The following is a 144,179-nucleotide window of genomic DNA, read 5'->3' on the forward strand; positions in this document are numbered from 1 at the left end:
AATTACCATGACCCGAATTACATAATAATTAATCAGGATTTGAGCATAAAACTACTGAGAAACCAAGCCAAACCAAACCACCAAGATAACCCCACTAATCAGATGGAGGATCTGGGCCGCTCATGACTATGAGCACAGCTGATATATCAGTTTTACACTCTCGAGAGGTTGCACAACTTTACCCACAAGTCATGAGCCACGCTAGTTGTCCATCACACTTCCTTAGGTGAGATGACTAGCAAGCACACTACGCGACCGTTACAAAGGACACGTTGGTAAGGTGTAACCGCTAAGGATTTTGGATCAGCGACTATGGATTAAGCCTCGAGGGGGTACAAGAAACACAGCACAGACCAAGCCTCATAGCGCGAGGGCCATAGAAGCTTACCACCCCTCTTGCCCCGCAGGTAAGTTACTCCCAAACCAAAATAACCTAATTAGTAAGTCAAGACCGTCCCATTCCAGTCTTGTGGTTGCACGGTTGTCCCAGGTTGTTGCTCTATGAACCGGTCCTTATGGAGAGTAGTCAACCAAGCACTAAGCACCGTGCTGGCCCCCTAAACCATGTTTCTAACAAAAACATATTTCAAGGAGATGTGAGCCGCTCAAGCACACAGCACAGAGGGTCACTCTCAGAATTAAGTTGCATATAACCATTAATCAAATTAATTAAAAAGGACTGAGGTGTGTGAGAGCGCAGCACCTAGCACAACTAACCAAAATGCAACCCAAGGTATTTTTTATAAAGGATAAAAGGTGGCTAGGAACTCCTTATAGGCATACAAAATTAAAATGCAGTATGAAATTATATTTAAAAGTGATAGGGTATTCATGTTATACTTGCCTTCCTCAAAGTTCTCCTGCTGCTGCTCAAAGGGCTCTGAAGAAAGGGGCTCCTGGTACTTGTTCAAAGGCTCAGCGTCTACTCACGATCGCAACGCCAAAACATGGTCCAGCACATACACATACATGCAAACAAAGACAAAAGATAAGAAACAGTACAACATTACATAAAAATAGCATGCAAAACCATGATAGAACTGTTCTACGCATTACAACGATTGCGTGAGCATGAAAGCCACCTAAAACGGAGCTAAGACGTGAAAACTAGAGCTAAAACAAGGTTCACGGGCCTTTCTGTGAGAAAACAGAACTTCCAGGGGGTTTCTGGGCAAAAACTAGGGACCTAGACGTAATTAAGCTATAGACACAGGTTCTAACGTGTAGAACTGTGCTCTAGGGATGGTGGACCCTATTTCTGGAAAGCTCAGGGGCTTCGGTGCAAAAATAGGGCTTAACTGGAATTATCTTTGAACGGAGGTGGACTGCGGGTTGATTCCAAGGAAGCTCAGGGGCTCTTTAACAAAACTGCCATGGCTGAAGGGGTATCTTCTAATCTGGGCCGTCGGATCTGGATCGAACGGTTCGGACCCAATCTAGTTCGGACGGTCCGATCTAAACGGCGGGGGTCCGGACACGTCCGATCTAGATCGGACCGGTCCAATCTGATAGAACGCGGCCGGCGGCGGGGGGGGGGGGGGGGGGGTCGCCGGAGATCGGTTTCCGCGGCGGCGCGCCACCGGAGCTGGGCGAAAACAATGCTCCGGGGGTCAAATCGAACGGGGCTTGGGTCTGTCGCGATCAGCGTGACACGCGTGATCCACCTGAGGCACTTGTGGGCCTCGGGGTTGTTCAGAATTGCGCGCGCGGTGGCGGAAGCGGGTTTGCGCGGCGTAGCTCGCTGGAGTGCGTCGTTTCGGCTATGGAAACGGGCTAAGGTCCACGACATCTAGCGCAAAAGGACCAGGGGAACGTGCTGTTGCTCACCGAGGGCTCGAACTGGCCGGTGAAACAGCGCAGGGTGGTCGGCGGCGAGGGCTGAGCGGCGAGGACGGCGGCGCTCGTGGAGGAAGACAATGCAGGGGCCTCCGTGCTTCTGGTCACCGTGGATCGACTCGGGGTGGTGCTGTGAAGGTAACACGGGAGTTACGGAGTATGGAAACATGCCGGCGGCGATCAATTTTGGTAGCGGCCGAGCTCACCGGCAATGGCGGTCGTGGCGAAATTCGACGGCGAAATTCGATGACAAGAGCGAGCTAGCGTGGCTAGGGTTGCGGTCGCGGTTTAGGGAAGCCACAGGGGAGGCGGCCTGGTGCTTAAGAGGCGACGGGGTTGCCCTATGCGTGCGTGCTACGGACCCTGCGGTGAAAGCGGATCGCACAACGGATTTGCGAAATCCCGGGCTTTGGGGGCTCGGCTTCTAGAAGGTGAGGGCGCCAGCGAGGCTGGTCAGTGGTCCTCGAGCGTGCGCACTGGGGCGGAGCGGGGCCACGGGCAGCGAGGGAGCGGCCGGGACGGTGGAGGAGGAACAGAGGAGGTCGGGCACGAGGAAGAAGAAGGAAAAGAAAGAGATGGTCACCGACAGGTGGGGTCGAGCTGGGGGAATGACTGAGAATAGAAAGAATGACAGAGAAAAGAACGGGAATGACTGAGAAAAGAAGAAATGACTGAGAAAAGAAGAAATGGCTGGGAATAGAAGGAATGACTGAGAATAGAAGAAATGACTGACCTACCTTCCTGTTTCCTTCCTTTTCTTTTCCCGCACCAACTCAAATCTATTTGAATTCAACTCAAATTTGAATTCAACCCCTATGCACTCAACCAAATAAAACTCATGCACCAGCATAAATGCACACACATGTTGAACCTAAAATAAATTTTTATTACTTGTGAATTAAATTATAAATAAATGCAAGCTAGGCAAAATAAATCCTTAGAAAATTACTGGAGCCCAATTAAATTCATTATAAATCTCAAAATTTTACCTTAGGGTGTTACAAACCTACCCCCCTTACAGGAATCTCGTCCCGAGATTCGAATAGGCTAGCTAGCAAAGAGATCGGGATATGTCTTCCTCAGCTCATCTTCTCACTCCCAGGTAGCCTCCTCCTCGGTGTGATGACTCCACTGAACACGGCACATCTTGATCTTCTTGTTCCTGGTAATTCTCTCAGACGTCTCCAGGATTTTCACTGGATGCTCGATGTAGGTCAGATCCTCCTGTACTTCCAACCCTTCCAATGGTGCTTGCTCTTCCGGCACTCTCAGGCACTTCTTCAGCTGGGATACATGAAACACATTGTGCACTCCTGAGAGGTTGGGAGGCAACTCCAAGCGGTATGCCACCTCACCTTTCCGTTACAACACCTTGAACGGACCAATGTATCGAGGGGCTAGCTTCCCTCTCACATTAAACCTGCGAATTCCCCTCATCGGCGAGACCTTCAGATACACATGATCACCCACTGCAAAGGTCAGATCTCGGCGACGAACATCCGCGTAACTCTTCTGATGAGTCTGTGCGACCCTCAGGTTCTCTCGCACCTGCTGTACCAGCTGTTCTGCCTCCTCAACAATATTTGGACCAAATACCTGCCTCTCGCCAATCTGATCCCAATATAGCGGAGTCCTGCACTTCCGACCATACAGGGCCTCGAAAGGAGATTTCTTCAGACTGGCCTGATAGCTGTTGTTGTATGAAAACTCTGCATACGGCAGGCATTTATCCCAGCTGGTACCATACTGAATAGCGCAGGCTCGAAGCATATCCTCCAACACTTGGTTGGTTCTCTCTGTCTGCCCATCTGTCTGAGGATGATAAGCGGTACTGAAGCGCAGCTTCGTATCCAATGAATCATGCAACTGCTCCAAGAACCGTGAAGTGAACTGCGATCCTCGATCAGATATGATCTTCTTCGGAACTCCATGCAGATAGATGATCCTGGAGATGTACAACTCCGCAGGTCTAGCGCCGGAGTAGGTAGTGTTTACCGGAATGAAGTGGGCAACCTTCGTCAACCGATCCACTACTACCCATATGGAGTTGTACCCTTTCTAAGTACGAGGCAATCCCACAATGAAGTCCATGGTGATCTCCTCCCATTTCCACTCTGGAATCTTCAATGGCTGCAATAGACCTGTTGGCCTCTGATGCTCTGCTTTGACATGCTGATAAGTGTCACAGATAGCCACGTACTCCGCAACGGAACGCTTCATTCCATACCACCAGAATCATTCCTTGAGATTATAATACATCTTCGTGCTGCCTGGATGAATGGAATACGCCGTATCATGAGCCTCGCTCAAGATCAGCTTCCTGAGATCCTCTACATCTGGCACACATATCCGACCCTTGTACCACAAGGTACCCTGATCATCCTCTCTGGAATGAGGTGCCTTGCCAACCTTGAGCAGTTCACGGATCTCCTGCAGCTTCTTATCTTCTTTCTGATGCTGCCTGATCTCCGCCTCTAGACTGGGTTCCGCCTCGAATGATGTACCCGAGGTGTAATGCAAGAAACCCAGACTCAACTGCTCAAATTCCTCGCATAACTCCTGAGGCATCTGAAAAGCCACGGCCATGTTAACATAGCTCTTCCTGCTTAGAGCATCTGCTACAACATTGGCCTTACCCGGATGATAGTGAATCTCCAGGTCATAATCCTTGACCAACTCTAGCCATCTTCTCTGCCACATGTTCAGCTCACTCTGAGTGAAAATATACTTGAGGCTCTTGTGATCCGTGTAAATGTCACACCTTTGCCCAAACAAGTAATGCCTCCATATCTTCAGAGCATGCACGACTGTGGCTAACTCTAGATCATGAGTGGGATAATTCAGCTCGTGCCAGCGCAACTGCCGTGAGGCATAAGCGATAACTCTGCCATCCTGCATCAGGACACAACCAAGACCATCCCTCGAAGCATCACAATACACTGTGAACCTCTTGCTCTGGTCTGGCAGAGTAAGGACTGGTGCCGTAGTCAACCTCTCCTTCAGCTCCTCGAAGGCATTCTGACGCTCATCAGTCCATGAGAAATCCACACCCTTCTCTAGCAAGGAAGTCAAAGGCTTCGCAATTTTGGAGAAATTCTCAATGAACCTCCGATAATATCTTGCTAAGCCCAGAAAAGAGCGGACTTCCTTCACCGTCTGTGGTACCACCCAGTCAAGCACGTCCTTCACCTTCCCGGGGTCCACAGCAATACCTCCCTTGGAGATGACATGACCGAGGAATGGGACCTCGTCAATCCAGAATTCGCACTTGCTGAGCTTGGCATACAGCTTGTGCTCTCTGAGCCTCTGCAACACAAGCCTTAGATGTTTCTCATGCTCTGCTTCTGACTTGGAATATACCAGGATATCATCAATGAATATCACCACAAAGGTGTCCAGATAATCCATGAAAACCTTGTTCATCAGATGCATGAAGAAAGCCGGAGCATTGGTCAAGCCAAAAGACATGACCGTATACTCGTATAGCCCATACTTGCAGGTGAATGCCATCTTCGGAATATCCTCAGGACGAATCTTCAGCTGGTGATAACCCGAACGCAGATCAATCTTTGAGAATACACAAGCACCCTGAAGCTGATCAAAGAGATCCTCAATACGAGGCAATGGGTGCTTGTTCTTGATGGTGACTGCATTCAGATCCCGATAATCGACGCACATTCTCTTCGCTCCATCCTTCTTCTCTACAAGCAGTACAGGAAAAGCCCAAGGAGAGAAACTGCGACGGATATAACCCTTGGCTAGCAACTCGTCGACAGTCTTCTTAACTTCCTCATGCTCAACGGGTGCCATACGATAGGGCCGCTTAGCAATAGGAGCTGTGCCAGGCAAGAGATCAATAGAAAACTCAATGTCGCGATCAGGCGGCATACCTGGCAAATCATCCGGAAAGACATCCGGGAATTCAGACACCACGCGAATACCATCCGTGGGTCTAGCCTCCATCTGACAAAGAATTCTAGAAGGCTCCGAAGCACTGACTGTGACCTCCTGTCCATCCGGTGCTGACAAATGGACAGTCCTCTGAGCACAATCAATCTTGACACCCCATCTAACAAGGGTCTCCATTCCCAAGATCACATCAATACCCACCGAGTCGATGACAATAAGCCCGGTGCAAAACTCTACCCCCCTTATGATCAAACTAATCCTGGAATAGATAGAGCAGGTATGGATCTTGCCTCCAGGTGTGGTAACTACCATAGGAGTCCTTATGCAGGATACCGATATATGATGTTTCTCAGCAAATGACCGAGTAATAAACGAATGCGTAGCACCAGTATCGAAAAGAACTGTAGCAGGGTGAGTATTGACCATGAACGTACCAATAACCACGTTGGGAGCCTCGACCGCTGACTCGACCGTCACGTGGTTCACCCTGCCCTGAGCTGGCACCATGGGCTGAGCTGCACGCCCCTGCTGTCCAGACTGCGCCTTCCGAGGACAGACGTTGGCGTAGTGTCCCGGCTCGCCGCAGTGGAAGCACACTCGTGGGAGTGCTGGAGCCTGCTGCCCGGCAGTAGGAGTAAGCACTCCCTGCCGCGGAGCTGGTGGAGCCGGTGGAGCAGAGCGTGCCGGAGGCGCTGGAAGCCTCTGGCCCGGTCCCGCCTGCTGCTGCTGAGGACGAGGTGGGTACTGCTGCTGGTGCTGCTGGTACTGCTGGACCTGCCTCTGCTGCTGCTGCTGCTGTGGGTACTGGTACCGAGGCCGGGTGTTGCTGCCAGATGCAGCAGGAGCCATCTTCCTCTTCTTGTCCTCAATCTCCCGGCGCTTGCGCTCGGTGTTGAGGGCAGCGTCAACCAGCTGGTTGAAGTTGTCGAAGCGGTGGTTCATGAGCGCGTACTCCAGGTGGTCATCGAGTCCCTCCCTGAGCGCTCCTGCTTATCGCCATCACAGGCGACCTCAGCGGGGGCATAACGAGCGAGCTGGAGGAATCGATCACGGTACTCGGTCACCGTCATAGCTCCATAAAATAATAATCACTGGAACAAGAGAATGGAAATGACTCCGCATTTCTTGTAACAAGGGTGGGTTCGAGCTCAAGAAGAAATTTGCGGAAAGATTTTACTCTAATTTACCTGCTTAAGCGCAAGGAACTCCTTGTGCTTCATTTTCATCACTCCAGCAGGGATGTGGTGGTTCCTGAAACGCTCCCGGAACTGGACCCAAGTGAGGGCGTCGCAGTCCCGAGCCGGGTAGGACTCCCACCAATCGAGAGCTGAGTCTCGCAGCTGCCCTGCTGTGTACAGGACTCGCTCCCTGTCGTTGCACTGAGCGACATCCAACTGGCGCTCCACCGAACGAAGCCAGTCATCAGCCTGGAGTGGATCAGCCGCATGAGAGAACGTCGGCGGGTGACCCCTCAGAAAGTCCGCGCGCCTGTCGCGGGGCTGCTGCGGTGGAGGAGGTGGCGGCTGAGCGTGGATCTGCTGCAGCGTCTGAACAGTGTTGTTCAGAGTGGCCATCATCTGCATCTAGAGCTGGAAGAACTGCTCCGGAGTCAGAGGTGGAGGCATCGGCAGCGGCTGGTCAGTACTCTGGTTGTTCTGCCCTTGCTGGCCAGAACCGGTGCCGGTGCTCCTGGTGTTAACCATCTGTTTGCAGCAGAGCGAAATTTATAAGAGATAGATATTGTATAACCTCCGGAAAGAAAGCTCTGACAGGATAAAATAGGGAGAAAAGAATGTACGGTTTTACCCCCCAACGTTCTAACTCAATTTTGATTATTTAATTCAGGTTTGTATTAAAGTCATTTTGCATGAACAAGTTTAACCCCTAAACTATGCAATCAACCAAAAATCCAAATCAAACATTTGCACAATCACAAACATCCAATATTCACATCTTAGCCGAGTTTATCACACTACTCGACTAACACAATCGTTCTAGCGCACTTTCATCGGAATAGCCTAAACTTATGGGGTTAGACGGTTTTAGGCCAACGTCTACAGAATATATCAGACTAATCCTCGGAAAATGCAGGGAGGATTAGCAAACTCGAGGTTTAGAGCTCAAGGAATAGAAGCAGAAATGAATGTTTGAGTTTTGCGGAATCAAGGCAAGCGAGAGGAAATCCCTAAACTCGACCATTTCTATCTAGGCTTCGTCCTACAGTTGACACGGCTCTGATACCAATTCTGTCACACCCGATTTATAAGAACATAAATCGAGCAATCATATATGCGCCAGGATCAAGTCACGCATATATACAACAGAATCATCAAGATATCACAACACGTATCTCGAAATAAAAGCATATAAATTATGAATGAATATCTTTATTACAACTGAATCAAGAATCAGTTCAAGGAATGCGGAAGCGTAAAATGATTACATGAAGAGCAGGGCGCCACAGGGACGTCGGCTGGGAGACAACGCCTAGAAATCGTCGAGTCTGCTGATGTAGTTCTCCACGTTGCCTGGCACTGAGCAGCAGTCGAAGATATCCCAAAGAGAAAAGAAGAGTAGAGAAGGCAAGGGTGAGTACACAACTTGTACTCAACAAGTATAACACGAGTTATGAGGCTCTAGGGTTAGCTGACTTAACTGCATTAGCTTTTAATCTTGGCAAATTTTATTAAAGCTAATTACTACCAGTGGATGAATTACCATGACCTGAATTACATAATAATTAATCAGGATTTGAGCATAAAACTACTGAGAAACCAAGCCAAACCAAACCACCAAGATAACCCCACTAATCAGATGGAGGATCTGGGCCGCTCATGACTATGAGCACAGCTGATATATCAGTTTTACACTCTCGAGAGGTTGCACAACTTTACCCACAAGTCGTGAGCCACGCTAGTTGTCCATCACACTTCCTTAGGTGAGATGACTAGCAAGCACACTACGCGACCGTTACAAAGGACACGTTGGTAAGGTGTAACCGCTAAGGATTTTGGATCAGCGACTATGGAGCAAGCCTCGAGGGGGTACAAGACACACAGCACAGACCAAGCCTTAGCGCGAGGGCCATAGAAGCTTACTACCCCTCTTGCCCCGCAGGTAAGTTACTCCCAAACCAAAATAACCTAATTAGTAAGTCAAGACCGTCCCATTCCAGTCTTGTGGTTGCACGGTTGTCCCAGGTTGTTGCTCTATGAACCTATCCTTATGGAGAGTAGCCAACCAAGCACTAAGCACCGTGCTGGCCCCCTAAACCATGTTTCTAACAAAAACATATTTTAAGGAGATGTGAGCCGCTCAAGCACACAGCACAGAGGGCCACTCTCAGAATTAAGTTGCATATAACCATTAATCAAATTAATTAAAAAGGACCGAGGTGTGTGAGAGCGCAGCACCTAGCACAACTAACCAAAATGCAACCCAAGGTATTTTTTATAAAGGATAAAAGGTGGCTAGGAACTCCTTATAGGCATACAAAATTAAAATGCAGTATGAAATTATATTTAAAAGTGATAGGGTATTCATGTTATACTTGCCTTCCTCAAAGTTCTCCTGCTGCTGCTCAAAGGGCTCTGAAGAAAGGGGCTCCTGGTACTCGTCCAAAGGCTCAGCGTCTACTCACGATCGCAACGCCAAAACATGGTCCAGCACATACACATACATGCAAACAAAGATAAAAGATAAGAAATAGTACAACATTACATAAAAATAGCATGCAAAACCATGATAGAACTGTTCTACGCATTACAACGATCGCGTGAGCACGAAAACCACCTAAAACAGAGCTAAGACGCGAAAACTAGAGCTAAAACAAGGTTCACGGGCTTTTCTGTGAGAAAACAGAACTTCCAGGGGGTTTCTGGGCAAAAACTAGGGACCTAGACGTAATTAAGCTATAGACACAGGGTCTAACGTGTAGAACTGCGCTCTAGGGATGGCGGACCCTATTTCTGGAAAGCTCAGGGGCTTCGGTGCAAAAATAGGGCTTAACTGGAATTATCTTTGAACGGAGGTGGACTGCGGGTTGATTCCAAGAAAGCTCAGGGGCTCTTTAACAAAACTGCCATGGCTGAAGGGGTATCTTCTAATCTGGGCTGTTGGATCTGGATCGAACGGTTCGGACCCAATCTAGTTCGGACGGTCCGATCTAAACGGTGGGGGTCCGGACACGTCCGATCTGGATCGGACCGGTCCGAACTGATAGAACACGGCCGGCGGCGGGGGGGGGGGGGGGTGGGGTCGCCGGAGATCGGTTTCCGCGGCGGCGCGCCACCGGAGCTGGGTGAAAACAATGCTCCGGGGGTCAAATCGAACGGGGCTTGAGTCTGTCGCGATCTGCGTGACACGCGTGATCCACCTGAGGCACTTGTGGGCCTCGGGGTTGTTCGGAATTGCGCGCGCGGCGGCGGAAGTGGGTTTGCACGGCGGAGCTCGCCGGTGTGCAGCGTTCCGTTTACGGAAACGGGCTAAGATCCACGACATCTATCATAAAAGGACCAGGGGAACGTGCTGTTGGTCACCGAGGGCTCGAACTGGCCGGTGAAACAGCGCAGGGTGGTCGGCGGCGAGGGCTGAGCGGCGAGGACGGCGGCGCTCGTGGAGGAAGACGATGCAGGGGCCTCCGTGCTTCTGGTCACCGTGGATCGACTCGGGGTGGTGCTGTGAAGGTAACATGGGAGTTAGAGAGTACGGAAACACGCCGGCGGCGATCAATTTTGGTAGCGGCCGAGCTCACCGGCAATGGCGGTCGTGGCGAAATTCGACGGTGAGAGCGAGCTAGCGTGGCTAGGGTTGCGGTCACGGTTTAGGGAAGCCACAGGGGAGGCGCCCTAGTGCTTAAGAGGCAACGGGGTTGCCCTATGCGTGCATGCCGCGGACCCTGCAGTAAAAGCGGATCGCGCAACGGATTTGCGAAATCCCGGGCTTTGGGGGCTCGGCTTCTAGAAGGTGAGGGCGCCAGCGAGGCTGGTCAGTGGGCCTCGAGCGTGCGCACTGGGGCGGAGCGGGGCCACGGGCAGCGAGGGAGCGGCCGGGTTGGTGGAGGAGGAACAGAGGAGGTTGGGCACGAGGAAGAAGAAGGAAAAGAAAGAGATGGTCACCGACAGGTGGGGTCGAGCTGGGGGAATGACTAAGAATAGAAAGAATGACAGAGAAAAGAATGGGAATGACTGAGAAAAGAAGAAATGACTGAGAAAAGAAGAAATGGCTGGGAATAGAAGGAATGACTGAGAATAGAAGAAATGACTGACCTACCTTCCTGTTTCCTTCCTTTTCTTTTCCCGCACCAACTCAAATCTATTTGAATTCAACTCAAATTTGAATTCAACCCCTATGCACTCAACCAAATAAAACTCATGCACCAGCATGAATGCACACACATGTTGAACCTAAAATAAATTTTTATTACTTGTGAATTAAATTATAAATAAATGCAAGCTAGGCAAAATAAATCCTTAGAAAATTACTGGAGCCCAATTAAATTCATTATAAATCTTGAAATTTTACCTTAGGGTGTTACACTTCCACACGTGGCTGCACCGGACCAGCCTGCGGTGGTTCGGGCCCGTGGTGGCCATTCCTGAGCACCTTGTCCTCGTGAGCTCATATAGGCGTTGGTCCTGCCAGAGCATGGGGAGAGGTCCGGGATCCGTGTCCCTAGCTGTCAGGCCCGGGCCGTACACCCCATCATCCAAAGGCTTAGTGCAAGGTTACGGATAACCTCGCTCCCCTCGGGCTGTACACACTAGCAGGAGGTACCCCTATCCGTATATACTGATAGTATGAATGCCTTAAGGATTTTCTCTTAAGGAAAGGCTTTGAGATAGGCAAAGCCGATCCTACTCTTTTCACTCATAAAGTTGATAAAGATATTTTTGTATGCCAAATATATGTCGATGACATTATATTTGGTTCTACTAATCAATCTTGGTGCGAGGACTTTAGTAGGATCATGACAAAGAGATTTGAGATGTCCATGATGGGCGAGTTAACTTTCTTCCTTGGATTTCAAATCAAGCAACTCAAGGAAGGCACTTTCATTTATCAAACCAAATATACTAAAGATATGTTGAAAAAGTTTGACATGGAGAATGCCAAGCCTATCAAGACACTCATGCCAACTAATGGACATCTTGATCTAAATGAAGATAGCAAGGCCATAGATCAAAAGGTATATCGCTCCATGATTGGATCCCTTCTTTACCTTTGTGCATCTAGACCTAATATCATGCTTAGTGTGTGCATATGTGCAAGGTTTCAAGCTAATCCTAAGGAATGTCATCTTATGGCTGTTAAGAAAATTCTAAGATATTTGGTTTACACTCCATACCTTGGCTTGTGGTATCCCAACGGCTCCACTTTCAATCTACTTGGCTATTCCGATTCGGATTATGCCCATTGCAAAGTAGATAGGAAGAGTACATCGGGGACTTGTCAATTCCTTGGTCGGTCTCTTGTGTCTTGGAGTTCTAAGAAACAAAATTCCATTGCTTTATCCACTGCCGAAGCCTAGTATGTTGCTGCAGGTGCTTGTTGTGCGCAACTACTTTGGATGAGATTTACCTTGAGCGACTTTGGTTGCAAGTTTAGTAAGATTCCACTCTTGTGTGACAATGAGAGTGCCATCAAGCTTGCTAACAACCCTGTAAACCACTCAAGAACCAAACACATTGATATAAGACATCATTTCTTGGGAGACCATGAGACCAAAGGAGATATCATTTTGAGTCATGTAAGCACCGATAAACAACTAGTCGATATCTTCACTAAACCACTTGATGAGCAAAGATTTTGTACCTTGAGGAGTGAGCTAAATATATTGGATTCTCGTAACTTAGTTTGAGATCATGCACATGTTTGATTGCTATAGAGTAATTTTCAAGAAAATTTGAATCTTTTCTTGCTTACTTGAGACTATTGTTCCAATTGTTGATTGTTGGCTAGTCTCAAGCTAAGTGAGCCTCTCACATCACGAGATCTCTCTATTGAAATTCAATCCTATCCTTCACTATAATTCTGCTCAGGGAGAGCCGGAGACTCCGGTCCTTTGTCCGGATACTCCGGATGGTAAAACCATCCCTTATTTACCGTGGAGGAGGCTTCACTCATTCTTCCTCACCGACTCTACCTCCCTCTCCTTCTCCTCTCCCTCCCTCTCACCCAAGGGGCGATTTTCACCATCCAAGAGCATAAATCTTGCAAATCTTTGAAGGAAGGGCATTCTCTCCTCCGGAAACTCCGGGGAAGTATTGGATTTGAAGTTTCCCACGCGTTCAACTTCCCTTAAGGTATTCAAACTTCGAATCGCCCGATCTCTCAATGTAGTTGATAAAATTGAATATCCTTTAGGGCATTATCTCCACTCATGTCTAGTAACTCATACCCCAAGTTTCACTCAAATCCCATGGTAGAATCTCTCGATTTCTTGAACCTAGGGTTTGGACCATGATGCCCGAAGACTCCAGATACTTTGTCCAGATACTCCGGATAATGTGCCCGGAGTATCTGGACATATACCTAGACTCTGGATTTCAAGAATTCCAGCCAGTATTTTTCTCTCCTGTTGTTTCTAGATTGATCCTAATCGCTCAATCCTATGTCTAGGCTATGGGAAGAGACCATGTGAATGCTCCTATAGGGCAGTGATGGCAAAAGCGTTGCCATGATCCACAACTTCAAGTTGAAGAGGACTCCCCTCCGAGCCCTCCTCCTCCAAGGGAGCTACGACCTAACCGTCGCCCCGGCAAGGAATCTGCTAGCAGTAGCCAAGCTCCATCTCGTGCATCTCGACAAGCTCCCTACATGATGCCAAGCATGGCTGTGCCTTCTCCTTCCCGGGCAAATCCAACTAGAAAGGGAATTGCTTGGGAAATCTGCCCTCGCACACCTCCACGTCTTCAAATAGAGTTTCAAGAAGATCAACGCCAATATCCTAGATGCCCGAAGCTCACCCATCCTCAAATTTTGCCCGGGTTTGCGGTTGAAATGGGGAGAAATTACTTCAAACAAACCGTGGCACTGACTAATGTACGCAAGGAGGACGTGTATAAATATGAGAAGGTAGAAAATTTGGAAAAAAGATTTTGGTGTCAATTGCATCAGGATTTCTACTCCTCTGTAGTCTTGTGCAAGGGCAAGGCTCCAATTGTCCCTTGCAAGTATGTGGATTGGGCATACTTTGAGAAGCTCAATGATCCATTCGTCAATCAAGCAATTGCAAAGTGCAAGGAGTTTGGGCTTTATGACATCATGGGCTTTAGATATGATTGGAATGAGGAGATCCTTGCTCAATTTCACTCATCTCTCTATTATGATGCAAGGAAGACTGCCTTCTTTTGGACAACCGAGGGAGTGAAGTATGGAGTGCATTACTTGAACTTCTCTAGGCTTCTTGGACTTGGCCCAGAGGATGAGAAGAGAGATCCCATTCATGTGGAGCATCAATTGAACCCAAATCAATTACCTGTCCTCTTCTACAATCCGATTCTAGCCGAAGCTGGTAACGCAAGCACCCTCCAACCCTTCTACTACACGATGAATCAATTCTTTCATGCCACCATTGATGCTAAGGATGGAGATGCTATGGCACTTTGATACTTTGGTTGCAACCTTCTTGCTCGTGTCATGCCCGATGGAAGGCCCTTCTCCATCATGGATTTCATTTGGAATGAGTTGAGGAGGATGATGAATGATCCACAGAAATTTCTACCATCTGCTCCATATCTCATGTATATGATAGAGAGGGTTATGAAGGTCACTTTTCCTAAGGACTGCAAGCATGCAGCACTTCACCTTCATCCTCGCTCCGGTGATGCACCGCATGCACCTCCTCTTCATGCTGGTGCTACAAGGAATCCAAGATTTGATCCTGCTCCATCCCATTCCGGTGTCTCTTCCTCCTCTCGCCATGGTCACCATGATTCTTTCATCAAGCGGGCACTCAAGAGCATCTTTACCATGTGCAAGACCGCTACTCAAGAAATCAATGAAAACCGCCGTGATATTATTGAGATCAAGAGTCACTTAGGACTTCCTGCGGATCCTTACCATGAGTTGCCTGAGTTTGATGACCCGTTCGCTGAGTGGGATGCTGCGGATGAGGCCGTTGTTGTTGCTGCTCATGCTCCTCTTCCTCGCCCACATCGACGCACTCATGTACCTACTCGCTCTCGTCGCTCTCCTCCTCGTGGCCAAGAGATCTTTGATGAAGAAGAGACCGAGGAAGAAGAACCCCACGACTACCGTGAAATCTCCGACTCGGATGAGGATGAAGACACCTCTGATGATGGCGCCCAAGATGATGATGAGGAGTAGACCTCTTTGCTCTTTTCATTCCCTTTTTGGCACTTGATGACAAAGGGGGAGTGAAAATGACCATTTATGTACTCTTTTGGGCTTGTATTGTATTGAGAACTTGTAATGTGTGCTACTCTGTGTTCTATGCAGGAGGTCTGGATACTCCGGTTACGTAGTCGGATACTCCGGACCTGATGTTCGGAGTCTCTGGACATATACCCGGAGTCTCCGGACATATACCCGGAGTCTCCGGGTTTTTGCAGCCAACACAACTTTTTCTTGAGTGCATAACCTGTCATTTGCCTCACACATTTTATTTGCACACACTTGCTCACCCCACTGTAAAATGTATAAAGAGTTTTTCATGTTTTCTTCATAATGTGCCAACTTTGACTTTTGAGAAGTGTAACACCCTAATGTAATTTTCCCAAATTTTAAGGAATTTATTCGGGCTTAAATAAAATTTCCAGGGTTTTCTCTAATTTATCCTGCATTTAAAGTAATTTTATAACATAAGAAAATAAAATTTATTATAAGATCAACATGTTTGTGCATTCATGCTGGAGCATTGTTTTCTTTATGTTGAGTTTATAGGATTTGAATTCAAGTTTTTTTTGAATTCAAATAGGCTTGTTTGAATGGTTGAGTGTAGAAGAGAAAAAAAGAAAGAAAGGAGAGCAACAGCCCAGCCACCAGCCCAAAACCCCTCTCTCCCTCTCTCACGGGCTCTCTCTTCCCTCTCTTTTCCCCTGGCCCAAGCCGACCCCGAGGCCTAGCAGCCCCTTTCCCCTCCTCTCCCCGCATGGGCTGCGCCCTGGCCCAGTTTCCCCCAGCCCAGCGCCCCTCTCTCCTCTCTTATTTTTTCTCTCTCCGCGGCCCAGCACGAGCCAGCTTCCCCCCTCACGCGTGCAGCCGCCCACGGCCCGCTCTCCCTCCTTCCTCTCTCTGGCAGCGCGGCCCCACCGATCAGCGCCCTTCTTCCCCCTCTCCTCCTTCTTCCCCGGCGCGCAACGCCCTCCCGAAACCTCCGGCGATCTCCCCTTCCCTGGCCCGCACGCCAAGGTGGCCCCGCCGCCCTACAAAGAGCAGCCCAAACCCCTTGAATCCTAACCCTAATCCCCGCCGCCACCACCGACGCCCAGCACCGCAGCCGCTTGGCCCGCCGCATCACCTCCTCTGTGCCACCGTGGGCACGCCGCCCCACCGCGCCACGGGCCGCAAGAGCTTGCGCATCAGCATCACCCCACCACCCAGAAGCTTCAGCGCCCTTCACCCGCGACCTCGGCCCGTTCCTCGGTCCGAATTTCCTCGCGAAGGCCGCCACCGGTGAGCACGGCCGCCGCCGCAATTCCTTGCCGCTGGTGAACCACGGGTTCCATTAACCCCCTGATTACCTCCACAGGAGTCCCCGGAGCCGATTTACGCAAGCCAAGGACCCCGGCCACCTCGGCATCACCTTCCTCCACGAGAACCCGACCCTCTCCGCCGCCGGTCGTAGTTGTCGTCCTCCTTCCGCCGCAGCTCCGGCCTCCGCAAGTCCCTGGTGAGCATCACATCAAACCCCCAAAGCTTATGCACTAGATGTCTAAGCCCAGGACCCTTCCTAGCCCCCGGAACACGCGCGCCGTCATTGCGCCGCCGCACCGAGCTGCCCCCGCCGTCGTGCTCATCGCTAGAACCCCTCCCGTGCCTCGCTTTAGCCCTAGGTAGCTCACGCGTGTCACACGGATCGCGACCGACCCAAGCCCGGATCGATTTGACCCCCAGAGCGGCAAGAACGCCGAGCTCCGGTGAGTCCCGAGCCGCGCCGCCGCGGGTGCTGCCGCCGGCGTCGCAGCGCCGCCCACCCTTTCTTCTCTTTTGCCCGGTGGCGCTCGATCGGAGATGGACGCCTAGGATTAGATCTAGAACCGTTTGATCGGGACCGTGCGATCAAGATCCGGTGATTCGGGTCAAGCGATACCGGTTTGGTGTGAGATGGAGTCAGAGCCGTCCAATTCAAGATCTGCGATCTGGATTAGATTCGTTTAAGTATAGGTCCGGACCGTTCGATTTAGATCGGATGGCCGTGGTGAGCGCGTACCCTTTCGCGTAATAGATCTAATCCGCGCCGTTAGATCCGGATCCCAGGGCCCAGAACAGAAGATACCGGTTCAGCCGGTTGGTTTTGCTAAAGAGTCCCTGCCCTTTCGGGAAATCAACCCGCAGTCCACCCGTACTTCAAAAATAATTACGGTTAGGTCCTGTTTTATGCTTTTAGGCCCCTGAGCTTCCTGGAATTAGTGCCCGCAGTCCATGCCTTGGGTTTTCACGTGCTAGCTCCTGTGTCTACCCTTTATTTGCGTTTAGACCCTCGGTTTTTGCGCAGAACCCCTTAGAACCTCCAGTTTTCTTGCAAATAGGTCCCTGGACCTTGTTTCAAGCGTAGTTTTAGCGTCTTAGCTCCATTTTAGGTGTTCTTTATGTCCACGCGATCATTGTAACACGTAGAATAGTTCTAGGCTAGTTTTGTGTGCTGTTCTATTGTATTGGTGTACTGTTTCTTATAGTTTGCTATTGTTTGTGCATGTGTGTATGTCTGGACCATGCTTGATGATCGTGAGTTGACGCGGAGCCTTTGGACTAGTACCAGGAGCCGCCATCTTCTGAGCAGTTTGAGCAGCAGCAGGAGAGTTTAGAGGAAGGCAAGTATAACATGAACATCCTATCACTTTTAAATACAATTTCACACCGTATTTTAATTCTGTATACCTATAAGGATTTCCTAGCCACCTTTATCCTTATATATTTATCCTTGGGTTGCATTGTGGTTAGTTTTGCTAGGTGCTGCGCTCTCACATATGTTGGTCCTTTTTAATTAAATTTGCTTAATGGATCTATGCAACTTAACTCTGAGAGTGGCCCTCTGTGCTGTGTGCTTGAGCGGCTCACGTCTCCTTAAAAGATGTTTTTGATAGAAACATGGTTTAGGGGGCCAGCACGGTGCTTAGTGCTTGGTTGGCCACTCTCCATAAGGACCGGTTCATAGAGCGACAACCTGGGACAACCGCGCAACCACAAGACTGGAATGGGACGGTCTTGACTTACTAATTAGGTCGTGTTGGTTCGGGAGTAACTTACCTGCGTGGGCAAGAGGGGTGGTAAGCTTCAATGGTCCCTGCTCCTCCGGCTTGGTCTGTGCTGTGTGTCTTGTACCCCCGGAGGTGGGCCCCATCGTCGCTGATCCAGAATCCTTAGCGGTTACACCTTACCAACTTGATTCTTTGTAACGGTCTCGTAGTGTGCTTGCTAGCCATCTCACCTAAAGAAGTGTGATGAACAACTAGCGTAGCTCATGACTTGTGGGTAAAGTTGTGCAACCTCTCAAGAGTGTAAAACTGATATATCAGCTGTGCTCACAGTCATGAGCGGCCCAGATCCTCCGTTTGATTAGTGGGTTGTATCTTTGGTGGTTTTGGCTTGGTTTTCAGTAGTCTCATGATTAATTTTGATTAATCATTATGTAACTTGGGTTATGGTAATTTATCCACTCGTAGTAATTAGCTTTAATAAAATTTGCCAAGATTAAAAGCTAATGCAGTTGAGTCGGCTAACCCTAGAGCCTCATACTCGTGTTATACTTGTTGAGTACAAGTTGTGTACTCACACTTGCCTCTTCCTCTCTTCTGTTCTCTTTGGGACATCTTCGACTGCTGCTCAGTACCAGGCGAAGTGGAGGACTACATTAGCGGACTCGACGATTTCTAGGCGTTGTCTCCCAGTTGACGTCTCTGTGGCGCCCTGCTCTTCATGTATTTATTTTACGCTTCCGCATTCCTTGAACTGATTCTTAATTCAGTTGTAATAAAGATATTCATTTTATAATTTATATGCTTTTATTCGTGACATGTGTTGTGATATCTTGATAATCTGTTGTATATATGCGTGACTTGATCCTGGCACATATATGATTGCTCGATTTATGTTCTTATAAATCGGGTGTGACATAGCGCATATATAAGAGCCGTGTTGACTGTAGGATGAAGCCTAGATAGAAATGGTCGAGTTTAGGACTTCTTTTCTCTTGCCTTGCCTCCACAAATCTTCTAGCATCATTCCCCACTTCTATTCCTTGAGTCTTACGTCCTTGATTTGCTATCTCTCTCCTGTCTTTTCTGAGAAATAGCTTGAGTTTTCCGTAGACGTTGGCCTGAGTGTCTAACCCTATAAGCTATAAGTTTAAGCTATCCCAATGAAAATACGCTAGAACGAGGGTGTTAGTCGAGTAGTGTGATAAACTCGACTAAGTTGTGAATATTGAATGTTTGTTATTATGCAAATGTTTGATTTGGATTTTTGGTTGATTGCATAGGTTAGAAGTAAATTTCTTTATGCAAATCGATCTTAACGCAAACTTGAATCGAGTAATAAAATTGAGATAGATCATGGGGGGGGTAAAACCGTACATTCCTTCCTCTCTATTTTATCCTGTCAGAGTTTTCCTTCCCGAAGTTATACCATATCTATCTCTTATAAATTTCGCTATGCTGCAAACAGATGGTGAACACCAGGAGCACCGGCACTGGTTCTGGCCAGCAGGGGCAGAACAACCAGAGCACTGACTAGCCGCTGCCGATGCCTCCACCTCTGACTCCGGAGCAGTTCTTCCAGCTCCAGATGCAGATGATGGCCACTCTGAACAACACCGTTCAGACGCTGCAGCAAATTCACGCTCAGCCGCCACCTCCTCCACCGCAGCAGCCCCGCGACAGGCACGCGGACTTTCTGAGGGGTCATCCGCCGACGTTCATTCATGCGGCTGATCCACTTCAGGCTGACGACTGGCTTCGTTCGGTGCAACGCCAGTTGGATGTCGCCCAGTGCGACGACAGGGAGCGAGTCCTGTACGCAGCAGGACAGCTGCGAGGCTCAGCTCTCGATTGGTGGGAGTCCTATCCAGCTCGGGACCGCGACGCCCTCACTTGGGTCCAGTTCCGGGAGCATTTCAGGAACCACCACATCCCTGCTAGAGTGATGAAGATGAAGCACAAGGAGTTCCTTGCGCTTAAGCAGGTAAATTCGAGTAAAATCTCTCCGCAATATCTTTTTGAGCTCAAACCCACCCTTGCTATGAGAAATGCTGAGTAAATTCCCATCTTCTTTCCGGTGATAATTATTTTCAGGGTGCTATGACGGTGACTGAGTACCGTGACCGCTTCCTCCAGCTCGCTCGCTACGCCCCCGCTGAGGTCGCCCATGATGGCGATAAGCAGGAGCGCTTCAGGGAGGGACTGGATGACCACCTGGAGTACGCGCTCATGAACCACCGCTTCGACAACTTCAACCAGCTGGTTGATGCTGCCCTCAACACCGAGCGCAAGCGCCGGAAGATTGAGGACAAGAAGAGGAAGATGGCTCCTGCTGCGTCGGGTAGCAACACCCGGCCTCGATACCAGTACCCGCAGCAGCAGCAGCAGCACCGCCCAAGGCCCCAGCTCAGGGCAGGGTGAACCACGTGACAGCCGAGTCAGCGGCCGAGGCTCCCAACGTGGTTATTGGTACGTTCATGGTCAACACCCATCCTGCTACAGTGCTTTTCGATACCGGTGCCACGCATTCTTTCATCACCCAGTCTTTTGTTGAGCATCATGGTATTCATACTAGCACATTAAAGAGGGGCATGTTAGTATCTTCACCAGGAGGGCAGTTGAGGTCTCATATCATCTGTCGTAGAGTCAGTGTCGTCATAAGGGGGGTAGAGTTCAGTGCTAACCTGATGGTGCTAGACACCAAGGGTATTGATGTGATCCTCGGGATGGAGACTCTTGCTAAGTGGGGAGTCCGGATAGATTGTTCTCAGAGGACGGTTCTTTTGTCAGCCCCGGATGGTCAGGAGGTTACTGTTGGTGCCACAGAGCCTTCTGGATTTCTTCATCAGATGGAGGCTAGACCCACGGATGGTATTCGCGTGGTGTCTGAATTCCCGGATGTCTTTCCGGATGATTTGCCAGGTATGCCGCCTGATCGCGACATTGAGTTTTCTATTGATCTCTTTCCTAGCACAGCTCCTATTGCTAAGCGGCCCTATTGTATGGCTCCCGTTGAGCATGAGCAGGTTAAGAAGACTGTCGATGAGTTGCTAGCCAAGGGTTATATCCGTCGCAGTTTCTCTCCTTGGGCTTTTCCTGTATTGCTTGTAGAGAAGAAGGATGGCGCGAAGAGAATGTGCGTCGATTAACGGGACCTGAACGCAGTCACTATCAAGAACAAGCATCCATTGCCCCGTATTGAGGATCTCTTTGATCAGCTTCAGGGTGCTTGTGTATTCTCGAAGATTGATCTGCGTTCTAGGTATCATCAGCTGAGGATTCATCCTGAGGATATTCCGAAGACGGCATTCACCTGCAAGTATGGGCTATACAAGTATACGGTCATGTCTTTTGGCTTGACCAATGCTCCGGCTTTCTTCATGCATCTGATGAACAAGGTTTCATGGATTATCTGGACACCTTTGTGGTTATATTTATTGATGATATCCTGATATATTCCAAGTCAGAAGCAGAGCATGAGAAGCATCTGAGGCTTGTGTTGCAGAGGCTCAGAGAGCACAAGTTGTATGCCAAGCTCAGCAAGTGCGAATTCTGGATTGACGAGGTTCCATTCCTCGGTCATGTTATCTCCAAGGGAGATATTGCTGTGGACCCCGGAAAGGTGAAGGATGTGCTTGACTGGGTGGTACCGCAGACGGTGAAGGAAGTCCGCTCTTTTCTGGGCTTAGCAGGTTATTATCGGAGGTTCATTGAGAACTTCTCCAAGATTGCGAAGCCTTTGGCTTCCTTGCTAGAGAAGGGTGTGGATTTCTCTTGGACTGATGAGCGTCAGAAGGCCTTCGAGGAGCTGAAGAAGAGGTTAACTACGGCGCCAGTCCTTACTCTGCCAGACCAGAGCAAGAGGTTCACGGTGTATTGTGATGCTTTGAGGGATGGTCTTGGTTGCGTTCTGATGCAGGAAGGCAGGGTGATAGCTTATGCCTCGCGGCAGTTGCGTCGGCACGAGCTGAATTATCCCACTCATGATCTGGAGTTAGCCGCTGTCGTGCATGCTCTGAAGATATGGAGGCATTACTTGTGTGGGCAGAGGTGTGATATTTACACCGATCACAAGAGCCTCAAGTATATTTTCACTCAGAATGAGCTGAACATGCGGCAGAGAAGATGGCTAGAGTTGGTCAAGGATTATGACCTGGAGATTCACTATCATCCGGGCAAGGCCAATGTTGTGGCAGACGCTCTGAGCAGGAAGAGTTATGTTAACATGGCCGTGGCTTTTCAGATGCCTCAGGGGTTATGCGAGGAGTTTGAGCAGTTGAGTTTGGGTTTCTTGCATCACACCTCGGGTACATCATTCGAGGTGGAACCCACTCTAGAGGCAGAGATCAGGTAGCATCAGAAAGAAGATAAGAAGCTGCAGGAGATCCGTGAACTGCTCAAGATTGGCAAGGCACCTCATTTCAGGGAGGATGATCAGGGTACCTTGTGGTACAAGGGTCGTATATGTGTGCCAGATGTGGGGGACCTCAGGAAGTTGATTTTGAGTGAGGCTCATGATACGGCATATTCCATTCATCCGGGCAGCACGAAGATGTATTATGATCTCAAGGAACAATTCTGGTGGTATGGAATGAAGCGTTCCGTTGCGGAGTACGTGGCTATCTGTGACACTTGTCAGCGTGTCAATGCAGAGCATCAGAGACCAGCAGGTCTATTGCAGCCATTGAAGATTCCAGAGTGGAAATGGGAGGAAATCACTATGGACTTCATTGTTGGATTGCCTCGTACTCAGAAAGGGTACAACTCCATATGGGTAGTAGTGGATCAGTTGACGAAGGTTGCCCACTTCATTCCGGTGAACACTACTTACTCCGGTGCTAGACTCGCAGAGTTGTACATCTCCCAGAATCGTCTGTCTGCATGGTGTTCCAAAAAAGATCATATCTGATTGAGGATCTCAGTTCACTTCGCGGTTCTGGGAGCAGTTGCATGATTCGTTGGATACGAAGCTGCGCTTCAGTACCGCTTATCATCCTCAGACAGATGGGCAGACAGAGAGAACCAACCAAGTGTTGGAGGATATGCTCCGAGCCTGCGCTATTCAATATGGTACCAGCTGGGATAAATGTCTGCCGTATGCAGAGTTTTCATACAACAACAGCTATCAGGCCAGTCTGAAGAAATCTCCTTTCGAGGCCCTGTATGGTCGGAAGTGCAGGACTCCGCTGTATTGGGATCAGATTGGTGAGAGGCAGGTGTTTGGTCTGGAGATTGTTGAAGAGGCAGAACAGCTGGTACAGCAGGTGCGCGAGAACCTGAGGGTCACTCAGACTCGTCAGAAAAGTTATGCGGATGTGCGTTGTCCAGATCTGATCTTTGCAGTGGGTGATCATGTGTACCTGAAGGTCTCGCCGATGAGAGGAATCCGCAGGTTTAATGTGAGAGGGAAGCTAGCCCCTCGATACATCGGTCCGTTCAAGGTGTTGGAACGGAAGGGTTAGGTGGCATATCGTTTGGAGTTACCTCCAACCTCTCGGGAGTGCATGATGTGTTCCACGTGTCTCAGCTGAAGAAGTGCTTGAGAGTGCCAGAAGAGCAAGCACCGATAGAAGGGTTGGATGTGCAGGATGATTTGACCTACATCGAGCATCCGGTGAAGATTCTGGAGACCTCTGAGAGAGTTACCAGGAACAAGAAAATCAAGATGTGCCGTGTTCAGTGGAGTCACCACACGGAGGACGAGGCTACTTGGGAGCGAGAAGATGAGTTGAGAAGGACATATCCCGATCTCTTTGCTAGCTAGCCTATCAGAATCTCGGGACGAGATTCCTGTAAGGGGGGTAGGTTTGTAACACCCTAATGTAATTTCCTAAATTTTAAGGAATTTATTCGGGCTTAAATAAAATTTCCAGGGTTTTCTCTAATTTATCCTGCATTTAAAGCAATTTTATAACATAAGAAAATAAAATTTATTATAAGATCAACATGTTTGTGCATTCATGCTGGAGCATTGTTTTCTTTGTGTTGAGTTTATAGGATTTGAATTCAAGATTTTTTTTGAATTCAAATAGGCTTGTTTGAATGGTTGAGTGTAGAAGAGAAAAAAAGAAAGAAAGGAGAGCAGCAGCCCAGCCACCAGCCCAAAACCCCTCTCTCCCTCTCTCACGGGCTCTCTCTTCCCTCTCTTTTCCCCTGGCCCAAGCCGACCCCGAGGCCCAGCAGCCCCTTTCCCCTCCTCTCCCCGTATGGGCTGCGCCCTGGCCCAGTTTCCCCCAGCCCAGCGCTCCTCTCTCCTCTCTTATTTTTTTCTCTCTCCACGGCCCAGCACGAGCCAGCTTCCCCCCTCACGCGTGCAGCCGCCCACAGCCCGCTCTCCCTCCTTCCTCTCTCTGGCAGCGCGGCCCCACCAGTCAGCGCCCTTCTTCCCCCTCTCCTCCTTCTTCCCCGGCGCGCAACGCCCTCCCGAAACCTCCGGCGATCTCCCCTTCCCGGGCCCGCACGCCAAGGTGGCCCCGCCGCCCTACAAAGAGCAGCCCAACCCCCCTGAATCCTAACCCTAATCCCCGCCGCCACCACCGACGCCCAGCACCGCAGCCGCTTGGCCCGCCGCATCACCTCCTCTGTGCCACCGTGGGCACGCCGCCCCACCGCGCCACGGGCCGCAAGAGCTTGCGCATCAGCATCGCCCCACCACCCAGAAGCTTCAGCACCCTTCACCCGCGACCTCGGCCCGTTCCTCGGTCCGAATTTCCTCCCGAAGGCCGCCACCGGTGAGCACGGCCGCCGCCGTAATTCCTTGCCGCCGGTGAACCGCGGGTTCCTTTAACCCCCTGATTACCTCCACAGGAGTCCCCGGAGCCGATTTACGCAAGCCAAGGACCCCGGCCACCTCGGCATCACCTTCCTCCACGAGAACCCGACCCTCTCCGCCGCTGGTCGTAGTCGTCGTCCTCCTTCCGCCGCAGCTCCGGCCTCCACAAGTCCCTGGTGAGCATCGCATCAAACCCCCGAAGCTTATGCGCTAGATGTCTAAGCCCAGGACCCTTCCTAGCCCCCGAAACACGCGTGCCGTCGTTGCACCGCCGCGCCGAGCCGCCCCCGCCGTCGTGCTCATCGCTAGAACCTCTGCCGTGCCTCGCTTTAGCCCTAGGTAGCTCGCGCGTGTTACGCGGATCATGCCCGACCCAAGCCCGGGTTGATTTGACCCCTGGAGCGGTGAGAACGCCGAGCTCCGGTGAGTCCCAAGCCGCGCCGCTGCGGGTGTTGCCGCCGGCGTCGCAGCGTCGCCCACCCTTTCTTCTCTTTTGCCCGGTCCGCTCGATCGGAGATGGACGCCTAGGATTAGATCTAGAACCGTTTGATCGGGACCGTGCGATCAAGATCCGGTGATTCAGGTCAAGCGATACCGGTTCGGTGTGAGATGGAGTCAGAGCCGTCCGATTCAAGATCTGCGATCTGGATTAGATTCGTTTAAGTATAGGTCCGGACCGTTCGATTTAGATCGGATGGCCGTGGTGAGCGCGTACCCTTCCGTGTAATAGATCTAATCCGCGCCGTTAGATCCGGATCCAAGGGCCCAGAACAGAAGATACCGGTTCAGCCGGTTGGTTTTGCTAAAGAGTCCCTGCCCTTTCGGGAAATCAACCCGCAGTCCACCCGTACTTCAAAAATAATTACGGTTAGGTCCTATTTTATGCTTTTAGGCCCCTGAGCTTCCTAGAATTAGTGCCCGCAGTCCATGCCTTGGGTTTTCACGTGCTAGCCCCTGTGTCTACCCTTTATTTGCGTTTAGACCCTCGGTTTTTGCGCAGAACCCCTTAGAACCTCCAGTTTTCTTGCAAATAGGTCCCTGGACCTTGTTTCAAGCGTAGTTTTCGCGTCTTAGCTCCATTTTAGGTGTTCTTTATGTCCACGCGATCATTGTAACGCGTAGAATAGTTCTAGGCTAGTTTTGTGTGCTGTTCTATTGTATTGGTGTACTGTTTCTTATAGTTTGCTATTGTTTGTGCATGTGTGTATGTCTGGACCATGCTTGATGATCGTGAGTTGACGCGGAGCCTTTGGACCAGTACCAGGAGCCGCCATCTTCTGAGCAGTTTGAGCAGCAGCAGGAGAGTTTCGAGGAAGGCAAGTATAACATGAACATCCTATCACTTTTAAATACAATTTCACACCGCATTTTAATTCTGTATACCTATAAGGATTTCCTAGCCACCTTTATCCTTATATATTTATCCTTGGGTTGCATTGTGGTTAGTTTTGCTAGGTGCTGCGCTCTCACATATGTTGGTCCTTTTTAATTAAATTTGCTTAATGGATCTATGCAACTTAACTCTGAGAGTGGCCCTCTGTGCTGTGTGCTTGAGCGGCTCACGTCTCCTTAAAAGATTTTTTGATAGAAACATGGTTTAGGGGGCCAGCACGGTGCTTAGTGCTTGGTTGGCCACTCTCCATAAGGACCGGTTCATAGAGCGACAACCTGGGACAACCGCGCAACCACAAGACTGGAATGGGACGGTCTTGACTTACTAATTAGGTCGTGTTGGTTCGGGAGTAACTTACCTGCGTGGGCAAGAGGGGTGGTAAGCTTCAATGGTCCCTGCTCCTCCGGCTTGGTCTGTGCTGTGTGTCTTGTACCCCCGGAGGTGGGCCCCATCATCGTTGTATATATGCGTGACTTGATCCTGGCGCATATATGATTGCTCGATTTATGTTCTTATAAATCGGGTGTGACAAGAAGTCAATTTGAAATTCAAATTCATGGCATACATTAAGGGGGAGCTCTTTATATGCTTAAGCTTACATCTTTATGATTATTAAATGAGATACATGTGGGTTGTCATCAATCACCAAAAAGGGGGAGATTGAAACATATCTAGGCCCCTTAGTGGGTTTTGGTGGTAGATGATAAAGCACATGTATATCTAATCATGTTATCGAGCATGTGTGCAGGGGCTAAGGGTGATGAAGCAAAGCTTATTACAAAACATGACCCCTCAAAAGGGAAATGAAAAGTGGTGTTTCAAATTTACTTGAAGAATTAGATTTTATTTTGAAATTGAGTATAGGAACGCCGTACTATCAAGATGGACTTTGATCCACAGGTGTTGATGTGGTAGTTGTGCTCAAGAGAACCTACAAAAACCATGAGAATCAAACCTACCACTATAAACAGTCTCCTTGTGAAATTCCCTGTTATACCCGGATTGTCCGGTTCATAGTCCGGAATATCCGGACATAGTGTTCCGGAGTATCCGGACAACCACCCGGAGTTTCCGGGTAACTGTTCCCCATCCGTAGTTTCTCTGAGACCGGAGTCTCCGGATCCCAGTGTCTGGAGTATCAGACATATACCTGGAATATCCGGGTATCCTTTACCCAACGGCTAGTTTTCTGTGAGAGGGGTATAAATACCCCCCATACCCCTTCATTCAAAGCTCTCTTGCTCATTTCAACCAGAAAACACTTGCAAGCAAAAGTAGAGCTTTCTCACTTCCCTTTCTCATTCTTGAGTGATTTCCTTTGGGGATTCAAGTGAGATTGTTGCAAGAGAAAAGATTTATGCTAGTAAGCTTCCATTCCATCTCTTGAGCACAACATCCTTGTCTAGCCGGTGGATTCAAGTTTATTACTCTTGGAGCTTCAAGCTCCTAGACGGCTAGCGTCGCTTGTGAGTGCTCAAGCAAGTTGTGAGCAACACAAAAAGTTTGTAATTGTCATTCCTTCTGAAGGAACACATAGTAAGTAACACCCTTGGAAGAGGAGCATAGGGGTTCTTTAGCACCGTCTCTTGAATCCTTCCTCAACGGAGATGTAGATTCTTTGGGAGTCTACTTCGGGAAACAAATTCTGTCTCTCTCTTGTGCTCCTTACTTGTCTTTATTAATTATTTGCTTTTGAGACTAACTTTCTAGGGTTTGGGGTCGATCTACTATTACACGAGTCTCTAGAGCAAGATGACTGGTAAGAAATGCTCCAAAGGTACCACTAGCTTGTCTAAATTTACTCGATCTAAATTGCAGCTTCAATATCTTTGTTAGTGTGTACATTGTTTCATACCCGGACTATCTGGACAATATTTTTGGAAACTCCAGACACAAAACCTAGAGTATCTGGACATCTGTGTTACTGACAGTTTTTAAAGTGTTTTAAGTTTCAGGTTAGCCTATTCAGCCCCCCTCTAGGCATCTTGAGATCCTTTTAGTGTTGGTTGCGGGTGGCGCTGTGGTATTTCACTTTTTTGCGCTCCTGCTGCCTCGCGATGATGATATTGCGGGCGTCCCGGCCAGCATTGATGATGGCTTGAAGGTCACCTGTGGAGAAGTCTTGGAGGTTACGGCTTCCCTGCTGGTTCGTCTTGACAGCACGGTGCCTGTGTTGGGCGCGCTTCGCATTGATGAACCTGCAGCGTTCCTTCTGGATGTCATCTGCGTCGTCCACCTTGATGTTGGATGAGGATTCCCTATCCATTATTATGTCCACGTCTTCATCGAGTTGATCAAGGAGGTAGTCATTGTAGTCATCTAGCTAGACCCGCTCTAGGCCTTCACAATCCTCGTCAGTGTGAATCATGAGTACTTCTCGATTGAAGCATTTGGCACGCTGCACGACTTGGCCCTTGTCTTCATCGTTAGATTGGGGGAGGGGTCTGCCCTCTTGAAAGGGGAGTTCCCCGAGTGCGGCAATGAATCGTGGTGAAGTTGATTTGAGGGACCTGGAGGGTTTCTTGACCTTCCACTGCCCAAACCTACCCGACCAATCTAATCCCCTTGCTAGACCCTCAGTCACATGATTAGATGGATCTGAGTGGTTGTCAGAAACCATAGCCCCCTGAGGAGCGGTGGCTTCTCCTTCTCCGAGTGGTGGAGGATGTTCAAAATCCTCTTCCAATGCGGAAAGGGTCCTCGGTTGAACCGTCTCAACCCGATCTTGATCCATGAATGATTTGTTGATGGAGCCAACTAGTCGGAGTTGATTCCGACTAGTTGTTGACCGAGCGGAGCTAGTCATCGAGTAGTTTACGGCTCGGTCCCGACTGGTTTCTAGTCGAGATGAGTTGTCAAAGTTGTTGTTGGCACTACCTATTTGTCAGGGCAATCATGACTGCGGCACGAGTCGAGTAGTCAAGGCTGTCGCGACAGCGCGTCGATGTTGAGCATAGTAGTTCGAAAACTTTTGGCTCTCTAGGGTCAATTCGCCGAAGGGTGGATTGTGCCACAAGGCTGGAGTCGAATTCGAGTACCTCAGAGGGCTCTAGACCCTTCCAGTACCGAAAACAACCTTGCGGTGTGGATGTTATAGTTAAACCCAGATGACTACCCGAAAATGACTGGGACTAAACATCGGGTTATGAGTGGATAACGAGAACTGGGGCCTCCCGACAAGCGGTGGCTTACTCCTCCTCGAGTCCTCCTCGGTTCAGAATTGTGATTGATGGGTACTCTTTGTCTGAGTCAGAGTCGTAGTCGAGAATGGGGGGCCCCTGATGCACGGTGGCTCCCTCATCTCGAATCTTGAAGAGGTGATCCAAGTCATCCTCCGAGTCGGGGAGGGACTTGGATCGTGAAGCTTCCTCAGATCGGTTTGAATCCGATCCGAGTCCTAGTGCAGCGCGACTTGGAGTTGTGTTGAATACGGACATGTTTTCAATCTGCCTGGACAAATTGGGGAGCAGCAACTCATCGAGATCATCGATGAAGGAGTTGAGGTTGCTGCGTCGAGTTGCTGCAAAGGTCTCCAGCTTCCTGGAGTCAATTAGGTGGCTGTTGAAGCCACCCAAACCATTGGCGAAGGTTGTGCCCTCGTCGAGCACGTTGCTGGTGAAGCTGAGAGATGCCATCGAGTTTTCTAGTGGATGCTCGATGAACACCCCTACCTAGCGCGCTAGCTGTTGGTGTTTTACTGCCACGCCCACCGAGGGATACCCCCGAGGTGGTGAATTTGTAGGTGGGATGTCGTCGAGATCAGAAACTCGAAGGTGCAAAGGAACACAAGGTTTAGACAGGTTCGGGCCGCCAAGAGCATAATACCCTACGTCCTGTGTGGTTTGTATTGCCTTTGATGGTGATCGTGTGATCTCCTAGGTGATTCCCTGGATGATCGCTGGGTTCTCCCCTGGAGGGGGTCCTATCCGCCCTTATATAGTCTGGGAGGATAGGTTTACATGACAGTCCTAGTCGGATATATGCCCTAGAGTCTTACTCGAGTACTTTTCTGGTAGTTCCCTGTATCCGACTAGTTTTACTACTGCGGGAGTAGTTCTACTAGGCTACGAGTAGTTACAACAGATGTAGGGTGTGGGCCATGTCCCTACCCTTATCCTAGGAAAAGTATGCCACGTGTACAGTCCCGTGTACACGGGTCTGTCACATACCTAGTGGCGGACATAGGATTATACAAATAGCTGTACACACATAATTTTATTCCAAAATATGTATTATTCTATTACATGATTGTTAAGTAAGTGTAGACTTTATTTTCAAATGAAAAATATTTTTTCTTAACTACTTTGAAAATAATAATCCTAAATTTATAGAAGAACATAATCTTCATATGTTTTGAAGTTGTCTTTATTTTGAAAGGATCTTGATGTCGCTTAGAGGGGTTGAATATGCTTTACTGCAAATTACAACACTTAAAACAGCTGTCAACACCACAGACCGATCAGACCGGTTGGGCAGACCGGTCAGACCGGTCCAAGACAGAAAGCACACAAAAATTAGAGATACTTCCCTCCTCAACCTCTAGCACAAACCAAACTTCATATAATGCTTATGTGGATGTTTTTTAATATTTCCAATAAGTCACTGCACAGAGGGCAAGCACAACCAAGTAGATCGATGCGGAATTAAACAAGTAATTGCTAGAGAGTAAAGTGTTAAGACAAACAAAAGTAGACACAAGGATTTGTTTCCCGAAGTTCAGATTCACCGCTGTGAACCCTACATCTCTGTTGAGGAACTTGTTGGGCTTGAGGCTCTTTCAAATCGTTCCCTTGAGCTCGGTCTATTTCAACCGCTCCTCGTTTCCACTACTTTTCCCTTGTGGAGGCAAGATCCAACCTTCACAAACTTGCCGCTGCTCACCACAAGCTTGGGAGCTAGCCGGCAATGCCTAGCCATCTAGGAGGCTTCAACTCCAAGAGTAATAAATGCTTTGCGAGTTGCCTTGATGTCAACCACAAGTGCTCAAGCTATGGAATGCTCTCTAGTGGAATGCTCTCTAGTGCTCTCAAAAGCTCTCACACACTCAATCTCTTGACCCAACTCAAAGATTTGCAACCAAGTTAGCACAACTCACAAAGAGAGGTTGGGGAGAGCTTGCTGGCCAGAAAGAAAGGTTAGTAAAGCTCAGGAGTGCAAAAGAACCAGCAGCCCATGAAAGAGAGGGTCAAGGGGTATAAATACCCTAACTTACCAAAAACTAGCCGTTGTACTGCCATACCCAGACCGGTCAGACCGATTTTTCAAACAGGACTAGCCATTAGCGCTCAGACCGGTCAGACCGGTCCCTCACACTAGTCAGACCGGTGTGAACCTGAGAAAAACACTTCCCAGACCAAGAGCCTCACGTGGTGGAGCAACTCAAAACTTGGTCAACCAAGATTGCTCACAATTAGCAAATAGGGTTTTCTCTCAGGGATTCTCACTTGGGTGAACCTATGAGCACTTTTGGGCATTGTCAATCAACCAATGTTGCATCCCTCTTCATAGTACGATATACCTATACATAGAGAGCTTTCATGATAAAAAATGCTTGTCTCAATCCCTAAGTCACTCAACCATATGATTCAATAACGACTTGATGCCTCACACTGCTTTGCTCTCCAAGGCTTGACTTGATGCTTCAAAATCCTTCAAGTACTAGCTACATCACCCCAAGCAAAGATCTGATGATCCAAGTCGTCACTTGATCAAACTTCGCTTAGTACCTCGTTGCATAGTCACTTGCTTGATTCCTTCATCCAATCTTGCCTTCATTGAGCTTAGCTTTGTTTTACAATCAACAATGTATATCCAATTTTGAATCCATGTCTTCACATACTTGTCTTCCATTTGCAATCATACATATCTAGCAAACTATTTTTCATGACGCCAAGCCATAGATGGAAACCACAATAAGTATCCATAACCATTTGTTTTTATTTTTCTTTGCATATTGCTTGTCATTCTTCAATATATCCCTTTATTTGATTGCATATCACATGAGCCAAAATCATAAATTGATTTACAAATAAATTCCTGCTCAACAACTCTTTAATAATCATGTTAGTCATTTAATTGTTTTGTCATTCAATTCACCAAAACCCATTAGGGGCCTAGATGCACTTTCAATCTCCCCCTTTTTGGTGATTGATGACAACCCGATTAAAGCTTACAAATGAATCAAATAAAGAGTTTCAAATTCTCAGATATATCATGAGCTCCCCCTTAATATGTGCTTTCGAAATGAATTTCAAAACATGGCCTCATACGCCAATTGCACATTATTAAGGAAACAACAGGAGCTCATCCTATATCTTAGAATTCATGGGGTGCAAAACAAGGTGTGTGTCAATAGATACAATACATGATGCGCATGACATGATATTATACTTCAACAAGAATGAAGAAAAGAATGGATGTCCAGGTGCCAACCGGTCTGACCGGTCTGTGTGCAACCGGTCAGACCGGTCTGCTCCTAGCAGTTCCTCAAAATAACATTACATCATTCAATCATGCACACACTAACACAAGTTCACTTAGATAGCATAAATAAGTTCATTACACCCGGTAGCACACATAACAAGTCCTCAAGTCCACAAATAGATAGAATTCGAATTATTACAGATCCAAAGTTCAGAATTCAACTACTTGCCGGTCAGACCGGCCTACCGACCGGTCAGACCGATCTATCTGGAGCAGATACCTAAAGATAGAAACTGAGTAGTCAAGACTAGCTTTAATCCATGCTCTTCTCCCCCTTTGTCATCTATCACTAGAAAGGTCCTGAGGAGAAGTTTCTCTACTACAGTCACTGATCATTTCCATTGCTTCCTCCCAAAGATGAGTCATCATCCCAAAGATGAGCTTGATCTAGCCACACATTTGAAGTAACATAATCATTTTCAGGCAAGGTTGTGGCTTCAAAAGAAGTAGGGGCTATGCCTAGTGATGTAGAGAGAGATGGAGTTGCTCTACCAAATGTACCAGGTGGAGGAGGACCAAAAATGGATGCAGCAGCATCGTGTGCAACTTGGTCCACGGCTGAAGGATGATGTGACTGGGGAGGAGGATAGAATGGTGGAGGTGGCATTCCAAATGCTCCAGCTGCCCCATGAGATGAACTCGGGATATCACCAAAGGTGCCTACACCGGGAGGTGGATAGCTAGATGGCTGACCATAAGTTATCAAAGACAAAAGTGATCAGAAGAAACACCACCAAAATATCCTGGAGCTCTAGGTCCATGTGGTGTGAAAAACTGATCATAGAAGCCCATGTCCTGAAAACCTTTCATTCCATCCTCAAAGGACTCAATTTCCTCCTCATCTTCATCAGGAGCGATGGGAGAGTGTGCAGGCTCAATATGCAGGTGTTCCTGAATCCTCTTGAGTGAATCAGTGTCTTTGTTCGTTGCAGTCCGCTCACGACGTTGCCCAATACAAGCAAATAAGTTGAACAGCTTCTTGATAGGAGATGTGGGCTTGTCATGTCGAGATGAAGATGATCCATACTGCCCAGACCTGAACTGGTCAGATCGGTTGCAGCTGGTAGCTGCTGTGAAACTGATGCTGCTCTTCCTCTCTAATTCCTTGATCATGTTGTGCTTCTTCTTCACCCTCTGAGTATCTGTGTGGTGATGGAATGATCCTCTGCTTGGGTACTGAGGACCGGATACTCTTATGCTTTACATCCGTTCCAAATTTCATTCTTGTTGCCCTTTCAACCAAAACCATCAAATATGGTGCAAAGCCACATATCTTCAATGGGTTTTCAGATATATACTTGATTTCCTCCCAAATAAAGTCAGCCACACTAACCTCCTCTCCACCTAGCCTTAATCTAGCAAGAAGGTTTCTAGCATGGAGAGAGATATCCGAGTGATTTCCACCTCTCGGAGTGAGAGTCTTTCTGAGCAACCGATTGAGGATGGAGTAGTATGTATACAACCCACAGGCCTTTCCTGCACGGTGTATCTCACGCCTTGGATACATGAACTTCATCTCCTCAGTGGGGAGCGGTGCTTGGTTATGATTTTTGGGTCGGTTCGTATCTGCCCTATCAAGCCCAAGTAGCTTCACAAATGTGTGAACTTGATCCTGTAGGGTTCTCCTTCTGTCATCCAAAACATAGCTCTTTCTCCATCATGATATCCAAAGTACACTGTGGCATAGAATTGGGCAATGAGCTCTTTATTCCAATGCTTCTTGAAACCCATAAGTTTCTTGATTTTCCTTTCTACACACACACTTATGATTTCATTAAAGTGAGGAACATTAGCCCTTTCCATATGGTTCCAATCCATCCATTGTGCTTCAAGTATGATGTTCCTATCACTAAGAATAACTATCTCATAGAAATCTTGCCAAAATGCATTGTGGAATCTATAATCTGATGTTGTTTTATCTCCAATGTAAGGATCTATTTTCCTTAATCTTTTCACTTCCTTTGTCACCCCTCCAACAGAGTTATCAACAACCCTCCTGGTGGCTGGTCCAACGGGCTTCCAAATAGTAGGGAAACAAAGCTCCTCTTCATCCTCACTATCATCATCCTCCTCTTCCTCTTCCCCATCATTTCCACCAATATCACCTAATACTTCTTCCACATCATCACTGTCCTCCTTCTGTGCTGGACCTTTGCCCTGACGATGTTCAACTCTAAAGGTTTCATCGTCAACCTCATCGTCACTCTTGATCCACACACACTTTCCTCTTCTATGTCATCATCAACTGGTGGCCTTTTCTATGTTCTTGATCTCAAAACTTGTAACACCCTAAATTTTCAAATTAGAAACCTAAGTAAATTTTACTAGAATTCCTTTAGGATCCATAAGATTTTTATTCCATCATTTTGATTTTAGAGCATTTACCATGAATTAATAGCAATTTACTAAACCATAAAAAGAAATATGATGAACTGTAGGTTTTGTGCATCTCATGCCCTATTGCATTGTTTTATTGTTTGTCTTCTATTTGAATTTAAATTTCAAATTCAAATTCAAATGCATTTGAATGCAATTCTTTTTCTCTCTCTTTTTCTAATTGGGCTTGGTCCACTCTCTCTTTTTCTTTTTCTCTCTTTTTCCCTTGCAGCCTGGCCCAGGCCGGCCTTTCCTCCCCCTCCCGCACGGCCCAGTTGACCCGCCTTCACTTCCTCTCTCCCTCCCTGCGCAGCCCAGCCCGCGGGCTTCTTTTCCTTCTCCACTTTCCTTCTCCGCCGTGCGGCCAGCAGCTCTCCCCCGGCCCAGCTTCCCTGTGTGGCCTGCTTCCTTCTCCCTTCCCCTTTTCTCTCGTTGATGGGTGGGTCCCGCCTATCGGGGCCTTCTTCCTCCCTGAGCTAGGCTCGGACTCGAGTCCGAGTCCGGTCGGCGTACGACGCCGCCCGCGTCGCGCGGAGCCCTAGGCCCGCACGCCTAGGTGCCCCGGCCACCCTATTTAAGCGCCCCCGTGCCCTAGCTTCTCCCCCAAGCCGCAGCCGTCATTCCCGCCCGAGAAACCCTAAGCGCTCGAAGCTTCCCCGCTGCCGCCGCCTTCGCGCTTCGGCCGCCGTCGTCCTCGCTGCCCCACCGCTTCTTTGCCTCCGCAAGCCGCCGTAGAAGCTCGGTCATGGGGTAAGGAATGTCGCCAGCTTGTTATTCCCCTCTTCCCTGCTTTCTCGTGCTCGCCAATTGCTCGCCGTCGTCCCGAGCCACCCCTCGCCGCCGGCCGCCGTCTCCAGCCACTTCCACCACCTCCCGAGCCTCTAGATGGGTTCCCCGGAGTGCCCGCAATCTCCCAGTGCAACAAGCACTCAAAACCGAGACCGGGAACGCATTTACGCGTTACTCCGGTGAACCGCCGCGACTCGCCACCGCACCTCCTCGCCGCCAGCGCCCCGCGCCGCCACCCCGCGCCGTCAACCGTTCCCCGCCATAGGATCCTGAGCCAACGAGTCAATAGAACCAGATACCGGTCAACCCGAGACAACTTTGCACTTTAGCCCCTAAGTTTCATAGAAATCAACCCGCAGTCCACGGCAGTTCAAAATTATTCACGAATAGATCCTTTTTTTCTGTTTGGGCTCCTATCTTTTTCAAAAATAGGACCTGCCATCCTAAACCCTTCTATTTTACAATCTAGACCCTAGAAGCCCTCCATTTCTTTCGTCAGAGCCCTTTTAGTTTAAAATCTTCTACAAATAAGCCCCTAGAATCATGTTTTAGCCATAACTTCTCCGTTTTAACTCTGTTTTCAATGATTCTCACGCTCACGCGATCCTTGCGACATATACAGTAGCTTTATAACATTATTTTGCTCTTTTTATATTGTTTGATGTACTGTATATTATTTATTATATTTATTTGCTTGTATGTACTTGTGTGTTATGATACATGGTGCGCAGTTCGAGGGTTTGCAAGAGCTAAGCTTTGAAGATGTTTCTGAGTAGCAGCAGTTCTTTGACGAAGGCAAGTGGTCCTTGATCATATTCCAGTCCTAATAACTTTATAAATACACACATTTACTTTATATGCATGCATGTGTCTAGAATATGATGGATCCCAAACTAAGGATGTGCCTAGTTCCTTTTGAACTTCCTTGATTAAACCTGGGTTATTATATGTGTGTTGTAGCTATGCTAGTTGCTCTTACTTAGATTTGGGTTGGATAATTTGAAAATCATGCTATACTGGTTTATTCATGTTCTGGAATACTTTATTGGAGATAATTAAGATCATTGCATTAATTGGAACATGGAGAACCACCCAGGAAAATAGTACAACCACAATACTATATGGCTCTAGTCTTGGCTAATTAATTAGAAACTTTAGCTTATAATGGTCTTACCGAAAGGGCAAGAGGGGGGTGCGTTGATGGGATATAGCTTGGGGCGTACATATGATCCTGGGTAAGGCATCTTCCTCATTAGGGAGGGTTATTGTGGCAGAACCGCTTGAATTATTCCGGCTCAAGCGCGCTAATCGTCGCTAGGCAGGCGATAGAAGCTCAACGCACTTCAAAAGGAATAACTCATTGGTCTGTTGGGTTACCGCCCGATTCAACCACGGTTACACAGGATCGACGTAGGTTTACCTCGTACGAAGATGAGTCTAGCCTTACAACAGCTCACAACTTTTACACCACAGGATAATTAAACATTATTACATAGGGGTTTTGTTTCATCCTAGCTAATACAAATTTATACAAGCATTATTCGAAACTTCAAGTTTACTAGGCAGTATTTAGAGTTAGCAGCGAAAATAACAATGCAACTACATACGTCGCAGAGGTAGGCACCATACTCAGCCCAAAGCATGGCGTTACTCCGAAGGGTCATTGCCGGCTGGGGACGGATCCCATTCCACGGACCAGCCAATTGGAACAGTGCCAGGCCAAGTCAGACTATCCACTTGGGTCACGAATGACATACCTGAAAACCATATTACTAGCAAGACTGAGTATACTAATACTCAACAAGGCTTACCCGACATTTGGGTATTCTTAGCCCATAACTAGACCATGATAGGTTGAACGGCTCTAGTTTTCTTTTGCTGAAAAGCAACAAAGAGTATGTCTTTACTTTCATATGTTAGCTTTCAGATTCTAGTTTCTTTTAACCATTCTGGGTAAGCACCTATACTAGTCAAGCAAGGTAGATATTAAGCATCCATCAAAATTATTCCATTAACTGTTACTGTTATTACTCTATGTGGTAGAAGTATCAAGCAGTCTCAATCTCCACGAGAAACGGACAATTCTGAATCGAATTTCATAACCTTGCAAGGGATCCTAACTCACACGCTCAGAAACTTAACTTTCCGGGCAACCGTTCCCATCTTATTCCGGGGCGTGGATCAGGGCCACCACAAGCGACTGCAGGACCATATGCACATTCACTGTGCGGGACGTATGCATGCACGCACTATTCGACTTCTCAATCAAAAACAACTGCCGAATATCTCCGGACATACGTGGTTAATTTTGGTGGCATTACCCATACGTCTCTCACTATTAACTAGTCGATAAGTCCTATCCGTCTTAACCTATTAATCATGGTTAGTGTACCTGCAGAGAACCACATATATATAACATGAACCTTTCATGGCAGCACGACATGAAAGCGTCCCCAAACAGTACTATTCACTATAGAAACAACATCTATACCATTACCGCCGTACAGACAACGTTAATATACGTCGTTAAACAACGTATTCACGGGGGTACCGCAAAATGCGGGGGTATGAACAGCGATCGCCATACCCTGCGCCGAACCATATACTCCCAATATAACCAACCTAAGTTGATATATTGGCAGCATCTCAAGTAGGCCACTGCTTGAGAAACAGCGTTCAGTTTGCATCACCGACGGGAAGGCTAACTCCCCAGTTAGCTGAGGATCCTTACCTTCTTACCTTACCACCGAAGGTGTCGTTACAGATAATAAAGTTGAGTTGTACATAAATTTAAGTTTTGACCGAAAGTAGTGCTGCAAGTTAGAACTATCTATACATATATACATATCCTAACAGCCACCCGATATTTCCCATATACATCCCTAGAGCTTTGCGTTCTAACACCAACCTTAACGAATCCAACACACGTTGTAAATTCATTTGTTGGCCAATTTTATCTTGAAAACACTTTTTAAGAGCTATTGTAGTCGTAAGGGTAAACCTACAGCTCTGATACCAGCTATGGTAGAACCGCCTGAATTATTCCAGCTCAAGTGCGCTAGTCATCGCTGTCCAGTCGATACTAACTCAACACACTTCAAACGGAATAATCCATTGGTCTGTCGGGTCTCCGCCTGATACAACCACAGTTCAACAGGACCGAAGTAGGTTTACCTCGCACGAAGGCGAGTTTACAATCACAACACAGCTCACCGTCTTTTAATTATAACATATTAACATTATTACAAACCGTCTTAATATCAACGTAACTTATACAAACATAGTTTAAAACGACAAGCTAAACAGCTTGTCCAAGTTTACAGCGGAAGGGAAAATAAATCCGCGACTACACACATCGTGAGGGTTGACACCATACTTAGCCCAAAGCTTGGTGTCACTCAGGAGGGTCACTGCCAGCCGGGGACGGATCCCACTCCACGGACCAGCCAAAAGGAACCAAAGTTGGCCGTGCAGGGTTATCCGTGGGGTTCGCAAAAGTCATACCTGAAAAATTTTCTAGCAAGACTGAGTATACTAATACTCAGCAAGACTTACCCGCTTCGTGGTATACTTAGCCAGGTAACTAGACTCAGGAAGGCATTGCAAAGGTTCTGGGTTTATTTTCAGCTGAAAAGCAACAAAGAGTATGATCTACTTTCAAATTTTAGCTTTCAAGATTCTAGTTGATTATCCATTCTAGGTAAGCACCTACACTAAGCAAGCAAGGTTGAGATTACCTTTCATCAAGATAATTCCATTAATAATTACAGTTCTTACTCTATGTGGAAGAAGGAATAAGCAGTCTCAATTTTCTGCGAGAGACGGACGATTCTGAATCGAGTTTCAACCTTGCAAGGTAAACCTAACTCACACGCTTGGAACACCAACAGGTCGTTCCAAAGCAACCGTTTGCCTTTCATTCCGGGTTGTGGAACAGGGTCACCACAAGCGACTGTAGGACCGTACGCACACCAATTGTACAGGACATACGTCTGTAGCGCGACTACATGACCGTACTCCTATCCGCAGTGCGGAACGCACTCCCGCACGTCGGTGCGTGAGAAAAACTAAATTACGAGTGGTGGGAGGTATGTCCACTTGCCGGGCCGATCGGTTACTAGGCTTGCCGCTTTACCATATTTCGCGGCATGTGGCTAGTACTTTCAAACGCTTAGCCACCACTACCACACACTGCGACCTTAACAACTTTGATCAAAATAGATAGGGTAAACCTCCAGGTCATGATACCGCACATGACCCTGTCCATTATCCTTATAGTGATTGCAGAATAGTAAACATGCAACTCCTATATCGCGTGAGTAACAGGAAATCACTCAACTTTTAATACCGGTCCTATTTAGCAGAGCGTCTAAGCGAAAAGGACTCGGGTACAATACATTGGATTCCTAGGATTTATGCAACTAGGGTTTCATTTCAACTCTTAGACGTAATGCAAGATATATAGTATAATAATGAAATGGTAATAAATTGAAATACTGGGGTAAGCATCGGGGCTTGCCTTCTTGAGTGGGGTTGGGGGCAGGAGTGTCAAAGACTTCCGAACTTTGGTTCGGGGCTTCAGTTAGATTCTCGGCGACGTTTGTCGGGTCTTCATAAAACCCTTGGTCTTGTTCCAGGACTAGTTCGTAGTCTCCATCGTCGATTCTACATGGTATGCAATGATTTAAGTGAGATGGTGCTTGAGTTAAAGATTTTATTTCACGATAAAGTTGCAATCCAATAATTAACACACATGAATTCATGAAACAAGGAGGGTTAATCTCAAGTTACAATTCACACTTAAGTTATGGTTATAGCACTGGAATTACTGAAAATAGAAACTAAAACATTCGAATTTAAATTCAAACTTCATGTTTAAATTCAAATCTTAGGTGAATAGAATTCAAACTTCAAGTCTTAAAAATTTAATTATGAACTAATTATTAACATGTTAGATTATGATAAAAAGATCTAAACAAATAAGCCTTAGAAACAAGCCTAACCAAATTCAAATTCCTTTAAATTGGATTTGAACAAGTTCAAAAGAACTCAAACTACAAAATAGTAATGAGCATGAAATTTTTATACTAGTTCACACATGATCTAAAGATGTTTTATACCAAAGATCACAAGAAAATAAGCTAGTATGTAGAAGTTATTCACAATATACCTTTTAAACTTAAGTTTAAAATAGACTCAAAAGTATTTAGTTTCAAACCAAACTTTATTAATAAAAGTTGTAGAGTTTGAATTCTAGTTTCCAACAAAACTGGTTTGGCAATTTTTGTATTTTTCTACAATTTGTTACAAATTTTACAAGCCGGCAGCCTTGCCCACATGAAATAACAAAACCGTTTAGGGGGGGTCCTTAGTTTCTTGCATCTGGGTCCCTAGGACAGTAAAACTATTTGCATATGTGCCCGTACCAGCTCCCGACGGCGGCCGACCGATCTGCTCCGGTGCGTTCCCACCGGCGGCGAGGTCACCGGCGGGGATGGACTAGCTGGGCACGACCTACGGGACCTGGGGTGCTGCTTGGGAGGGGATGTACTCGATGAGCGGCGGCGGAGCATGGCCGTCGGCGAGGAATGGCGGCGGCCATGTCAGGGTACCGGCGTTCCCGGCGAGGGACCGGTGAACACGAGCAAGTAAGGCGTGCACGAGCACCAGTGGGCTGCAAGGGTACAATCTGAGTACCTAGATGAGCTGGAGGTCGAGCGGAAGGGGGTTGTCGACGACGAGGCGGCGCGCGGGCATCTCCGGCGAGGGCCGGCTCGAGGTTGAAGCAATTCCGGCGAAGGAGGGCCGAAAGCTGGACCAGATCAGGTCGGGGAGCTAGCAGAGGAGGTGAGAAAGCGGTGGGCAGCTGGAATTTGGGCGGGGTGGAGTGGTCGCGGCGAATTCCGGCGAGGAGCGTGAGGTGAGCTTCGGTGTCGCGAGGAGGTAGAAGGGAATCAGGCAAGGATGCAGGGGTTTGGGTCGGGTTTTATAGCAACGGGGCGCTCAGTGGAGGAGGAAGGGAGAGGGAGCAGGCACATGGCCAGCTTCAAGATGACGGGCGGCGCCGGCGTGCGCCAGGGGGCTGCATGGCAGCCGCTCGGGAACGACGGCACGACGTGGCTGAGCGGGGATGGCCAGCTGGGGCAGCGCGGGCGGTGGGAGGAGTGGTGGGGCGACGCGTGGAGCAGGATAAGAGCGGCACAGACCTGCACGGGCTCGGGAGGCGGCCGGCGGCAGAGATCACGCGCGCGGCAGAGAGCAGAGGAGATTGGGGCCTGAGGAAGACGAAGGAAAACCTAGGTGCAATTTCACAGAAATGCAGGGACCTCACTGAAATGCTCTAGTAACTTTCAAACCAGTGCTCAAATGGAGATGGGCCCAAAAGCAAAAGTGTATGGTTTTCCAAAATCTACAACTTTTCTTTAAGGCTCATTTGCAGAAGAGTTAAGGATTTGTAATTAATATAAAACTTAACAAGATTTCCAAACTTTACATAAATCCTATTTTAAAACTACACTACATATATATCCTATGTGTAGTTTCACCTATATTTACGATTTAAACACAAGTTTTTGTCTTTTGCAAAACAACCCTCATACATTTAAATTCTACCCTCCATGCTTACCCATTTAACACTAAAGGACCTCTATTAAAATATAATTATATAAATAACCCTTTTCCCTTAGTATTTAAATTTTTAAACACACTTTTACCACATTTTGCACACAACATCACACTGTGTCACAGCCTTCCCCCCCTAAAAAGAATCTCGTCTCGAGATTCCGGAATAGAATGAATTTGAATGATCAAGTTCGGAGGTTGGCTTGAAAGAAGTCTGGAAAATTATGCTGAAGATAAGATTCGGTTTCCCATGTTGCTTCTTCTTCTGTATGATGGTTCCACTGAATCTTGAACATCCTAATGGTTTCTCTTCTAGTGCTTCTTTCTTTGGTGTCTAATACTCTTATTGGATGTTCTGTATAGGTCAGATCAGGTTTGATTTTGATGGCTTGGGAATCGATGATCTCGATAGGAATTTTGATGCATTTCCTAAGTTGAGACACATGGAAGATGTTATGGATGGCCGCTATTTGAGGAGGAAGTTGAAGACGGTAAGCTACGAGTCCACAGATATCAAGGATTTCAAAGGGTCCGATGTATCGAGGAGCAAGTTTCCCTTTTACGCCGAACCTTTGAATACCTCGGGTAGGAGATACTCGAAGATATATGAAGTCTCCGACTTGAAACTGTAAGGGTCTTCTTCGTATATCAGCATAGCTTTTCTGTCGAGATTGAGCTGCCTTCAGATTTGTCTGTATAATCCTCACTTTTTCCTCTGCTTCAGTGACAAGGTCCGGTCCAAAGATTTTACGCTCGCCGGTTTGTGACCAACTCAAAGGAGTTCGGCATCGGCGATCGTACAATGCTTCAAACGGGGCCATTTTGAGACTGGTTTGATAGCTATTGTTGTACGAAAATTCTGCCAGTGGCAAGCATTTATCCAAAGTCTTGTCATACTGAAGGACGTAGGCTCTAAGCATATCTTCGAAAATCTGATTTATTCTTTCGGTGTGTTCGTCTGTCTGAGGGTGATATGCGGAGCTTCGAATTAACTTAGTTCCAAGAGCATGTTGCAGTTGCTCCCAGAACCGAGCAATAAACTGTGCTCCACGATCAGAGATGATCATCTTAGGTACTCCATGAAGATGAAGAATTTGATCCAGATAGATCTCAGCATACTTCTTGGCATTATACATAGTATGCACGGAAAGGAAATGTGCGATCTTGGTTAATCGATCAACGATTACCCAAATGGAGTCATGCCTCAGAGAAGTATCGGGTAAGCCAACAATAAAGTCCATACTGATATCCTCCCATTTCCAAGAGGGAATAGACAGGGGTTGAAGAATACCAGCAGTTTTCAGATGACTGGCTTTGACTCTTTGGCAGATATCACATTCTGAGACATACTTAGCAATTTCCCATTTCATGCGAGTCCACCAGAAGTTCTGTTTCAGATCCTGGTACATCTTCGTACTGCTAGGGTGCATAGAGAATTTGGATAGGTGGGCTTCATCCAATATCTGTTTACGGAGCTTATGGTCCTTAGGTACAACGATATGTTCGTTGAACCATAAAACTCCTTCTGGATCTACTCAAAAGCACTTATACTTCCCTTCTCCTTATGTTATCTTCTGCTTAATCATTCTGACTCCTTTATTGCGCTGTTGAGCTAGAACAATACTTTCCCTAAGCATGGCTTCAACTGCAAGATGGTTCAAGTCACCTTGGAGAATGATTTCTAGATTAAGCTTTCTCATTTCCCAACAAAGAGTCTCGTTGGAAGCTTCTACAGATATACAAGAACAATATGCTTTGCGACTAAGTGCATCCGCAACGACATTGGCCTTGCCTGGATGATAATGTACTTCCAAGTCATAATCTTTGTAAGTTCTAGCCAGCGTCTTTGTCTCATGTTCAGGTCTGCCTGTGTGAAGATGTACTTGAGGCTTTTGTGGTCAATATAAACATGACACTTCGTACCCATCAGATGATGTCTCCAGATCTTCAGGGCATGAATGACAGCTGCGAGTTCAAGATCATGGGTAGGATAGTTCTGTTCATGAACCCTTAGTGCTCGTGATGCATATGCAATTACTCGGTTGTTCTGCATAAGCACACAACCAAGTCTGGTTCCTGATGCATCACAATAGATGTCGAAGGGTTTTGACACATCTGGTTGAGCTAAGACTGGAGCAGTCGTAAGATGATCTCAGAGAATGTGGAATGCATCTTTGCATTTTTGATCCCAAGAGAATTTAACACCTTTCTTTAGTAGTTCGGTCATAGGTTTGGCTATTCTGGAGAAATCCGGGATGAAGCCACGATAATAGCCCGCTAGACCAAGAAAACTACAGATCTGATGGACTGATGTTAGAGGTTTCCAATCCATCACTTCTTGTACTTTACTGGAGTCAACGGATATACCGTCACCAGAGATAGTATGGCCCAGAAACTTCACAGTATCTAACCAGAACTCGCATTTAGAAAATTTGGCGTATAAGTGGTGGTCTCTTAATCGCTGAAGAATGACATTAAGATGTTTTGTATGATCTTCTGGAGTTTTAGAGTAGATCAGAATGTCATCAATGAAGACCACAACAAATTATCGAGTTCTTGCATGAAGACAGAATTCATGAGATACATGAAATATACTGGAGCATTAGTAAGACCAAACGACATGACCAGGTATTCATACAGACCATATCGAGTGGAAAAGGCCATTTTTGGAATGTCACTTGGCCGGATCTTAATTTGATGATAGCCGGAATGAAGATCAATCTTAGAGAATACTTTGGCTCCGGCTAGCTGATCGAAGAGAATGTCAATGCGGGGTAGGGGATATTTGTTTTTGATAGTTACCGTATTGATAGGATGATAATCTACACATAGCCTTAGGTTATTATCTTTCTTCTTCACAAATAAGGCTGCACAACCCCATGGTGATGCACTCGGACGAATGAAACCCTTGTCAAGGAGGTCTTGGAGTTGGATTTTTAACTCGGCTAACTCGTTAGGAGGCATACGATAAGATCTCTTAGAGATAGGGGCTATGCCAGGTTGGAGTTCTATGATAAACTCAATATATCTTTCTGGGGAGATTCCAAGCAAATCGTCTGGAAAGACATCTGGGTATTCACAGACGATAGGGATATCCTTTAGCTTGATCCCTGTTGTAGCATAGGTGCAAGGGTTAAGGTACTTCTGTTGTGGAAGATAGACAATGGTAGGTTCATACTCAGGTGAATCTATCTCCACAATTCGGGAAGAGATATCTAATGAAACTTGATGCTGGGTCATCCAATTCATACCTAAAAGAACATCCATTCCTTCTAGGTCTAGTAGGAGCAAGTCCGTTTTTATCAATTGACTACCCAGCTGAAGGGGTACCTTTCTATAGATTTGATTTGATAAGATTTTTCCACCAGGAGTTGTTATCTTATAATTCCCATTAGTAGGATAGATATCCAAGCCTATTTTAGTCCCATACTTTGCACTGACAAAGCTATGGGTGGCACTAGAGTCAAAAAGAACAATTACGGGGTGATGGTTGATAGAAAAAGTTCCCGTCATTATTGGTGTTCCCTCGGGGAGTTCGGAGAGAGTGGTGAGGTTCACCCTTCCCTGGCGGACCTAGACCACTTGCCTCTTGCCCTTGCCCTTGCTGGTTGGATTGGATGTCTGCCCTTGGAAAGATTTCCTAGGTTGAGGGCAATCCTTGATAAAGTGGGACGGGCTTCCACAGTTGAAACAACGATAACTGTTGTTTCCTTGGTTGACTGGCGGAAAACTCAGCCGCAGACCCTGTTGTTGTTGCTGCTGAGGTTGAGGCGTCGGTGGTCGGTTGAATCGTGCTTGCTGGGGTGGTCTGGCTACCCATCTGCCAGGCAAGTTACTTCGAGGCGGTGCTCGGGTAGCGGTGCTCGGGACCGACTGATACCTTGACGGTTGTGTAGCTGAAGGCCCTGTGGGTGTCTTCCTTTTCTTTTCTGCTCTGTGGGCTGAGATGCAGTCTTCCTGAGTGATGGCCATATTGACCAGCTCATTGAAATTATCGGCCCTTACCAAATTCAGTCGTTCTTTAAGTTTGATGTTCAGGCCTCGATGAAAACGATCTCGCTTGAGGGCATCATTTTCCGCATGGTATCCCGCATATTGGCACAAGTGGTTGAAAACTTGTGCGTATTGCATAACGGTGCGGGTTCCCTGAGTCAAGTTCAGAAATTCATTGAGCTTTCGCTCAATGAGTCCTTCGGGTATATGGTGCGCTTGAAACGCAGTCCGAAACTCGTCCCAAGTGACGACATGATCGGCAGGCTGCATAGCATGATAGTGATCCCACCAGATGCGGGCAGTGCCACGGAGTTGTTGGGCTGCAAAGAGCGCTTTGTTCTCATCTGAACATGGGGCAGACAATAGGGCGAACTTGGACTCGATGGTGCGGAGCCAAGCGTCAGCGTCTAGGGGTTCGTCCGCCTTATGGAATAGTGGAGGCTGGGTACTAAGGAAGTCTTGATAACTGGCCGATGGAGGTTCATCTCGACCTCGGGACTGATGATGGAATTGGCCCATTTGAGCCTGCACAAGCTGGTTGAGGAGTTCTGTTTGTCAGGCCATGACCTCGGCCAGATTTGGAGGTGGCGGTGGTGGTTGCTGAGAACCGCTGGCCTGATCTGCCCGGAAACCTTCCGGGGTTCCGCGAGTAGCTCCAACCATCTGAAACAAAGGAGATATCCATTATCAACCATATCCTTACTCCAATTTCAGATGATATACAATTACCAAATAGAAATGTAATTCATATGCTCCATTCAATCGACTCAGTTCAGATGTAAGGATATTGAACAAGATGGTAAAGCACAAGGTTTAGATTACTACTCAAACACTGGTGGTCCTTACATCTTACATCAGGGCACTTTACTATTGCAAGCCATTTCATAAGTACACATGCCACGAATAAAACAGCAAGTGGCTCTAGATCTAGGTAGACTACGCACTACCTATGTCACATTTTTCTACACTAATTACAACTAGGATGTCACCAACTCAAATAAGACTAAAAGTCATCGTAGTTGCCCACGGATGACTGACTGCCTGAAGAAGAATGATGGGGACTAATAATAGGATCTCCATGCTCAGAATCGAGGTCTGAAACTCCCTCGATTTCCTCTGGATCTTCTTCTTCGGCTTCAGGTGCTGGTACAGCAGGAGGTGCTGGCTGCTATTGGAGTTCATTGATTTGGGCTTGAGCATCATCAACCTCGAGGATGTGGTTGTGGATCTGCTCCTGGAGGAACTCAATGATCGTGTTGTGTTGGGAGATCATTGCGTCACTCTCGTTGATGTGATCTTCCCGGTGATGAATAGTCTCTTCTCGGGCAGCGATGATTTCATCTTTCTCTGTCACCAAGGTTTAAAGCTGCGCAATCTGGGTGACTTGTCGGTCAGTATTCCTAAAGTGACCCTGCGCGATATTGATCAACTGACCCATACCACGACGTAGCAAAAGTTGATAATGATGCTGTACATTCATGAACCGCATAGTACCCTGAAGCGCTTCTTCTGTTGAGCCTTCCAACCTGTGACTTTCAGGGACTTCCCTGAGGTTCCACTCAGGATCATTTGGATCTGTTGTAGGGAATAGACCGATAGGCTGTCCTGCAACTTCCCTTGGATGCTGGTTGCAGAAGAGGTAGATGGCTTCCAGAGCTGCTCCCTCAATTGTATCCATTATCCGATAACCTACCACGTCAACTTTGATAGGTTGCCATTGGGAGCGGAAGGGATGTTGAGGAATAGTCATTCTGACTCGACATCGGCGAACACCTTCTTCCTAATACTCCACTGCGTCATATTGTGGAGGCTCGATATAAAGGAACGAGCTTAGCGACTCCCAGAGAAGACGAGGAAAACCCTCCCGGTATAAGGCATTAGTGTGGAGATGCCCTGCAGGATCCCAAAAGACGTTGGAAGGGGCTGCCATCCGCAACAAGAATGCAAATGGTGAGACTTATTTACCCTGCTGAGAACTCACAAGGTAAATGGAACGAGATAATCAATTCTGATAATAGCAAAGATTGGAAATCAGATGGATGCTTAAGATACTCAACTTAGAGCTACCACGAAAATCCTACTAACCCATTCTAGAGATAAGCAACACACTATTCATCCTTAATAGAACCAAACATACCTTGCATTCGTGTTTTTGATGATGGATTATGCATGCATGCACGCACTATTCGACTTCTCAATCAAAAACAACTGCCGAATATCTCCAGACTTACGTGGTTAATTTCGGTGGCATTACCCATACGTCTCTCACTATTAACTAGTCGATAAGTCCTATCCATCTTAACCTATTAATCGTGGTTAGTGTACCTGCAGAGAACCACATATATATAACATGAACCTGTGACAGTTCATGTACTTGTAAGCTAGGCACATTATTTGTTAGTGTGAAGTATGTACTTGTTAGTGTAAAGATTGTGTGTGTTTAAGTAAAGCTTTTAAAAATTTAAATGCACATAAAAATGATATTTTTATAATTAAAGAAAAACCTAGGGTTGTTTTTGCAAAATGTAATTGGATAAGAGGTAACTTCAAAATAAGTGAAGGGTGGTTTTGTAAACACGTTTTTCTCACTTTATCCCCTGTAGAAAAAAAATAAAAATAAAAAAAATAATAAAATAATAAATATATGTATTTATCCGAAAGTTTCATTTGAAATGTATGTGTTGAAAAGTGTAAAAAGGTGAATTGTAAAAGTAAATTTTAAAGTTATTAAGGGCTAAAGAGTAAAAAGGTGCAAGTCATCATGACATGTCTATCAAGTCATCATGACGTGTCTATCCAGTCATTATGACATGTCTATCCAGTCATCATGACATATCTATCCAATCATCATGACATGTCTATCCAGTCATCATGACATGTCATAAATACTTGCATTTAGATCCTAAAAGTTATAAAATTTACACCCTTTAGGACAAAAACATTAAAATTATAATTTTAGTCCAAGGTTTTAAATTCACACTTCATTCTTTGAGTTTTTGAATTTAAACTCTAAAACAAAGTTGTAGGATTTCAAAAGTTGCACAACTTTCATTTTAAACACTTTTTCATTGGAACTCTAGAATAGTGGGAAACCTTGGTTTACAATGAGGTCCCTGTATTTTTTGTAATTGCAGAAAAGTCCCTAGATGCATCCCACTCTGCTTCCTCTTCTGTTTCTTTTTCTGCCGCACCTGCCACCGCTTGCCGCCTGCTGTGCCGTGCCTTATCCTCCTCCTCCTCCTATTTAAGCCCGCACACTCCCTTGCTCTCTTGCTCTCGTCCTCCTCTTCCTTCCTTCCTTCTTCTGCTTCTTCGAACTGAACCTCCGCGTGCCATGGCCGCCGTCGCCCCTGTTCGCCGTGGGCAGCCATCATCAGCCCCTCCCTGCTCTCCTCGACCCCCTGCCGAGCTTCTCCACTTCCTACCGGTGCTCCCCGACCCCACCCCAGCACAAACCCCTCACCAGACCGTCCCACTGACGCTCGCCGTCGACCTTCCTCCGCCGCCGCTTCGGCCTCCCCGTTGACCCGGCCGTCCCGCAGCTCCCACCCCTCGCCGATCACTCCAGCAGGACCATATCATCTCGAGGAAGCTCCTGGACCACCTCACCGAGCCTCTTCAACCCCCAGCATGCCGGAACATCACCGCTGTGACCAAGCCCGATCGCCGCCGGCCCTCCTCCGGCCACCCTGGCTTCAACTGAGCCAATCCAAAGGTAGCTCTCGTGTTCCTCATGCTCCCCCACCTCTCCCTCGCCACCGGAAAGCACCCCATCGTCGGAATTGAGCTCCCTGAGCTTTCTCTGTTCCAAAAATCGCGACCAGGGACTCCACACAACAATTGGAAGAATTCTAGGGGCCTATCTGCACAACCCATGACTCAGATGAATAGTGTCACGCTGGACCTTCTTGAAATTTCTGGCTGAAACTTTCGAAAATCATAGTAAATCATAGAAAAATCAGAAATATGTCAAACCAATTGGGTTTGAATCCTTGGGTTAAATACTGCAACTTTTGTATTATGATCATGAGAGGAATCTGTGTATTTTGTACCGTGATTTAATTAGTAGAAAATGGATGCTTTAATTAGATCTTTTAATTCACAGCTGTGCTATAGCTGAACTTTGGAACATAAGTTGTGCATGTCTTGAATAGCTCTGTGTAAAATTTGCAGGGCTAGATCTATTGTTTACCTATGATGTTTGAGTATTTTTGATGTATGTTGATGAAAACCTCATAAATTAATTCCAGATGCACCTATTCATGTTTGTAGCTTAAAATTTAACCTTAGCATTCTTTCAACATGTTTAGTTCACGATAAAATTTTGAGAGTCAGAAACATAGTGTAACTGAAGTTATGAATATAGGCTTAGATTCAAAGAAAATTCATGAACAATAGTTCTGGTTCATAAATAATTATGATAATATGCTGGAATGTTACTCTTGTACAATAGAACATGTCCATCAATTTTAAACCCTAGATCTAGTATAGAACTACAGTTATAAATATATCCTAATCATTTAATGTGTGTTCTTATTTAATTTTGTGACATAGTTCCTGTTTAAATAAAATCCTGATAAATTTACAATAAATGTAATTAGACTAAAGCAATGTTTAGTAATTTTTATAGCCTTAGTTTTAAAGTGCATTGCTCTATAAAATTCATTTAAGTTTTACATGTTGTTTATTTAAATCATTTATTTTGATTAATCTGTTGCATAAAGATGTTAAGTGTAATTAGTTTGTTTGCTTAAGCTAACCAAATATACTACCTAATGTATTTAGTTTAGATGTTTAGGGTAATCAACCCTATTACCTAAATATAACTAAACAATTTAGATAATACCCGATAAATGAATGCCCAGTAAAAGAGTGAATAACATGTTTGATAAATAGAATGTCTTTCGGATTGCATTGTTGATAAGTCTGGTAGTGTTAGCTCATATTTTTGTGATAGAGATGTGTGATATTTAGTTAATCCTTTTACACGAGTGCTCATGTCCCTGTCATCAAGACATTGTCCTTGTCTTGATTGCAGTCTCCTTAAGGTCCTTTTCGTATAAGGATCCTTGTTAGTTCGTGTGTATCTGCTGCTTAGTAATACATCTCTGTAGTTATGCTTCAGCATCGGCTATTAGCTCAGCCGCTAAGCATCCGTTTCAATTGAATCTATGATGTTTCATTGTAACGGCTGTCAGCCGATGCAATTCATTTGATATGCTTCTACCATCGGCTGGTTAGCCGATACAGTTGTTATCTTTCTAATATCGGCTACTGCCGATACAATTTTTTTATTCTGTCCTACATCGCTGCACATAGTCGATGTATCGGAGATGCACACACGATCTTAGGGTTCTTGCTATCGGCCGATCCAAGCCAATTCTAGTTGTTTTCCATATCGGTCAAATATGGCCGATCAATCCTTAGTTTTCCCATCCTTATCCGCACACTTCTATCAGCCGATTTATCGGCTAGGAAATCGGCTATATACCTATCGGTCACATACCCTCAACCACACTCCAATCGGCTGCACATCTGTAAAATATATCCTCATTGGCACAAGCTCATCAGCCTAGTCCGATATTAGTGTTCTGTTCCACCTAGTTCTTGTAGCAGGTCCGGCTTAGATAACCCCATAGGCTGTACGTCACTCAATTGTTGTACTGGCGCAATCAGGCCGATACAACCACACCTAGTTACCTAGAATAATACTTAAGCATGTCTTAGTTAGGTCCAGTTATTACAAAGTAGGACAATCAACTACACGGCTAATTTGACCCAGTAAATATAGGAGAACATTAAAGGTAAAAACCAGCTACACAGCCGACCCACCAATCGGCTGAATATGCTGAGACACAGACCGTACGGATACATAGTTTGACTAGTCTACCAATACACCATCGTTTACTTACTCGCACTAGTCAACTAACTATGACGATACATCACTCGACTAGTTCTACCCGATGTGTAAATCGGCTAATGTGCCGATGCACTAAATCGACTAGTAGGCCAATGCACCGATCGACTAGTACACATACACAAATCGGCTCAGCCGATGTCCACCAATCAGCTAGTTTTGTTAAAGCATAGATCGGCTATGCCGATACGCACGCGATCAGCTAAGTACGCCGATACTCACACGGATCAGTTAAGACACAGCTGCTTTAGGAAACACCCCTCTGCTAAAGTAATCGATGCTTTCATCGATCCATTAGGAAACCGATGCACCTTTCAATCGGCTACACAGGCTAAAGTACACAACCCTAGATCAGTAAGATAGCACAGTAGACACGCCTCTGTTAGGAACGACCTAAGCACATCAATCGGCTAAACCTGATGCACCCTCGTCGAATAAGGCAAGCCAATACACCAACCATCAGTTAGGTAAAAATATGCTGATAACTAGATCTAATCAGCAAGATCCTTCCTTATTCTATCCTTGAAGCACTGTACCTTCAACGTTCCTCTCCATATCAGCCGATTTGACCTCAGGTGAACCCAAATCGGCTAATCCCCTCTGATCATACACAGAGACCGCTCCTACCGATTTCTCTTTCAAACGGAAACCAGCCTATTTTCTAAGGCAAAGTAGACAGCTCCCTCCTTTGCCGATTCCATCGGCTGAACCCTGTTGTTTCCAATCAGCTCTTTTGTAACCTTCAGCAAAATAGCTGATTTTAATTAGTTGTCCACCTAAAGCTCTATTTAAGTTTAGTTCAGATCTTTTTTGTTGATATATGAGTGATATGTTGAATGAGTGTTGGATTGCAACTTTATCGTAAGGTAAAATAGTCTCGTGTGCACACTTTAAATGTAACATTGCATTGCATGTAGATATGACTACTTCCATAGACGGTACCTACGAGATATCCCAGCAGTCTGTAGAGGATGTTTTTGAAGACCAAGTGAACATCACCAAGGGATTATCTGAAGCCCCGAACCCCGGTTCGGAAGATAATAATACTAACATCTCTGACTCCAGCCCCACCAGTAAAGGCAAGCCCCGATGCATACCCCAGTATTTCAATTTATTACCCTTTCACTTATATATTATATATCTTGAATTACGTCTAGGAGTTGAAATGAAACCCTAGTTGCATAAATCCTAGGAATCCAATGTATTGTACCCAAGTCCTTATCGCATAGACGCTCTACTAAATAGGATCGGTAAAAGTTGAGTGATTTCCTGTCACTCGCGCGATATAGGAATTGCATGTTTACTATTCTGCAATCACTATAAGGATAATGGACAGGGTCATGTGCTGTATCATGACCTGAAGGTTTACCCTGTCTATTTTGTTAAAAGTTGATAAAGTCGCAGTGTGTGGTAGTGGTGGCTAAGCGTTTGAAAGTACTAGCCACATGCCGCGAAATATGGTAAAGCGGTAAGCCTAGTACTTGAACGGCCCGGCAAATGGACATGTCTCCACCACTCGATTATTTTAAGTTCTGTTGTACACACGCACCGACGTGTGGGAGTACGTTCTGCATAGCAGACAGGAGTACGATCATGTAGTCGCGCTACATGCGTATGTCCTGCACAATTGGTATGCATACAGTCCTGCAGTCGCTTGTGGTGGCCCGGATCCATAACCCGGAATATGAGGGAAACGGTTGCTTCGGAACAATCTTTGGATATTCCAAACGTGTGAGTTAGGTTTACCCTTGCAAGGTTTGAAATTCGATTCAGGAATCGTCCGTTTCTCACGGAGATTGAGACTGCTTATTCCTTCTGCCACATAGAGTAAGAATAGCAACTAATGTTGGAATAATCTTGATGGATGATAATCTCTATCTTGCTTGTCTAGCATAGGTGCTTACCTAGAATGGTTAATTAAACTAGAATCTGAAGCTAAAATATGAAAGTTAGCTCATACTTTTTGTTGCTTTTCAGCTGAAATTAAACCCAGAACCATTATAAGCCTTCATAAATCTAGTTACATGGCTAAGTATACTATAAAACGGGTAAGCCTTGCTGAGTATTAGTATACTCAGCCTTGCTAGTTATATGTTTTTCAGGTAACATCTTTGAAGACCCTACTCTTCCCCTGTCTTTGCCCTGTGCTCTTCCAGATGGTTGGTCCGTGGAATGGGATCCGTCCCTGGCCAATACTGATGATACCGAGTGATGTCGTGCCCAGGCTTAGCATGACATCTGTCTTGACGACGTGTTGTAAATTGTCGCATTTGTTTTCCGCTGCCAAGAACCTTAACTTTAACGGTTTGTAATAATTTTACTAAATGTGGAACTTAGTACTACTTTTGGAAACTCTTGTAATGTAATTCCCTGTGATGTAAAATATGATGGTGACTGTATCTCTGGACTGACCTTCGTGTGAGGTAACCTTATTCGATCCCGGAAGTTAGGTGGTTTCATCGGGACTCTACCCGACAGGCCAAGGGGTTACACCATTTGAAGTACGTTGGAGCCCTTGAGAGAGGACTTGCGTATTTGAGCCGGTGTAATTCAGGTTGGTTCTGCCAGAGAACCTTTCATGGCAGCACAACATGAAATTGTCCCCAAACAGTACTGTTCACTATAGAAATAGCATCTGTACCATTACCGCCGTACAGACAACATTAACATACGTTGTTAAACAACATATTCACGGGGGTACCGCAAAATGCAGGGGTATGAACAGCGATCGCCATACCCTGTGCCGAACCATATACTCCCAATATAACCAACCTAAGTTGATATATTGGCAGCATCTCAAGTAGGCCACTGCTTGAGAAACAGCGTTCGGTTCGCATCACCGACGGGAAGGCTAACTCCCCAGATAGCTGCGGCTCCTTACCTTCTTACCTTACCACCGAAGGTGTCGTTACAGATAATAAAGTTGAGTTGTACATAAATTTAAGTTTTGACCGAAAGTAGTGCTGCAAGTTAGAACTATCCATACATATATACATATCCTAACAACCATCCGATATTTCCCATATACATCCCTAGGGTAAACCTACAGCTCTGATACCAGCTATGGCAGAACTGCCTGAATTATTCTGGCCCAAGTGCGCTAGTCATCGCTGTCCAGCCGATACTAACTCAACGTACTTCAAACGGAATAATCCATTGGTCTGTCGGGTCTCCGCCCGATACAACCACGGTTCAACAGGACCGAAGTAGGTTTACCTCGCACGAAGACAAGTTTACAATCACAGCACAGCTCACAGTCTTTTAATTATAGCATATTAACATTATTACAAACCGTCTTAATATTAACGTAACTTATACAAACATAGTTTAAAACGACAAGCTAAACAGCTTGTCCAAGTTTCAGCGGAAGGGAAAATAAATCTGCGACTACACACGTCGCGAGGTTTGACACCGTACTCATCCCAAAACTTGGTGTCACTCAGGAGGGTCACTGCCAGCCGGGGACGGATCCCACTCCACGGACCAGCCAAAAGGAACCGAAGTTGGCCGTGCAGGGTTATCCGTGGGGTTCGCGAAAGTCATACCTGAAAAATTTTCTAGCAAGACTGAGTATACTAATACTCAGCAAGACTTACCCGCTTCATGGTATACTTAGCTAGGTAACTAGACTCAGGAAGGCATTGCAAAGGTTCTGGATTTATTTTCAGCTGAAAAGCAACAAAGAGTATGATCTACTTTCAAATTTTAGCTTTCAAGATTCTAGTTGATTATCCATTCTAGGTAAGCACCTACACTAAGCAAGCAAGGTTGAGATTAACTTTCATCAACATAATTCCATTAATAATTACACTTCTTACTCTATGTGGTAGAAGGAATAAGCAGTCTCAATTTTCCGCGAGAGACGGACGATTCTGAATCGAGTTTCAACCTTACAAGGTAAACCTAACTCACACGCTTGGAACACCAACAGGTCATTCCGAAGCAACCGTTTGCCTTTCATTCCGGGTTATGAAACAGGGCCACCACAAGCGACTGTAGGACCGTACGCACACCAATTGTGCAGGACATACATCTGTAACGTGACTACATGACCGTACTCCTGTCTGCTGTGCGGAACGCACTCCCGCACGTCGGTGCGTGAGAAAAACCAAATTACGAGTGGTGGGAGGTATGTCCACTTGCCGGGCCGATCGGTTACTAGGCTTGCCGCTTTACCATATTTCGCGCCATGTGGCTAGTACTTTCAAACGCTTAACCACCACTACCACACACTGCGACCTTAACAACTTTAATCAAAACAGACAGGGTAAACCTCCAGGTCATGATACCGCACATGACCCTATCCATTATCCTTATAGTGATTGCAAAATAGTAAACATGCAACTCCTATATCGCGCGAGTGGCAGGAAATCACTCGACTTTTACCGGTCCTATTTAGTAGAGCGTCTAAGCGAAAAGGACTCGGGTACAATACATTGAATTTCTAGGATTTATGCAACTAGGTTTTCATTTCAACTCTTAGACATAATGCAAGATATATAGTATAATAATGAAATGGTAATAAATTGAAATACTGGGGTATGCTTCGGGGCTTGCCTTCTTGAGTGGGGTTGGGGGCAGGAGTGTCAAAGACTTCCGAACTTTGTCGGGTTAGATTCTCAGCGACGTTTGTCGGGTCTTCAGAAAACCCTTGGTCTTGTTCCAGGACTAGTTCGTAGTCTCCGTCGTCGAGCGTCGTCGATTCTACATGGTATGCAATGATTTAAGTGAGATGGTGCTTGAGTTAAAGATTTTATTTCACGATAAAGTTGCAATCCAATAATTAACATACATGAATTCATGAAACAAGGAGGGTTAATCTCAAGTTACTATTCACACTTAAGTTATGGTTATAGCACTAGAATTACTGAAAACAAAAACTAAAACATTCGAATTTGAATTCAAACTTCAAGTTTAAATTCAAATCTTAGGTGAATAGAATTCAAACTTCAAGTCTTAAAAATTTAATTATGAACTAATTATTAACATGTTAGATTATGATAAAAAGATCTAAACAAATAAGCCTTAGAAACAAGCCTAACCAAATTCAAATTCCTTTAAATTTGATTTGCACAAGTTCAAAAGAACTCAAACTACAAAACAGTAATGAGCATGAAATTTTTATACTAGTTCACACATGATCTAAAGATGTTTTATACCAAAGATCACAAGAAAATAAGCTAGTATGTAGAAGTTATGCACAATATACCTTTTAACCTTAAGTTTAAAATGGACTCAAAAGTATTTAGTTTCATTAATAAAAGTTGTAGAGTTTGAATTATAGTTTCCAACAAAACTGGTTTAGCAATTTTTGGATTTTTCTACAATTTGTTACGAATTTTACAAGCCGGCAGCCTTGCCCACATGAAATAACAAAACCGTTTAGGGGGGGGGGGTCCTTAGTTTCTTGCATTTGGGTCCCTAGGATAGGAAAACTATTTGCATATGTGCCCCTGCCAGCTCCTGACGGCGGCCGACCAATCTGCTCCGGGACCTGGGGTGCTGCTTGGGAGGGGATGTACTCGATGAGCAGCGGTGGAGCATGGCCGTCGGCGAGGAATGGCGGCGGCCGTGTCGGGGTACCGGCGTTCCCGGCGAGGGACCGGTGAACACGGGCAAGTAAGGCGCGCACGAGCACTAGTGGGCTGCGAGGGTACGATCTGAGTACCTAGATGAGCTGGAGGTCGAGTGGAAGGGGGTTGTCGACGACGAGGCGGCGCGAGGGCATCTCCGGCGAGGGGCGGCTCGGGGTTGAAGCAATTCCGGCGAAGGAGGGCCGGAAGCTGGACCAGATCAGGTCGGGGAGCTAGCGGAGGAGGTGAGGAAGCGGTGGGCAGCTGGAATTTGGGCGGGGTGGAGCAGTCGCGGCGAATTCCGGTGAGGAGCATGAGGTGAGCTTCGGTGTCACGAGGAGGAAGAAGGGAATCAGGCGAGGATGCAGGGGTTTGGGTCGGGTTTTATAGCGACGGGGCGCTCAGTGGAGGAGGAAGGGAGAGGGAGCTGGCACATGGCCAGCTTCAAGATGACGGGCGGCGCCGGCGTGCACCACGGGGCTGCGTGGCAGCCGCTCGGGATCGACGGCCCGACGGGGCTGAGCGGGGGACGGCCAGCGGGGGCAGCGCGGGCGGTGGGAGGAGTGGTGGGGCGACGCGTGGAGCAGGATAAGAGCGGCGCAGACCTGCAGGGGCTCGGAAGGCGGCCGGCGGCAGAGATCACGCGCGCGGCAGAGAGCAGAGGTGTAACACCCTAAGGTAAAATTTTGAGATTTATAATGAATTTAATTGGGCTCCAGTAATTTTCTAAGGATTTATTTTGCCTAGCTTGCATTTATTTATAATTTAATTCACAAGTAATAAAAAATTTATTCTAGGTTCAACATGTGTATGCATTCATGCTGGTGCATGAGTTTTATTTGGTTGAGTGCATAGGGGTTGAATTCAAATTTGAGTTGAATTCAAATAGATTTGAGTTGGTGCGGGAAAAGAAAAGGAAGGAAACAGGAAGGTAGGTCAGTCATTTCTTCTATTCTCAGTCATTCCTTCTATTCCCAGCCATTTCTTCTTTTCTCAGTCATTTCTTCTTTCTCAGTCATTCCCCCAGCTCGACCCCACCTGTCGGCAGCCCTTCTCCTTTCCTTCTTCTTCCTCGTGCCCGACCTCCTCTGTTCCTCCTCCACCGTCCCGGCCGTTCCCTCGCTGCCCGTGGCCCGGCTCCGCCCCAGTGCGCACGCTCGAGGCCCACTGACCAGCCTCGCTGGCGCCCTCACCTTCTAGAAGCCGAGCCCCCAAAGCCCGGGATTTCGCAAATCCGTTGCGCGATCCGCTTTCACCGCAGGGTCCGCGGCACGCACGCATAGGGCAACCCCGTCGCCTCTTAAGCACCAGGCCGCCTCCCCTGTGGCTTCCCTAAACCGCGACCACAACCCTAGCCACACTAGCTCGCTCTCGCCGTCGAATTTTGCCATCGAATTTCGCCACGACCGCCATTGCCGGTGAGCTCGGCCGCTACCAAAATTGATCACCACCGGCGTGTTTCTGTACTCCCTAACTCCCGTGTTACCTTCACAGCACCACCCCGAGTCGATCCACGGTGACCAGAAGCACGGAGGCCCCTGCATCGTCTTCCTCCACGAGCGCCGCCGTCCTCGCTGCTCGGCCCTCGCCGCCGACCACCCTGCGCTGTTTCACCGGCCAGTTCGAGCCCTCGGTGAGCAACAGCACGTTCCCCTGGTCCTTTTGCGCTAGATGTCGTGGACCTTAGCCCGTTTCCGTAGCCGGAACACCGCACGCCGGCGAGCTCCACCGCGCAAATCCGCTTCCGCCGCCGCGCGTGCAATTCCGAACAACCCCGAGGCCCACAAGTGCCTCAGGTGGATCACGCGTGTCACGCTGATCCCGACAGACCCAAGCCCCGTTCGATTTGACCCCCGGAGCATTGTTTTCGCCCAGCTCCGGTGGCGCGCCGCCGCGGAAACCGATCTCCGGCGACCCCCCCCCCCCCCCCGTCGCCGGCCATGTTCTATCAGATCGGACCTGTCCGGACCCCCGCCGTTTAGATCGGACCATCCGAACTAGATTGGGTCCGAACCGTTCGATCCAGATCCGACGGCCCAGATTAGAAGATACCCCTTCAGCCATGGCAGTTTTGTTAAAGAGCCCCTGAGCTTCCTTGGAATCAACCCGCAGTCCACCTCCGTTCAAAGATAATTCCAGTTAAGCCCTGTTTTTGCACCGAAGCCCCTGAGCTTTCCAGAAATAGGGTCCGCCATCCCTGGAGCGCAGTTCTACACGTTAGACCCTGTGTCTGTAGCTTAATTACATCTAGGTCCCTAGTTTTTGCCCAGAAAACCCCTGGAAGTTCTATTTTCTCGCAGAAAAGCCCCTGGACCTTGTTTTAGCTCTAGATTCCGCGTCTTAGCTCCGTTTTAGGTGGTTTTTGTGCTCACACGATCGTTGTAACACGTAGAACAGTTCTATCATGGTTTTGTGTGCTATTTTTATGTAATGTTGTACTGTTTCTTATTTTTTGTCTTTGTTTGCATGTATGTGTATGTGCTGGACCATGTTTTGGCGTTGCGATCGTGAGTAGACGCTAAGCCTTTGGATGAGTACCAGGAGCCCCTTTCTTCAGAGCCCTTTGAGCAGCAGCAGGAGAACTTTGTGGAAGGCAAGTATAACATGAATACTTTATCACTTTTAAATACAATTTCATACTGCATTTTAATTTTGTACGCCTATAAGGAGTTCCTAGCCACCTTTTATCCTTTATAAAAAATACCTTGGGTTGCATTTTGGTTAGTTGTGCTAGGTGCTATGCTCTCACACACCTCGGTCCTTTTTAATTAATTTGATTAATGGTTATATGCAACTTAATTCTGAGAGTGGCCCTCTGTGCTGTGTGCTTGAGCGGCTCACATCTCCTTAAAATATGTTTTTGTTAGAAACATGGTTTAGGGGGCCAGCACGGTGCTTAGTGCTTGGTTGGCTACTCTCCATAAGGACCGGTTCATAGAGCGACAACCTGGGACAACCGCGCAACCACAAGACTGGATTGGGATGGTCTTGACTTACTAATTAGGTCATTTTGGTTTGGGAGTAACTTACCTACGGGGCAAGAGGGGTGGTAAGCTTCTATGGCCCTCGCGCTATGAGGCTTGGTCTGTGCTGTGTGTCTTGTACCCCTCGAGGCTTGCTCCATAGTCGCTGATCCAGAATCCTTAGCGGTTACATCTTACCAACGTGTCCTTTGTAACGGTCTTGTAGTGTGCTTGCTAGTCATCTCACCTAAGGAAGTGTGATGGACAACTAGCGTGGCTCACGACTTGTGGGTAAAGTTGTGCAACCTCTCGACAGTGTAAAACTGATATATCAGTTGTGCTCACAGTCATGAGCGGCCCAGATCCTCCGTCTGATTAGTGGGGTTATCTTGGTGGTTTGGTTTGGCTTGGTTTCTCAGTAGTTTTATGCTCAAATCCTGATTAATTATTATGTAATTCGGGTCATGGTAATTCATCCACTGGTAGTAATTAGCTTTAATAAAATTTACCAAGATTAAAAGCTAATGCAGTTGAGTCAGCTAACCCCAGAGCCTCATAACTCATGTTATACTTGTTGAGTACAAGTTGTGTACTCACCCTTGCCTTCTCTACTCTTCTATTCTCTTTGGGATATCTTCGACTGCTGCTCAGTGCCAGGCGACGTGGAGAACTACATCAACGGACTCGACGATTTCTAGGCGTTGTCTCCCAGCCGACGTCCCTGTGGCACCCTGCTCTTCATGTAATCATTTTACGCTTCCGCATTCCTTGAACTGATTCTTGATTCAATTGTAATAAAGATATTCATTCATAATTTATATGCTTTTATTTCGAGATACATGTTGTGTTATCTTGATGATTCTGTTGTATATATGCGTGACTTGATCCTGGCGCATATATGATTGCTCAATTTATGTTCTTATAAATCGAGTGTGACAAGAGGAGATCGGGGCCTGAGGAAGACGAAGGAGAACCTAGGTGCAATTTCACAGAAATGCAGGGACCTCACTGAAATGCTCTGGTAACTTTCAAACCAGTGCTCAAATGGAGATGGGCCCAAAAGCAAAAGTGTATGGTTTTCCAAAATCTACAACTTTGCTTTAAGGCTCATTTGCAGAAGAGTTAAGGATTTGTAATTAATATAAAACTTAACAAGATTTCCAAACTTTACATAAATCCTATTTTAAAACTACACTACATATATATCCTATGTGCAGTTTCACCTATATTTACGATTTAAACATAAGTTTTTGACTTTTGCAAAACAACCCTCATATGGAAAAATGTCATAGCCTTTCCCCCCTAAAAAGAATCTCATCCCGAGATTCCGGAACAAGATGAAATCGGATGATTAGATATGTAGATTGGCTCTAAGGAAGTCTGGAAAGTTGTGTTGAAGATATGATTCGGTTTCCCAATTTGCTTCTTCTTTAGTATGATGGTTTCACTGAATTTTAAACATCCTGATGGTCTTTCTTCTTGTGCTTCTTTCCTTGGTATCCAGTATTCTGATCGGATGCTCAGTATAAGATAGATCTGATTCGATTTCGATGGCTTGTGAATCGATGATCTCGGTAGGGGTTTTGATACACTTCCTAAGTTGAGACACATGGAAGACATCATGAACGGTTGCTAGTTGAGGAGGAAGTTGAAGATGATAAGCTACGGGTCCACAAGTTTCAAGAATTTCAAAAGGTCCTACATATCGAGGAGCGAGTTTTCCTTTTATGCCGAACCGTTGAACACCTCGGGTAGGACATACCCTTAGATATACAAAGTCACCAACTTCAAACTGTAATGGTTTCCTTCGTTTGTCCGCGTAGCTCTTTTGTCAGGATTGGGCTGCCTTTAGATTACTTTGAATGATCTTCACTTTTTCTTCTGCTTCAGTAACAAGATCGGGTCCAAAGATTTTACGTTTGCTGGTTTGAGACCAACTCAAGGAGTTCGGCATCGGCGACTGTATAATGCTTCAAAAGGAGCCATTTTGAGACTCGACTGATAACTGTTATTGTAGAAAAATTCCACCAAAGATAATCATTTGTCCCAATTCTTGTCGTACTGGATTACACAGGCTCTAAGCATATCCTCTAGGATTTGATTTATTCTTTCCGTTTTTTCGTCTGTCTGTGGATGATATGCGGAGCTTCGAATTAACTTGGTTCCAAGAGAATGTTGAAGTTGCTCCTAGAAACGAGCAATGAATTGTGCTCCATGATCAGAAATGATCATCTTTGGCACTCCATGGAGGCGAACGATTTGGTCTAGGTAGATCTCAGCATACTTTTTGGCATTGTAAGTGGTATGCACGGGAAGGAAATGGGCGGTCTTTGTTAATCGATTAATGATTACCCAAATAGAATCATGCTTTTGCGAGGTGTTGGGTAAGTCAACGATAAAATCCATGCTGATATCTTCCCACTTCCAAGAGGGAATGGTTAAAGGCTGAAAAACACCAGCAGGTTTTAAGTGGCTGGCCTTAACCCTTTGGCAAATGTCACACTCCGAGACATACTTTGCAATTTCTCTTTTCATGCAAGTCCACCAGAAGTTTTGTTTCAAGTCTTGGTACATCTTGGTACTGCCGGGGTGTATGGAGAACTTGGACAGATGTGCCTCGTCCAATATCTGCTTGCGAAGTTGATGGTCCTTAGGTACAACAATACGCTCATTGAACCATAGAATCCCCTTGTGATCCACTCGGAAGCACTTGTACTTTTCTTCTCCTTGGGCTAGCATCTGCTTGATGATTTTGACCCCTTCGTCATGCTGTTGTGCCATAATGATACTATCCATAAGTGTAGCCTCAACTGCGATATGATTTAAACTACCTTGAGGAATTATCTCAAGATTGAGTTTTCTCATTTCCCAACAGAGCGTTTCACTGAAGGCTTCTACCGATAACCAAGAGCAGTGCGGCTTGCAGCTAAGTGCATCCACAACTACATTGGCTTTGCCTAGATGATAGTATACTTCTATATCATAATCCTTTATAAGTTCTAGCCAATGTCTTTGCCTCATATTTGGATCTGCTTGCGTAAAAATGTACTTGAGGCTCTTGTGGTCAGTATAAATATTGCACTTAGTACCCATCAGATGATGTGTCCAAATCTTAAGTGCATGAATAATAGCTGCAAGTTCAAGATCATGTGTAGGATAGTTCTGTTCATGAGTCCCGAGTGCTTGCGATGCATAAGCAATTACTCGGTTGTCTTGCATAAGTACACAACCAAGTCCGATGCCCGAAGCATCACAATAAACATCAAAAGGTTTGGAATTATCTGGTTGAGCCAAAACTGGAGCGGTAGTGAGATGTGCTCTTAGGGTGTGGAATGCTTCTTCAAATTTCTCATTCCAGGAGAATTTAACTTCTTTCTTCGGTAATTCTGTCATGGGCTTGGCTATCCTAGAGAAGTCAGGGATGAAACGATGATAATAGCCAGCTAGACCAAGAAAACTGCAAATTTGATGAACTTAAGTAGGAGGCTTCCAATCCAGTACTTCCTGTACTTTACTCAGATCGACGGATATGCCGTTACTGGAGATGGTGTGACCTAGAAATTTAACTGTAACCAACCAAAACTCACATTTGGAGAATTTGGCATACAAATGGTGGTCACTCAATCTCTGAAGAACGACATGGAGATACCCTACATGATCTTCTAGGTTTTTGGAATAGATCAGAATACCATCGATAAATACCACAATGAATTTATCAAGCTCTGGCATGAAGACTGAGTTCATAAGATACATCAAATATGCTGGTGCATTGGTAAGACCAAAAGATATAACCAGATATTCATAGAGTCCATATCTGGTGGAAAATGCCATTTTTGGGATGTCACTAGGCCTATGTGGCAGAACCAACCTGAATTACACCGGCTCAAGTACGCGAGTCCTCTCTGGAGGGCTACCTCGTGCTTCAAACGGTATAATCCTATTGGCCTGTCGGGTAACGTCCCGATAAACCACCGCACACAGGATCCAACAAGGTACCTCACACGAAGGTGAGTCCAGAGATATAAATGCCAATACATTTTACACCACAGGCAGATATATTACAACAATTATACAAAGTATCAGTAGCTCCCACTGAAGGGAGATTATTACAAAACAGGTTTAAGTTTTAAGTCAAAGCAGCGGAGTTTTAAAAGCGTAAACATTGTACACGTCGTTATTACAGATATCATGCTAGCCCTGGCATGATATCACTCGGCGGAAACTGTGTTGGCCGGGGACGGATCCCACTCCACGGACCAACCATCAGGCAAGGGGTAGGGCCATGGTGTAATGAACGCTGGCTCATCAGGGGGATTACCTGAAGTACATTAACAAAAGCAAGGCTGAGTATACTAATACTCAGCAAGACTTACCCGCTCATGGTATACTTAGCCATGTATCTAGACTTATGCAGGCTTTTCAGGTTTTGGGTAAGGTTTTCAGCTGAAAAGCAACAAAGAGTAGATCCTTAATTTCAACTTTTAGCTTTCAGGTTCTAGTTGTTTAACCATTCTAGGTAAGCACCTATAACTACTCAAACATGGTAGAATCTTTAATCAAACATCATCTTTGATAATCACATAGTTGCTCTTGTTACTCTATGTGGCAAAGGGATTAAGCAATCTCAATCATCGTGAGAAGCGGACGATTCCTGAATCGAATTCAAAACCTTGCAAGGGTAAACCTAACACACACGCTTGGAACACCAAAGGGTCGTTCCGAAGCAACTGTTTGCCTTTCATTCCGACTCGTGGATCAGATCCACCACAAGCGACTGCAGGACCATACGCACTTCCAAAGTGCAGGACGTACGTCTGTAGCGCGACTACAAAACCCGTACTCCTGGTTGCCCAGCAACACGTACTCCCACACGTCAAACTAAGTAACCAAAAGAAGCAAATACATGTGGTGGGGGGTATGTCCACTCCTCGGGCCGATTGGTTACTAGGCTTACCGCTTACCATATTTCACGGCATGTGGCTAGTACTTTCAAACGCTTAACCACCGCTACCAGACACTGCGACCTTATCAAGTTTCACAACACAGACGGGGTATCATTTCAACCATGATACCTCACAAAATTCCCGTCCGTCATCCTTATAGTGATAACATGAATGTAAACATCACAATTCCTATATCGCGCGAGTGATAGGAAATCACTCGACTTCTACCGGTCCTATAAGCAGAGCAGCTAGTCGGACTCAAGTTCTAGTATTCAATACATTGGTTCCTGGAATTATGCAACTAAGGTTTCCAAACAATTCCTAAGAACTTAATGCAATAAGACATATATAAATAGTATAATTCTGCTGTGTAGATAAAATAAGGGATATGTCCGAGGCTTGCCTTCGCTGGTGGGGCTGGGGTTAGTCAAAGTAATATCCTCCGAACCTTGGTTCGGGGCTTCAGAGAAATCCGTGACAAAGTTCCCGGGGTCTTCAGAATAACCTCCTTCTGGTTCCGAGATTAGCTGATAATCTCCGTCAGCGAGAGTGGTCGAGTCTATATGAAATGCAGAGTTTACAAGTTATGGAATGCATATACTTTTATGTTAATTCACAATAAAGTTGCAATCCAATTAACAGAATATTACATTACAACAAATATCCTGACTATCCTGCACTGGGCAGTCATTTATTGGGTATTATGTATTTTATCTAAACCCATTAAACAACGGGGTTGATTATACTAACTATCTAACTAGTGGCATGGAGTAACAGGTGGGGTGGTTCCTAAACATTCGATTAACTACAATAAGTAACGTATCTAATTACTATAAGCAACACTAAATACACTTAGCAATCTCCATTTATTTTATTAGCTAAACATTGTGATTAACCTTAGGTTATTACTTAGTTATGGCTAACTTTGGATTAATTAAGCAATCTTATATTAGGAAAAGTAAATTAATATTTATGAAACTTATCCTAAGTGGGTTTAATTGAAATAATATTACTCTAAATATTTTATACAATAGATAATTAGAACAATTCATTTAATTAAATAATATGTTTAACTTGAATAATTTTTACAGAGCAAGATATTTCAAAACAGGAGCTACAAACTTTACTGAACATAGATTGGTATTAGACCTAATTACTGTAGTTTTATTGGAATTTTATTCTAAAAGGAACTAAGCCACAAAATTAAACAAGATGAAAATTGAAATTTCAAGATGCCATTATATCTGGAGTTTTACACTAAAACTAGGGTTCAAAACTTAAGGACACCATAAACTACTCAAGTCTAGCATTCCAAAAACGTTTCATAAGTTTTCATGCATAATAATTATTATTTATGAATTACCTTTGAATTTAAGTTTGAAATTTATAACTCAAGTTATATTAGGTTTCTGATTCTCAAGTTTTTATGATGGATCATACTTATAAATATCAAGTTACGGTAGAAATTTCATCCCTAAATATGCACAGATGCTTTTGAAATTAATTTGTGAAGCTTTCATGAATATATAACAAAGGTAACAAAATACTCTAGCTAGAGGGCTGATCTATGCCTCAAAAATTTACACAAGCCTACACAAATCATATGCAACATATGCTCCAAAAATCAACAGCAGCAAGGCTATAGATCATAAGATTCAATTAAAATATCCTTTTACTTGTATTTAAAATACAGGACAAACTATGCATTTTCATAACTTGACTGTGAAATAAAAGTTGTAGAACTCATCATAAGGATTCTAACCCAACAAGTTTGGTATTTTTCTGATTTTTCTATGAATTTCTACACATTTTTAAACTTCACTGATTTGAAAGAGAGGGAGAGACTGAACTTTTGCGTTTAGACCCCTAGACAAACTCAAATAGTTGCACTCCGGTCCTAGCTGCCATGGCCGGCGGGGAGAGCTCGGTTCCGGCCAAAATCCGGCGATCCCCGGGGTCGGCGGCGAGGGGCAAGGGGAGAGGAGGCATCAGCGAGTCAAGGGCTACCTGTAGAGGGTCTCGGAGAGAATGGAGAGGGCCGGTGGCGAGCTGCCCACGGGAGCAGTAGCTCCGGCGAGCGGCGGCTCGAATTCCGGCAAGCTCAGGTGGAGAATGGGGAGGGCGCGTGGTCTAGGAGCTCTAGGGTGAGGAGGGGACCCGATTCCGAGACTCAACTCAAGGAGAGGAAGGTCGGAAGGGGGAGCTCGACGTGGAGCAGAGGGCGGCGGCAATGGAGGTGGGCGGCGGCCGTCGGTGTACACGCAATTAAGGCTTGGGCTGCTTGGAATGGATCACCAGGAATGGAAGGAGTGAGGAGGGAGGTAGCATTGCGGCTTGGGGCGGCTACTAAGGCCCGGCGGTGGATGAGCAGGAGGTGGCTTGCGACCAGTAACAATGGCAGTCCAAAACAGGAAGGAAAGTGAGATGGCGCGCGGGGAAGAAGACAACGGAGAGGAGGTAGAGCGGTGGAAGATCCTCAGGCGACGCGTGGGCTTGCACAGTGGCTGGAGGTGGAGTTTGGGGCACGGCACCGGCGATGGGCGGCGGTGGCAGAACGGGAGCAGAGGGGAAGCGAGGGTGACAGAGGAGGAAGAAGGCAGACAGGAGTCAGAAGGACCCCTTTGCAAATTGAAAAACTTCCAGGGACTCCTCTGTAAAGAAAGATTTCCCATTGATAGAAAATCCTAGTGAGAAAAATGTCTAAAGCAAAGTTGTGAAGAATTTCAAACCCTACAATAATGCTTTAGGGTTCCAGTTCAAAATCTCAAAGGATACAGTTTTATTTTAAGCTTTTGAACAAAACTTAAATTATAAACTTTTTGTTATAATTCAAACACAATGCTTTAATGATTAGGGTCTTTTTGCAAGATTGCCTGCAGTGTAATCATGACTAGGATTTTCACATTTTAGCCCTAAAGTAAAACTAAGTTTTACTTTTATCTTTCAACCATTTTATATGTAAGCCCTTATATTTGTGTTAATTACACATAGGTCCTTAGTTTCAAACAAGATCTATTTCTCTTAGGTTTGAACTTAATATTTGTACTTTTCTTCTCTATAGACATTTGATTTTGACATTTAAGAGCATTTTTACACAATTGCACATAGGAACTTATAAAATTTATAATTTACAAATATACCCCTAGTTCTCTGTACAAACCATAACATACATACAACTCACTAATACCTAGTGTCTATATTTCTAATTACATGAATGTTACAGCCTTCCCCCCTTAAAAAGAATCTCGTCCTGAGATTCCAAAGCTGAGCAGAATTGGATGATTAGATTTGGGGATTGGCTTGAAGGAAGTCTGGGAAATTCCGTTGAAGATAAGACTCTGTTTCCCAAGTCGCTTCTTCCTCGGTGTGATGATTCCATAAGATTTTGTACATCTTAACTGCCCTTCTTCTGGTGAATCTTTCCTTGGTATCCAGGATTCAAAAGGGTTGTTCGATGTATGATAAATCGGGTTCAATCTCAATGGCACATGTCTCAACGATTTCCGTGGGTACTTTGACACACATATTAAGTTGGGAGACATGGAAGACATCGTGAATAGCAGCCAATTGAGACGGAAGGCAAAGCTTGTAAGCCACTGGGCCACAAACATTGAGAATTTCGAAGGGTCCGACATATCGAGGTGCTAACTTCCCCTTTATGCCGAAACGTTGAACGCCTTTGGTAGGAGATACTCGGAGATAGACAAAATCTCCTACTTGGAATTGCAGAGGTTACCTCCTCTTATCCGCGTAGCTTTTCTGTCTAGACTGAGCGGTTTTGAGATTGGCTTGAATAACCTTGACCTTATCTTCGGCTTCAGCGACTAAGTCTGGTCCGAAGATTTTGCGTTCCCCGGTTTCAGACCAACTCAAAGGAGTTCGGCATCTTCGACCGTATAACGCTTCAAAAGGAGCCATTTGAAGACTAGCTTGATAACTGTTGTTATAGGAAAATTCTGCTAGAGCAAGGCACTTGTCCCAGCTTGTACCATAGTGAATAATACAAGCTCGGAGCATGTCTTCAAGGATTTGGTTAACTCACTCAGTTTGTCCATCTGTCTGAGGATGATACGCAGAGCTTTAGATCAATTTGGATCCAAGAGCTGATTGTAACTGTTCCCAGAAGCATGCAATGAACTGGGGTCCTCTATCAGAGATGATAGTTTTAGGAACACCGTGCAATCGAACGATTTGATCAAGATAGATCTCAGCATACTTCTTAGTTGAATAAGTGGTATGCACAGGAAGAAATTGAGCTATTTTTGTGAGTCTATCAATGATCACCCATATGGAGTCATGCTTTTGAGATGTGTTGGGAAGACCGACAATAAAATCCATACTAATGTCTTCCCATTTCCATGACGGAATGGGTAATGGCTGAAGCGTACCAGAGGCTTTTATCTTCCCGAGTTGTTGAAATTGAATCACCATACTATGGGATCACCACCCTTTATCTGCCTCAGCCAGAATGTCTGCACCCCTGCACATATGCTATCACAGATATTCAAGTTGAGAATATCCCTATAGTATGTGAATACCCCGATGTCTTTCCAAACGATTTGCCTGGAATGCCACCAGATAGAGACATCGAGTTTATCATTGAACTTCAACCTGGTACTGCTCCTATTTCAAAAAGGCCGTATCGCATGCCTCCAAATGAATTAGCAGAATTGAAAATTCAGCTCCAAGATCTTCTTGATAAGGGTTATATACGCCCCAGTGCTTCACCTTGGGGTTGTTCTGCTCTCTTTGTTAAGAAGAAAGACGATAGCCTGAGACTATGTGTTGACTACCGTCCACTCAATGCGGTTACTATCAAAAATAAGTATCCCCTTCCCCGCATTGATATCTTGTTCGATCAACTAGCTGGAGCAAAGGTCTTTTCTAAGATTGATTTACGCTCCGGTTATCATCAGATCAAGATCAGGCCTAGTGACATTCCAAAAACGGCCTTCTCAACCAGATATGGACTTTATGAATATCTGGTCATGTCATTTGGACTTACAAATGCACCGGCATATTTCATGTATCTCATGAATTCCGTATTTATGCCGGAACTCGATAAATTCGTCGTGGTCTTCATCGATGATATTCTGATATACTCCAGAACCAAAGAAGACCATGCTAATCATTTACGTGTCGTTCTTCAACGACTACGTGATCATCGCCTTTATGCCAAATTCTCGAAATGTGAATTCTGGTTGGATAGTGTGAAATTTTTGGGACATACTATATCTAGTCAAGGCATATCGGTTGATCCAACCAAAGTTCAGGAAGTTATGGACTGGAACCCTCCCACTTCAGTCCATCAAATACGAAGTTTCCTTGAATTGGCAGGATATTATCACCGATTCATTCCAGACTTCTCCAAGATAGCTAAACCCATGACTGAGCTACTTAAGAAAGGAGTTAAGTTCCGTTGGGATGATAAATGTGAGGAAGCATTTCACACCTTGAGAAAACTTCTAACGACTGCTCCAGTACTAGCTCAGCCAGATAGTACGCAGCCTTTTGACGTCTATTGCGATGCTTCTGGAATTGGCCTTGGTTGTGTTCTTATGCAAAACAACCGGGTTATTGCTTATGCATCTCGAGCACTTCGGACTCATGAGCAAAATTATCCAACACATGATCTTGAATTGGCAGCAGTTATCCATGCTCACAAGATCTGGAGACATCATCTTATGGGTGCTAAGTGTAACATTTACACTGACCATAAGAGCCTCAAGTATATTTTCACTCAAGCTGATTTAAATATGAGGCAAAGGCGTTGGTTAGAGTTGATCAAAGATTATAACCTTGAGGTACACTATCATCCGGGCAAAGCTAATGTGGTTGCGGATGCACTTAGCCGCAAGTCACATTGTCACTGCTTAACCATATCCACCTTAAATGACACTCTTTGCCATCAAATGAGGAGACTCAATCTTGAGATTATTCCCCAAGGTAGTTTAAACTTGGTCTCCGTTGAGTCTACTCTGCGGGATAAAATCGTCATGTCGCAGCTACATGATGAGGGTGTCAAAATTATCAAATCCAAGCTATCCCAGGGAGAAGCTAAATATCGGTGTTTTCACACTGATCATCAAGGAGTCCTATGGTTCAACGACCGGATTATTGTGCCTAAGGATCATCAACTTCATAAGCAAATTCTTGACGAAGCACATTTGTCCAAATTCTCTATTCATCCTGGTAGCACCAAGATGTATCAAGATCTTCGGCAACATTTTTGGTGGACCAGAATGAAGAGAGAAATTGCCAAATATGTATCCGAGTGTGATACGTGCCAGAGAGTTAAAGCTAGCCATCTAAAAGCCTCTGGTACGCTTCAGCCATTACCCATACCGTCATGGAAATGGGAAGACATTAGCATGGATTTCATTGTCGGTCTTCCTAACACATCTCAAAAGCATGACTCCATATGGGTGATCATCGATAGACTCACAAAAACAGCTCATTTTCTTCCGGTGCCTACCACTTACTCTGCTAAGAAGTAAGCCAAGGTCTATCTAGAACAAATCGTTCGATTGCATGGGGTTCCAAAAACCATCATCTCTGATCGAGGGCCCCAATTTATCGCACGGTTCTGGGAGCAATTGCAATCAGCTCTAGGGACTAAACTGATTAGAAGCTCTGCATATCACCCCCAAACTGATGGGCAGACTGAGCGAGTTAACCAAATCCTTGAAGACATGCTCCGAGCTTGTATTATTCACTATGGTGCAAGCTGGGACAAGTGCCTTGCACTAGCTGAGTTTGCTTACAACAACAGTTATCAAGCTAGTCTTCAAATGGCTCCTTTCGAAGCGTTATATGGTCGCAGATGTCGAACTCCTTTGAGTTGGTCAGAGACCGGTGAACGCAAAATCTTCGGACCAGACCTAGTCGTTGAAGCCGAAGATAAGGTTAAGGTTATTCAATCTAATCTTAAAACCGCTCAGTCCAGACAAAAGAGCTATGCAGATAAGAGGAGAAAACCTCTACAATTTCAAATAGGAGATTTTGTCTATCTCCGAGTGTCTCCAACCAAAGGTGTCCAACGTTTTGGCATAAAGGGGAAGTTAGCACCCTGATATGTCGGACCCTTTGAAATTTTAAATGTTTGTGGCCCAGTGGCTTACAAACTTTGTCTTCCGTCTCAATTGGCTGCTATTCATGATGTCTTTCATGTCTCTCAACTTAAGAAGTGTGTCAAAGTACCCACGAAAATCGTTGAGACAGGTGCCATTGAGATTGAACCTGATTTATCGTACATCGAACAACCTCTTCAAATTCTGGATACTAAGGAAAGATTCACCAGAAGAAGGACAGTTAAGATGTACAAGATCTTATGGGATCATCACACCGAAGAAGAAGCGACTTGGGAAACTAAGTCTTATCTTCAACGGAATTTTCCAGACTTCCTTCAAGCCAATCCCCAAATCTAATCATTCGGTTCTACTCAGCTTCGGAATCTCGGGACGAGATTCTTTTTAAGGGGGGAAGGCTGTAATATCCAGGTAGTTAGACAACTAGATACTAAGTTTGGGTGTATTATATGTAAGCATGTTATAGTGTATACAAGTTGTACAAAGCAATAAGGGTATATTTGTAAATTATGAGTTTTATAAATTCTTATGTGCAAGTGTGTGAAAATGTTCTTAAGTGTCAAATTTCAGATGGCTATAGAAAAGAAAAGAGCAAAAGTTAAATAAACCTAAGGGGAATAGACTTTATATGAAATTAAGGACCTTTATGTGATCAATACAAAGATATAAGGACTTACATGTGAAATGGTAAAAAGATAAAAGTAAAACTTAGTTTTACCTAAGGACTAAAGTGTAAAAAGAGCTAGTCATGATTACTGCAGAAAAACTTACAAAGAGACCCCAAACATTAGAGCATTTTGTTAAATTAACACATAAAGTTTATAATTTAAGTTGTGTTCAAAAGTTCAAAATACAATAGCACCCTTTGAGATTTTGAACTCGAGCTCTAAAACATTCGTGTAGGATTTGAAATTCTCTACAAGTTTGCTTTAGACATTTTCCTCATTAGGATTTTGTATCAATGGGAAATTTTAGTTTACAGAGGGGTCCCTGGACTTTTTGGGGTTTACAAACGAGTCCTTCTGACTCCTGTCTGCCTTCTTCCTCCTCTGGCGCCGCTGCTTCCCTTCTGCTCCGCCCTGCCACCGCCGCTCACCGCCGGCGCAGACCTCCAGAGCTCCACCTCCAGCTGCTACACCCTCCACGCGTCATCTCCCCTCCGTTCCGGCCGCTTTCCTCTCCCTTCCTGGCCGCACGCGCACGCGCCACGACACCCCCGAGCCATCTCCGGCAGCCACCTTCTCGCCGTCGTGGACAGCTCGCTGCAGCGCCTTAACCTTCTCCCTCTCGCACGCAGCAGCACCACTTCAACACCTACGTGCTGTTCTGCTACTCCCAGCGTCCATTTCCCAGCATCCAAGCTGCATTTCCTCGCCGTCGTCCTCTTCCTCTCCGGCCGCGCACAGCACGCCCGTGGGCAGCCCACACCGGACCTCCTCCGCCTCAACCAACACCTGCACAAGCTTCCCCATAGTCCACTGGTGCTCCTCGACCACTCGTGGACCTCCAATTTCCACTGAAATTTCGTCGCCGATGATCACCACCCGCCGCCGCCTTCGGCCTCACCGTGGGCAGCATCACTCAAGCATTACCGAGCCACCACAACACCATAAACAGCACCACATCATCACCCTGAAGCTGTTCGACCCATCCATTGGCTCTCTAGTGCACCACAGAGCCTTCCCGACGCTCGCCGGCGTTCTTCCTCGCCGCCGCCGCATCGGTCTCCGTCGATCCCCCTTGATCCAGCGTGTTTTCATTCAATTAGTTGCACGTACACGTTCCCCGGGACTCACTGGTTCTCGTGCGTAGGATCTTGGCCAACGTTCATCGCCGGAGCACCCTCGTCGCCGTCGACCCCTCCGCCGCCGCCTCGGGTCCTCATCGGGATCCCTCTTTCCGGCCGTCCCGACCCTCGACAAGTGGAGCAACGGGATCACCGTAAGCTCCTAACCCTATCCCTGCACTTGGACCTCGCCGCCGGTGACCGCCGTCGCCGGAACACGGCCGCCCCGCCTTGCTCTGCCTCGGTTCCCAGTCTAAGGACCTCAGGTTAGAAGGAATAGAAGTCCAGGGGGTTTTGTGCAAAGGAGTAGACTCAGTTGAATAGTGCCGAGGGACCTCCTTATGTAAATATTGCTGCCAACTTAGAAATGCTATATCTCTTCAAGGAAAAATCATAAAATTGTAAACTAAATTTTGTTGGAATCCTTAGATAAAGATCTACAACTTTACTTAAAGGATCAACTGCAGTTTCTGAAGGTTTGATAGTTTGTTTTAAATATCAAATTTGGTTGCTTGTAGGCTTAGGAAATGTATAGTAATTCATAGAAAAATGATAAAATAATAAAACCAGTGATGATAATTTTCTTTTAACATGTAGAATTGAAGAAAAATAATTAACCTTGTACTCTAGTATTATTTTCTTAATGTACAAGTTTTATTAAAAATAGTATGTAGTTTCCTTAGTATAATTTATAAATACACTTTTAAATGTTCAAAAATCATGAAAAATATATTAAGGTTCTGTTTTGTATTATTGCAACATATTATTAAGTTTTCAACTAAGAATTAGTGTTAAATAATTTAGATATAAGATTTGCAATATAATAGTAACTTAAAGTCCATATAAATTAGTGAAATCAATACATAAAGCTTTTTAATATAGATAATTATTAGGAACCACACCACTTTGTTGCCCCATGCCACTAGTTAAATACTTTACATAGCTAAGATTGTTGTATAATGTATCTAAGTAAACTAGTTAGTGCTCGATAAATGACTGCCCAGTGCAGGTTAGTTAGATTATCGTCATAATGTGATTTTTCTTAAGTTGGATTGCAACTTTATTGTGAATTAATATAAAAATATATGCAGTTCCATAACTTATAACCTTGCATCTCATATAGACTCGACCACTCTCGCTGACGGGGCTTATCAGCTGATCCCGGAACAAGAAGAAGTTTATTCTGAAGATCCGGGAATCTCGTCGCGGATTTTTCTGAAGCCCCGAACCAAGGTTCGGAAGAAAATAGTTTGACTAACCCCAACCCTACCAGCGAAGGCAAGCCCCGGACATAACCCCTACTTTACTACACTGCAACCTATATTATTTACATATATCTCTATGCATTAGGTTCTTAGGAGTTGATTGGAAACCTTAGGTGCATTATTCCAGGAACCAATGTATTGAACACTAGAACTTAAGTCCGACTAGCTGCTCTGCTTATATGACCGGTAGAAGTCGAGTGATTTCCTGTCACTCGCGCGATATAGGAATTGTAATGTTTATATTCCTGCTATCACTATAAGGATGCCGGACGGGAGTTGTAAGGTATCATGGTTGAGATGATACCCCGTCTGTGTTGTGGAATTTGATAAGGTCGCAGTATGTGGTAGCGGTGGTTAAGCATTTGAAAGTACTAGCCACATGCCGTGAAATATGGTAAGCGGTAAGCCTAGTAACCGATCGGCCCGAGGAGTGGACATACCCCCCACCACATGTATTTGCTTCTTTTGGTTACTCTGTTCGACGTGTAGGCATACGTGTTGCTGGGCAACCAGGAGTACGGGTTTTGTAGTCGCGCTACAGACGTACGTCCTGCACTTTGGAAGTGCGTATGACCTGCAGTCGCTTGTGGTGGATCTGATCCACGAGTCGGAATGAAAGGTAAACGGTTGCTTCGGAACCACCCTGTGGTGTTCCAAGCGTGTGTGTTAGGTTTACCTTGCAAGGGTTGAATCTCGATTCAGAATCGTCCGCCTCTCACGATGTATGAGACTGCTTATCCCCTTTATCACATAGAGTAACAAGAGCAATTATGTGATTATCAAAAATGATGTTTTGAGTAAAGATTCTACCATGTTTGAGTAGTTATAGGTGCTTACCTAGAATGGTTAATCAACTAGAATCTGAAAGTTAAAAATTGAAATTAAGGATATACTCTTTGTTGCTTTTTAGCTGAAAATTTTACTCAAAGCTAAAAGCCATCATGAGTCTAGTTATGGGCTAAGGTATACCCAATTCCGGGTAAGTCTTGCTGAGTATTAGTATACTCAGCCTTGCTTTTGTTGATTTACTTCAGGTAATCCTTCTAATGAACTAGCATTCTGTAAGCATCTAGGCCCTTAAGGTATGTTTCGGTGATTAATGACAATCATTATTGTGACTAATGGGTTTGTGCAGCTTTATAGATCATTATTGCTCATTTGGTTATATGTCAAAAGAGGCCCCTAACTGTCATTATTCAAAAAGGCGATCTCGGCATTCAACTCTATAACATGTCAAGACTAAGGATCTTTCTAGTCCTAAGTGTCATAAGGTTGAGAAGGACACTTAGGTTAGTATAGGTTTTATAGTTTTGTAGTGATCGCACTATTAAGAGGGGTTTAGGCTTAGTAACTTGAGCATGGACATGGTCATTTGAAAATGGATGCACACAATGGTCACTCAGGTTTCTAGAAGCTCAAATAAGTGGTTCTCAACTTATATCTCAAGAATGTTTGGACTTCATTCAAGACTCAAGTCAGATTAGGCAAAATCAGAAAAATCCTATTCACCGGTTTAACCGACGCCTCAAGTTTTCTATACGTCGGTTAAACGAGGTCAGCAGGTCTGGACAAGTCAATACACCGGTTAAACCGACGTGATTTGAAAAGGGACGTCGGTGCAGTTGTCCAGAGACTCGGTTTTCAGTTGATCAGTGGACAAATAGACTCACCGGTTAAACCGACGTTATTTGAAATTGGACGTCGGTGCAGTTGTCCAGTGACTTGGTATTTCTGTTGATCAAAGGATGATTACACTCACCGGTTAAACCGATGCAACGACGGTTAATCTTCCCAAACAGTAACGGCTAGTTTTTCAAAAGGGGAGTTTACATTCACCGGTTAAACCGACGATGACTGTTGGAGGGACGTCGGATTAACCGGCGCTACGCAGTTTTCTGGCAGCTTTTTCTCCAACGGCTCTATTCGTGTGAGCTGCCCATATATACCCCTCCAATGGGTCATTCTACTACTCTTGGCACCAGGCAACATCCAAACACACATACTTTAGCCAAGAGCCACTTTGAGCTTCAACATTTCATACACTTGTTCATTCAATCATTCAAGAAGCAAGATTAAGGACTTGAGTAGAGAGAAGCTTGTGTGCATCCATTCTTAGTGATTGGTTCTTGCTCAAGTGAAGGCCTTAGCTTGTTACTCTTGGTGATTGGCATCACCTAGGCGATCTTGGTGATCGAGGTGATTCTCGCGGAGCTTGCCAAGGATTGTGGAAGCCCGGAGAAAAGATTTGTACGTGGCTTGATCTCCACCACACCGGGATGGTGAACGGAGACTCTTAGTGAGCGCCCTCGTCTTGGTGACTTGGGAGGTGACAATACTCTTTGTGAGTGTCACAACGTGGATTAGGGGTGTGTGCCAACACATCGATACCACGGGAAAAATCCGGTTGTCCCTTGTCCATTTTACTTATTTCAAGCATTATCTTTCATGCAATTCTTTCATGTGCTTGATTTAGGAATCACTAGTTAGCTCTACCTTGCTAGGCTTTATCTCTTTTTATCTCATCTAGCTTGTGTAGGTTGTTTAGTTATCCGGTTGGTGAATTGGTGCCTTTCTAGTTTTGCATAGGTTAAGGTTGCTTTATCTTGTTTTAGAAATTGAAAAAGGCCCAATTCACCCCCCCCTCTTGGTCCATCGATCCTTTCAATTGGTATCAGAGCCTCGTTGCTCATTTGGATCATTAGGCTTCACCGCCTAGAGCTATGGCCAAGATGGGTGGTTCGCCGCCTCACTTCGAGGGCAAGAACTTTGCCTATTGGAAAGTTCGCATGGCCGCATACCTTGATGCGATTGCCCCCGAAGTATGGTTGGCAACTAAAGTCGGATTCACCGGAGAACCCACCCCCGACCAATTAAAATGGAATGCTAGAGCTAGAAATGCAATTTTCGAAGCTATTAGTGAGGAGGTCTTTGCTAGAGTTAATGGCATGGACCTAGCAAGTGATATTTGGAAGGAGCTCATTGAAATACATGAAGGTTCCACCAAAGTTCGTGAACAAAAATATCACTTGTTTAGAGCTAAGTATGATTCCTTCAAAATGCTAGCTCATGAAAATTGCAATGATATGTATTCTCGCTTGAATGTCATTGTCAAGGACATTAATGCACTTGAAATATCCAAAATTGACAGTGCATCCATCAACCGCAAGATCCTCATGCTACTCCCGAAGCCCAAGTATAACATTATCAATGCTATGCTTCAAAAGGAGGATCTCGCCGCAATGGAAGTTGGAGAACTTGTGGGCGAAATTCGCGCTCATGAAATGAGCATTCTTGGTATGACCGAAGAGCCAACATCAAGCAAGTCAATTGCTCTAAAGACCAAGACAAACAAATCCCGCAAGCTCAAGATGGTCAAACAAGACTCAAGCTCAAGCAATGAAGAAGATGATCACCATGAGAGCTCATCCGATGTTGAAGATGATGGAGAACTTGCTCTCATGATGAGAAAGTTCACACGCTTGAATGAGAAGATCAATAAGAAGGGCTTCAACTTTGACTCCAAGAAGGGAATGTTCCGGCCAATGGATGTCAAGAACAAGATTTGCTACAATTGTGGCGAAAAAGGACACATCCGTCCAAATTGCCCCAAGCCGGACAAAAGAAGCAAGGACAACAAGGGTAAGCATCGCCATGATTCAAGCGATGATGAAGAAGAGGAGAGGAAGAACAAAAACAAGAGATTTGGGAAGAAGAAGACCCATGACAAGAAGACCAAGCTCTTCCCGAAGAAGAAAGGGCATACCAAGAAAAGTTTCTTGGTGGAGAAACAAGAATGGGTGACCGATGTCTCATCAAGCGAAGACTCAAGTGATGAAGAAGACATTGTCACCATCGCCCTCACCAATGAAGAACCATCTCTACCTCCGCCTCCTATGTGCCTCATGGCAAAAGGTAACACCAAGGGAAAAGGAATTGATGGATCAAGTGGCAAGCCTCAAGAGTAGTGTGGAGAAACTCTCAAGGGGAGAATACATCCACAAGGAGATTCTCTTCAACAATGCCCGTGACTATGGCAAGAGAGGTCTTGGTTCATTTCCGGAGCCAAACATGGCTACAACTCCTTCTCCGGAGATCAAGACAAGCTTCATCAAGGAAGTTGGTTCATATTGCCAACATTGCCAAGTCACCGGGCACCACACTAGGGAGTGCACTTTACCATCACGTCCTCTTCCTAAATTACCCAAGAATTACTCATCAATGTTTCAAAATAATCATTTTCTCTTGAGTAAAGTGAAGGGCAAGGTGAAGGCCAAGTTCATTGGCAAAATTGCTAAGGAGTCGAAGAAGAAGCTCCCCAAGCAACTTTGGGTCCCAAAAGCTCTTGTCACACATGTGCAAGGCCCAAAGCTTGTTTGGGTTCCGAAAACTTAAAAATAAATTCTCATGTGTGTAGGTGAACTACAAAGCCGGTGGAAAACATTGGGTACTTGATAGCGGTTGCTCTCAACATATGACCGGCAATGATAGCATGTTCACCTCACTTGAAGACCCCGGCGATCATGAACATGTCACCTATGGTGATAACTCTAAGGGGAAAGTCTTAGGTTTGGGTAGAATTGCAATTTCAAAAGATTTATCCATTTCGAATGTTTTGTTTGTAGAAGCACTTAGTTTTAACCTCATTTCTATTGCACAATTGTGTGATCTTGGACTAACGTGTGCCTTTGACAAGAATGGTGTTGTAGTGACTCATGAAAAAGACAAGTCATTGGTATTCACGGGGTTTAGGCATGGCAATATCTATTTGGTGGATTTCTCTTCAAAGCAAACAAGCACCATGACTTGCCTCTTCACCAAGTCGTCTCTTGGGTGGCTTTGGCATAGAAGAATTGCTCATATTGGCATGAGCAACCTCAAGAAAGCCCACAAGAGAGGGATGATCACCGGCATAAAGGACGTCATTTTTGACAAGAACAAGCTATGCAAAGCATGTCAAGCCGGGAAGCAAGTTGCAACTCATCATCCTATCAAGACGATGTTGTCTACCTCCAAGCCGCTCGAGCTACTACACATGGATCTCTTTGGTCCAACTTCATACAAGAGCATTGGTGGTAACCTCTATTGCCTAGTAATTGTTGATGATTTTTCACGTTACACTTGGGTCATGTTTCTAGGCGATAAGGGTGAAACTCCGGAAATCTTCAAGACATTTGCAAGAAAAGCTCAAAGGGAATACAATTCCCCAATCGTGAAGATTCGGAGTGACAACGGCACCGAGTTCAAAAACATGAAGATTGAAGAATGGTGCGATGAAGAAGGAGTCAAACATGAGTTTTCCGCCACCTACACGCCCCAACAAAATGGTGTGGTGGAAAGAAAGAACAAGACACTCATCACCCTAGCAAGAGCAATGTTGGATGATTATGGCACGTCCGAGAAGTTTTGGGCGGAAGCAATCAACACGGCGTGTCATGCATCCAACCGTGTGTATCCTCACCGACTCCTCAAGAAAACTCCATATGAGCTCATCACCGGGAAGAAACCAAATATATCATACTTTCGAGTCTTTGGTTGCAAATGCTTCATTTATAAGAAGAAAAGGCTCGGTAAGTTTGAAAGTAGATGTGATGAAGGTTTCTTTCTTGGTTATGCATCAAACTCCAAAGCATATAGAGTATTCAATCAAACCTCCGGGTTAGTTGAAGAAACATGTGATGTGGAGTTTGATGAATCTAATGGCTCCCAAGAGGAGGTTGTTGGCTATGAAAATGTAGGGGATGAAGAGATTGAAGAAGCCTTGAAGAAGATGTCCATTGGGGATATCAAGCCGGAAGAGGTGCATGAAGGCAATGTTCAAGGGGGAGGATCTTTCTCATCTACACCAAGCACCTCCACGGCACCCCTAGTGGATGAAGATCAAGATAAAGTTGATCCACCACCTCAAGAAAATGTGTCAACGCCAACACCCCAAGTCCAAGAACAAGAAGAGCAAAATGTTGCACCACAAGCACAAGTCACTCATGATCCACCCCAACAAGCATCCACGCAAATACCGCTAGTGAAGCATGATCGCATATCCAAGGATCATCCAATTGGTCAAATCATTGGTAGTCCTTCCAAAGGAGTAAGTACTCGTTCTAAGCATGCTTCATTTTGCGAACATCACTCGTTTGTTTCTTGTATTGAACCCACTAGCATAGAGGAAGCACTTGAGGACTCGGATTGGGTGATGGCCATGCAAGAAGAGTTGAACAATTTCACCCGCAATGAAGTTTGGGTCCTCGAAGCTCCTCCGAAAGACAAGAACATCATCGGCACAAAGTGGGTCTTTCGAAACAAGCAAGATGAACATGGGGTGGTGGTACGCAACAAAGCAAGACTTGTGGCAAAAGGGTTTTCTCAAGTCGAAGGTTTGGATTTCGGTGAAACTTTTGCTCCGGTCGCAAGACTTGAAGCTATCCGCATTCTTCTTGCTTACTCTTCACATCATAATATTAAGTTATATCAAATGGATGTGAAAAGTGCGTTCTTAAATGGCTTTATTAACGAACTTGTTTATGTTGAGCAACCTCCCGGGTTTGTAGATCCGAGGAATCCTAATCATGTTTATAGGTTGCACAAGGCACTCTATGGGCTCAAACAAGCTCCAAGGGCTTGGTATGAGAGGCTTCGTGACTTCCTAATCATGCAAGGCTTCAAGATCGGGAGGGTGGACACCACCTTGTTCACAAAAGACGTCAACGGGGATCTTTTCATTTGTCAAATTTATGTTGACGATATTATCTTTGGCTCAACTAATGATTTACTAAGCCATGAGTTTGCTACCATGATGTCTAGGGAATTCGAGATGTCCATGATTGGCGAATTGACCTTCTTCCTTGGTTTTCAAGTTAAACAAATGAAGGAAGGGACATTCATTTATCAAGAAAAATATACTAAAGATATCTTGAAGAAGTTCAAGATGGATGAATGTAAGCCAATCAAGACACCCATGGCAACCAATGGGCATCTCGACTTGGATGTGGACGGTAAACCGATTGACCAATCCCTCTATCGTTCTATGATAGGGTCTTTGCTTTACCTTACCGCATCTAGGCCCGATATAATGTTTAGCGTGTGCTTGTGTGCCCGCTTTCAAGCTAACCCTAAGGAATCACATCTTTCTGCTGTGAATAGAATCCTTCGGTATCTCAAGCACACTCCTAGCATAGGCTTGTGGTACCCCAAAGGCGCTAGTTTAGATCTCTTGGGATACTCGGATTCGGATTTTGCCGGAAGCCGTGTGGATCGCAAGAGTACCTCCGGGGGTTGTCACTTGCTTGGGCGTTCTCTAGTTTCTTGGTCGAGTAAGAAGCAAAATTCCGTGGCTTTGTCCACCGCGGAAGCGGAATATATAGCAGCCGGTGCATGTTGTGCCCAAATTCTATATATGAAGCAAACCCTTTTGGACTTTGGTGTGAAACTAGGAAGAATACCACTCCTTTGTGACAATGAAAGTGCCGTAAAAATTGCCAAGAATCCGGTTCAACACTCTCGCACAAAGCACATTGATATTCGCCATCACTTCTTGCGTGATCACGAAGCCAAGGGGGACATTTCCCTTCAAGGTGTGAGATCCGAGGAGCAATTGGCGGATATTTTCACAAAACCTTTAGACGAGAGTACCTTTGTTAAGCTAAGAAATGAGCTAAATGTGTTAGATGCGGCAAACATCATGTAAGTTGCCATGTCATATAGAAAAATGCATACATATAGGACACTTGTCTAACCATGGTAAGATAGTGATGAGCAAGGGTTTAGCTAGAGGTGGTGGTCCACTTGTTTTCCTCTAGGCTTGTAGAAAGGCTCATCATGATGAAGCTTTCCGTGGGATCAAATTTGACAAGTAGATCTTAAATTCTCGTTATGCATTTCTTGTCATATAGTTGTGCATCTCATGTTTACCTTTCCTTCGCATGTGTTTGTAATTTGCATTATCATTGCATGCGCAAAAGTCACAAAGGAGGTCACTTGATGAAAATGAGACTTGTTTTACGTGCAAGATCTTAATTCATGTGAAGTGAAAAGAGTAAAGTGTTAGGTGCGTTATTGCCTAGTGAGCAATGTCATTGTGAGTTTGAAGCTTTACTCCTTCAATATTCCTATGACACGGCTCATACATTTTAAATTTGGCGCTTTGTCTCTCTTGCGACTTATCCTTGATTCTGAAAAGAAAAAAAAAAAAAACTATTTAGGTTATTAAGCTATTCTATTTTGAGGGGTAAGGTCGCCTATGCAAGTCCATTAACTTGAGTTTAGTTGAATCTTATAAGTTCATTGGACTTAGCATAGAAAAGTGAGCTGAGAGAGGGTTTTTGAGTTCACCGGTTAAACCGACGTTCAACGGATCTATACCATCGGTTTAACCGGCGTTACTAAGTGTCAGCCATAACTCAGTCATTTCAGGCGTTCAACCGGCGTATACAAAATTTGCAGCATCGGATCAACCGGTGAACAGAACACAATTTTGACCTGAAAATCAACTGTTATTTGCATCGTTCAACCGACGAGGTCACTTTTCAGATCATCGGTTCAACCGGCGTACAGATATGGATTTGGCAGGGTTTCTGGTAAACTACACCGACGCAATCAACTGGTGCTCAAAACCTAAGCGTCGGATCAACCGGCGATAAGAATTTCTGCGGGGTCCACATGTCATATTTCTCTCTTGCCGGCTCACGACCCATTTGCTCGCGCTTTCGTTTCCACTCGACCCCTCGCCTTCGTGCCGTCCGTGCGCCGCCGTCGCTCGCCGTCCACACGCCGCCGCCGCTCGCCGTCCGTGCGCCGCCGCCGCTCGCCGTCCGTGCGCCGCCGCATTCCCGCGCCCGCGCCCGCTCGCGTCCACGCACTGCACCGCCGCCCTCGCGCCGCCGCCGCTTGCACCCGCGCCGCTGCCTGCAGCTCGCGTGCGCCCACGCCGCCGCTGTCCGCCCGTGCCCGTGCCTTCACGCGCGCCCCCGCGCCACCACTTCCGCGCCTTCGCCGCTCGCGCCATCCCAGCCGCGCCCGTTGTGCCGCCTGCATTGCAACCATCTCCACCGTGCCGCAGCCTACGTGCCTTGCACACGCACATTGCTTCGCTCTTGCGCGTTCACTCTTTCACGCCGCGCACGCCACGTGTTCTGCAGTTTGTCCGAGCGTGCAGCGCCGCTTTCTTGTTTCCTTCTGTTGTGGAAATGGGTCGTGACAAGAGGAAGGGGAAGGAGGTTGTGGTCGAGGAGCCCGCGCGCAAGCGGACTCGCGCAGCGAGAGAGGCCGAGAGGGCCGAGATGGTGGCTAAGGCCGCCGAGGAGCAGGCGTCTGGCCGTGCTCGTCCGTTCGAGATCAGGGACACGCCAGCCAGGGGCAGAGCCAGAGGCAGAGGCAGAGGGATGGGAAGAGTCCGAGGTGCCAGGGCCACTAGAGCCGTGACAGCAGCAGCAGCAGAGTCTGAGTCTGGGCAGTCAGCTTCAGCGGCCGAGTCCGATTCAGCTTCAGAGTCAGAGCAGTCTCAGGGGCAGGACACACAGCAGTCACCAGCTCTACGACGTTCTAGCCGCACCCGGCAGACGTCCCCAGAGGAGACTTCTCCTGCGATCGAGCGTCGCACCGGACCTAGGACGCGAGGAGGCCACCAGCCACAGGAGCCTCGCAGGTCCACAGCAGCAGCAGCAGCAGCTCGACGAGCCGAGGCCCTAGCGGCCGAGCGCGCAGTGTTCCGTATGGACACTGTCGTGCGTCTGGAGCCAGGCGTACTGCTCCAGAACTTGACCAAGGCCAATGCGGCGAAGGTCAAGAGGCTCAGATGGAGTGTACAGGAGGAGGAGTGGTTCCCCGTGACGCGAGACAGCAGGGTTGATCGCAGATTCTGGACACTTCTACAGGCCAGTTTCTACGAGACCTACCAGAGGCGGGGCCACAGGATATTTCCGCACAGAGTACTTGACTGGGTTTCACTGCGGACAGCAGCAGGGGGAGAAGATGTCCGCGAGCACTTTGAGCACTTCAGAGGTCTGCCCAGGTTGCTCTCGATTGAGAGGAACAGATACATTGAGGACTGGGTCAGAGTTTTCTATGCCACTGCTTGGATAGCCCCAGAGCGCAGAGCTGTTCACTTCGTGTTTGGGGGGCAGGTGTTTGGTTTGTCCAGAGCGACACTCGCAGGGATACTTGGAGTTGATCTTGTTGATGTCTCTCTGCACGAGATGGTCTACGGTGATGCCGATCCACCACGCAGGGCTATGATTGGCGGGATTGCACCTTCTCACGAGGCGATCTCTCAGTGCTTCCGTCAGCCATTCCCTGCTTCCTACGCCAGAGTCCCCAGCTTGCTGACCCCTGAGGCCTACGCAGTTCACATGGCACTCCGGAGGACTTTGCTCCCGAGGAGTGGCTACCCAGAGGGTTCACAGGTCTGCAGCAGCTGCTTCTACTGCACATCCTCACTCACGAGCCGTTCGATATTGTTGATTTTATTCTGGCGGAGATCGAGGATGTTATCACTGACGGGATGGGCGTAGTACGTCAATTCCCATATGCTCACTGGATCAGTTTCATTTGCTCCATGATAGTGCCAGCTGAGTCACCAGTCAGTGCAGTCTACAGACAGGACGAGGTTCCCTGGTTCCCCGTCTACAGACCGACAGCACCCTCAGACAGGAGGAGAGGCAGACAGGCCGATCGGGCTGCTATGGCACAGTTGGCACCCAAGGTACAGGCCCGAGTGGCCCAGGAGGACGAGGCATTACTTGCTGCAGAGGCACAGCTTCCAGGAGGAGAGGATGAGATTCACTGGTCCGATCTTGAGTCAGACTCCTCCGAGGACGAGGAGTACTTCCCTGCACCTGCTCCAGCGAGTCACGATCACGAGGCAGGGGGGTCCGGAGAGCCAGCTCCAGTGACAGCTGCTACTGCTACAGTTTCTGAGTCTCAGGTGTCTCAGCCGTCTGAGCTCACCGCACTTTTACAGCAGCTGGTCACTCAGCAGAGGGAGGACCGCCGGGCACAGGAGGAGGCCAGGAGAGCCCATGAGGCCCAGCTTGCACAGATCCAGAGGGAGGCCGCCCGAGAGCGTGCTGCTACGGAGGAGCGTTTCGTCGGCCTTATTGACAGAGTCTCACAGAGGACGGACGCTCAGTTCCAGCAGATGCAGCAGGGCATGATGGCGATGTTCGGGATGATTTCACAGTTGTATTCTCACACCGGACTCGCCCCTCAGCAGCCAGCACAGTCAGGCCTTCAGGGCGCCGGAGCACCAGCACTTGCAGTTACACCTGCTCCGGCCTCCACTGCTCCAGCTTCTTCTACGACTCCGGAGATTATGTTCTCACTGTCAGCACTTCTCGGGTCTGCGAGTCGTCCTATCTTCTCTCCACTGCCTGCGACCTCACTATTCCAGGAGTCACCCTCTACAGTCCAGTCTGTTGGCCTCCCCGCAGTACCACAGCCATTACCTTCAGGGGGAGGCGGAGAGGTGTCCTTAGCCCAGCAGTCGTCACAGCCGGCAGCTTCAGCACTCACCTCTTCAGATGTTGACACATCTTCTGCTGAGCCGGCTACCACTTCCACGGACCCTCTCCCAGGCAGTGCCAGCACCAGGGCCTCGACGACAGCCTCGACGACTGCCACACCTCCCGTCAGCTCAGCACCAGCCGGTCCTTCAGATCAGCAGCTACCAGCAGTCACTGAGGATCCACCGTCCGACGACGACGACGATGACCCGGATCGCTTCCTCGCCGTCCCGCGGCACCCAGATCAGTAGCCTTTTTGTGCTTTGATGCCAAAGGGGGAGAGGGAGTCAGGGGGAGGGTAGCTGTAGAGAGAGCTCGATCTGACTTTTGATGTTTCTTATTGTATTATATTTAATGTTAGTTCATGGATATGTACATTTGTCACTTGAGCATGCTGAGCTTTTGAGACATATCTATGGATTTCGTTTGAGCCTTTGAGCTTTTTGGTTCCTTTCTTTTCGAGTTTGCTTGTGTTTACTCGTGCCTTATCTTTCTCGCTCTCTCGATATCTATGTTTATGTTGTCATCAATCACCAAAAAGGGGGAGATTGTAAGCATCTAGGCCCTCAAGGTATGTTTCGGTGATTAATGACAACCATTATTGTGACTAATGAGTTTGTGCAGCTTTATAGATCATTATCGCTCATTTGGTTATATGTCAAAAGAGGCCCCTAATTTTCATTATTCAAAAAGGCGATCTCGGCATTCAACTCAATAATATGTCAAGACTAAGGATCTTTCTAGTCCTAAGTGTCATAAGGTTGAGAAGGACACTTAGGTTAGTATAGGTTTTATAGTTTTGTAGTGATCGCACTATTAAGAGGGGTTTAGGCTTAGTAACTTGAGCATGGACATGGTCATTTGAAAATGGATGCACACAATGGTCACTCAGGTTTCTAGAAGCTCAAATAAGTGGTTCTCAATTGGATTTCATTTCAAGACTCAAGTCAGAAAAGGCAAAATCAGGAAAATCCTTAACACCGGTTTAACCGACGCCTCAACTTTTCTATACCGGTTAAACGAGGTCAGCAGTCTGGACAAGTCAATACGGTTAAACCGACGATATTTAATTGGACGTCGGTGCAGTTGTCCAGAGACTTGGTTTTCAGTTGATCAGTGGACAACTACACTCACGGTTAAACCGACGATATTTGAAATTGGACGTCGGTGCAGTTGTCCAGAGACTTGGTTTTTCAGTTGATCAATGGATGACTACACTCACCGGTTAAACCGATGCTACGACGGTTAATCTGCCCAAGCTGTAACGGCTAGTTTTCAGAAGGGGTAGTTTACATTCACCGGTTAAACCGACGATGACTATTGGAGGGACGTCGGATTAACCGGCGCTACGCAGTTTTCTGGCAGCTTTTTCTCCAACGGCTCTATTCGTGTGAGCTGCCTATATATACCCTCCAATGGGTCATTCTACTACTCTTGACACCAGGCAACATCCAAACACTCATACTATAGTCAAGAGCCACCTTGAGCTTCATCATTTCACACACTTGTTCATTCAATCATTCAAGAAGCAAGATTAAGGACTTGAGTAGAGAGAAGCTTGTGTGCATCCGTTCTTGGTGATCGGTTCTTGCTCAAGTGAAGGCCTTAGCTTGTTACTCTTGGTGATTGGCATCACCTAGGCGATCTTGGTGATCGGGTGATTCTCGCGGAGCTTGCCAAGGATTGTGGAAGCCCGGAGAAGAAGATTGTACGTAGCTTGATCTCCACCACACCGGGATGGTGAACGGAGACTCTTAGTGAGCGCCCTCGTCTTGGTGACTTGGGAGGTGACAATACTCTTTGTGAGTGTCACAACGTGGATTAGGGGTGTGTGCCAACACATCGATACCACGGGAAAAAATCCGGTTGTCCCTTGTCCATTTTACTTATTCAAGCATTATCTTTCTTGCAAATATTTTCATGTGCTTGATTTAGGGATCATTACTTTGCTCTACCTTGCTAGGCTTTATCTCTTTTTATCTTTCCTAGCTTGCGTAGGTAGTTTAGTTACCCGGTTGGTGAATTGGTGCCTTTCTAGTTTTGCATAGGTTAAGATTGCTTTATCTTGTTTTAGAAATTAAAAAAGGCCCAATTCACCCCCCCTCTTGGTCCATCGATCCTTTCAATTGGTATCAGAGCCTCGTTGCTCATTTGGATCATTAGGCTTCACCGCCTAGAGCTATGGCCAAGATGGGTGGTTCGCCGCCTCACTTCGAGGGCAAGAACTTTGCCTATTGGAAAGTTCGCATGGCCGCATACCTTGATGCGATTGCCCCCGAAGTGTGGTCGGCAACTAAAGTCGGGTTCACCGGAGCTCCCACCCCCGAACAATTAAAATGGAATGCTAAAGCTAGAAATGCAATTTTCGAAGCTATTAGTGAGGAGGTCTTTGCTAGAGTAAATGGCATGGACCTAGCAAGTGATATTTGGAAGGAGCTCATTGAAATTCATGAAGGTTCCACCAAAGTTCGTGAGCAAAAATATCACTTGTTTAGAGCTAAGTATGATTCCTTTAAAATGCTAGCTCCTGAAAATTGCAATGATATGTATTCTCGCTTGAATGTCATTGTCAAGGATATTAATGCACTTGAAATTTCCAAAATTGACAGTGCATCCATCAATCGCAAGATCCTCATGCTCCTCCCGAAGCCCAAGTATAACATCATCAATGCTATGCTTCAAAAGGAGGATCTTGACACAATGGAAGTAGGAGAACTTGTGGGCGAAATTCGCGCTCATGAAATGAGCATTCTTGGTATGTCCGAAGAGCCAACTTCAAGCAAGTCAATTGCTCTAAAGACCAAGACAAACAAATCCCGCAAGCTCAAGATGGTCAAACAAGACTCAAGCTCAAGCAATGAAGAAGATGATCATCATGAGAGCTCATCCGATGTTGAAGATGATGGAGAACTTGCTCTCATGATGAGAAAGTTCACACGCTTAAATGAGAAGATCAATAAGAAGGGTTTCAACTTTGACTCCAAGAAGGGAATGTTCCGGCCAATGGATGTCAAGAACAAGATTTGCTACAATTATGGCGAAAAAGGGCACATCCGTCCAAATTGCCCCAAGCCGGATAAAAGAAATAAGGACAACAAGAGCAAGCATCACCATGATTCAAGCGATGATGAAGAAGAGGAAAGAAAGAACAAAAACAAGAGATTTGGGAAGAAGAAGACCCATGACAAGAAGACCAAGCTCTTCCCAAAGAAGAAAGGGCACACCAAGAAAAGTTTCTTGGTGGAAAAACAAGAGTGGGTGACCGATGTCTCATCAAGCGAAGACTCAAGTGATGAAGAAGACATCGTCACCATCGCCCTCACCAATGAAGAACCATCTCTACCTCCGCCTCCTATGTGCCTCATGGCAAAAGGTAACACCAAGGTATGTGAGGTAGACAGTGAAGATGATAGTGATGAAGAGCTTGATCCTAATGAATTCACTAACCTCATCAATGAGTATACATCTGTCATCAAGAGGGAAAAGGGCAAAGTCAAAATTCTTGAGAGCACTCATGCCAAGTTAGAGCTTGCCCACTCCGACTTACTTGGTAAGTACAATGACTTGCTCAAAAGGCACAATGAGTCACTTGTACTTGCTAAGCAAGTTGAAGAGAGCCACAAAAAGCTCAAACAAGAGCATAGGGAGTTGGCTCACAAGTATCAAGAACTTGAATTTGCTTATGAAGTTATTGACCCAAGTCTTGAGAAAGTTGCTCATGAAAAGGTTAATGCTTCTACTTCATGTGATGACCTACTCATTGATGCATATGCCACTAATGTTGTGCCCAAGCTTGCTCCTTCTAGGGAAAAGGAATTGATGGATCAAGTGGCAAGCCTCAAGAGTAGTGTGGAGAAACTCTCAAGAGGAGAATACATCCACAAGGAGATTCTCTTCAACAATGCCCGTGATTATGGCAAGAGAGGTCTTGGTTCATTTCCGGAGCCAAACATGGCTACAACTCCTTCTCCGGAGATCAAGACAAGCTTCATCAAGGAAGTTGGCTCATATTGCCAACATTGCCAAGTCACCGGGCACCACACTAGGGAGTGCACCTTACCATCACGTCCTCTTCCTAAATTACCCAAGAATTACTCATCAATGTTCCAAAATAACCATTTTCTCTTGAGTAAAGTGAAGGGCAAGGTGAAGGCCAAGTTCATTGGCAAAATTGCTAAGGAGTCGAAGAAGAAGCTCCCCAAGCAACTTTGGGTCCCAAAAGCTCTTGTCACACATGTGCAAGGCCCAAAGCTTGTTTGGGTTCCTAAAACTCAAGAATGAATTCTCATGTGTGTAGGTGAACTACAAAGCCGGTGGAAAACATTGGGTACTTGATAGCGGTTGCTCTCAACATATGACCGGCAATGATAGCATGTTCACCTCTCTTGAAGACCCCGGCGATCATGAACATGTCACCTATGGTGATAACTCAAAGGGGAAAGTCTTAGGTTTGGGTAGAATTGCAATTTCAAAAGATTTATCTATTTCAAATGTTTTGTTTGTAGAAGCACTTAGTTTTAATCTTATTTCTATTGCACAATTATGTGATCTTGGACTAACGTGTGCCTTTGACAAGAATGGTGTTGTAGTGACTTATGAAAAAGACAAGTCATTGGTATTCACGGGGTTTAGGCATGGCAATATCTATTTGGTGGATTTCTTTTCAAAGCAAACAAGCACCATGACTTGCCTCTTCACCAAGTCGTCTCTTGGGTGGCTTTGGCATAGAAGAATTGCTCATATTGGCATGAGCAACCTCAAGAAAGCCCACAAGAAAGGGATGATCACCGGCATAAAGGACGTCACTTTTGACAAAAACAAGCTATGCAAAGCATGTCAAGCCGGGAAGCAAGTTGCAACACATCATCCTATCAAGACGATGTTGTCTACCTCCAAGCCGCTCGAGCTACTACACATGGATCTCTTTGGTCCAACTTCATACAAGAGCATTGGTGGTAACCTCTATTGCCTAGTAATTGTTGATGATTTTTCACGTTACACTTGGGTCATGTTTCTAGGCGATAAGGGTGAAACTCCGGAAATCTTCAAGTCATTTGCAAGAAAAGCTCAAAGGGAATACAATTCCCAAATAGTGAAGATCCGGAGTGACAACGGCACTGAGTTCAAAAATATGAAAATTGAAGAATGGTGCGATGAAGAAGGAGTCAAACATGAATTTTCCGCCACCTACACGCCTCAACAAAATGGAGTGGTGGAAAGAAAGAACAAGACACTCATCACCCTAGCAAGAGCAATGTTGGATGATTATGGCACGTCCGAGAAGTTTTGGGCGGAAGCAATCAACACGGCGTGTCATGCATCCAACCGAGTGTACCCTCACCGACTCCTCAAGAAAACTCCATATGAGCTCATCACCGGAAGGAAACCAAATATATCATACTTTCGAGTCTTTGGTTGCAAATGCTTCATCTATAAGAAGAAAAGGCTCGGTAAGTTTGAAAGTAGATGTGTTGAAGGTTTCTTTCTTGGTTATGCATCAAACTCCAAAGCATATAGGGTATTCAATCAAACCTCCGGGTTAGTTGAAGAAACATGTGATGTGGAGTTTGATGAATCTAATGGCTCCCAAGAGGAGGTTGTTGGCTATGAAAATGTAGGGGATGAAGAGATTGAAGAAGCCTTAAAGAAGATGTCCATTGGGGATATCAAGCCGGAGGAGGTGCATGAAGACAATGATCAAGGGGGAGGAACTTCCTCATCTTTGCCAAACACCTCCATGGCACCCCAAGTGGATGAAGATCAAGATAAAGTTGATCCACTACCTCAAGAAAATATGTCAACGCCAACACCCCAAGTCCAAGAACAAGAAGAGCAAAATGTTCCACCACAAGCACAAGTCACTCATGATCCACCCCAACAAGCATCCACACAAATACCGCTAGTGAAGCATGGTCGCATCTCCAAGGATCATCCAATCGGTCAAATCATTGGTAGTCCTTCCAAAGGAGTAAGAACTCGCTCTAAGTATGCTTCATTTTGCGAACATCACTCGTTTGTTTCTTGTATTGAACCCACTAGCATAGAGGAAGCACTTGAGGACTCGGATTGGGTGATGGCCATGCAAGAAGAGTTGAACAATTTCACCCGCAATGAAGTTTGGGTCCTCGAAGCTCCTCCGAAAGACAAGAACATCATCGGCACAAAGTGGGTCTTTTGAAACAAGCAAGATGAACATGGGGTGGTGGTACGCAACAAAGCAAGACTTGTGGCAAAAGGGTTTTCTCAAGTCGAAGGTTTGGATTTTGGTGAAACTTTTGCTCCGGTCGCAAGACTTGAAGCTATCCACATTCTTCTTGCTTACTCTTCACATCATAATATTAAGCTATATCAAATGGATGTGAAAAGTGCATTCTTAAATGGCTTTATTAACGAACTTGTTTATGTTGAGCAACCTCCCGGGTTTGAAGATCCGAGGAATCCTAACCATGTTTATAGGTTGCACAAGGCACTCTATGGACTCAAACAAGCTCCAAGGGCTTGGTATGAGAGGCTTCGTGACTTCCTAATCATGCAAGGTTTCAAGATCGGGAGGGTGGACACCACTTTGTTCACAAAAGACGTCAACGGGGATCTTTTCATTTGTCAAATTTATGTTGATGATATTATCTTTGGCACAACTAATGATTTACTAAGCCATGAGTTTGCTACCATGATGTCTAGGGAATTCGAGATGTCCATGATTGGCGAATTGACTTTCTTCCTTGGTTTTCAAGTCAAACAAATGAAAGAAGGAACATTCATCTATCAAGAAAAATATACTAAAGATATCTTGAAGAAATTTAAGATGGATGAATGCAAGCCAATTAAGACACCCATGGCTACAAATGGGCATCTTGACTTGGATGTGGACGGTAAACCAGTTGATCAATCCCTCTATCGTTCTATGATAGGGTCTTTGCTTTACCTTACCGCATCTAGGCCCGATATAATGTTTAGTGTGTGCTTGTGTGCCCGTTTTCAAGCTAACCCTAAGGAATCACACCTTTCTACTGTGAATAGGATCCTTCGGTATCTCAAGCACACTCCTAGCATAGGCTTGTGGTACCCCAAAGGCGCTAGCTTAGATCTCTTGGGATACTCGGATTCGGATTTTGCCGGAAGCCGTGTGGATCGCAAGAGTACCTCCGGGGGCTGCCACTTGCTTGGGCGTTCTCTAGTTTCTTGGTCGAGTAAGAAGCAAAATTCCGTGGCTTTGTCCACCGCGGAAGCGGAATATATAGCAGCCGGTGCATGTTGTGCCCAAATTCTATATATGAAGCAAACCCTTTTGGACTTTGGTGTGAAACTAGAAAGAATACCACTCCTTTGTGACAATGAAAGTGCCGTAAAAATTGCCAAGAATCCGGTTCAACACTCTCGCACAAAGCACATTGATATTCGCCATCACTTCTTGCGTGATCACGAAGCCAAGGGGGACATTTCCCTTCAAGGTGTGAGATCCGAGGAGCAATTGGCGGATATTTTCACAAAACCCTTAGACGAGAGTACCTTTGTTAGGCTAAGAAATGAGCTTAATGTGTTAGATGCGGCAAACGTCATGTAAGATGCCATGTCATATAGAAAAATGCATACATATAGGACTCTTGTCTAACCATGGTAAGATAGTGATGAGCAAGGGTTTAGCTAGAGGTGGTGGTCCACTTGTTTTCCTCTAGGCTTGTAGAAAGGCTCATCATGAAGAAGCTTTCCGTGGGATCAAACTTGATAAGTAGAATTTAAATTCTCGCTATGCATTTTATTGTCATATAGTTGTGCACTTCTTGTTTACCTTTCCTTCGCATGTGGTTGTAGTTTGCATTATCATTGCATGCGTAAGGGTCACAAAGGAGATCACTTGATGAAAATGAGACTTGTTTTTACGTACAAGATCTTAATTCATGCGAAGTGAAAAGAGTAAAGTGTTAGGTGCGTTATTGCCTAGTGAGCAATGTCGTGATGAGTATGAAGGCTTCCTTCTTCAATATTCCTATGACATAGCTCATACATTTTAATTTGGCGCTTTGTCTCTCTTGCGACTTTTCCTCAAGTTTGAAAAGAAAAATTATTTAAGCTAGTAAGCTATCCTATTTACTTTGAGGGGTAAAGTCGCCTATGCAAGTCCATTAACTTGAGTTTAGTTGAATTTTATAAGTTTATTGGACTTAGCATAGAAGAGTGAGCTGAGAGAGGGTTTTTGGGTTCACCGGTTAAACCGACGTTCAATGGATCTATACCCATCGGTTTAACCGGCGTTGCTAAGTTCCAGGTTCAGCCCAGACATTTCAAGCGTTCAACCGGTGTATACAAAGTTCGCAGCATCGGATCAACCGGTGAACAGATCACTAATTTGACCTGAAAATCAACTGTTATTTGCATCGTTCAACCGACGAGTTCATTTGTGGAAGCATCGGTTCAACCGGCGTACAGATGCAGATTTAGCAGAGTTTCTGGTAAACTACACCGACGCAATCAACCGGCGTTCAAAACCTAAGCGTCGGATCAACCGGCGATAAGAAAAATTGCGGGGTCCACATGTCATATTACTCTCCTGCCTGTGCGCTGCCGCCCGCTCGCTTCACTGTTTGCCGTCTCCTCATCTTCGCCCTCGCCTTCACCGTCGCCTACACACCACCGCCGTTCGCCGCCCGCTCGCCGCTCGTGCGCGTCCACGTCCGCCGCCTGTTCTGCACCACCGCCCGTACGCGCCCGCTCTCCCTCGCGTCGCCGCCGCTTGCGCACGCGCCGTCTTTCCCGCATTGCGTCGCCGTCCGCCGCTACGCGCCGTCGCCTGTGCCCGCGCCGCCGCCACCGCCTTCCACGCCGTGCCACCGCGTCACCGTGCTCGCACCTGTGCTTCTTGCTCCGCACGCCCTGCAGCTCCACCGTGCCACCACCCACGCGCCATTGCACCGCATTCACGCCGCGCTCCCTTTCGCTAGCCCTAGTTCGCAGCGCCGCATTCTTTGTTCCTGTCGGTGATCGAAATGGGTCGTGACAAGAGGAAGGGAAAGGAGATCGTGGTCGAGGAGCCCGCTCGCAAGCGGACTCGCGCAGCGAGAGAGGCCGAGAGGGCCGAGATGGTGGCTAAGGCCACCGAGGAGCAGGCATCAGGCCGTGCTCGTCCGTTCGCCATCAGGGATACGCCAGCCAGAGGCAGAGGCAGAGGCAGAGGCATGGGCAGAGTCCGAGGTGCCAGGGCCACCAGAGCCATGACAGCAGCAGCGGCAGAGTCAGATCAGTCACCTTCAGCGGCAGAGTCGGATTCAGATTCAGATACAGTGCAGTCCGAGCAGTCTCAGGGACAGGGCACACAGTCACCAGCTCTATGACGTTCTGGCCGCACCCGGCAGACGTCCCCCGCAGGGGACACTTCACCAGCGACCGAGTGTCGCACTGGACCGAGGACGCGAGGAGGTCACCAGCCACAGGAGCCTCGCAGGTCCACAGCAGCAGCAGCAGCAGCTCGTCGAGCCGAGGCCCTAGCGGCCGAGCGCGCAGTGTTCCGCATGGACACTGTCGTGCGTCTGGAGCCAGGTGTGCTGCTCTAGAACTTGACCAAGGCCAATGCGGCGAAGGTCAAGAGGCTCAGGTGGAGTGTACAGGAGGAGGAGTGGTTCCTGGTGACACGTGACAGCAGGGTCGATCGTACATTCTGGACACTTCTTCAGGCCAGTTTCTACGAGACCTATCAGAGGCGGGGCCACAGGATCTTCCCTTACAGAGTACTTGACTGGGTTTCACTGAGGACAGCCGCAGGGGGAGCAGATGTCAGGGAGCACTTTGCTCATTTCAGGGGACTGTCCAGGTTGCTTTCGATTGAGAGGAACAGATATATCGAGGACTGGGTTAGGGTTTTCTATGCCACAGCTTGGATAGCCCCAGAGCGCAGAGCTGTACATTTCATGTTTGGAGGCCAGGTCTTTGGTTTGTCCAGAGCGACACTTGCAGGGATTCTTGGAGTTGACTTGGTTGACGTCTCTCTGCATGAGATGGTCTACGGTGATGCAGATCCACCACGCAGGGCTATGATTGGCGGGATTGCACCTTCACACGAGGCAATCTCTCAGTGCTTCCGCCAGCCCTTCTCGGCCTCCTACGCCAGAGTCCCTAGCCTGCTGACCCCAGAGGCTTACGCTATTCACATGGCACTTCGGAGGACTTTGCTCCCGAGGAGTGGCTATCCAGAGGGGTTCACAGATCTGCAGCAGCTACTACTTCTTCACATCCTTACTCACGAGCCGTTCGACATTGTTGACTTCATTCTGGCTGAGATTGAGGATGTCATCACTGACGGGATGGGTGTCGTGCGTCAGTTTCCATATGCTCACTGGATCAGCTTCATTTGTTCTATGATTGTGCCAGCTGAGTCCCCCGTCAGTGCAGTTTACAGGCAGGACGAGGTCCCATGGTTTCCAGTCTACCGTCCGACAGCACCCTCAGACAGGAGGAGAGGCAGACAGGCCGATCGAGCTGCTATGGCACGGTTGGCACCCGAGGTACAGGCCCGAGTGGCCCAGGAGGATGAGGCATTGCTAGCCGCAGAGGCACAGCTTCCCCGAGGAGATGATGAGATACATTGGTCCGACCTAGAGTCAGACTCCTCCGAGGATGAGGAGTACTTCCCTGCACCTGCTCCAGCGAGTCATGATCATGAGGCAGGGGGGTCCGGAGAGCCAGCTCCAGTGTCAGCTGCTGCCGCTACAGTCTCAGAGTCACAGGTGTCTCAGCCGTCTGAGCTCACCGCACTTCTGCAGCAGCTGGTCACACAGCAAAGAGAGGACCGTCGCGCACAGGAGGAGGCCAGGAGAGCTCATGAGGCCCAGCTTGCAGAGATACAGAGAGAGGCCGCCCGAGAGCGAGCTGCTACCGAGGAGCGTTTTGTCGGCCTCATTGACAGAGTATCTCAGAGGACAGACGCTCAGTTTCAGCAGATGCAGCAGGGCATGATGGCGATGTTCGGGATGATCTCACAGCTATACTCTCACACCGGACTCGCCCCACAACAGCCAGGACCGTCAGGCCTTCAGGGCGCTGGAGCACCACCACTTGCAGTCACACCAGCTCCAGCCTCTATTGCTCCAGCTTCTTCCGTGACCCCGGAGATCATGTTTTCGTTGTCCGCACTACTCGGGTCTGCAGGTCGTCCTTCCTTCTCTCCACTGCCAGCGACTTCACTCTTCCAGGAGTCACCTCCAGCTGTGCAGTCAGTCGGCCTCCCCGTCGTACCACAGCCACTACCTTCAGGGGGAGGCGGAGAGGTTTCCTTGCTTCAGCAGTCATCACAGCCGGCAGCATCAGCTCTTACTACTTCAGATATGGACACATCTTCTGCTGAGCCGGCTACTACTTCCACGGATCCTCTTCCCGGCAGTGCTAGCACCAGAGCCTCAACGACCGCTACTCCTCCAGTCTGCTCAGCGCCTGCCGGCAGTTTAGATCAGCAGCTCCCATCTGTCACTGAGGATCCACCGTACGACGACGACGACGACGATGACCCGGATCGATTCCTTGCAGTACCTCGTCAGCCGGATCAGTAGCTCTCCTTTTTGTGCTTTGATGCCAAAGGGGGAGAGGGAGTGAGAGTCAGGGGGAGGGTAGCATTAGAGAGAGCTCGTGATCAGGATTTTGTTGTTTCTTATTGTATTATATTTAGTTCATGGATATGTACATTTGTCGTTTGAGCATGATGAGCTTTTGAGACATATCTATAGATTTCGTTTGAGCCATTGAGTTCCTTGATTCTCTCTTTTCGAGTTTGCTTGTGTTTATTCGTGCCTTATCTCTCTCGCTCTCTCGTTATTTATGTTTATGTTGTCATCAATCACCAAAAAGGGGGAGATTGTAAGCATCTAGGCCCTCAAGGTATGTTTCGGTGATTAATGACAACCATTATTGTGACTAATGAGTTTGTGCAGCTTTATAGATCATTATCGCTCATTTGGTTATATGTCAAAAGAGGCCCCTAATTTTCATTATTCAAAAAGGCGATCTCGACATTCAACTCAATAATATGTCAAGACTAAGGATCTTTCTAGTCCTAAGTGTCATAAGGTTGAGAAGGACGCTTAGGTTAGTATAGGTTTTATAGTTTTGTAGTGATCGCACTATTAAGAGGGGTTTAGGCTTAGTAACTTGAGCATGGACATGGTCATTTGAAAATGGATGCACACAATGGTCACTCAGGTTTCTAGAAGCTCAAATAAGTGGTTCTCAATTGGATTTCATTCAAGACTCAAGTCAGAAAAGGCAAAATCAGGAAAATCCTTAACACCGGTTTAACCGACGCCTCAACTTTTCTATACGCCGGTTAAACGAGGTCAGCAGAGTCTGGACAAGTCAATACACCGGTTAAACCGACGATATTTGAAATTGGACGTCGGTGCAGTTGTCCAGAGACTTGGTTTTTCAGTTGATCAGTGGACAACTACACTCACCGGTTAAACCGACGATATTTGAAATTGGATGTCGGTGCAGTTGTCCAGAGACTTGGTTTTTCAGTTGATCAATGGATGACTACACTCACCGGTTAAACCGATGCTACGACGGTTAATCTGCCCAAGCTGTAACGGCTAGTTTTCAGAAGGGGTAGTTTATATTCACCGGTTAAACCGACGATGACTATTGAAGGGACGTCGGATTAACCGGCGCTACGCAGTTTTCTGGCAGCTTTTTCTCCAACGGCTCTATTCGTATGAGCTGCCTATATATACCACTCCAATGGGTCATTCTACAACTCTTGACACCAGGCAACATCCAAACACTCATACTATAGTCAAGAGCCACCTTGAGCTTCATCATTTCACACACTTATTCATTCAATCATTCAAGAAGCAAGATTAAGGACTTGAGTAGAGAGAAGCTTGTGTGCATCCGTTCTTGGTGATCGGTTCTTGCTCAAGTGAAGGCCTTAGCTTGTTACTCTTGGTGATTGGCATCACCTAGGCGATCTTGGTGATTGGGGTGATTCTCGCGGAGCTTGCCAAGGATTGTGGAAGCCCGGAGAAGAAGATTGTACGTAGCTTGATCTCCACCACACCGGGATGGTGAATGGAGAGTCTTAGTGAGCGCCCTCGTCTTGGTGACTTGGGAGGTGACAATACTCTTTGTGAGTGTCACAACGTGGATTAGGGGTGTGTGCCAACACATCGATACCACGGGAAAAAATCCGGTTGTCCCTTGTCCATTTTACTTATTCAAGCATTATCTTTCTTGCAAATATTTTCATGTGCTTGATTTAGGGATCATTACTTTGCTCTACCTTGCTAGGCTTTATCTCTTTTTATCTTTCCTAGCTTGCGTAGGTAGTTTAGTTACCCGGTTGGTGAATTGGTGCCTTTTTAGTTTTGCATAGGTTAAGATTGCTTTATCTTGTTTTAGAAATTAAAAAAGGCCCAATTCACCCCCCCTCTTGGTCCATCGATCCTTTCACTTTGACACCATTAGAGGAGTTGTATGACGTCAGAGAGGAGCTGAAGAGGACACGCAGAGAGAAGGAGATTCTAGAGGCTAGGCTGAGAGAAGATCAGGAGTTGCCCTAGGAGGACAACACCAAGCGTGTCCACTATGGAGCACCTTGTTTTCGGACCTGCTACCATTAGAGATGATAGAATTAGGAGTCTTTTAGGTGTTCTTTCGTAATCGTTAGTTCATAAATTCTTTAGAATCTACTTAGTTTTAGTTAGTATGCTTGTGTTCTTGGTTTTGTGAGAATGCTTGATTTGGATCTTTGTAATGAGTGCGATGAATGTGGAGTGATGACCACAGTTACATCAAGTTTTAATAAAGTTCGATAGTTCAGTAAAAGCTTGGGTTTATCTATTTTCTTTTATTGTCTCTATCTTATCCTTGTTCCTATTTTTTCCATAGTTTATATCATGAGTCTCACATCTCTAACCCATCAGATGGTGACAACCAGGTTAGGTGTAGGCATCGGTTAAAACAACCCCAATCCGCCAGCAAAGTCAAAACGATAACCCTAATCTGCCTTCACATGAGATGGAGTGGTTTCTCGCCGCCTAGACTCAGCTGCTGACTAACATGGCAAATACCATTGACAACATGCAGGCCTAGATGAACCAAGCTCCGCCACCACCGCCACTACTCAGGGATAGGCACAGGGAGTTCATGAGTCACAAACCGGCCCCCTACCTTCTCTCACTCACTTGATCCTCTACAAGCTAATAACTGGATCAAGACTGTGGAGAAGATGCTGGACATCGCTTAGTGCATTGACAGATAAAAGGGTTGGGTCTGTACGCTTCTAGAAGACTGTAAGGCACAACTGCAAATTGGTGGGATGCTTACACCGCAACTCACAATGCCTCCAAAACCATCATCTGGCACGAGTTCAGGAACAAGATTAGGGAGCATCACATACCCAAGGGTCTCATGAAGTTCAAGATGTAGGAGTTCCTTGCTCTGAAGTAGTGAGGGATGTCTGCAAGTGAGTACCAGGGCAAGTTCATCAAACTTTCTCGCTACGCTCCTGCAAACATGGCAGATGGTGAGGACAAGCAGGATCACTTTAGGGATGGACTTTATGGCCCCATCAAGTATCAACTAGGTGCACACCATTGAGAACTTCTAGAAGATGGTAGACAATGCCATCACGGTGGAGCATGCTCACAAGGAGATGGGAGAATACAAGAGGAAGTTCGACTCGCAGGGGCAGTCCAGCAACAAGTCGCACCCCTACTTTGTGCCTCCACAAGGACACCTTTCAGCCCTGGAGGTCAGAATGTCAACTTCGGGCAGAACCAGCATCAACGCCCCAACCAGCATAACCAGTAGATGCAGCACATTGGCCAACTAGTTTAGTGTCCTAACTTCCCGCAGAACCGCTAGAACACCCCTACAGCTATTTTCGTGAGGAACTGCACCACTACTCTGACCCATGGAAATACTTGCTTCAAGTGTGGTGAGACTGGTCATTATGCCAACAGCTATCCCAAGAGGAATGTCCAAAACACTCCAGGCTAGTTCAATAATAGTGGATAGAGACCCACTCCGCAATAGCAGCAGCCTAGAAACAACAACCAGACCCCGCAGAGCAACAAAGGCAAGTAGAGCTATGTTCATGGAAGGGTGAACCATGTGGCCTAGGATGTTGTCCTATTATGTTCCTAGTCAAGTCAGATCCCGATCTAACCGCCCATGAATCCTTTCCGAAATTAACTGCATGTCATGCGGTTTAAAACTTTGCCGCTGCGGGCCTAATGTTCACCTTTTTATCGTTGGCTCTCCATGGGCCGCTGGGGTTTTTAACGTTGGGGCCGACGCCGCCACTAATAGCAGTCACCGTCATCCCACTCCTTCCAGCGTACGCTGCTTGCCCGCCGTTAGCAGCCATTCGAATTCAACGGGAGAAGCGGAGCTACCCGTTAGGTCTCCGGTCGATATAAAACGGATCAACCCGGCCCTTCCTTTATCTACTCGCTCTTGCTCTCTCTATCTTCTTTGCCAACGCCGAGCCATTTTAGATCTTTCCCTCTCTCCCAAAGCTCTCACGCTTGCTTCTGCGCAGCTGCCACCGCTTCCTTGTGATCTCAGCCAACCTCTCCAAGCTTTTCACGATGGCAAGCGACTCCTCCGCTCCTACCTCACTGTCGGAATCCTAGGTGTTGAGCACCCTGACAGAGGAGGATTTGAAGGATATGGAGGTGCGCGGCATCCTCCCGGAGAAGGCGATCTCCGAGTGGAGGTGCTGCTACCGGGAGGAATTCCCCACAGAGGACCAGACCAAGATGGTGCTCTTTTGGTCCTTCTATGAGAAGGGCTTCGGCTTGCCTGCAAGGGCCTTCTTTCGCTGGCTTCTTCACTTCTACAGCCTAAAGGTAATCCACCTCAAGCAAAACTCAATCGTGCAGATCGCAATTTTTATTCATATCTACAAAGGCTATCTGGGCATCGCTGCCCACTTCAATCTCTGGCGAGCGTTGTACCATCTCAGGGTGTATCCTTCAAAGGAGAAACCCATCATGGTGGGTGGTGCTACCTTTTCCCTCCGCCAAGTGGGGGAAGTACCTAGATGTGACCCTCAAGAATAGAAATAATAAGTGGGTGGAGGAGTGGTTCGTCGTGGTGACTCCAGCTCCTAGCATTCCGCCCTGGACCGGGTTGCCCCCTGTCCTCAATGAGAAGTGGGAGGAAATGCCCACTGAGGAGGAAATGGTCCAGCGAAGATCTTGTTGGCTGAGCTGGTCAAGCTTAAGGCCAAGAAGCTGACTTGGGGCTGCCCTGTGGCCCTGTCTTTCTCCAAGCAGCTGACCCAGCCGATCCAGGATAGGGTCCACCCAGGCTACGAGTACTCGGGTTGCAACAACCTGACCCGGGTGCAGAATTGCAAGGTCTCCCACGCGGAGGGGTCAAACCGGGTATACTGGATTGTGAGCGGGGAGGTCTGGGACAAGGGCTGCCTGAAGGCGCACTGCTTGAAGCGACCCACCACTGAGGTAAGCTTTCGACTGCTACCGAGTCATTTTCTGGTTTGATTCGAGTCGTTTCCTTAGTCAGACTCTTTTGACTTTTGGGTTGTGGCATGACCCTGACATTGTAGGAGAGGGTGATGGAGTACTAGTTCCCTGCACCGCTACCGGAGGGGCAGCATAGGAAGGTTGTAGAGCGCAGTCCGTGCCTATGGATGCAGTGGAGGTGTTTGACTGCACCTCCGACTCCTCCACTGGGAGTGAGCCGGAGGTGGAGATTGTTGGAGCGACAAAGCCGGCCACAGGGGCTGGGACCATAGCAAAGAGGTAGCGTCAGGTCGTCCAAAAGGTGCCAGCCTCCAAGGCGCCAAAGGGAGGGTCCCACTCGAGGGGCGAGTGCCCCTCCGTTTTAGGGGCGCAAGAGGAGGAGGACAAGGGGGTCCATTAGGACATAGCGAAGGGCGGTCCAGGGGATGTCCCTGTCTGGGATGAGGAGGAGGAGGCAGCCCAGGGGCTGCCTCAGAGACTTACTCATACAAGGCTGAATTAAAATTGCATCAACATAAGTGAAAGAGGATATACTTACGATGGACCCTTGAAGGGTAATATGTACCTCCTTCGTATATTGAGCAACATGAATCCAATGCCTTGGCTTACCTTTCCATTTGAATTCAGCTCAACGACTCACCCGTTTGGATTTGAAGATTTTCCTATAGGGGTTAGTCCACATATACAACCAAGATCTATACAAGCATTGACTCTAAGGTTCATTAATCAAACTCGACGCCATCACATATTAAACCAGAGCATACGAGAATAGAGAAAGGAAGCATGAAAGCATGATCAAGCTATATTCAAAGGGAGAGATAAGCATGAGTATAGGATTGGTGAACCTCGGGCTACCTCCCGGAAGGGCTTTGTTTAAAGTCAAAACAACGACATACCTAAGGGTACTTGCCATAGCATTTTGTTGATAGAGAATTCAGAACTGCCACCATGGCAACTCCTCTCTCTCTCTCTTTTTCTTTTTCTTTTTTTATGGAGCGAGATACAAGAACCAACACCATGTCCAAGCTAAGATAAGAACTGACACAAAAGAAACTTACTCGGGGTACTCACATACCTCCCCCACACTTGGAGTTTGCATTGTTGGGCAACGCAACTCAAGTGTGTGGAGTTCAAGTTTCCTTTCGTAATCGTTCCCTCACCAAGGCATATCAAGGTGTTGTAGTCAGTGTAGCTCCCATGTTTATAGGCATTGCCTGTCCATCGTTCTTTTTCTATTATCTCCATCTTAAATGGTTAGCGACCAAAAATACCTGATGGAAAGCTTTATCCTAGAACATGATCTTGCTTTTATTAAAGGAAAAAATAAATGGTAATTCGGGCTATCTCCTGGCAGTGTTTTGTTTATGGTCACAAGCTCGACCATGGGAACTTCCTCTTGCAGCTACCATTGGCGATGTCATTCCTCTCTCACCACCAATTTTTGATGTTTCATGAAGCTTTAGCCGTAAGGTTAGTGCCACATAGCATCCACAAAATTTATAATGCTTATGATAAACATATGCATCTAAAACCAACCTTCTATAGATTTTGCAAGAGAAGATCTTGAGGTGGTTGCAGTCCTCGTGCATGCTCGAGGCACAAAGCATGCCTGACTCTGGGGAGGCATTGAATCAGCATGGTTCTTGTGGTATTTCAAGAATAAAGCTATCATGCTCATATATGGAATCCTTTCCTTCGGACTGCAGAGTTGGCATCTCACAAAATTCCATGGCCCATGGATTCTCTTTCTCAAGAGATTCATCATGAGAGATCATGGTTGGATCTCGATCGTGGTCAAGAACAATGTACTCCGGACTAGTGGGAAGAGGCTCAAACTCGATCGAGAGTGATGATGATCGTTCTTCTTCACAAGGGTCAAGGATTTCTTCCAAGTTGTACTCTTCGCGAGTGGCAAATTTTGCAACCTCAAAGAGAACAGGCTCGGATGATATGAATGGAGATACATGCATCATCTTATCAAGCCGGTTTTGCTTCAGAAGAGACTTCACCATAGGATTTTCTAAACAAGAGATAGCGGTGGCCGAAGCGATTTCCCTAAGCTTTTCATCTAGGCTCCCTTGAGATGCATCAAGAAGTTTTCTAGCGGGTAGTCTAGGAGAATATCAAAATAGAGGATATCAAAGACGTGGAAGTCTAGGTTGACCTCGATTTTCTCTAAAGTGAGCGGCACGGCACTTGCGACCCCCCGACAAATTTTCAGGAGCTTGTCAGATGGTCTTAGAGGATCATTGCCCAAAAGAGTGTACGCTAAGTGTCACGGCATGATATTGACCTCCATGATGGGGTTAAGAAGGGCTTCTACAGTAATTCCCCTTATAAAGCAAGGAATGATCGTAGAGGGTGAACCAATCCAAATCGATTTGGAAAAATGTCTCACTCCTTCTCACCATTCCTCCTTTTATGGCCTCCTTGAGAATTACTTCGTTAGGAGGATCAGGAGGTAAAAGGAGGTACCATAGGCCTGAGGGAAGGTTCTGTCAAGGGATTTCTAGATTGTCAGTGTGGACGGAAGAGAAGGTTCCTCCCCTAATTGGGCATTGAATAAAGTTGAGGTGTTTCTGTGGTTCCTAGATGATCATCCTCGAATTGAGAAGGGGACTCAGGGGTTCGACTCTCTTCTCCTTTCGATGTTTCTAGTTCGGGCGAGGGTTCTATGACTAAATCTGAGGATGTGGAAGGTGAAGGATCGGATTCTGCCGCTAGAAGATCCTCATGGCTCAACTTGAGCTCTTCTCGGAGGGGTTTGGGTTTGACTTTGAAGGTGGTGTACTCGATGATACTATCTAGGATTTCCTTACATTCAATGGACAATTATGGAGAAATGACCCTCCAGCGATGACGTTGAGATAATAGGTGGAGTCCTTAACAAGGCCCTCATAAAAGTTGCAAGGTAACAAAGATTTGGGTATTGATAGGACAGGCCCAGATTCTACTAAACACGAAAATCTAAACCAAGCCACGCCTATAGGTTCCTCCTCATTCTGCTAAAAACAACGGATATCCCTTTGTAGAGCAATGATACAGGACAGGGGAAGACCTTAAGACAAAACTTATCTTTAAGCTCACCCAAGCTGTCGTTCATGCTGCCTACGATATACGTGTACCATTGTTTGGCCTTCCCTATAAGAGAGTAGGGGAACAACTTCCACATGAGGGTATCTTGTGTCATGACTGCGATGGCTCGATATCCAACAGATGGTTGTATGGTTTTCACTTTCTAACCTAGAGAAGAAAAGTTCCCAAACCAGAGTGATAAGGTCGGGAAGGAGCTCATAGCTTGATGTAAGGATTATTTGTGTAGAGGGTGGCGGCTCTAAGAACTCCCCCCTTGGGGTAGAGAGCTGTTGAAATGAAAGCTGCTCCATGATAGTGGGGGTAGAGGTAGAATCAAAGGAAAAGGCAAAAGATACAAGGGCGAACTAGGTCCAAAGAGAATATAGCTGTTGTTATCCGGTAAGAGCGCCAAAAAGCTTGTTGGTATTTTTAACGTTGCAGATAAATCCATAAGCGTACAAATACCATTGTAGCTTTCACCCAGGAGTATTTCATGGTATCGTATCCACTGAGGAACATGTGTATACTCTCTAAGGTTCAGGTTTGTCCAAGGACACCGTACTAGCTAGAGGAAAGGGCAGAGAGGATTCCTAAGGCTAAGAATCAAAGGTAAGATAGAACCGTCCTAATTGTTTACTTTGAGCTACTGGCTTCTCCTTGGATTAAACCTGATCTGTTCCAACAATACGACACCGTGATATACCCAAAAGGGAGGGTTATGCTGAGTAAACAGGGCTATCACCACCTGTTACCCACCTCAACTAACCATGGAAAATAACACAACCAACAGATAAAGTCTAGTCTAGACACCACGTCTACACCGTCTTTTACTAACTCTAGAGGGGTACATGAACATCCATCTCTATTAGGAGTCTTACTCTAGAGCACCCACTAAACTAGTGAATGATTGATCCTGTAAACAAATAAGGGACTAGAACTGTTACTTAACTTAAGAAACTAGAGCATAAAGGAAATCACGAATACTTACTTTGATTGATAAGCATCCGTCAAGGTACAAGCTGGAGAAGAGTGCCGATAACCCCAGCACTTCCCCAACTTCCCCTCACTCTCTCCTTATTTTTCTAACATGGCCTAAACAGCGCTACACCTCTAGAATGATCCTAGAGCTCAGATTTGAGAGTGAGAGAGAGCAAGAGAGCAATGTGAATGTGTTTCTTCACTTGGAGCCCCTCCCATCATATTTATAGCCTTGTCCAGGGTGCCCCCGCCGGAAAAATTGCTGAATTCACCTGGAACTGACCTTGAGGAGGAATGACGAGCTGCCACATGCAAGATGTAAGACGGTGGAGCTCAGCCTGGTTTGGCCAAACCAGTGGTTCGGCCGACCTAGCCAGGCAGCCAACCGCCTTACCCTTTGGCAGGGTGGCTGCCCAGTGGACCCTTGGGTCGGTCATGTATGCACCGGCGCTGTCCTAAATCGGTTGCATGTGTTTATGGCCCTTTGATCCATATGAGGCTGAACGGTGCATTCTGATTGGTCGATGTCTTTTGCCTTGGATTGAGGGATCTGTTTTCCCTCCAATTCTGCTCAAATTCTTGCATAGCACTAATTTCTGGGAGATACGTGGAATTAATATTATTCTAGATAAGTATGCGTGCAAGAAAAGTTAGTTCTCCCAATTTTCTGATCAAATTGACGGTCAAAATTGGTCTGTAACGATCGTCAACATTAACTAACCCCATCACCGAGCGAGGCTGTCGCACCTACGCACAAGTGCACAATGATGTCCGCAGGCATGCAGTCACGATGCGTGGTGCGAGCCTAAAGTGTGCTGGTTTTTTTCTTCTTTCATTTCCTTGTCCATTTCCTTTTTTTCTTATTTCCATTTCTTTGTTTTCTTATTTTTTATATATTTCCTTCCAACTTTTACTTTCTTTTCTTTTATCCTTCTAATCCTTTATATATACATAGTTTATTTTTTCTTTTGCTCTTTCTTTCTAAACCTCATGTAGATAATAGTTTTGCTTTGATTCTACTTCGATCTTTTTGATAATTTATACCATCCATTTTTGTTTCTTACATAATAAGATGTTTTGTTATAATGAAGTTATTTATTGATATTGAGGAATGATTCTTGCTCAATGTATACTATCTGTTTTCATTATAGACTTATTAGTTGGCAAAATAATCTAATTTATTTAGTTTATATACACACATGTTCGCTATATGGATATATTTTGTTTGATCATAAGAATAATTTGTGCTTTGTGTAGATTAATTTTGTTTATGTGTGGAGCCTTTTTGTTCACTCTGTCCAATAATTTGTTCATGATGTTACATTACTTTTTTCTTTATGGATATATTATTCACTTACAAGAATAATTTTTTCACGATGAACAACAATTTATTCACGTGTGGAGCCATTTTGTTCATTTTTATAGACTTTATTCATAGTTTTACATTATTCATTCTCTTTGTAGACTAAATTATCTAGCGTCGTGGATTGTTTCTTCATGAGTGCACTCATCTATTCACTTCGAATAATATAGTTTGCTTACTTGATAACTTACTATGTGTATGCCCGTGCGTTGCTACAGGTGTTAAAAAATTTCATACTCCCAAATTTATTATTTATATAGAGTACAAATGTTCCAAGCTTGCATATAAACCATATGATAAATATGTAATCCAATTTCGACATAATATTGTGGAGAACAGTTAGAATTTCACCATGAAAATCTTGCCATTGTTCTGGAGGAAGCAATGGTCATTTAGATAAACTTACATGATCAGTATTTCAACATGACATGCACCGTTTCATCTCAATCTAGTAACATTTAATATCGATAACAACCAGCCGTGTATAAACCAACCAACATATAATACACGGTATACATCCTTTTGTGAGTGCACATAGCCAATGACACGTGGGCCAGCTTAAGCAACTCCATCTCAATTGCATCTCAGCAAGCACGTAGAAAGATAAAAAGGCACATGACTGGAAGTCATACTGTACAGAAAGCCGTACTTCAAACCAACCCACCCTGTAAATATAAATACTTGTTCCATCGCACCAACCCGCCCCACTAAACTATGTAACCCAACCAAACCAAGCTATATGTCCATTAACCCCAATCTAAACCAAACTTCCCTTTTCTAACTAGGTCTGTGCCCGTGCATTGCTACGGATAAAATAAATTCGTTCTCTAAAACTATCGATCATCACTGTATAGAATATATCTGACTTTAACGACATACAGTGACAGAGGCACACACTTCGAATCAGATTGAAGTACAAAATGACCCTCGATTAGAAGGGATTGTCTATTGGGCAATTCGAGTGCCTAGGCACTGAATTTTCCACTGCTATATCCAATGGCACAACTATAGTATTAGCTGCAAGCAGTAGCTATGCAGTTGCTTTGCTAAATGCTGCTATTATTTAGGCTAGTCATCTTGACCACATGAATAATTCTGGTACTCTCGAGGCACATGTACCTGCTGTTTTGTACCTTGTAGCTCACAAGTGTGTTATGATCTTTCGTAATGAAAATGTCAAATGTTCTCTCAAACTATATATTTGCTAAGCATGCCAGTCAGTTATAGCCAACGCCTCGATCTCCTCTGCTCGGCCGCTCCTCAACTGCAGTTGAACAGCCATCACACCCAACGCCTCCACAGATCAAGTTTTGCAGTACATAACTGCTCCACAACAAGGCATCTACAGTATCTTTCTCGTGTTTTACCCTTAGTAAGTTTCTTCTATTTCAGACATTTAGAGCTAAATGAATTACTTACTCCACAATCAAGCAAGAATAATCAAGATCTGATGCAGTGATGCTGCAGGCACATTTTAATAAGAAATTAGAATAACACAAAAATCCTGCCAACCATGCGACATGCGTAGAGGCATATAATTGTTGTCGTCAAAGAAATTTATAACTATAGTGTTGCAAGCATCTTTTGCTTCTGATCAAAAGAATCATGAGAGATGAGCCAATATGTTAACCCGACAAGATTTAAAACAATAAGAAATCTTCTTTAGGAGGTCACAAGCTAAAAAGTATTATCGTCACTCTCAATCACAAGTAGCAGAGTGGTGTAACTTAGTGTTATCGCAAATACATATGCACAAAAGTGTACCTAAGTACAATGGGGTCCTCCATCATGCCATCAGTGAGTGCCAATGCCTCCTTTTACAACGAGCACCATACCATAGTTCGTCGACAAGCAAACGCCTTTCTCCGTGGCATTGATGACTTCGGAGATGAAACCCTCTATTCCCATGTCCTGCAGCGTCTGCAGCTACTGGAACTTAGTAGCAATGACACACACACACACACACACACACACGCACATATATATTACACTACAATGCTCATATGATAATAAAATCAAGGCAATGAAATGGCTGAGATCAGATAAAAGGCAAAGTGATGTTTGCTCATCCTCCACCACTCCATGAAGAAGTTCATCGAAGAATATGATCGCACTACCAAAATTTTCCAAGACTGAACAAATATTCTAAAAGAGACAAAAATATCAGCAGACAAAGTCACTCTTATATATTATATTCAGCAAAAAAAAACAGTAGATACTGCATCGTGCTCCTTCCTCGTTGAGGAATTCCACTAAGGGATCAAAAGTTATGCCTGCAATCATGATATAATCAAGCGTATATCCTCCAGACTTATATGGTAAACATGCATAAGCAGCATCTCAGCACAAAGTGAGTAGTTGCACTATTCTGAATATAATCTATAATAAAATCAATAATCAAACTACATGAATCAGTATTTTTTTTGTGGTGCCTCCAAGTTTAGTTAAGAATCAAGTGAAATAGTTCAATAGAGGAGAAAAAAAGTAAAGTTGGCCCATAGGCCAATCACAAGACACTGCAGAAATTGTCTGGAAAGGAGAACCAAATTGATTTAGATTTAGGGAATGACCACAGGACGTAGGACCATGTCACTGAATATGATTTAACACTTCCCACCATAATTAGTATGCAGCTACGAGCACAAGATGCACCAGGCAGTGTTGAACCATGGGCCATGCCAAGGATCTCGGGCGCCAAGTAGTCCAGCGTGTCCTTTTCCGTCGGCTTCAGCTGTTGCTGCCACTCCTATGCGCATTTCCTCTGCGTTCGTCCGACAATGCTCATGTCTAGGCTTGACACATGTTGTTTGTGCTGTTGATCAGGCCAACTTTCAATAGCCTGAAATCGATCAGCAGCAGCATCCAAGTTAAAAATTTGTTGAGCATTCATTGATTGGTAATTGGAGAAAGCTGTCAAAAAGCAATGGGTACCCGATTACCTTTATATAGCCATAACAGGTTATCAGATTTTAGGCCACGGTGGGCTCGATTTGAAAAGATCTAATTTAATAGATCTAGGGATTTTCTGTAAGTCTGCCAAGACACAACAAAAATTTCGAGAATTACATATTTCTCCAAGATTAATATAAGTCAGGCTTCTCACGTCATGGTAGCCGGCGGCACTGTTCAGCCAAATTACTGGCGATGCAGGGCATGGGATGGCTCGACAAGTGGGGGAATAGAGAGAGAGAGGAGGTTGAGGGGGTTCCGTTTTACTGCTTACCTGTGGAGGGGAGCACCGGAATCGGCTAGATTTGAGGCCGGAAGGAGGAGGAGGCAGTCTGCTCGAGGCAGAGGCGAGGCGGCGCTGCGCGACAGTAGGACGTCGCGCAGTTGGAAGGGGCTCCTCTCTTCGCCTGATTCCTGGTACGCCTGATTGGACGTCTCGCCTCCGCGTGCCGTCAGTCCACGGCTCACCTCGCCTCCCCTTCAGCTCGCCGGCAGTGGTGTCGACGAGTCAATGCTGTGAATAAGCGCAAATTGAGCCAGGGATGGCGAGTGCGGGACGTCCGGGGATCACGAGTTGCTATTGTTGTGGGCCGCCATCGCTGCGCCGCAACAATCGATCGAACGGCTGCACCGGCCGAGCGACAGAATGGCGATTCCCAGGAGGAGAGGCGGGAGGGGGAGCGCGAGGTGCGATTATTAAAGGTTTGCCGTTTCTGCGCCATATCAATTCATCCGACGTCTCCAAGCTACGTGCGGAAGACTGACGAGGGGTGGGGGACGACCAGCATCATACCAAAAAATTATCCCCGTCTTTTTAGTAGTACAGTAGAGAAGAGAGAGAGAGATAACGGTTTTTTCAATGCTGGTGGTTAGCATAAGACCAATTTCTCTGTATATGCTTTACCCGTAGACTTGTATATGCTTCACCCGTAGACTTGCACGGAAGCAGTGGACTCGTCATCGCGCGGCCGTACGTTCTGGGTGGTCAAGAGCCACGCGCTGCTCGATGCCATTGACGACCTCTCGGCCACGGCCAAGGAAGATGCGCGCAAGCTGCTCAGCTCTGAGCTTGTAACATTCTAATTTTCATCACTTTGAAGAAGATGCAAGGCAACTCTCTAAGATCCTTAGCCACTAAGCAATAGTGAGATATTTCCAAGTCAACTCTCTAGATCCTTAGCCCCTAAGCAATAGTGAGATATTTTCAAGACAACTCTCTAGATCCTTAGCCCCTAAGCAAGAATAAAATATTCTCAAGGATTCTTCTCCACTAAGCAAGGGGGGAGATATTTTCCATGGAAGACTCTAAAATAGTAATAAATAAAATTTTGAAAATGTTAAGATATTTTGGAATTCTCTAGAAGGAGGACACTTGTCCTAATACCATGGCTTCCCTTGACCTATAAATAGAGCCCCCCTTCTTGCCATGACATCCACCCATGAGCAAGGTAGATAGGTTGTGGTAGGGCTAGGAGGGTTAGTGCTGGACTAGCCACTTAAAGGCGCGTGTTCCTTCGGGACTTTGCCGCTCCAATAAGGTAAGTGTTTTTATAAGCGTTAGCGTCCTAGTTAAACTTAAGTACTTAGTATATAAGTTGTGATTCAAAAGGACCCGGTACACTAAGTAACCAGAAGCCTCTCAAGTCACCGCACCACGCCCTAATTCTCAGATAATCATAACAGCGCCTACTTTCTTCGCAATAACTTCATCATCCCCTGGAAACCACAATGTACTCACACCATTGACCTTGGAATAAACCATCATGCACCGTGCCGGCCGAGATATTTTTCCGCCGCGCACGCTCACTCTCGCCCGCGCACGCGCGACACACCGGCCCCACGACGGGACCGCGCACTGCCGCCGGCACCGCGCCGTGCCGCCCACCTCCATGTCCCCACCTCGCCCACGCCACCGCAGCGTCCTCGCCGGCTTTGCTGCCTCGACGCTCGCGCCTTCAGCACCATCAATGTTTGAGTTGACGGCGAGCTGCCACAGCCCACGCCGTCGCCCGTCCCCGTGCGACGCCGCTGCTACTCCCCTCGCCTATAAAAGGAGCGAGGCCATGACGAACTCCATCACCAGCCCAAGCACACCGAGCCGCTTCACTCCGCTAACCACTCCCAACGAGCCCAGCTCACTCACGAGACGAAGCCCCAACAATTGACCCTATTCCTCGAGCTGTAGCACGCCAAGGTGAGATGGCAGGCAGCCCCGACCATTAACTCCGCAATACTAATAAAGGCCCAAAACATCCACCAGGCCGTGAGCACCTAAACCAAATCATTCTATTTAAGTACCAACCAAAACTATAAACCCAATATCTCCTTCATATCAATTCCTATTGTCATTTCCATTTGAGCTTGTTTTATAGCTTGCTTGTGTTTGTTTGCCGGTTGTGCCGTTTCCGCCCGTAGATCACGGAGTGACCGAGGAGGAGCCTGCCAAGGAGCCAGAAGACCCATACCGCGAGCAGGAAGCCGCCGCCGACGACGCGTACGTAAGCGATGGCAAGTTTCATCGACCCCTACGTGAGCGGTTGCATCCATGTGAGGACGTCTAGTTGTAGCTCTGGTTTAGGATCGATTACATATACCGGTGCTTGAGTGATTGAGTGTGCTCATACATGCATGTGAGTAGTTATGCATGTCCAGAGTTGAGACTAGGATATGAAGGGTTTTGGTTGAGGCTAGGGCAGCTGGGTATGCTGGAGCCGGCGCTACCGTGGTGGTAGACTGGCAGGTGAGCGCTACCGTGGAGGTAGGCTCGAGTTGACATGTTGAGGAATGGTTGCTGCCCTGGTGAACCATAAGGACCGAGTTGTTTTGACATCTCACCTAGCTTAATTTAGTACGACCACAGGTTTCGTTATGGGCCGGACTTAGCCTAATCCCACTGGTTAGCCTGACGGTCGCAGGGATGGTTCACGGGTATAGACCATTGGGGTCAGGGCCCGAGGGTTTGTGCGGCCGGGCTGGGGCGTGACCACGGCTGGGTGTCGGCTATGTCGGTTGTCCGTTCGGGCAGTCGAGCTTGTGGGTACAGTGTACGACCTCTGCAGAGTGTAGAATCCATTCGAATGGTCCGTGTCCATGGAATGGACAGGCTACGGTGTGGTCCTAACAACTAGTGAGCTACCTACTGTGGGTTGTGTCGGGAAGAAGGGCGTACCATGAGTTGCATTGCATATGCATTGTAGTTAATGTGTGTCATGCATGTCATTCCCCTCCCGTAGGGTGAGGTGGAACTTGCTGAGTACTTTTGTACTCAACCCTTGCTGATTTTTCTCCAGAGGATCCCGACTTTGTTCCAGAAGACTGTGAGTAGATCGTGTCCGCACCCAAGCTGGTCGAGTGGAGTTGTGATGGATGAAGAGCTAGTCCTCCATGCCGTCATGATAGTCACTATCCTATGTTTGAGTTGTGTAGCTCTATGTTGTCGCATTACCCCTCGTGTATTTGTTGAATAAAGCTCTGTATGACTCTGGACTCCACTTGATGTAACATGTATTATGCCGGAGACTTTATTCGGTAATTAATACATGGTTTAGCCTTGATCTTCGGGTCGGGGCGCTTCAGAGCATCTCTTCTTCCACGAGATGTGTGCGCTACCACAATGGCGGCAAGCTACACGCGCCACCGCACGCCGTGGCGAGGGCGACAGCACCTGCCTCCACCACTCGCCGCCGACGCTTGCAGCCTCGTCCGCCACGCACCACGCACAGCAGCAGGCGGCCCCATCCCCGCCAGGGATGAAGGACTCCTCCATGGATGACGAGGACGACAGCGACGACGCCCTCAGCAACATCGGGAATGACGATGAGGATGACTACGGCGACAACGACGAGGGCGCCCACGTGTACCCCTCGGCGCTAATACAATGCATCAACTGCCTTTCAACAGGCACCTGCTTCAAAATCAACTGCTCCAATACAAATTGCATGAACCAGTATACATGCATATCATGAATCGCCGAGCATGGAGAAGCCAGGAGAAGAATCGATAGGAGAAAAAGGCACCACGCAGTGTTCCCCATCACTGGGCGCGTAGGTAGAGGACAGGGCTGGAGGCTCGACCCAGTGCTAAGAACACACCGTCGGCTCTCTCATGTTGCTGCGATGCCAATGAAAATGAGAGAAAGAACAAAGGAAAGAAATCACCAGAAAAATAGGACGCATGGGAGAAGAGGATGAGCACCTAATAATTTGTGCTCAGCTTCCGGCCACGGATGCTCTCCAGCGGCAGTGCAAAACGGTGATGGCGGCCTTGCACGATGGTGATCGCGGCCAAATGGTTCAGACGGTGATGGCGGCCAGGGCGCCCACGGCTTGACGCTTCCATGTGACGCAGACCGTGACAGAGGTTGGATAACGAGGCCGATTAGGGATCACATGCCGGCGTGGATGGAGGCGGAGGTGTGGCTGCATTGAGGCTCTTTTTGGCAGGTGGAGAATTAATGGCGGGGAAAACGGATCCGCTCGTGGCCCTGGGGAGAGGGGAACGCGAGATTTAGGCGTGCGGAAAAACAACGGAATGGCGACATCAAATCGGAGGCGAACCGAAGGATTAGCGGCGAGCACTAACCGTGGATTTAATTAACGAACGACCATCCGACGGCGCAAGATTCTTAGCGGCAGGACGAAACGAGCTTAGCGTGGGATCTTGAACCAAATCAGAGTAGCATGGCCGGGCACGCTCCCAACACACGATGGAAGTTTTCGTCCCGCTTAATAAGTGTTTTTTATAGTAGAGATTGTCCAGCAGTATGTTAGTGATAATCGTTTGTTCCGTTGTCCATTTTGTATCATGGGGATTGTGGAGTCTATGAGAAGGAAAAAGGTCCATGCGTTGATGTCCATTAAATTCTTTTTTCACGTTTGCTACCCAAAGACAACTCCAACTAGGCCTGATAGGCTGATTCCAGCCCAAATAGCCAGAACCAGTCAGGCGGGAATCATGGAGGCCTTTCATGCTGTTGGCCACAAAATCCACCACCATCCACTCTAGTTAAGCCTGATGGACCGATTCCGGCCCAAATAACCAAGCGGCAGGCTTATTGCTGCTGGTGAAAGAAAACCTTAGGGTGCAGGCAGACCGCCATAGCCAGCTTCTTAGAGGTGTCTACCTAGTAGATCGCGCCAAGCGTAAGGGACACCATCCTGCGACTGCCGCTGAGTCAACCATCCTAGAGGGGATCCCACTATACCCTTTGTCCCAACCGCGCAGGAGGATTTGCGAACCAGTGCCGCCCACGCCTCCCGCGTCTCCCCGAGATCCCGGAAACAGTGATCCCGAAGACCGTGTTGTAGGGATCAGTAGTCGAGTCATCCCGGCTGACCCTTAAAAGTCGAGCCGCGTTATTGTAATCCGTCGTGGCATGTATCCCTGCTTGTTTGAATGAATGCTTGTGTGGTGCTTGAATGACTTGTTGATATTGTGTGCTATTATATATTTATATACATGCAAATCTACCCTAGTAATAAATAGGGAGAGCCACCTAATTTTATCCTATCCCTCCTTGACCGCAGATGTCCCGTCGTTCGAGCTGAGTCCAGGGACTCCATGCTCAGGAGGACGGTGACGAGGTCAATCCGAGGAACCAGGCCCCTCCGAATGTAGCTCCAGAAGAAAATGGACACCTACCGCAGCTACCTCCCCGTGCCCCCGCACCCATTGACCTAGCAGCCATACTATAGCAACAGAACCAACTCCTTCAAGTTCTTGTGACCACCCTCACGACTCAAGCTCAAGGCAATCTTGGCAACAATAGACCTGCAATGCATCAAGGCAATGGCGGCAGGATTGCAGACTTCAACCGCTTGCAGCCACCTAAGTTTGGAGGATCCGACAACCCGATTGAGGCTGATGACTGGATCAGAGAAATCGAGATGAAGCTAGAAGTTGTTCATGCTGATGACCGTGATAAGGTGTTATTGGCCGTCCAACAACTAAGAGGACCAGCTTTAGCATGGTGGCAAAGCTACAGAGAGATGAATGAGGATGCTAACACCATGCTTTGGGACAGATTTGTCAAAGTGTTTAAGGAGCATCACATTCCTAGGAGTGTGATGAAGCTTAAGTTGGAGGAGTTCATGAGTCTCCTGCAAGGGAATCTGTCAGTGACAGAGTATCTGCATAAATTCACGGAGCTATCCTGTTATGCCTCAGAAGTGCTGAAGACAGATGAACAGAAGCAAGATGCCTTCCTTCGTGGTTTGGATCCGGAGATAAGGACCCTGCTTGGAGTTTCTATTTACCCGGATTTCAACACCCTAGTTAACAAGGCCATCACTACTGCGAAGCACAAGAAGGAAGAAATGAAGGACAAAAAGAGGAAGTTTGAAAGCAAGAAGGTGTTTCACCAGGAGAAGGCCCAGAAAACTCAGCACCCAGCTTATTCTGGACCGAAAAGTCATAGTGTGGTGTCTTACAAGGTGCCTACTGCATCATTCAGGCAGCCATCTCAGTCTGCACCTGCTAAGACTCAAGGTATTAACCACACTCAGTCAGCCGGAGGGAGCCAGCTGACCAACCCGAAGGCTTGCTTTAACTGCCGTGAGATAGGGCACTTTATTGCCAACTGTCCCTATAAGAACAAGCCAGCACCGTCTGTCTTCTCCAACTCAGTGAATGGACCAAAGCAAGCATCTGGAGCCAGCCGTGGAGCACCAGCAAAGAGTCAACAGTCATTTGGAAAGGCGAAGGTGAACCACGTCTACGCCAAAGAAGCTAAGGATGCCCCAGGAGTGATACTCGGTGAGTTCCTGGTCCAATCAGCTCTTGCAACTGTGCTTTTCGACTCCGGTGCATCGCATTCATTTATCTCATCAAGCTTTGTGGAAGCTAATGATGTTGATACGATAGCCCTTAAGAGGCCATTAATAACTCAGTCCCTGGGAGGCCACATACCTTGCCACTTAGGAGTTATCGGCATCCCTATTAACCTAAGTGGGGTAGTGTTCTTAGCCAACCTAGTGGTACTCAACTCCCAAGGGATAGATGTTATCCTCGGGATGGATTGGTTAACCAAGCACCGAGGAAGCATAGCGTGTGCAGAAAGGACTGTGACCGTGACCAATCATCATGGAGAAACGGTCACTTGCCATGTTAAGGTCAGTAGACTAGGCCCCATGCTGCACAACCTAAAGGCTGAAACACCGAAGGAGGTACCGGTAGTAGCGGAGTATATGGATGTGTTCCCTGAAGAATTACCGGGTATGCCTCCAGAGCGTGAAGTGGAATTCGCCATTGACCTAGTCCCCGGTACAGCCCCTATTGCTAATAGACCCTATAGGATGGCAGCCCCAGAGCTAGCCGAGTTGAAAAAGCAATTAGATGAGCTTTTGCAAAAAGGTTATATAAGACCTAGCTCATCGCCGTGGGGAGCACCTGTCCTTTTTGTCAAGAAGAAGGATGGAAGCATGAGGCTATGTGTGGATTATAGAGCCCTGAATGAGGTCACCATCAAGAACAAGTACCCATTGCCTCGGATAGATGATCTGTTTGATCAGCTGAAAGGAGCCAAGTTCTTTTCCAAGATAGACCTAAGGTCAGGCTATTACCAGTTGAGGATTAGGCTAGAAGATGTGCGTAAGACAGCTTTTGTGACTCGTTATGGTCAATACGAGTTCACGGTAATGCCGTTCGGTTTAACCAATGCTCCTGCTTACTTCATGAACCTCATGAATAAAGTGTTCATGGAGGAGTTGGACCAGTTTGTCGTTGTCTTTATCGACGACATACTAGTCTACTCTCGGAGTGCCGAAGAGCACGAGCAGCACCTTAGAGTAGTTTTGGGCAAGCTTAGGAGCCACCAACTGTATGCCAAGTTCAGTAAGTGTGAATTCTGGCTACAGAAGGTAAGCTTCCTTGGGTATGTCCTGACTGCTGAAGGAGTAGCAGTGGACCCGGAGAAAGTAACTGCGGTGTCAGAGTGGAAACAGCCAACCTCCGTCTCAGAAATCCGAAGTTTCCTTGGATTAGCTGGCTATTATCGGAGATTCATTGAACGATTTTCTAGGATAGCCAGACCAATGACGGAGCTGCTCAAGAAGGACAAGAAGTTTGTCTGGACAGAAGCTTGTGAGCGGAGTTTCCATGAACTAAAGGAAAGACTAACTACCGCACCCGTGTTGGTCTTACCTGACATTCGCAAGGACTTTGTTATTTTCTGTGATGCTTCCAGACAAGGCTTAGGCTGTGTGCTTATGCAAGAAGGGAGAGTTGTAGCCTATGCCTCTCGTCAATTAAGGTCCCATGAGCAGAACTATCCAACTCATGATTTGGAGTTAGCAGCGGTAGTGCATGCTCTGAAGATTTGGAGGCACTATCTGATTGGGAATAAGTGTGAGATCTATACGGATCATAAGAGCCTTAAGTATATCTTCACCCAACCGGACCTTAATCTCAGGCAAAGGAGATGGTTGGAGTTAATTAAGGATTATGATCTGGAGATCCATTATCATCCGGGTAAAGCAAATGTAGTGGCAGATGCCTTAAGCAGAAAAGCTTATTGCCACCACTTGATTACCCAGGAGCCACGGTTACGTGAGGAAATGGAGAAGTTGAACCTAAGTGTTGTGCCCCATTCCTATAATTACAACCTTAGTGTTCGACCAGTCCTGGATGACCAAATCAAAGAGGCTCAAAAGGATGATGAGAAGCTAATGGAGATCAAGGCCCAAACCGGAGAAAACAAGGCCCTGGATTTCAGGGTGGATAAGGATGGAGTTCTATGGTTTAAGAAGCGGCTGTGTGTGCCAAAGCAAGGTCATTACCGTCAAACCATTTTGGATGAGGCACACAACTCAGCTTACTCTATTCACCCTGGTGCCACCAAAATGTACTTGGACCTTAAGGAAAAGTACTGGTGGAATGTAATGAAAGGCGATATAGCTAAGTTTGTGGCATACTGTGATGTATGTCGACGGATAAAGGCTGAGCATCAGAAGCCTAGTGGATTACTCCAACCGTTGCCAATTCCAGTTTGGAAATGGGATGAAGTTGGTATGGACTTCATTATTGGCCTGCCCAGAACCAAGAGTGGTAATGACTCCGTCTGGGTAGTGGTTGACCGCCTCACAAAAGTTGCCCACTTCGTACCTGTGCGCACCACTTACGGAGGTGACAAACTAGCTAAGCTGTACATCGACAGTATAGTGAAGTTACATGGAGTGCCCAAGCGTATAGTCTCAGATCGAGGGACCCAGTTCACCTCAAGGTTTTGGAGGAGTCTGCATGAAGCACTCGGCACTAAGTTGGATTTTAGTTCGGCTTATCATCCTCAAACAGATGGCCAAATTGAGAGGATCAACCAGATTCTAGAAGATATGCTGAGAGCTTGTGTCCTCACTTATGGTAAGGACTGGGAAGATAGTTTGCCATATGCCGAGTTTTCCTATAATAATAGCTATCAGACCAGCCTCAAAATGTCGCCGTTCGAAGCCCTCTATGGAAGGAAGTGTCGGACTCCGCTGATGTGGTCTGAAGTTGGGGATCGCATCGTGGAGCGATCGGATTTTATTGAAGCAGCAGAAGACAAAGTGGCCGAGATAAGAGCAAATTTGAAAGCAGCTCAGTCGTGCCAGAAAAGCTATGCGGATAAGAGAAGGCGTGAGCTCAGCTTTGAGGTTGGAGATCATGTGTACCTTAAAGTCTCTCCAATCCGTGGCACGCGCAGATTCCAAGTGCGTGGGAAGCTGGCCCCAAGATTTATCGGTCCTTTCCCGATCTTGAAGAAAGTGGGAGCCGTAGCTTATAAGATCCAATTGCCAGAGGAGATGTCAGATGTGCACAATGTCTTTCATGTGTCCTAGCTGAGAAAATGTTTAAGAGTGCCACAAGAACAAGTGGTACAGGACACCATTGATCTGCAAGATGACTTGAGGTATCAAGAGGTGCCCGTTAAGATTTTGGACACTGTGACTCGCAAGACCAGGACGTCCACCGTCAAGCTTTGCCGAGTCCCGTGGAGCAGGCACTCAGAAGCGGAAGCGACATGGGAGAGAGAGGAAGCGCTGAGAGCCGAGTTTCCCCACCTTTTTCAGGACCCACCCGAATCTCGAGGACGAGATTCAAACTAAGTAGGGTAGGTTTGTAACATCCCAATTTTCATCACTTTGAAGAAGATGCAAGGCAACTCTCTAAGATCCTTAGCCACTAAGCAATAGTGAGATATTTCCAAGGCAACTCTCTAGATCCTTAGCCCCTAAGCAATAGTGAGATATTTCCAAGACAACTCTCTAGATCCTTAGCCCCTAAGCAAGAATAAAATATTCTCAAGGATCCTTCTCCACTAAGCAAGGGGGGAGATATTTTCCATGGAAGACTCTAGAAATAGTAATAAATAAAATTTTGAAAATGTTAAGATATTTTGGAATTCTCTAGAAGGAGGACACTTGTCCTAATACCATGGCTTCACTTGACCTATAAATAGAGCCCCCCCTCCTTGCCATGACATCCACCCATGAGCAAGGTAGATAGGTTGTGGTAGGGCTAGGAGGGTTAGTGCTGGACTAGCCACTTAAAGGCGCGTGTTCCTTCGGAACTTTGCCGCTCCAATAAGATAAGTGTTTTTATAAGCGTTAGTCTCCTAGTTAAACTTAAGTACTTAGTATATAAGTTGTGATTCAAAAGGATCCGGTACACTAAGTAACCAGAAGCCTCTCAAGTCACCGCACCACGCCCTAATTCTCAGATAATCATAACAGCGCCTACTTCCTTCGCAATAACTTCATCATCCCCTGGAAACCACAAAGTACTCACACCATTGACCTTGGAATAAACCGTCATGCACAGTGCCGGCCGAGATATTTTTCCGCCGCGCACGCTCACTCTCGCCCGCGCACGCGCGACACGGCGGCCCCACGACGGGACCGCGCACTGCCGCCGGCACCGCGCCGTGCCGCCCACCTCCGTGTCCCCACCTCGCCCACGCCACCGCAGCGTCCTCGCCGGCTTTGCCGCCTCGACGCTCGCGCCTTCAGCATCGTCACTGTTTGAGTTGACGGCGAGCTGCCGCAGCCCACGCCGTCGCCCATCCCCGTGCGACGCTGCTGCTACTCCCCTCGCCTATAAAAGGAGCAAGGCCATGACGAACTCCATCACCAGCCCAAGCACACCGAGCCGCTTCACTCCGCTAACCACTCCCCACGAGCCCAGCTCACTCACGAGACGAAGCCCCAACAATTGACCCTATTCCTCGAGCTGTTGCACGCCAAGGTGAGATGGCAGGCAGCCCCGACCATTAACTCCGCAATACTAATAAAGGCCCAAAACATCCACCAGGCCGTGAGCACCTAACCCAAATCATTCTATTTAAGTATCAACCAAAACTATAAACCCAATATCTCCTTCATATCAATTCCTATTGTCATTTCCATTTGAGCTTGTTTTATAGCTTGCTTGTGTTTGTTTGCCGGTTGTGCCGTTTCTGCCCGTAGATCACGGAGTGACCGAGGAGGAGCCTGCCAAGGAGCCAGAAGACCCATACCGCGAGCAGGAAGCCGCCGCCGCCGACGCGTACGTAAGCGAAGGCAAGTTTCATCGACCCCTACGTGAGCGGTTGCATCCATGTGAGGACGTCTAGTTGTAGCTCTGGTTTAGGATCGATTACATATACCGGTGCTTGAGTGATTGAGTGTGCTCATACATGCATGTGAGTAGTTATGCATGTCCAGAGTTGAGACTAGGATATGAAGGGTTTTGGTTGAGGCTAGGGCAGCGGGGTACGCTGGAGCCGGCGCTACCGTGGTGGTAGACTGGCAGGTGAGCGCTACCGTGGAGGTAGGCTCGAGTTGACATGTTGAGGAATGGTTGCTGCCCTGGTGAACCATAAGGACCGAGTTGTTTTGACATCTCACCTAGCTTAATTTAGTACGACCACAGGTTTCGTTATGGGCCGGACTTAGCCTAATCCCACTGGTTAGCCTGACGGTCGCAGGGATGGTTCACGGGTATAGACCATTGGGGTCAGGGCCCGAGGGTTTGTGCGGCCGGGCTGGGGCGTGACCACGGCTGGGTGTCGGCTATGTCGGTTGTCCGTTCGGGCAGTCGAGCTTGTGGGTACAGTGTACGACCTCTGCAGAGTGTAGAATCCATTTGAATGGTCCGTGTCCATGGAATGGACAGGCTACTGTGTGGTCCTAACAACTAGTGAGCTACCTACTGTGGGTTGTGTCGGGAAGAAGGGCGTACCATGAGTTGCATTGCATATGCATTGTAGTAAATGTGTGTCATGCATGTCATTCCCCTCCCGTAGGGTGAGGTGGAACTTGCTGAGTACTTTTGTACTCAACCCTTGCTGATTTTTCTCCAGAGGATCCCGACTTTGTTCCAGAAGACTGTGAGTAGATCGTGTCCGCACCCAAGCTGGTCGAGTGGAGTTGTGATGGATGAAGAGCTAGTCCTCCATGCCGTCATGATAGTCACTATCCTATGTTTGAGTTGTGTAGCTCTATGTTGTCGCATTACCCCTCGTGTATTTGTTGAATAAAGCTCTGTATGACTCTGGACTCCACTTGATGTAACATGTATTATGCCGGAGACTTTATTCGGTAATTAATACATGGTTTAGCCTTGATCTTCGGGTCGGGGCGCTTCAGAGCATCTCTTCTTCCACGAGATGTGTGCGCTACCACAATGGCGGCAAGCTACACGCGCCGCCGCACGCCGTGGCGAGGGCGACAGCACCTGCCTCCACCACTCGCCGCTGACGCTTGCAGCCTCGTCCGCCACGCACCACGCACAGCAGCAGGCGGCCCCATCCCCGCCAGGGATGAAGGACTCCTCCATGGATGACGAGGACGACAGCGACGACGCCCTCAGCAACATCGGGAACGACGATGAGGATGACTACAGCGACAACGACGAGGGCGCCCACGTGTACCCCTCGGCGCTAATACAATGCATCAACTGCCTTTCAACAGGCACCTGCTTCAAAATCAATTGCTCCAATACAAATTGCGTGAACCAGTATACATGCATATCATGAATCGCCGAGCATGGAGAAGCCAGGAGAAGAATCGATGGGAGAAAAAGGCACCACGCAGTGTTCCCCATCACTGGGCGCGTAGGTAGAGGACAGGGCTGGAGGCTCGACCCAGTGCTAAGAACACACCGTCGGCTCTCTCATGTTGCTGCGATGCCAATGAAAATGAGAGAAAGAACAAAGGAAAGAAATCACCAGAAAAATAGGACGCATGGGAGAAGAGGACGAGCACCTAATAATTTGTGCTCAGCTTCCGGCCACGGATGCTCTCCAGCGGCAGTGCAAAACGGTGATGGCGGCCTTGCACGATGGTGATCGCGGCCAAATGGTTCAGACGGTGATGGCGGCCAGGGCGCCCACGGCTTGACGCTTCCATGTGACGCAGACCGTGACAGAGGTTGGATAACGAGGCCGATTAGGGATCACATGCCGGCGTGGATGGAGGCGGAGGTGTGGCTGCATTGAGGCTCGTTTTGGCAGGTTGAGAATTAATGGCGGGGAAAACGGATCCGCTCGTGGCCCTGGGGAGAGGGGAATGCGAGATTTAGGCGTGCGGAAAAACAACGGAATGGCGACATCAAATCGGAGGCGAACCGAAGGATTAGCGGCGAGCACTAACCGTGGATTTAATTAACGAACGACCATCCGACGGCGCAAGATTCTTAGCGGCAGGACGAAACGAGCTTAGCGTGGGATCTTGAACCAAATCAGAGTAGCATGGCCGGGCACGCTCCCAACACATGATGGAAGTTTTCGTCCCGCTTAATAAGTGATTTTTATAGTAGAGATTGTCCAGCAGTATGTTAGTGATAATCGTTTGTTCCGTTGTCCATTTTGTATCATGGGGATTGTGGAGTCTATGAGAAGGAAAAAGGTCCATGTGTTGATGTCCATTAAATTCTTTTTTCACGTTTGCTACCCAAAGACAACTCCAACTAGGCCTGATAGGCTGATTCCAGCCCAAATAGCCAGAACCGGTCAGGCGGGAATCATGGAGGCCTTTCATGCTGTTGGCCACAAAATCCACCACCATCCACTCTAGTTAAGCCTGATGGACCGATTCCGGCCCAAATAACCAAGCGGCAGGCTTATTGCTGCTGGTGACAGAAATATTTTATATTTTCGCTTCAGCGGCATAGAACTGGGCCCCAAAAATCAGGCCATGACCCATGAGGGATGGAGAAAACTTGCAATATATAAATGACACGGGTACGGTTCCATGTCATATCAGGTGATAGATGCGGAACAATCATCTAAAGAATATATTAGATGAGCCATCATCAGTCAAATTATGAGGCTGTTTTTACGCATAGTGGGACCTGATAATTTTAGCTAAACAGGAGAGATTCTGTGCATTTAAAAGAGGATAACGATGCTCACGTCACCCCCACGCATGCAAATTCGAAATAAAAAACTATAAATATTAAACTGAGTATCCAAATTAAATTTAGGTTACGTCATTGTATTTTTATGTCAAAATAAGACCTCACTTGACAATGTTTGCACGATATTTTAGAAAATATTTTTTAATACTAAATAATTAATTTCGACTACTGGCAATAAATATTTTAACAACACGAGCAGATGATTATTTTCTATGAATAAAAATATTAAACATCTCGAACATTTGGTTGTATGGGATAAATTATAGACAATGAATATCACAAACAAATGAGTCAATATCACCGAACATTTTACTCTGTAAAGCAAAAAAATGATTCGGCATTGCGAACAAATTAGTTACACGCAGTCAAATAATTTTACATGAAGAGAAACAAATGGATCTAGATCAAAAAAATTATTTTTATAAGTATATATATATGTGCTAACCAAATTAGCATATAAAGGAAATAAATTATTTCACACTCTAATTTATGAGTCTACAATACAGATAAATTAGTATATATTGAGCATGACTCGCTCTTAATGTGAACAATTTATAATAAATATTTCTCATGCGAACAATTTATAGTATTAAATGGAACAAATAAATATATTATGGAATAATAAAATTTGATCTTTCAAAAAATTCAAATACAATGTATGACGAGACAATAATATTTTATTTCGAGAGCAATCTCGTATATTCTAGGGATCACTAGATTTCCGTTATCCAAACAAATTATGAACTTATGCAGATACTGTTATTAAAAAAAATAAATGACACGAATTATAAAATAGATAAAAACATCTACTTGAAGAATGTAACAAAATTAAATAAGTAAATAAGAGGAAAAAGAAGGAAATATAAGAAAGTAAAAGTAGATTGAAATGATTTACGGAGTGAATAGAAGGAAAAAATGTAGCTGAAGGGGGAGAATGAGCGGAGAAAAATAAACCAGTAACGGAATGGAAAAAAAAGGAAGAAAAATACGGAAGAAAGAAACAAGAATAGAAAAAGAAACGAAGACATAAAAGGCGCCCCTTACCTGTCACGGATAGCTAGGTCGGGGGGACCAGCGCCAGCCCGGCCACGAGCAGAGACGTAGCCCGTAGTCTCGAGCACTATAACACCTATATTGGACCACGGTGAATAATATTGGGTCGAATTTAGATCATTAATGGATATAAAATTTGTATCACAGGTGATATATAGCCACAGCGTCAGCAGATAATCTGTAAAGGGTAGGTAGTAGTAAAGCAAGAATCAAGCCCATTACGCGAAACCATTCAACCCAAAAACGATTAAGCCGATTTGAGTGGGCTAGGAAAAGTCATGGATGCTGTGTCTCAATCTCGAGACACGCGGACACGCCCTTCAGCCCGCAGAAAGGGAACGCGGTTCGGAAGCCACTTCTCGCGTTTCGGCGCCGTCCTTTGAAAACCACGCGGTTCGGGTGGCACGGCTGGCAGATGCGCGTAAGATATATACAAGACGTAAGCACATTATCTTTTTAAATACAGTACGTACGCAGATATTTACGTTTTTTTTAAGGGAATGATAGCCGACGGAGGATTTTGAAGGAGGCCGATGTCCATTCTGCCTAAGGAGCAGGGGATCTAGTCAAAATCATCAGAAGCCACGGTCCAGGATGATGTCACGTTAATCCAAGGAAGAGCAAGATTTGGTCAAGGGGGGACGCAGAGGTAGTTTTAAATCGGATTTGAAGATGACATCAGCAAAACATCTTGCAGAAGTTCGATTTCCTTCTATCTTATCTTGTAGATATAATAGGCTTTACTTTTAAGTTAAGTTTGTAACCGATCCTGATCGATCAGGAGTTCTAGTGTTAGGTTATAAATAGCAGACCTTAAGGTTTCGTAAAGAATAATCATTAATCAATATAATTTTTCTCGGCACTTCGTCAAAACCCTAGGAGTAGGAGTAGGGTACTTTCTTAGTGAATTCTTCAGCAAGTAGGACGGCATGAATCGATCTCCGGCTTGTTGGTAAGTTCGTGTTTATGAGATTTTCTAGGCTTAGCTATCGGCACATCGATGTAGTTTCGTATAGTTCAATCTACTGTTATCGATTTCTATCAAGTTCTTATAAGGTTGTATCGTTTGATCTCTTGCTAGTTCTTAATAGATTACACAATTTATCAAGTGGTAGTCATCCGGTCATCGGCATTGTCTAATTTTTTCATGTAGCTGATTTAATCTTTGGTCTTGGCTTCTACTACCTAGTTATCTACGATCTTGTTCACTTGCCTTATGGTCGTTATCTCAAGCTAGTTCGATCCTTGAGTAATGATACTAAGATGAGTCTTATCGGCTGATCTGTTTACTGGTTCGCAATGGTATGATGGTGATAGTTCGGTCGTATCAATCGGCTTTTCTAGCCGATTCTGAACTCCATGATAAGTGTAAATTCTAAATAATTAGATGTTTGATTGATTACGTTTGGCTTGTTGCCCTGCTGTTAGCACTGTCTCGGTTGGTCCAATCCGACTAATGGTGATAATAAGTTTAGCTTAATAAACACATGTATTTAGTTATGAGATTTTATCCTTAATCCTATTTCACCACGAAATCGGCTTTGTAGCGGATATTCGGTTTTGTGCTCCGGACATCCTGGCCGATGGGTTTGTTGGAATAATCCGGAATCCCAGTTGATATGTTCCTCATTATTTTACAGGTTAAATTTCTTTTTGTTTATCAATTGTAGATTAAATTGACTGGCACGCCGTGAACCTCATTTGCTGGATCTACACTGGAGATAAGCAGAGCTTCCAGACCTTAGCGTGTCATGCTCCGCAAGATTCACCGTCCGATTTTAGTGACAACACAGGTACTTATACGCACATTCACCTTATATGGACACACTCAAGTAATTCTAGCTCTATGAATACATCTGAAAAACTAAGTCGGTAGATATTGGGAATGATAAAGTTAATACAGGTGTCTCGCTGTTGATGGGTAAGTCATCTATCACTAATGGAATAACAGCGGTTACATCCTACAACAAATTCAAAAAAATACGAACATATGTATCAAGTTGAGGATACGAACCCGAATGGATAGATTCCATCATAAGAAATGTTACCAGTAAACTCTACTCTGAACAAATAGAACCGCCGAGTAGTATCCATCAGCGATTCAGCGGTGCGAGAGAAGTGGCTGTAAGGAGAAAACAGACGGAAAAAATCTCATTTCCGACCGTTCGTTTTTCTATATTCATCTTGTATTTTCAACTATATGGAAACGACACGGTAAGGTCCAGAAACGGGATGGGAAACAGGTTGAGGGTAACCGTTCGGAACGGAACGGCATGGAACGTTTTGTCAGCTGGACCTCGATTAAGAGCAAATAAAAACGAAAAGGAGGCAAGTAAGGATCCAAGAAATTAAAGGTTTGCACGTACACTTGCTTGTCGATGTCATTGGGGTAATGGCAAGAGAGGAAGCTTCCTTGGCCCAGGGTGTCCTTGACCATCGTCCAGATGGGCTTCGCCTGGTCGTTTGCAATGCGCTAGGAGGAGGCACATGCTGGGTGCTGGCTAATCTGCAGCCCCAAAGCCATAGGCGTCATCCTACAGCGCCCTCCTCCCGTCCTAGGCTAAAAATGAATATTTGAATAATCCTGGGTATGTAAGCCAAAATTAATACTGGGTGTGTTATGAACTAATCCACGTTTTTTCTTGTGTCACAAAGACATGAATCCTTAATCTATATTAAGTTCTAGTTTTCTAGACAGAAGAATAAAATTATCCCAGCCCCTGCATCAATTAAATTAATTAAGCAAGATGTAACATAACGGCCACTAAGTTTTTATATCTATATTAAGTATTAGTTGAGATGAAATTAAGCAACTTAGCTTTTGATGTAGTTTATTTGTATAAGTCTATATTAAGTTTGTATAAGTTTTAGTTGAGAATCCCTTAATCTATATTAAGTTTTATATGAGATTATATTAAGCTACTTCAACATCAACTTAAGCAAAATGCATAAGTTTTTATCGCCCCTTAGACTTGTAGTCATGGCTGATGAAGGATAATCATCATTCTTAGACAAATATATAAGTGATTTGTTTTGGCACCCAAGTTTTGTCAAAAAATAGAGGGGCATATGTTGATAGCAAAATTGATGAAAGTTTTGGAGTCAAATAGCTTTTAACAAAGGCTGAGATTGACCGGAGTTTTATAGCCCGATAGATTTTAGCATAAACAAAGATTGACTGGTCTACTTGCGTTCACAACCATACTTAACACAAGTGGTATAGTAACAAGCACAAAATTGGACGAGGGCATCATGCAGAACTCTAAGTGTTTTTTTCTCCCTTCATCTTGACGGTGATTGAGGATACTACAGATAGCCTGGCGAGCCTACCACAACTTGCTAGTGCACATGAAACGAACCGGATTCCCGAATCGAGGAATCCGACTCCCTGTATCATCGTGATAGTTCCTGGATCAAGCGCTATCACATGCAGAACTCATTTCAGGCATAATATCACAGTCATACTCATTATAAGGTCAAACACGGGTTTAATTATTACATAAATCCAAAGGATCTGTAGTACGGAATTTATTACAAGCCTCTCGGCTAGATCGAACAAGCAGAAGGCGCAAAACGGTAGCTAGGTCTTCGGCCGTTCGTCATCTTCGGGAACCTCCTCCACAGGCGACTTGAGCGTGTAGCTCGGGCCTCAGTCGTACCATCCGTCGTCGTTGGGGTCGAACTCCGGATCGAATCCTGCATCGTACCAGGCTATCCCCAAGGAATGGGATAGGTTCACGTCACCATCTGAATGCAAGCTTTATCATGGTCTATACTACGGGTATAACAGAATTCAAGAGGTAAAGCTGGGGTTTCCCTATGCGTGCAATATATATATATATACATATATATATATATATGAGTATACACATCTCCTTTCATTCCCGACTCGGGCCCTTCCGGCATCCTGGACTCCCGGTCAACACACACCTTCCAAACCACCAAGTCGATGCGAGGACTCCCTCTCCTCGCATCTCAACTGCCCCCTGGCAGGAAGTTATTCTAGAGGGAGGTAGAAATCATGAGTAACACTAACTAATAAGAGCAACAGAGGAGTAGGGATGTCCATGACCGAGGACGCGGCTATACGTATAGTTTTCACCCTGCAGGGGTTGTACACCTAGACCCACTCGAATCGACACTAGCCGGAGATCAGCCGACTAGCATACGTAACATCGGTCTACTGAAATGGAACTAGGAGCCACGGCACCATCCGGCTTTCCCGGGTCTTGGGCGCATCCTCCCACGGGAGGTCGCCCCGGGACTGTGAAGCCTCCCTTTCGTCTCGGGGAACGTGAGGTTAGCACCTCCTCCCCCTGCACCGATACTAGATCCTCCTACCGGCTTGGTACTGCGCTTGCTAACCCCGGACCGGGCCCACCCTCATAATGGGTAATTGGTGTGCACGCTTAACAGATTCCCACAAATCATAGTTACTCTCACCCGGTCCTTAACTGCCGAAGCGGGCATCTTCATCAAAAGCGTATCCACCACGGTGGTCCGCGACTGCACCCTTAACGGGTGCCTCTAACACCTCAAACTCGTAATCAAAGCTGTACCCGCCACAGATACTCTGTAGGGTGTGCGAAGATACACACCCCAAGCCCTCGATCCACGATCGAGTTAGGTTGCCCACTCCCGGCTAAAACCCTAATCACCAACCCCTGAAGAGAACCACTTCACACACGCCAAAACTATCCATCCATTTCCCACACATACACATTCAAGGATTCACAAGGCATTTCATATAATAAACAAGTAAGATAGGTTGGTAAGGAGCAAGGTACATGAAATGGGCCATGCAGGTTCATCTCGATATAAGTACACATATAGCGACAGCATATCTACAAGAAAATGCCTAATAGGGATTCAAATCGTAGATGGGCGTGAACCTGGCGTCTCTTTGAAGTCCTCCTGGGCCTCCGGGTAGTCCTGGCCGTCGGTCAACTCCTCGTGGTCGGGTCCTATTCATAAATACGAGTAAGAGTAGGGACCAAAGTGCAAATATGCACAAAACACTACAAATAAGATCCAAATCACCGCAAATCTTACTCTAACGGGTGGTTTATGATTTTAGAAGAATTATGGAACTGGTTTCATAATTTTCGGAGGCCCGGTTGATTTATTATGAATTTTCTAAGGAAAAACCTATTTCTGAAATTAATAAAAGAATTTCGGAAAAGAAAATCATTAAACAGGGACACGTGGCAGCACAGGGCGTGCCACGTGGCATGCTGACATCAGCATGACGTCATCAGGGGGGTCCGGGTCTGCTGACGTCAGCAGTGGGCCCTGCTGACGTCAGGGTTGACCGGTCAACGTTGACCGGTCAACGGTCAAGGTGGGTCCACGGTCAACGGGCCCCACGGGTCAGCCTCGCCCTGAGGCTGACAGGTGGGCCCCTCGGGTCAGGCCGGGAAAAGAAAAAGGAAAAGGGGCTCGACTTGGTTTTGGGCTCAATTCAGTTGGGCCGGCTCGGTTGGCCCAACAAGGCTCGGCTCGGCTCGTGGTTCAGCTCGGCCTGCGGCTCAGCAGGCCGGCTCGGGCAGTGGGCTAGCTGGGCGTGCAGGCTAGCTCGGCTTAGATCCTTCGCAGGCCGGCTTCTTTCCCCCCGTGGGCTGGGCTCGCCACTTCGCCTTCTCCTCCTCGCAGCCTGGCGGCTTCTGTTCTTCTCCTTCACGCTGACAGGGCGGTCCCACATGTCGGCCTCCGCAGGATCTGGTGCGGCGGGGTTCGGATCCGGTGCGACAGGTGGGTGCGCGCGTGTGCGTGTGGACGACGTGAGCGCGTGCGGGGGTGACCGCCCGGAGGGTGTTCGGGGGAAGGCCTCAACGACTTGGCCGCGACGTGAACGCGACGTCGCGGCCGCGTCGCGGGGGTGGACGCGCACGGCAAGGCCGTGGCACAGGCAGGGCTGGGGTGCGGCTAGAAGGAAGGCGGGCACGGCCGTGTTGGTCAGTGCGGGGGCGTGCGTGCGCGCGGCACGGTGAAGGCGACGGCGGCTGCGGGGTGCGAGGCGGCGTGTTGGGCTCCTGCACAAAAACGGCACGGCGGCCGGAAGGGAAAAAGGGGGTCCTATGGCCGGGCTACGGAGGGCTCATCGGCATCGCCAGCAGCAGGGGGAAGAAAAAGGGATGGCTGCAGTGGTGCTCACCAGCGGGGCTGAAGGGAGAAAGGCCTGGTGCGGTGGCGGGTCAGAGCCGGTGGGTCGAAGCCGTGCAGGGTGAGCGGCTAGGTCGGTGTCGTCGTACGGGCGCAGGCGCGGCGATGCTCCGGTGACAGCGGCATCCTCCTCCTCCTCCTCCTCGGGCTCTCCTCTTGCTCCTCCTCTCCTCCTCTCTGGTGCGGTGACGGCGGAAGGGAAAATGGGCGCGGGTGGCTAGGGTTTTCGGGCGGCGACCGAGGGGTTCTTATGGGGGCGGCCCTAGGGCTTGCGGCTTGCGGCGCGAGAGTTAGGAGGTTAAAGCTTGGATTTGAATTTGAATAGCCCATACAAATTCAAATCCCACTCAATTGAATCAAGCAAATTTGAAAATTCAATCAATTAAAATCCAACAACATTCTCAAGTTAAGATAATTCACAAAAGTTTTTGAAATTCCAAATTTTTGCCCTCTAAACACCCTAAGGTACAAACATGGAATGTTACAGACTCCCCCCCCTCACAAGAATCTCGTCCCCGAGATTAAAGGTTTACCTGGTCCTCGAAAAGGTGTGGGTATTTCTCCTTCAGATCGGACTCCTTCTCCCAAGTGGCTTCCCGTTCCGTGTGATTACTCCAAAGAACCTTGCAGTAGGGGATGGAGGTCCTCCTAGTCTCTTTATCTGCCCGGGCCAGTATCCTCATGGGATACTCGACATACTCAAGCGTTTCTTGCAAGTCCACTGCCTCTGGGGGTATTGTCTCATCCGGCACTCGCAAGCATTTGCGTAGCTGAGATACGTGGAAAACCGGGTGTACCCCAGCAAGTTCTTCTAGGAGCTTCAGTTTGTACGCCAATCCTCCGATCCTTTGGACGATCGGATACGGTCCAACGAACCTCGGAGATAGCTTCCCGCTGACATGGAACCTCTTGGTGCCTCGGAACGGTGACACCTTCAGGTACACGTGGTCTCCGACTTCAAACGAGAGGTCCCTCCTTCTCTTGTCAGCGTAGCTCTTCTGTCTGCTCTGCGCTATCTTCAGGTTTTCCCTGATCTTGGCGACATTTTCCTCAGCTTCTACGATAGATTCTGGACCAAAATATGATCTCTTCCTGGTTTCCGACCACATCAGCGGTGTTCTGCATTTCCTGCCATAAAGTGCCTCGAAGGGTGACATCCGCAAACTGGCCTGATGGCTGTTGTTGTACGTGAACTCAGCATAGGACAAACTCTTCTCCCAATCACTCCCGTAGGCTAGCACACATGCTCTAAGCAAGTCCTCAAGTATCTGGTTCACTCTCTCGGTCTACCCAACGGTTTGGGGGTGAAAGGCAGTGCTGTAATCTAGCTGAGTCCCTAGGGACTTGTGCAAACTCTGCCAGAATTTCGCGGTGAATTGAGGGCCTCGATCTGATACTATGCTTCGTGGTACCCCGTGGAGTTTCAGAATGTTCTCCATGTACAGTTCGGATAGTCGACTCACGGTGTATGTGGTCTTGACGGGAATGAAGTGTGCCACTTTGGTTAGGCGATCAACGATTACCCAAATGGAGTCATTGCCCTTCTGAGTCCGGGGTAGTCCTGTTATGAAGTCCATGCAAATGTCATCCCACTTCCATACGGGAATATCAAGTGGTTTCAGCAGACTGGCAGGGCGCTGGTGTTCAGCCTTGATTCTCCTACAAATGTCGCACTTAGCCACGAATTCGGCTATGTCCGTTCGCATGTCGTTCCACCAGAAACGGTCCTTCAGGTCTTGGTACATCTTCGTGCACCCTGGGTGTATGGCGTACTTGGAGTTATGCGCTTCATCTAGAATCTCGACACGGATCCCTTGATCCTGGGGTACACATATGCGATCTTTCAGCCATATGGTTCCTTGGTCGTCGACCCTGTAGTCGGTCGCTTTTCCGTCTCGCATTGCTCGCTTGAGCTTCTGAAGTTCTGGGCATCGTCGTTGTGCTTGCCTGATTCGATCCTCTAGATCGTACTTGACTGTCATTGCGTTCAGGTGCCCTTGCTCTACTATTTCCATCTTCAGCCTCTCGAGTTCATCGCACAGTGCAGGCTGCTCGTCACGAACCATCAGATTGCTGCAATAGTGCTTCCTGCTTAAGGCATCTGCTACGACGTTAGCCTTGCCGGGGTGGTACTGAATATTCAGATCGTAGTCCTTGATCAGCTCTAACCATCTTCTCTGCCTCATATTCAGCTCTGCCTGAGTGAAGAAATATTTCAGACTCTTGTGATCGGTATAAATATCGCACTTGTTGCCAATTAGGTAGTGCCTCCAAATTTTCAAGGCGTGCACTACAGCTGCGAGTTCAAGGTCGTGGGTAGGGTAGTTTTCTTCGTGTTTCCTCAACTGTCGGGAGGCATACACAACAACTTTGCCATCTTGCATCAGCACACAACCCAGGCCTTGACGAGAAGCGTCACAATAGACCACGAAGTCCTCCCAGATGTCCGGAAGAGTGAGGATTGGGGTGGTAGTGAGTTGGGACTTGAGCTCTTGGAAACTGGCTTCGCACTTGGGTGACCATACGAATGGTACGTTGTTCTTGAGTAGCTCGGTCATAGGCTTGGCAATCTTGGAAAAGTTCTCAATAAATCGCCGGTAGTAGCCTGCCAAACCCAGGAAGCTTCGGATATCGGTAACGCTCTTCGGTTGCTGCCACTCGGACACTGCTTCGATCTTCTCAGGATCTACAGCAACCCCGTCTGCAGTCAACACGTGGCCTAGGAAGGCAACCTTCTCTAACCAAAACTCGCATTTACTGAACTTAGCATACAGCTGGTTCTGCCTCAACCTCTCGAGCACTATCCTCAGGTGCTTAGCATGTTCTTCGGCTGTCTCGGAGTAGATCAAGATGTCATCGATGAAGACTATGACAAACTTGTCCAGTTCTTCCATGAACACCTTGTTCATCATGTTCATAAAGTAGGCGGGTGCATTGGTCAGTCCGAAAGATACTATGGTGAATTCGTACTGGCCATATCTGGTCACGAACGCTGTCTTCGGGATGTCGCATTCCCGGATCTTCATCTGATGGTATCCGGATCTCAGATCAATCTTGCTGAAGAATTTGGCCTTTCTCAACTGGTCAAGCAGATCATCGATTCTGGGCAACGGATACTTGTTCTTGATGGTCACGGCGTTCAGCGATCGATAGTCGATGCATAACCTCATGGTTCCATCCTTCTTCCTCACGAATAACACGGGTGATCCCCATGGCGATGCACTAGGCCTGATGTACTGTTTATCTAGCAGGTCCTTCAGCTGTTTCTTCAACTTGGTGAGTTCTTCTGCGGACATGCGGTAGGGTCACTTCGCGATCGGTGCCGTCCCTAGCACAAGGTCAATCACGAACTCGACATCCCTGTCTGGTGGTAGACCCGGCAATTCCTCGGGAAACACATCAGGATACTCGCAAACCACTAGCACGTCTTCGAGTGTCCTCTTCTCCAAGTTGTTCAAATTGTACACCCGAGGTACATCTCGGGACTTCAACGGTTCCACCTCGATCTTCTTCCCACTAGGGTGTTCCAGTGTCACCAACCTGGGCGAGCAAGATATGACACCCTTGTGTGCAGTCAACCAGTCCATCCCCAAAATGACATCTATCCCCTCTGACGGTAGTACTGTCAAGTCAGCTATGAACGGCAGTCCCTGCATCATGATTCTCACTCCCTTACATGCTAGTGTGCACCTATGATCCCCCAGCGGGGAGCTAGTGATGATAGGATGGCTTCTCGGGGTCATCGGAAGGGATTTTTGTGCAACACACTTCGAAGAGATGTAGGAGCAAGTGGCTCCAGAGTCAAATAACACCAAGGCTTTAGAGCCGTTGATAAGGTACTCACCTGTCATGATGTCGGGGGCATCCTGGGCCTCCTCCTCAGTTAGGTGGGTGAGGCAGCCACGGTCTGCGGAGTGCGGAGCTTGAGCGAGCCTGCCGGCGGAGCCAAGCGCACGGGCTGGAGTCGAGGTCTTCTTCTCGGGGCACTCATAGGACTTGTGGCCCAATTTGTTGCAAGTGAAGCAAACAAACGGCGTCGAGCCACTGTTGGTCCGCTGTGCCGGCTGCTGGCGGTGGTAGTTGCCTCCTCCCTGGTTCTGTCCTCCGTGGGTCTTGTTGCCAGAGTAGTGGTTGCCTCCCCCACCATAGTTCCTGCTCGGCTGACTGGAGCCGGAACGGAAACTGCTCCTCGGTGGCAGGGGTGGCGCGTTCCTTGCCTTCTGGAAGGGCCGGTCTCGTACCTGGTGGTCGGTCTGGCGCTTCTTGTTGCGCTGACGGTCTTCCCATCCTAGTCTCTCCCTCTCCATAGCAATGGCACGGTTGACCAAGCTGTAGAGCGATGGGTACTCGCATCCCGTCACGATCTGACGGATGCCATGGTGTAGTCCTCGGAGAAACCAGAACTGCTTCTTCTCCTCGGTGTTGGTATCGTCAGCAGCGTACCTCATCATCTTGGTGAAGTGGCGCTCGTGCTCCTCCACCCTCATCGTACCCTGAGTCATGGTATGGAACTCCTAGGCCTTTTGGATCATCACTTGCCGGGGCACGTGCTGCTCACGGAACGCCCTGGCAAACTCCTCCCACGAGATGTGTGCTGGGTCATGGTGGGAGTCACAGTAGCTGTCCCACCAGGACTTGATAGTACCCTTGAGCTGGTGGACGGCGAGTGCGACACACTCCTCGTCGGTGCAGTTGGTGAGGTCCAGCTTGGTCTCGATCACCCTCAGCCAGTCATTGGCCTCCAAGGGGTCCTCGGCGTAGCTAAAAGTCGGGGCCTTCAGGCGGATGAACCTCTCGATCTTGCGCTGGAGGTCCTCTTCAGGCGGGCCATGATGGTGGGCCCCGTGGTTCCTCTGATCAACTGACTCAGCCAGGCGCTGGAGTAGCTGAGTCTGCCTGTCCATGATCTCCGCAAGTGTTAGCGGTGGTGGCGGTGGCTGCTGCGCGGGCTCGGCGTCGATCTCCTCGTCGACCTCCTCCTCATCGGCCTCGTCTCCACGGCGTGCCTCCCCAAAGACGCGGGGTGTGGCACCCGCGGCAGGTCCTCTGCCTCTTCCACGTCCTGCTGCCTGGGCACGTGCTGGGGCAGCACGTCCGCGCCCACGGCCAAACGGGTGGCCTCGTCCGCGTGCCTCGATTGCGGCTTCCTCCTGAGCGGCTTGTTCGAAGCGGGCCATCAAGCGGTCGGATCTCTGGATCGACATTTCCTGTATAGGGTGAAGGGGGAATTCTTGTATGTAAACGTCAGCACTCACCACCCAAAGTAAAAGAATACACACATGGGCAAAACATGCCAATTATCCGAAAAAGATGCAAGAAATAAAAGCAATAACATTCAGAATAAAAGCGATTATCGAAAAGATGCGATAATAAAAGAAATAACATCCATCCATTTAGACATCATTCAGGTAGTACAAGAAAACACCGGTGTTATCTCGAGGTCAACACATACGCCTTCAAGATAACACCCCCAACTCACACTCTAAGAATACATCGTGAATGCTTACAAAAAGAGTGGCGACTCCTATCGTGTCTAATTGAACTCGTGACATCATAGGACGCTAGCCGGAAACATGCCATCGGCTCAGAACAAGACTCATGGGAACTCTCGCCGGAATGGACCATCGGCGGCTACTTATCCTACATCTACCCCTACCTAAGACACTGACTCACTCCCTAGTAGAAGGTGACGTGCGGCTTCTTGTAGGACAGCACGCGCTTGTAGTCCTCCGGGTAGTCCTCCGGGAAGATGGTGTCGATGGCTGCGACGGCCTCCACCACCTCCTCGGTCTCGATCGCGGGCGGCATCTCCTCGTGGGGGCACAGGTGTAGGCGAAGCTCCGTAGGGATGAGCTTGAAGTCCTCCTTCCTTACCATGGGCTGACTCTCCTCGGGTAGCTGGTTCCTCAGCTCGTGTATGTCATCGGCGCGGATCGAGTCGGAAATCTCCCACGTCTGCAAGGCGCATGCGGCCTTGTCACGGAGGTACACGGCAGTGCGGGTCAGCAAGGCGATGTTCCTCTTGTTCCTTTCCAGCCTGGTCTCCAGTTCCTTCACCCGGTCCTCCACCTTGGCTTCGAAGTAGCCATGAAGGGTCATGAAGTCCTGCTGGTCATCCACCTAGGTCTGCAGCTGGCGGCACTCGGCCTCACTGTCGGTTGCCCGGTCCTTGAGCTTGCTGATGGTGGCGAGGTAGTCCTTCTCCTTGAGCTCCCACTCGGCCTTCTCCTCCCGGAGTTTCTAGAGCTCGGTCTCGGTCTGGAGTAGCTTTGCTTCGGCGGCCATCCTCTGCTTGGTCTGGGTCTCACGCATCATGTTCGCCTCCATGTAGCACACCCGGTTGCGACGGGCCTCTAACCGGGCTGTGGTGTAGATCTGGTTCCGCCCCTGTATCTCGTGCTGCAGAACGTGGATGTGCCTCACACTCTCGTAGAACCCCTGGTGGAGCTGCTCACTCTCCAAGGAAAGGTTCACAGCTAGGTGGTCCAGGTCATAGAGGTAAGAACCGGTGGTGTGGACCATGGGCTGGTCCCCTCCGGTCTCCTGAACCGGGGCAGAGTACATCTCCTGGTAGACGGCCTCGGGATCCTCATTGGGCAGAACGGCCCGAGGTAGTAAGCGGAAAGAGGAGTCCACAAACTTGGTCTGCAAGAACTGGGCAAGTAACTCCATCGTCATCTTCCGAGCGGCTGACTGGACGGCTGTCTCGGTGAGTACGCCGAAGCTGTAGACCATCTTACCCTCAAAGTCGGGCACTGCGGGGTCTGGTAAGACGACGAGTGTGGAGATCTTGGAGTGGTACGTGAGGGCGGTGGTCGACTTCAGGGAGAGCTTGACGTAGGCCAGGTCGATGCCGATGTGCTCCATCACGCGCTCAAACCACTTGAGGACACCCCTCTGGTGGTACTCCGCGTACAGCTCGGGGTCGTGGTTCACACTCTCCATCGTGGTCGTCATCGCGGTTGCTACCCTACGTAGGAACGTGAGGATTGAGTCAGCGTAGGTAAGAGAATAACACAAGAGTGGAGGAAAACTGAGTCAAGGTATCGATGAAAAATAGTCCAAGGTGTTATAGTAAGTGGATAGAATCGTAAAGATTTCCCTAGGTCTACCGACCATGTCTAAGGCTCGTGCTACGGTCAAGTATGGCTCTGATACCAACTGAAACGAACCGGATTCCCGAATCGAGGAATCCGACTCCCTGTATCATCGTGATAGTCCCTGGATCAAGCGCTATCACATACAGAACTCATTTCAGGCATAATATCACAGTCATACTACTTATAAGGTCAAACACGGATTTAATTATTACATAAATCCAAAGGATCTGTAGTACGGAATTTATTACAAGCCTCTCGGCTAGATCGAACAAGCAGAAGGCGCAAAATGGTAGCTAGGTCTTCGGCCGTTCGTCATCTTCGGGAACCTCCTCCACAGGCGACTTGAGCGTAGCTCAGGCCTCAGTCGTACCATCCATCGTCGTTGGGGTCGAACTCCGGATCGAATCCGGCATCGTACCAGGCTATCCACAAGGAATGGGATAGGTTCACGTCACCATCTGAATGCAAGCTTTATCGTGGTCTATACTACGGGTATAACAGAATTCAAGAGGTAAAGCTGGGGTTTCCCTATGCATGCAATATATATATATATATATATGAGTATACACATCTCCTTTCATTCCCGACTCGGGCCCTTCCGGCATCCCGGACTCCCGGTCAACACACACCTTCCAAACCACCAAGTCGATGCGAGGACTCCCTCTCCTCGCATCTCAACTGCCCCCTGGCAGGAAGTTATTCTAGAGGGAGGTAGAAATCATGAGTAACACTAACTAATAAGAGCAACAGAGGAGTAGGGATGTCCATGACCGAGGACGCGGCTATACGTATAGTTTTCACCCTGTAGGGGTTGTACACCTGGACCCACTCGAATCGACAATAGCCGGAGATCAGCCGACTAGCATACGAAACATCGGTCTACTGAAACGGAACTAGGAGCCACGGCACCATCCGGCTTTCCCGGATCTTGGGAACATCCTCCCACGGGAGGTCGCCCCAGGACTGTGAAGCCTCCCTTTCGTCTCGGGGAACGTGAGGTTAGCACCTCCTCCCCCTGCACCGATACTCGATCCTCCTACCGGCTTGGTACCACGCTTGCTAACCCCGGACCGGGCCCACCCTCATAATGGGTAAGTGGTGTGCACGCTTAACAGATTCCCATAAATCATAGTTACTCTCACCCGGTCCTTAACTGCCGAAGCGGGCATCTTCGTCAAAAGCGTATCCACCACGGTGGTTCACGACTGCACCCTTAACGGGTGCCTCTAACACCTCAAACTCTTAATCAAAGCTGTACCCGCCACAGGTACTCCATAGGGTGTGCGAAGATACACACCCCAAGCCCTCGATCCACGATCGAGTTAGGTTGCCCACTCCCGGCTAAAACCCTAATCACCAACCCCTGAAGAGAACCACTTCACACACGCCAAGACTATCCATCCATTTCCCACACATACACATTCAAGGATTCACAAGGCATTTCATATAATAAACAAGTAAGATAGGTTGGCAAGGAGCAAGGTACATGAAATGGGCCATGCAGGTTCATCTCGATATAAGTACACATATAGCGACAGCATATCTACAAGCAAATGCCTAATAGGGATTCAAATCGTAGATGGGCGTGAACCTGGCGTCTCTTCGAAGTCCTCTTGGGCCTCTGGGTAGTCCTAGCCGTCGGTCAACTCCTCGTGGTCGGGTCCTATTCGTAAATACGAGTAAGAGTAGGGACCAAAGTGCAAATATGCACAAAACGCTACAAATAAGATCCAGATCACCACAAAGCTTACTCTAACGGGTGGTTCATGATTTTAGAAGAATTATGGAACTGGTTTCATAATTTTCGGAGGCCGGTTGATTTATTATGAATTTTCTAAGGAAAAACCTATTTCCAAAATTAATAAAAGAATTTCAGAAAAGAAAATCATTAAAAAGGGACACGTGGCAGCACAGGGCGTGCCACGTGGCATGCTGACGTCAGCATGACGTCATCAGGGGGGTTCGGGTCTGCTGACGTCAGCAGTGGGCCCTGCTGACGTCAGCGTTGACTGGTCAACATTGACCGATCAACGGTCAAAGGTGGGTCCACGGTCAACGGGCCCCACTGGTCAGCCTCGCCTTGAGGCTGACAGGTGGGCCCCTCAGGTCAGGCCAGGAAAAGAAAAAGGAAAAAGGGCTCGACTTGGTTTTGGGCTCAATTCAGTTGGGCCGGCTCGGTTGGCCCAACAAGGCTCGGCTCGGCTCGTGGTTCAGCTCGGCCTGTGGCTCAGCAGGCCGGCTCGGGCAGTGGGCTGGCTGGGCGTGCAGGCTAGCTCGGCTTAGATCCTTCGCAGGCCGGCTTCTTTCCCCCCGTGGGCTGGGCTCGCCACTTCGCCTTCTCCTCCTTGCAGCCTGGCGGCTTCTGTTCTTCTCCTTCACGCTGACAGGGCGGTCCCACGTTTCGGCCTCCGCAGGATCTGGTGCGGCGGGGTTCAGATCCGGTGCGGCATGCGGGTGCGCGCGTGTGCGTGTGGGCGACGTGAGCGCGTGTGGGGGTGAGCGCCCGGAGGGTGTTCGGGGGAAGGCCTCAACGACTTGGCCGCGACGTGCCGTCGCGGCCGCGTCGTGGGGGTGGACGCGCACGGCAAGGCTGTGTCGCAGGCAGGGCTGGGGTGCGGCCAGAAGGAAGGCGGGCACGGCCGTGTTGGTCAGTGCGGGGGCGTGCGTGCGCGTGGCACGGTGAAGGCGATGGCGGCTGCGGGGTGCGAAGGCGGCGCGTTGGGCTCCTGCACAAAAACGGCACGGTGGCCGGAAGGGAAAAAGGGGGTCCTATGGCCGGGCTACGGAGGGCTCATCGGCATCGCTGGCAGCAGGGGGAACAAAAAGGGATTGCAGCAGTGGTGCTCACCGGCGGGGCTGATTGGAGAAAGGCCTGGTGCGGTGGCGGGTCGGAGCTGGTGGGTCGAAGCCGTGCAGGGTGAGCAGCTACGTCCGTGTCGTTGTACGGGCGCAGGCGCGGTGATGCTCCGGTGACAGCGGCGTCCTCTTCCTCCTCCTCCTCCTCGGGCTCTCCTGTTGCTCCTCCTCTCCTCCTCTCTGGTGCGGCGACGGCGGAAGGGAAAATGGGCGCGGGTGGCT

This window comes from Panicum hallii, chromosome 9 (assembly GCF_002211085.1).
Source record: "Panicum hallii strain FIL2 chromosome 9, PHallii_v3.1, whole genome shotgun sequence".
NCBI classification, from domain to species: domain Eukaryota; kingdom Viridiplantae; phylum Streptophyta; class Magnoliopsida; order Poales; family Poaceae; genus Panicum; species Panicum hallii.